General features: G+C 36.8%; 1 protein-coding gene across 9 annotated transcripts; it reads right to left on the minus strand.

Moving 5' to 3' along the window:
- Window positions 1–4,605: 4,605 nt before the first annotated feature.
- On the minus strand, window positions 4,606–111,703 carry ATP8A1 (ATPase phospholipid transporting 8A1). 9 transcript variants are annotated; one of them, XM_062492729.1, is made up of 37 exons: window positions 111,653–111,703; window positions 103,365–103,479; window positions 102,085–102,184; window positions 99,561–99,659; window positions 96,502–96,547; window positions 92,596–92,636; window positions 89,050–89,123; window positions 87,328–87,397; window positions 86,159–86,286; window positions 82,887–82,998; window positions 81,892–82,057; window positions 79,595–79,722; window positions 76,986–77,063; window positions 74,495–74,583; window positions 73,960–74,004; window positions 71,323–71,395; window positions 69,219–69,324; window positions 67,903–67,985; window positions 67,662–67,711; window positions 62,241–62,310; window positions 61,161–61,245; window positions 57,522–57,661; window positions 55,497–55,635; window positions 54,245–54,309; window positions 49,126–49,298; window positions 46,335–46,518; window positions 46,112–46,222; window positions 40,210–40,284; window positions 39,967–40,089; window positions 37,279–37,357; window positions 33,405–33,466; window positions 29,810–29,866; window positions 29,253–29,360; window positions 17,567–17,655; window positions 17,053–17,145; window positions 9,401–9,492; window positions 4,606–9,062 (listed from the first exon to the last, which is right to left on the minus strand). In XM_062492729.1, exons 1-37 carry the CDS (start codon window positions 111,699–111,701, stop codon window positions 8,965–8,967), a joined length of 3,495 nt encoding a protein of 1,164 aa, XP_062348713.1. In that variant the 5' UTR covers window positions 111,702–111,703; the 3' UTR covers window positions 4,606–8,964. The 9 variants fall into 9 exon arrangements, with proteins under 9 accessions (XP_062348713.1, XP_062348714.1, XP_062348715.1 ...); XM_062492730.1 differs by lacking the exon at window positions 89,050–89,123 and adding an exon at window positions 91,644–91,717; XM_062492731.1 differs by lacking the exons at window positions 73,960–74,004; window positions 89,050–89,123 and adding an exon at window positions 91,644–91,717.
- Between the last annotated feature and the right edge of the window lie 32,476 nt (window positions 111,704–144,179).

Below are 144,179 nucleotides of genomic sequence, written 5' to 3' on the forward strand. Positions count from 1 at the left end.
GTTGCTCTAAAACCGGACTGTTCTGCCTAATTTGTGCAGAATGTGTTCCGAGACAAGTAAAAGAGCCATGCTGGGACAAAGGTACTCAGTGTTAAAAATGGCATTTTACCTTAATGCAGTTAACTTAGTTAACAAACAGTGGTTGCATTCCACTGATAATAATCAGACTAGTTCTGTAAAGCAGCAATAAAGCTGAGAAGTAAGAGAGGAGTAATACTTACTAAAGAGGATCCTTGAAAACATCTGACTGCTTATCACTTAAATGAACAATGAAAGTAAGAGGAAAAAATTTATTAGGTAACAAAATGCAGAGGTTTTTTAAAAGTACACACAATCTACCTGAACTTACACTGCATATTTGTATTAGTCAACTTTAACGATGGTAGATAAAACTAGTACTAAGTAGGCTAGTTGAAGATCAGACAGTCCCACATAGCCAAATTACCTATGAGGAAAACAGAATGCATTCAGCAGTATCACCAGTAACTTCTCCACATAAAATTGTAAAAATAGCGTTCTACCAAAAGCATTCTTCAGAAGGAAGTATTTATTGTCAGCTTTTTGCTCAGCAAGTGTAAGTTGGACAAACTGATCATGAAGTTGTTTGTAAAATTAGCCATGTATAAAATGTAAAGACAAATTTGTAATTTAAAATGTATTTACACCATTGACATCACTAATTATTTAGTAGCAACATGCAAAAAAATTACCAATAAACTGCTTGGTTGAAATGTTGTGTCATCGGTATGACTCTGTACAGATAGTGTTTGTTGAATTTGATTGGTGTAACTCTTTTGTATTTTTTCCTGTTAAAATAGTTTATTCTGCTTTTTAAAAAATTACTTACAACTTTAACTGCACCTGTTGTGCAGATTTAATAAAATACAAAATTCTGACTATATAGCAAACAAATAGATTAATTTATGTCTTTTACATGCTGCTGTGGTGAAAAACTGGTGAAAAAAACACTGATTAGTTAGGTATTTTAAATTAAACATCCTGTGTTAGGAATAAATTTTGTTTGCCCTTCTACATTCCTTCACCTAAGTAAACCAACAAACCAAATGGAAGAAGAAAAAAAGCATCTAAACCAAATACCTGCAGTAAGCAAATGGAAAATACACAAGAAAAAAAACCACAGTCATTAAAGGGCTTCTCTGTATACTTATTTTTGTGAAAAAGATTAAGTCATTCTGTGGGTCAGAATCTACAGTATCAGAGGCTGAGCTTCCCTATTTTATCAGCCTCAAACTCCCTGTGCATACGATCTGTTGAAGTACATTATAGCTGACCTATAAGTTTAGAAAAGCTTCACTGGTTCTTTTTCAACAGTTGAGTAATTTCTTTTGTAGCAAATATCTAGCAATCAGTAGTTATGACAAAAAATATTTAAAAATAACCCTTTTAGTAAGTTTTTCTGTTTTAGTGCAGAACTAGCAATATAATCCAGCCGACATTACTGCTAGAAATGCAGTTTCTAAGCAGAAAGACAAGTTCTATAGAACGATGTTTTAAGTAATAGGCCCTAGCTTGGATGCTGTCATTGTAAATTACAACCCAAATCATGATACACAGCTGTGCGTATGTTTTGCAGGATACTAAAATTTAGATTTTGAGTATTCGGGAAATTAATTGAAAGCTACGTGTTCTGGACTGTAATTTTATTGTAGAAACAATCTTCAAGGAAGGGGGCAAGGAAATTTTTGCTTGCCTTTGATGAAGTTTCATAGGACTCTTCACTGCGTATTTTGAATGGCTACAAGTGGGACTGTTCATCAAGTAACTTTAGAAAAATCATTGAATATTTCAAGAGGTATCAGCTGTCTTATTCAGAAGTGTACTGTGAGGTGTGCTGATCACTCCTGTGTAGAGCAGAAACAGCAAACCACCTGTATTTTTTTAGAAATTATAGTAAGTCTCCAATTAGAAGAAATCTTTAGGAAACCAAGGCAACACAGACTCATTCGGGAAGCAGAAACTTAATGACTTTTTAATAAGAAGGGGCAATTTGTGTACCTTTAAAGAGTGATTAGTCATCAGAGCCACTTACATAGGTGGTGAGTGGCTGAAATTCAGCGTTTTCCTCAAAGAAAGGCTACACAGAAAAGTCAGGAGTTTCTGGCTCAGTCACTGCCTGTTACTATTTGGGGCTGTACAGGCCGGGATGCTTGACTATGATGGTCTCACAGGGCTTTTCAGTCAGTCATTAATGTTTTAACATAGGGAGAGATTTTTGCTGCACTTGCATACAGCCTTAAGATTTTAATGATTATTCAGCCTAAGGAGAGCTGTGAAGTTTGCCATGTAGCAAGAAGCTCAGCCGAGCAGGGAAGACCCCTCTGAGCCACCTCGTATCTTGCCCTGATGCTGCATAGTGGGTTTGTCCTGTTAGAATATAGGTGAACTTGACACACAGGAATAATTTCATTGAACCAGACTTACATAAATCTGTAAGTTTATAGACTGCTAAGTACTTCACAGATCAGTAGCCAGACTGCAACAAATCTTGCAGATGTGGTTCTTAGGGTGGAAAAGATCAGGTGTAGTTAAAATAGCTGTGCTGGGCTACCTGTAAAATCAGTTGAGGTGGGGATTAGGCACCATCTGCAAATAAACAAAGAAACTATACATGAAAAAATAGATGTTATTGGTCATGTAGTTACAGAAGCAGCGACCTGTATAGCTGAAGGGAGGGGAAAGGAGGTGGCCAGAATACAACCCATGGATAGAAACACTTTTGCCTGTGCCAGTAGTTTTCGACCCAGATGGATTTGGTGTGTGGGCAAGAATGCTGAATTTCCTTTTTAATGGAAAGAGCCTTTTGGCACCAGATACTCCTGTGATTTATAGGAACAGGAAATTTTCCTAAAATTTGCAAACAGAACAGAAATGACATTGTGATAGCACTTTAATGACCAATGAAATGGTTTGAAGGGCTGGATGTATGCTTGAAGCAACTACTTGCTGTCAGAAGTAACATTTACAGGCAGTACTTGCTTCACTGCCATGCTAATGAAGTAGTTTCAACTATTTCTTTTGGAATTCTGAACTCAGTTCATACTCTTTTTACTAGCACTACACCAATTTAAAATCAAAATGAAAGAATATTCACACTCATTAAATTGATTACTGTCATTCACACACGATACAACAAATACTTTGATTGCCATTATCTGGTAATAACTTAGAAGAAACCCAAGCCTTCTGTGGAAAATGAGCAATAGCAGCATGCCATTTGTTGTGTGCTTCCACAATTTGGGATTCTGAAGTGTGTATCTCCAAAATGCATCAAGACTTTCCAGTGCTAGGAAAAACATTACAAGTACTTGCAAGAATGTCTGAAGGATTCCGTTTGAAACTAGGTAAGCAGTACTGTTTGTGGCAATGTAAACTCATGGGTTATTTGTAATACTAATCCCGCTGGAATAAAAAAAAAATGACAATTTAAAAAGTATTTTGTCATTACTGCTCAGTTACAGCTTGACATAAGGACATTTAAGGAACATTAAGGAGATGAAGTTGGTTTTAAGTCCTGTTTTGCTGCCTACTGCAATGTGCTGTCTGGACTTGAACTCCACTGAACAATGTGTCTGCTTTTGAAGGAGCCACAGTATCACATAAGGTTTTTGACTCAGTTACACTGAGGCTATAATTCCATGCTATCCTGTTTTCATCAGCAAAGGCAGACAAGGAAATGCCTTTCTGTCCTTCTTATTCTTTCAATCTATGACTTGTGCAAATCCAGCAGGCTGTATTGTAAATCAGGGTGGTGAAATGATTTAAAAATAATGTTTGCTGTAAGAAAGAAGGGAAAAGATTTGAGAGGAAGCCTGGATCATTATAAACTGAGTAATTGCAATGGCCTCATGACTTCCAGTATAATGGAGGTGGTAAAATATCATGAGGTGGAATATCCTTAAACCAGCTCTGCTACTACAGACTGGATTTTGTGAAACTAGCACCACCTGAGATGCATGTATTATAGAACCTGCTTGGACAGAATACAAAATAAATTAATTGTCTAGTGTATATATGGAAATCAGTCACCCATCTACTACCAAAACTCAGTTACAGTTTGGATATATTGATTTTTTTTCAGTGGCGGGCTCTGTTAGAGGAAAGAAAAGCGAGTTATCAAAGCCAAAGGATACTGTATTTACCACTGTTGTCTGAAAAGGGAGGTCACATTTCCTTATTCTTACTCTTACCATTCTTGTACTGCATACTTCTCTTTCAAAATAGGGTATCTCCACCAGAGTATGTCTGGGCTTGGCTGGAAGTCTCTAAACTGCAGGTTCCTGTGCTCCTTGGGTTTATTTATTTTTTTTTTTAACTTTTCTAGACTTCACATGAGAACTGAAAAAGACATCTCAAAATAAGTGTTCAAAAAAACAAAACCCCAACAAACCTTAAACCAATTTTCTACTTTTTCAGTTTACCATAAAAAATGTAAGAACTCTATGATATTTGTGAAATACTATTTCTGCTGTATCTCATTTTAAAGAATTAAAACCCAAGAATGAAGTATGTTTTTCTCGGAAAGTAATCCCTAGCATTTCCAACCAGTCAAGTCAACAAAACTTCTTAATTTAATGGCAAAGTTTATTCATTTTTTAACAATTAAAAGACAAAACATTTAAAATTTGCAGTTCAAAACATGCACATTCACCAAATGCCAAATGACATTTAACACTGCATAGAACTGAATGTGTTACTAAAAGAACTATTTAAAAAACACAGTGCATTTAACATCCAGTTAAAACTAAACCTGAGAAACTACCATAAACACCGAGTCAAAAAATCTTCATTCATGCAGCTTCATAATTTCCACAACAGTTTCAGCAGTAATGGCTTAGTGGAGCTGTAAAACCTCACTTTATCTTGAATGCAAATGTTGCTGTTTCAGACTGACCACTTTCTGCAACGGTTCATACATATCAAACACTGAAAATCGTAATGAAAAATTATGTTGAAGTAGAAAAACAATATTAATACATTTATGGCTTCTACGCTACATTAAAGAAACACCATAAAATATGACTTTTAAAAAAACATGTTCTGGTCACAGCTTTGCAATTACAAATCACACTCTACATGGAAATGCTTTTATTTCAGTATCAACCCTAAAAAAGTGCCCAACTTTGCACATCATTGCTCAGATGAGCACTCCTTATACTCAAAAGCAGTCCAGTTGAACTGTATATGAGTAGTGGTTTGCATAAGCAGGAACCAGGTTTGGAATGCTAAAATATTCCTTTGTTTAATAAAGATCTGTTGGTTAACAGCAAGGAAACTGGGCGAGCGAGGGCACAGAGGGGGAAGGAGAAACTCATTTGCTGAGTTTTGTAACCAGTGAAAACATCCAGTACCAAGGAAGCTGAACTGACAAACTCATTTGCTTACACAGCACTAGCTTCTCGATATATTATGAGCAGACTTTTAACGAAGGCATTAAAAAACAGGGACCAACAACCACCATGCATTGCCTCAGAACACTGAGAAATAGTGCCTCATGCAGACAGAATGATAAATTCATCAGAACTACAACTGCTTTTACACAATACACAAGAAAAAAAGCAGAAAACAACTTTTCTCCTTAAATTTAACGCATATTCCAAATTACTCATCATTCAAGATGGGTTCAAATGTCGTGACATACATCTTAAGACACTTAAATGCTCATTTTTGTAACAAGGTGAATTTTATGGATGCATGTGGACATATAGGAATCTTCTGCTATCTCTTAGTGTTTCAAAATACTTTATTTATCATTTTATACAAATAGAATGATGACTAAGTATAAATCTGTTGAAACTGCTTTGCAAAAATATGTGCAAAATTAGGAAATGGCAAGAAAAAATTCCAGATACAAATTATCAATAGATTTGTTAAAATTTGTTTCCAGTTACTCTTTTGAATAATTTATATATATATATATATATGTATGTATATATTTAAAAATAATTAAGCAACAGTATTTATATAAGATACCCGATTTTTTAGTGGCATAGATTCATCTTTTAGATGGAAATTTTTAATAACAACTTGCAGTGCACATGAAACAGATGGAAAAATCCATGTGAACTCCCTATGTAATACACTTTTGAATTTTTGAGCAGTAAGAACAGAGGCATTGTGATGAGCATTTCTGCCTCAATTGTTTTTCTTTCCTTTAAACAAACATCAGCAGAATCCCCTTATTTTAACAAAGAGATGACATTCCAACAGGATGGAAATAGATTATGTTACTGTGTACTTAACATGAAAATAAAGTGCATATTGTATACTTGGCCTGATTTAAAATGGGCACATAGAGCTAAGATAAGTTTATATTTTAAAATGGTATTGTATGAGCAATCAAGACCCACCATTTTTGCCACATTTGTCTTTTTTTGCTATTTTAAAGAAATTGTATCTTTCAACCATTAATTACCAGAAAAAGTACAGAGACAGGAGAAAAAAATCATCAAAAAGTAGTAAAAAATGCACTTTGTGAAATACTGCTTCAAATTCTGAAAGGATGTAAGCATGAAATGCTGCGATAAGATTATTTTACAAATCTTTAAATAAGTCTAAATTTAGGCTCTTAGAGCTGTTATAGTCACTTTCTTCCTTTTTAAGGTAGTTAATTCAAGATGTACTGTGTGTTTTCTTCAAACTGTATTACAATGCTAAGACAGAATTTTATTTCACAGGAAGAATAAGAGATCATGTAAATGTCTCACTGTATATATTTCACAATTTATTCTAATCTGCATCTGCATAATTAGCAATTCAACCAATTAGAAGAGGAAAAAAACTGCCCATGAAGAGAGCATGTATAGATTAATTTTATATGTCTTAAGGACATTGAAAGATTATAAAGGAGCAAACGTCATGGTTAATTTCAGAGATGTTTTGAAGTTGGTCATTGTCCCTTGGATTGCAGAAAATAGGGTTCCCCATTTTAGGAAAGGGGCATGCCCCCAAATTTTTTCTTGCCTTAGGTCAAGTGATTTGGCCCTCCCATATTGATCCATCTATTTATCTATGCCTGCAATGGCTTTTCTGAAGGCAGTTCTTGTCTGCATGACTGACTGGCAGTACTGTTTCTAGTGGGATATGCTCCCTTTGTCCTTGTGCCTCCTGTTTAAAGATCACTCCAGGCAAGTGAGAGGACGACACTGCATAACACACATATGAAATGCAGACTGCCTTCCCACTGGTACACCTTCCTAAATATGTACTTTCTTATAGTGACTTTTGTTGGGCTTTCTCTGTGTATTTTTAAGTTTCTATCAGAATGGAGAATAACAAATTTGGATAGTGAGATTAATTACATGTTAAGCATTTAAGATAGATGAAAGGCAAGGAAGTAAAGTCACCTTTAGTAAGTATATGACAATGACTGAGGGCAGAAAAAAGATGGGACTGAATGACTTGTTATGATTTGGAGAGCAAAGAGGAAATACTTAATTTAACAGATCACTGGGGATATAGTTGTTCTGCTTTTCCATCTGGTTGATCTCCATTGCAAGAACAAGAGATCATTCCTATGTAATGCATTAAAAATTTACTTAACAATAAAACCAACTGCTACTATAGAAAATTGTATTTTTAATGTAATTATGGTGTCTTTTAAACCCAGAATTAAACATGAACTAAAGAGCTGCAAGAATTAACTAAATTTTGAAGTTCAAGTAGCTTTTCTTATTTTGAAACCTGGTGGTTGTGGGATGGTAAATTGAGAAATACCAAGTATAACTACTTAAAGAATGTATCACAATGTGTTCATTTAATACCTCCCTCTTTTTTTCTCCCCTCATACCAGGTGTTTCTCTTTTTATGCAGTCACTTCCTCTCCATTCTGATTAAAAGTAAGAGTATATAAGTATTCTGCATGACCAATAAGTTGTAAAGAGACTGCTGCAATGTATTTCACACCTTTATAGGAAGTGACTTTAGTGCAAATAAACCAGTATATACCACAGACAAGCGAAGGGCATGCTTTGCTCTGTATGTCAGTGTATGCACTTCAAATAATCTTAGTATAAAAATGTTGAAAATTTGATTAATTTTAAAAAATAAGTTTAAACAAACTTTCTTTTGAACCTACAGTATAAGCAGATACAACTAAGCATCACAAAAATAATTAAGTTTGCTAAAGGGAAGTAAGGCAGAGAAATTCTTAAAAACTGAATAATTTTTACTCAATCATACAAGTTGTCAGCCATATTCAACATATGCAATACTAAATAAAAATAAGGGGAAAGCTTGTATAAGGCTAAAGGTGCAAAGACTTGCAGTTTTGAAAGCAAATGCCAAAAAGGCCACTCAAATTAGACTCACTGTACTTTCTCCTCAAGTGTGGAGACTCAAGCATGCAGTTCTGAGATCGGGACCGGAGATAGTTTCCTTTCAAATTGTTTCTAACAGAAAACATTTATGGAACTTCTTTGGCAAATGTTTTTAGGTTAGTTTGACACAAACATCTATGAGCATCTTGACTCAAAATCTTTCTTAAAGAAGGCGAATTAACACCATTAAGATACTGGGTTTTTTTCAGCACTTGTTGAAATCAAAGGCTTGTTATCAACGGCATTTAAATCTATTAACACTTAAAAACCTTCACAGATGCTAGTTGATCTGTCAATGTACTTTTAGCAATCTGACCACTGCCCTTCTAGTATATGACCAGTATTGTTTCAATTTCATTGTAAAATAAGCAAGCTGGCAAGATACAAGGTAAATTCCAATCTGTTTACAAAGGCTAAGCAAATACTTGTTAAAAAATTAGAGATGGTGTGTTACAGTATTGTTGCACAGTGCTTATGTCTACTGAATACACAAATCCAAACTTTATGTAACAAGACCATCATAGATCTTTCAATGTCTGATGACTGGACCATGGTCGCAGCTCTCAGCCGAAGATCCAGTAGCTTGTCTCACAAAAGTAACAAGGCCTAAATCTCCAGGTGTGTTCCTTCACCATTCCTCAGGCCTTTGCTTTGTGGTATCGTAAGCTCTTATTACTTCAGACTGGGAAACAATTCCATTTTCATCTTGAGAGAAGGCGTAGCCATCTGCAGATATAAAGCAAAAAAAAAAAAATCAAGTTTTGAGCGGTTTTATTATTTTAAAGTTTTAATAAAAGCAACTTAATAAAGGTGAACAGAAGGGAACAAACCTCTTTTCAACAGTTAGTAAAATCCTGTGCCATTTCTTACAGAATTTTGCGGTTATAAAAAAAGAAGGAAGAACTCTGCACAGTATCTTAGGTATGACAGGCAACTTAACCACAGGCAAAAACACGATCTAATGAGTTTAGGATACTGCACTTTCACTATAAATAAATGCACTGAAAGGTAGAATTTACTGCTATGTTATTAATGGATATTAATTTTTATCAGTGAACACTTACGAAGCAAGTTTTGTTGCAAGGAGTCAGAGCGATACAAGTTCACATGGTTCTTCTTGAAAACATTCTTCAGTAGCTGGGCTCTTTCAGTTAAGCTAGAGAGAAAGCAGACACGTGAAAAATATTTACTTACTAATTACCGTATCCCTATATGTTTCAGTCTGCTTAATGGGAATTAATCTACATGAGAAGTGTCCACCCTCCTTTTTCTTTGTAAATTGTGCCTCATGAATTATTAAGATGATGATTAAAAGCTTGTTTGAGGACAGATTATTAAGTTCTGACACCTGGTAATTATTTTGCTTGTCACAGTACAGGCAAAATATATCTTTAAAACACTGTTGTGTGCTACAACAGTGAACAATACAAATAATTAATAATATTGTGAGCCTTTAAGTGTGACTCCTTTAGAAATACACAATGTAAAGCTACTGTCTTCCTTGATGTAGCACAGCTTGAAAAGTGCCAGGCTGAATTAGTCTTTTTTATCTTAACATAGAAAGTGTTCCCAGCCTCTATGCAAACACCACCCCAAAGGGATGGGAAATGAGTGGAGGGAAAGCCATGATCATGGTCATAAGCTGTGTGTACAGAAACATTATTTCCATAGAAGGTGTTCAAGAGAGGAGCATTCCCCAGGAAACTCTAGAAGGTGATTTTCTGGAGATCTTACCCAAATAACAGCTAGTATTGCTTCTAAGGTTGGCCACTTTAGCCCATCTTCTTCCTTCGCATTGCTACTGAGTTTGTTGTGTTGTATGCTTATTGTGCTTACAGTGTGACCCAAGGTACTCCCCATTTCAGCCCAAGTGGAAAACAGGAGCATTAAACATTTCTAAAACTGAGACTGAAGCATTAGCCCAATGCTGCAAACTGTAGTGAAAGGAGTAGCAAACGTACTGGGTTTTATTTCAGTCTTTCTTACACTAAAGTTCTCTCTAATAGGAACATATGTTACTAAATAAATACCAGGTAGATGACCCACAGATCAAAAAAAATGCAAAATCTGACAGGTTTTAGTAACATATTAAATATGTGCAAGGGAATATATTAAAAAAACAAACAAATTCTTCAGTGTCCTCTTGATTTGATATCCACTGTGAATTACAGCCTGTGTTTCAAGAAATACCAATCTATCACTTAAACATTTTAAATGCTGAAAAATCAAGCCCCCTCTCAATGTAAACTGCTTTAAAAATAAATCCAATTAAAAAAGAGATGTATCGCATGTTTAGTCTGAGTATACAGTGATTTGATATTGCTACAGTTTTGCTAGATTAGCAAAGTTATCACTTGTGAAATGATGTAGTAAGAAAAACAGATTTCATATACCTTATGTTATGAAGTTTTGATTACTCAAATTACTTTTTAATAGTATTATCAATTAGCTCAACAAACTTACCTTCCCAGGCTATCAACCAGACAAAGTGGTACAAGGAAGAGAACTAGGCTGCTTTCCTTACTAGATTACCACTCAAGCCATTAAATTAGAAATGTTCATTCTTTATTAAGTGACTATATACTTACATATGAAGCTGAACCAGTGTTTAAATTGGACAGACTAATGGTTTATCTCATCTTTCTGCTCCCCAGCGACTAATGGTTTATCTCATCTTTCTGTTCCCCTCTAGGCTGGTGGTTAAATCATGGTGAAAGCTTGGCTTTTCTAAACTGGAAGAGGAAAATGAACCTACTATTTCCACACCCACGGAGGAATGCTAAGTGGAAAATCTACAGGGTAAGGTGATAGGGAGGGGAAACTGCTTCTGTAGCCACATTTTGAATGAAAAGATGGAATGAGACTTCTTTGTAAGAAAAAAAAATTAGGTATACCAATTCCAGGAAGGTAGTTGGCATCTGCTCACTGAATCACAAATGCAAAGGTGGAATTACTGAGACACATCTTACTTTCAGTGCTTTCCTAAGCTACCTCTCTGGGGATTTTTTTTTCGTCCTGCTTGCTCCTCTATGCTGTGTAGGAGCCTTCTTTTTGAATTCAGAGCTGTAAACTGTTTAAGTGACAACATTAATAAAAAATAAGGGACTGAAATGCAAACCGTAAGAATATAGAGAATGAATAAGTAAATCAGTATCTTAATGTAAAACTGGAGGCCAAGGAGGTGGAAGACCATGAGTACACTTAGATACAGTTATCAGCTGTATCTCATTTGCAATACATCTGTGAAATCCTTATTAATGTGAATTGAAATCAGCAGATTCCTGTGAAATGTTTGACAGGTGTTATTTTCTAATAAAAATATTTTATTTAAAACATTAGCATACGTATTATAGCATTCTTGTTACCATCATTCCCTGCTTGTACTCCTGAATGGAATGTTCAGATTGAATCACAGAATCACTAGGCTGGAAAAGACCTTCAGGATCTTTGAGGCCACCCCATGCCCTAACATCTCAACTAAACCAAGTGCCACATCCAGTGTTTTTTTGAACACATCCAGGGATGGTGACTCCATCACCTGTCTGGGTGGACTATTTGAGTACTTTATCACTCTTTGTGTAAAAAACTTTTTCCTAATATCCAACCTATATTTCCCGGGGTACAGCTTAAGACTGTGTCCTCTGGTTCTGTCAGTTGTTGCCTGGAGAAAGAGACCAACCCCCCCTGACTACAAACACCTTTCAGGGAATTGTAGAGAGTGATAAGGTCACCTCTGAGTCTCCTCTTCTCCAGGCTGAACAGTCCCATCTCCCTCAGTCATTCCTCACAGGGTTCATGTTCCAAGTCCCTCACCAGCCTTGCTGCCTCCTCTGGATGTGCTCAAACATCTCAACATCCTTCTTAAACTGAGGGGCCCAGAACTGGACACAGCACTCAAGGTGTGATCCCACCAGAGCTGAGTACAGGGAAGAATGACCTCCCTGCTCCTGCTGGCCACACTGTTCCTGATACAGGCCAGGATGCCATTGGCCTTCTTGGCCACTAGGACACAACTGCTGGCTCATGTTCAGTCAGCTGCCAACCAGCACCCCCAGGTCCCTTTCTGCCTGGGCACTGTCCAGCCACACTGTCCCCAGCCTGCAACATTGTGGGGGCTTATTGTGGCCAAAATGCAGGACTTGGCACTTGGATTTATTAAACTTTATCTTACTGGACTCTGCCCATCCATCCAACTGTTCCAGGTCTCTCTTCAGAGTCCTCCTAACTTCCAACAGATCGACACACACTCCCAGCTTAGTGTCATCTGCAAATTTACTAAAGGAAGATTCAACACCCTCATCCGTGTCATCAATAAAAATATTGAACAGAACTGGCCCCAGCACAGACCCCTGGGGGACACCACTGGTGACTGGTCACCAGGTGGATGCAGCATCATTCCCCACCACTCTCTGTGCCCAGCCATCCGGCCAGTTCTTCACTCAGTGAGAAGTGTTCCTGTTCAAGCCATGGGCCGCCAGCTTTTCCAAGAGTGTGCTGTGGTTGTGTGTCAAAGGCCTTGCTGAAGTCCAAAGAGACAACATCCACAGCCTTTCCTGCATCCACCTGGGTCATAAAAGGAGACCAGGTTGGTCAAACATGACCTACCCTCCTAAACCCACTCTGGCTGGGCTGATATCCTGGCCAACCTGTAAGTGCTGTGTGATGACACTCAGTATAAACTGTTCCATTACCATACCTGGTATGGAGGTCAGGTTGACTGGTTTATAATTACCAGAATCCTCCTTCCTATCCTTTTTGTGAATGGGATTCACATTGGCCAGCTTTCAGTCATCTGGAATCTCACCAGTGAGCCAGGACTAATGGTAAGTGATGGAGAGCAGCTTTGTAAGCTCATCTGCCAGCTCCCTCATCAGCCTGGGGTGGATCCCATCTGGTCCCATAGATTTATGAACATCCAAGTGGCTCAGCAGCTCTCTGACTGCCTGCTGCTGGATAACAGAGGGACCATTATGCTACCTGACACCATCTGCCAATGCAGGAGGATAGTTGTCCTGGGGACAAACCATCTTCCCACTAAAGGCTGAGGCAAAGGTGTTAAGCACTTCTGCCTTCTCCTCCCCTGCAGCTACCAAGTTCCCTCCCGTATCCAGTAGAGAACAAAGGTTGGTCTTACCCTTCCTTTTGCCATTAATGTATTTGTAAAAATCACTTTTTATTATCCTTTACTAAAGTTGCCAAATTAAGTTCAAACTGAGCTTTGGCCTCTTTAATTTTTTTCCTATATGCCCTTAAATACTTCTTGGGAGACCTAGCCCTCTTTCCAAAGATGATACATCCCCTTTTTATTCCTAAGCTCCTTCGAAACCTCACTGCCCATCCAGGGTGGACGTTTGCCTCGTCAACCCATCTTTTGGCACACAGGGACAGTCTGTTCCCACGCCCTCTAGATCTCTGTTTTGAAGCACACCCACCTTTCCCAGACTCCTTTGTTTTTAAGGGCTGCTTCCCAAGGAACTCTCTCAATAAGTGTCCTAAATAGGCCAAAGTCTGCCCTCTGGAAGTCCAGTGTGAAGTCTTAGTGAAGCTCCTCCTCATTTCAACACACTTCATTGCTTAAATGCTAAGTGAAAATATTACCTTAAACTTTTACAAGAACATGAAGTATGCACCTGTCCTAGTTTATGTATAGTGAAGTTTCCACTGCACAGATCTGATTGCTGGTAAAGAAAATACAAAATACACAGGAAATACATTTGAGAAAACTGCTTTCAGCTATTCAAGTATTAAATTCTTTTCTATACTTGAAATACTGTGGCCTATTATAAATCACCCTGTTGCCATTCAAAAGCATATTTAAATACCTACACATGAAGTAAAAAAAACCATGATTTCACAATTAACCAATGTTAGATCACAGTAATTAAATGCCTGTACTCATTATGCGTACCTATTTGGACAAACAGAATATTAACTATTTTTGAACATGAAGCGTATACCTTTACAGGCAATTAAACACAGTTCTAGAAAAAAAAATACTCATTTATGTATTCCTGTAACCCTCACAGGAAAGAATTTCTTCCTTATATGTAAACTAAACCAACCCTTTTTCAGTCCTATCACTACATGCCCTTATAAAATCTCCTGGCTTTCTTGTAGGCCCCCTTGTCAGTAAACATTCATATACACACTGATTACAGCAGCTATCCAAGAATCCTGACCTGTTACCTGTGGAAGCTGAGACTTCTATTTTGTGTTGTAGTATTTCTAAGATGGGAGTGGACAGAATGGAAAAGTTTCTGAATTATCTCTTTCACTATTTCCCTTTTAATCATGCAGTGATTTATATATTCTTAGGTTCATTTAATGAGAACAAATCCCTTCCTCTTCTACAACAGAAAAAGGTACACCCAGAGGTACACACCTTAGAATAAGAAAGTCTCATGTACATATCTTAAACAGATGTAGAGGACATTCCTCACCCATTTAACTACTTACTCTATACTGGTAATTAATTAATCCAGGCTTCTGCAATTTAGGAGACTCAAAAATGTTTATGTAAGTTGAATCAAATTTTTTAGATGCAAGTAAGTCAGTTCATCAGACCATTTCTTTAACAAGGAGTACTTTCTCCATTTTAGCTCTATCATATGAATTTAAATTCATTCAAATATAATGGAGGGAATGAATTCTTAAGAGATATTTTTTAACATCCAGTGATTTGCATATAAGGTGGATGTTTGTATCCTTCAGAAATACTGGTCTAAAACTGTGGAGAAGAATTAGAACTAAGAAAGCTATTCTGGCAGGTAACTGAACAGCTGTCATGGAGCCCTCATAACTGTTCAACTCTGTGATAAAAAGATAATTACAAACCAGTGGTGAAATCACCAAGTTTATTTTACCTATATAATAAGGCATTTGGAAGACATGTATATAGAATGAGGGAAAAGCATTCTGCCTAGACAACTGAAGTTGGAGTAGCTAAATTTGGAATACAAGAGAAGTCTTGGGAATGCAGGTATGAAATACTAAAAAGGTACGTTACCTTACTTTATTCTATACCCACAAGATGCTCCCCCTTTACCACCTGCACTAATGTCTGCTTTATTTTCTGCAACCCATTCTTCTACAGCTTTTGCTCTTTGCAGTAGAACACAAAGCATACATTGCTTCAAAGCTTAGAACACACTGATAGATGAGTTGGTTAATCTGGAGGAAGATCTTTGCCTTCAATCTGCTTGAATGACCACTGCCACTGCAGAAAAGCATCTGTAACAATCAATTTCCATCACCTTTAAAAGCAAGCTCAAAGTAGGAATTGCCACCAACTAGGGGATTCTGCAGGACTTCCAGTGTGAAGCCACTGATACAAAGACAGCATATAGAGCCTGAGAGGGGATTGTATGCAGGTATGCCCTCTTCTGTAGTCTACCACACTAGACTAGATGTTCCATGAGTGGTGGGATAACTTCCCAGGCCTCTCGGCACCTCCCCTGTTCCTTGTTACCAGGAAAGATGAAGCCAACTTGAGACAAAACATTCTTGTGAAAGCTCTTACACAAGCTGGGTACTCCCCCATTAAAAATGGTAGTTATCACCTTGGTATCTGATGTAATTTGATCTCAACCTGGTAAATCCTAGTAAACGGATTCCCACTGAACTGGAGGAGGGATACAATAAGATTGCTAAAGTATCTTTATGAACGAAAGGTACTTCCTGAAAATTGAACCTATAGTAAAAGAAGTGCCTGTGTTTTTTCTGTCTCTTTCCGTGCATAGCATAGCTTGGTAGGAAAAAAGCCTTCTTGGCTATGCTTTTTGCCATGAAGATACTAAAAGAACAGCAGCTCAAAGAAAATAAAGAACAGGAAAATCAAGTATCAGCAGTTTTGGCTCTTTTTTAGACTTCACAAAACTCATGAAAATGAAGACAAGAAAAGAAAGCTCTAGTTCAGCCAAATGGCACTAATGAATTGGAGGGGGGGGGAAGAGGGGGATTTTGTCATCTCATACATTCAAGCAAGTGCTTGTTACAAGTTCAGCTTAGGGTCAAAAAGTCCAGTATATTTTAGTAAGTGCACACCTTTATGCTGAGTTTACATGTAGAAAATGTCTAATTGTTCAGTTTTACCTTCTCCCTTTTCAAATTATCTACCTGGTCCATAAAGGAAGATGTAACAAGGGAATTCTTGTGGAGTCTTAAGTTAAAAATTTTACTTACCTCATATAAGTTAATCAAATTAGTTTGCTCTGGACTGGAATTAAATATAAAGCCATCTTATTATATTCAATTTCAGAAAATCCTAGACACATTTTTTGTTTGTCCCCATGCTATTGAGCAGCTTTTAAAGAATTTAATTTTTGGCTTTTTGTGCTTAGGCCCTGTTTATGGCTATACTAGAAAATGATGCAGGTTTAAACTGATTTTGTTCTAACCCATTTTCTTCTAAATTTGTTTGTGAATTAATTGTTAACACAGGCAAAAGTGACAGAATTAAAACTGTACCTCGAGCTTGTTCTATGCATAAGAATCGGACACCAGTCAGCTACAAAGAAACAGATCAGTTAAAGCTTTTGGTAAAAACCTCTGTGTAAGCCTATGAAAAAACACATAGGCTCAGTAGACCTGAAGTCCTTCACAGATGCCTTTCATTTGTACAGCTTTTGAAAAAACCTTTTGTCTTTGATACGTGGATAAAGCTAAAAATATTTAGCTTTTGATTTTTAGGACAACGTTCTACAGATTTTTACCATACCTCTTGCCATGCACAACTGCCCCAGGATCCTCAGACTTTGCTTCCAACTCCTGAACTTCATCTACCAGTGTCTTGTAAGTAGCTCTCTTTACTCTGTAAGTACATAAGAAATACTGTCAGACTTACTCTTCTTGAAAATAGAACAACAGACAGTTTTAATGCTTATATAAATATTCAATTTATAAATCCATTCCGCCAAACTTAAAACTAAGCTTTCCAAATAGAAATATCAAAAAGCAAATCTAAAGAATGTATTTTATCATTTGTTCTTTCAAATTAGAAACAAAAAATATTAATAAAACACTACAATTATTGAAGCATTTAAAATAGTAATAACTCTTGTAATAAAGTTTTTTTTTTTAAAAAGACAGTAAAATGAATTTTAAATAATCACCAGAATTGATCTTATATAATCTCCAGGATTGATCTTAATTTATTTTTTATTATATTAGTAATTAGAACACACATTTAGAAGTCCACTTTCTTCTGTAAACCCTGGCATTTCCGTACTCACACTTTGTATACTATATCAAGAAGTAAAGCTGTCATAGGAATACATAGAAGTCCCATCCAAAATACTCCAGAGCTGAACATCATAGCTGCCTGAAGAGAAAACACACAAAATACAATGTCATGACAAGAACTAGCAAAAAAAATCTTAGAAATACAAAGTAGTTTGTTGAGGCTATCAAAAGCAAATGTAAATGAATCATTCTCATCTGACTAATGCAAAATAGAACCTGACCTCCTTTCTAAAATCCCCCGAGTTGCAACATAAATCCAGTAAATAAAGTACTATTTCACGCTGAGAAGCTGGTAGAAAGATACACTGCTTAGCTCTTTGCATGGGGGAATCGCCCCTCCACCAACGCTGCTCTACACCACTGTGTTGATTACACACATTTCCATTAAAATCAGATTTATCAGGAATCCACCCTTTTCCAACTTTATCAGTACATTACAAGCAGTTTCCCAGTTTGAAATCTACTCTAACATGATGTAACAGGTTTTGACCCTGTATATGGATACTGGACACTGTTACAATTGTCCTGCAATATAACTTGGATCAAAGTTATCTCCCACAGAACTCGCTGTACCACAGTTCCCACACTGCCACAGACTCCTGTTAAACAGATTGATTAAACATGAGATACAAGGAAACACCTATTTATGTGACTATGAAAGTATCCAAAGTATCCGTTAAATGAAGATCTAACACATTAATACATGGTGAAATATTTGAAAACAATGTAATTGTTTTTATATGTGTGTTTGTTTTTTCTATACACCACTATATGTATTAGATAGGAATTTCTTCTGTTCATAATTGGTCTGTAGAAATACTAAAATCTAAAACATATTGATTGGCCGAAACAAACATCACAGTATTTGGACATCAAAGGAAAAACGTCTTCACCCGTGTAATTCATGCTCTAATGCCTACATCAATAATATTATGGATGCAAAGAGCATGATAAATACTTACTCAAGCACATTACTAGAGGTTTGATTTACAGTTGATATCAGAAATACTTTTATAATGTAATTAGATTGTAGAGAGGTTGAAAGCAACATCACTACATAACAACAACCTTTCAAATCCTTTGTTTCATTACTTGGAGACTAATTTCTTTCACAGATTAAGCCTCAGTATGTAAAATAAATAAGCTGAAATGTTACTAGTTTTGATTAGCAGATGGACTGTAGGTAGCTTGCAGTAGCTGAAGTCTTATTTCTCAATATGCATACACGAACATTTAGAATTACGCTGAATATGTTGATATATGGAAACAGAAGTGAATTATTTTCAGAAAAATACCCCTAATTCTCATATAAGCAAAAAGTTCAATTTACCCTGTTTTTGTATCCAAATTCCTAATGACATTGATTCTTTGGAAAGCATTAGAATGTACTTCGAAAATGTGGTAACCTTACCATGGCTATGTTAAAAGGACACAGATATTGCCCTGAGATTCTACTAACTACTTCTGTCAACAGCTGTCAGCAAAGGTGTAAACACTGAGCAGTGGCAGGTTCAAAATAAAACAATTAGTATTTTCAAAGGAGAAAAACAAAAGAAAATTTTGTATCAGGAAGCAGAGGAAATGTTTAAGTGAAGAAAATGTATTAGCAATCACTTTATAAGCAAAACCTGACTTTTGACATATTTGATGAAATACTCAATCTTCTAGAACAGCAGCTAATAGGAAATGTCTATCACAAATGTCTTTTACAAGACATTTTATAATTAAGTAGCAATTAGACAGTTCCCTTAAAAAAAGATGTATAAAATACATTATACAAAATGTATAAAAATACAACTTGAACTAATTATGATTATTACCTCCTATTATTAACAACATTTTTTAATTTATAAGAACATAGCAAAGAGCTGTCCTTGTGTTAGCCACTCGGTATTAAATGTTTGCTGGTGAAACAGCAAAAGTGATAATGTAGGTCTTAGGATGTTAATTCTGACCATTGTAATGCTAACTATGAATGAAGGAACAACTGGCGCCTACTATTCACTCCATCCAGCCTTTGGCTTTACAAATGAACAACATGAATTGAGGAAAAAAAAAAAGTTTTTCTGCGTCATATTTGAAAGCCTGTCAGATTTTTTTTCTTTTACAGAGTTAATCCAAACCTAAAAGATTTAAAGCCGACATTCGCATTAAAGACAGAGGCCCTCTTTGTATTTTTTGGATGAAGAGGGGAAAAAATAAAACCCCACAGAGGTATTTCCTTCCTTTCTGTACAAGAAAGCTCCCCCCTCACTCTGTAGAAAACATTTTTGTCTCTAACTTTTCACATCTCTCTACACATAGGCAGGTCATCTGGGAAATGGCAAACCAATCCTTTTCAGACAATGGCACTAACAGGAGCAGCCTGTTCTGGGGACGGACTCTGGCTGCCTCTGTTTGTGGTTTACAAATTGTTCCTAATGTGAGAGATTTGTGGTCTATGCCAAGTTTTCCCCCTTTAGGCCTTGTGAAACCAAATGGAATCTGCCACAAAAGTGGCTCCCAGGGGAATTCAGAAGTAATCCAAAATGAGAGCTGGGAAGCCCAGTTTATTGCAGGACTTACAAATGCTGCAGGGGAGATAAATAATTTGTTCTATGTGTAGCTCATGCTCAATATTAAGACTTTCTGAAATAAATGAATTTTTTTTTAAATTATAGATTTTTATGTAGGTTCTCATTTTTCAAGAAATGCTGAGAAATACTCCTTTTCATGACTAAGTGGCAGATAAAAAAATCCTGGCTGCAAAACATTTTTAATGCACTGCTGAAGATGTAGTGTTAGGAAATTATGTGTCAGAATTAACAGAGAGTATTTGCTTTTTCCTCATTATGAAATGATCTGCGAAAACAGCTCAGATTTTAAAAAACCTTTAAAAATAAGAAGAGAAAGATGAAAACAGTGATAAAATTCTTGCCGCAGAAAAGCTTACCCTTTTCAGTATATCTATTTCAAGTATCATCTAGGCACACATCTCCTTCCTATAAAGTACAAACTACAAAATACCTTAACAGCATCAAACCAGCAAAAGTTGCTCTTCTCAACCTAAAGAAAAAACTTCATTAGTAGTAATGTGCATGCGTTTGCCTTCATATATGCCAAAGTACTTACTGTTATAGTACTGAAACAGATCTGCATTAACTTCCAGTGCAATGAAGCTCCTACAAGTAAGTTCTTGTATTGCCTCTAGTCTTTCTTTGCTATGCAGAGTTTAAAAAAACAACATCTTTTAGCTCTTTTTAATTAAGAACTCTGTTCCTCAGAATCGCAAAGAATTAAGTTCCTCTCTACTACTATCTCTGGTTATTAGGTATATTAACCAAGACAGATCACTGGAAGCAGGAAAGATAAACTGGCCAGTTCAAAGATCAGCTCTGATGCTCCTGTTTGAAAGAATGAAAATGTAACTACTGAATATGGAGAAGGATTTTTGAAGTATATCTGGGAATAGCAAATTCTGGCTCACAAATAAATGACTTCTATTAGATCAGGTACAATTAAATCATGAAGGTATGACGAGTCAAAATGGAAATTACCTATCAGAAATTAAATGGAAAAAAAAAAACCCTTAGGGAAATACTTTTGATTCCTGAAGTGAAAGACTAAAAGCAAACCTTAAATACAAATAATTAAATAGTTAAAATATGTTAGTATCAGAATGTTAACATAATTTTAGGATCTCAGGTGAGGACACATGACTAAAATCATCTGTAAATGTTTTATGGGATGAATTCCATCTATTCATGTTTTAAGGGATGAATTCTGAGTAACTTAAAAAAAAATCAATAAATCACCGACTTCTTGAAAATTTAGTACGCTATTTATTCCTCCTGAAATGAAGACACAGAATTAATCCAGACTGGAAAGAAAAACAGTGCAACTGAAAAAAAAAAGGAAATAAATGATAGCACAACTATCCTAGATATTAGCCACTGACGAATGACTATATTCCACAAGTTTTATGAAAATGAAGTAAGAATTTATAGACTTTGGTATTTGCTTACCATACAGAGCTCAAAGCAATTTTTAGAAATAGAGATTGCCAACTCAGTTACCGGCCAGGTTCCCTTAAAAGCATGGCACAGTAATTCTCTTGTTTGAAGGAAATTATAGAAATCATCACTTCCCAAATTTTAGGGGTATTATTTATAACTCTCCCTGCTAACTGAGGAAAAGTACCATAGCAATCTTCCTTAAATATACAATCATTTAAACTTATTTATTATGCTGTGGTCTGCAAAAGTTATTAAAATATTATTCAGCTGTTTTTTAAAAAATCCAAGAGACAAGTATCCATTAATAGCACCTTTTACAGCTGGAGGGACAACACAGCAGGTTGCAAAATCTGTAAGATCCTCATAGAGAAGCTGTTGATGTATGGGGTGGATGAACAGCCCTGAGATGCACTGAAAGGCAGCTGGTGATCAGTGTCAGGCTGGCTGGAGGCCAGGAACTGAAAGTACACCCCAGGGGTCAATACTGGGTTCAATTTCATTTAATATCTTCATTAAAGATCTGGATGAGAGGTGAAGTGCACCCTCAGGAAGTTTGCTAACGAGACAAAATGGGGGAGGAGTGGCAGATGCAGTAGAGGGTTGTGTTGCCATCCACAGAAACCTCAAAAAGCTGAAGAAATGGGCTGACGGGAAACTCATGCAGTTGAACAAGGAGGAATGCAAAATCCTGCACATGGGAAGGAACTACCCCAGGCAGCAGTGTATCCTGAGGGCCACCCAGCTGGAAAGCAGCTTGGCGGAAAAGGACTTGGTCCCAATGGACACCAAGGTGAAAACGAGCCAGCAATGGGCCCTTGTGACAAAGAAAGGGAGTGGTATCTTTTGGCTTCATTAGACAAAGTACTGCCAGCAGAAGGGAAGGCATGTCCCCTCTGCTCAGCACTGATGAGGTCACACCTAGGAAAGTCTCCAACTCTGAGCCCCCCAGTACAAGGAAACACAGACACACTGAAATTAGTCCAATGTCCTGAAGCATCTCTCATGCAGGAGAGAAACCTGAGCTAGCTGGGACTAGAGCCTAAGAGAAGGCTTAGGGGGATCTCACTGATGGAGACAGACTCCTGAGTGGAGGGGGCAAAGACAGAGCCAGGCTGTTTCCAGTGAAGCCCTGTCACGGCACACGGGGCAAGGAGGAAAACTAAAACTTGAATCTGAACATCAAGAAAACCTTTCTTACTGTGAGGGTGACTGAACAGGGACACAGGTTGCTCAGAAATACTCTAGTGTCTCCATCCTTGGTAATATTCAAAAGTTGTCTGGACACAGTCCAGGGCAACTTGGTGTAGTGTTGGAAGCATAAGACCAGATGACCTCCAGAGACCCATTCAACTGTTCTATGACAGTATTCTATCCTAAATACTTTGTAGGCTTTGCTCTACATTACACTAAAACCAATTCCCACTTTTGGATCAAGCTTTAGACAAACATCTTACTAGAGAAGACCTGTTCATCAGAGACCAAAGTATCTGAACAACTACATTTTCAAAAAAGTTATTTGGTGCTTTTGTGTAAAAAACCCCAATGCGGTAAAGGCATTAAAGGATGCGTATCTAATACTTTAATAAGCCTGATTCCATGTAAGCAGGATACTTGGCATAATACAGAGAGAAGCAATATTTAAGAAACCAATGCTGTCAATACAGTAAATTCTAATACACCTTTTCTACACAGTGCAGCTAAATCTTCCCACAAGAAATATTACTGTTTTTCACAAGACTTCTGCAAACCTCAATCAAACGATCTAAAATTCTGTAAAATACGGGCTTGTACCTTAACTCCAATTTCCGTCAGTAGTTTTATAAATCCCCTGGGCCAGACAGAGCAGAAACAGATGGTGCTCTGCAGAACTTTACAGTGCATTGTCTACAGTACCACAATAAATTAAGAAGTTTTGTGGATACTGAACTTTTGCTTTAGTATCAATGTCATACTTACTTGAGTAAAGTATTATTATTCAAAGCTATCTTATTAATCATATAGGTGTAAAAAAAGAGGCCTAACAATTCTGAGCATGTAACAATAACAAGGAGCTTTGCTAGTGTGAAATATACAACAGATTGCTTTGTTTTTCACCCCTCCTCAATTACAGGTTTGCAACTAAGACCACAACAGATTTTTTCAAGAAAGAGATAACCATACCAGTTTAGAAATGCATCTATTCTTATAATTTAAAAATCAGTCTGGTTTTTTTTAAAGAGGACTTAAAAGGAAAGGTACATAACTGCAAGGATGGACGCACTAATGGAAGGTTCTAGCAGCTTTACAGCCTACAGACACATGAATGGAGGCTGCTCTTATTAGGTGATATAAGTTACAGAAATTTCAATTAGTTAATGCAATTAATGCAAAAGGACTATACAGAGATAAAAACATATAACAATTTAAACACAGCTTCATTTATTTATGCAGCCATTATGCACAATATGACAAAACATGGACAACAGGAAATGTCTGGCAGTTTCCTGAATTACAGATTAAAAATGCATTTTGTTCAGTATCACAGAACAGTTTTCTGTATATTGAAGAGTTACAAAGAAAAAAGAAAATACACCTACAAAGCAAATACCTTTTCAAATATGAACTGACTTGGCATTTACTTTTAAAAACATATGCAAACTTAATCTGGCTTAAACAGAAAATATCATAAATTGTTTAAAATAGTTTTGATAATATATTTCAATTATTTATTTGTTAATGTTAGAAATATCAACGCAATTTATATCAATGCAGCAGAAAGAGACCCAGGCAGTTGATTTTTTCCAAGTCCACAATAAAAATTTTCTTCTAGTCTGTAGTGACACCTTTTTTGAAATTATATGCAACACGTTTAATGTAATGAGTCAAAACATACGGTGTTAAACCTAACCAAAACTGCCTACAAAGAATTTTATGTAGGTTTTTTTCCTTTCTTTCCTTGCATTTATGTTTAAAAGCTCTGTCTTTACTAGTAAAACATTTAGAAAATCACCCATAAAGTTCCTTGTTCACATGCTTCCATACTAGACAGTACTGACAGAAAACAAATACAAGAATGAACATTTCTGCAGATGTAATGCAAATTGTAATACAATGAAAACTCTGCTACAGAGACTGTAAAGTTGTTATAAAATCAATGAAAGCTTTTGAAATGTTTTCAGTATTTCTTTCTCACAAGCTGTGCATCCCCATTCCTTCCTACAGAAAGAGTGTTTTGCTACTACTACCAAAATCCTCCTTGCAGAAAAGGTATTTTAATATTTTGTTTTAAGTAGATAGAAGTTGAATTCCTAGTCTTTTAGGATCTAAGGCTGGAAGAATATAGTCCCTAATTCTTAGAATAAACTCAAGGGAAGTAATTTTTAAATTAGTAATTTTAAAGTACAAGCAAAATAATATGAAAATAAATAGCAGGATCCACTTAATTAATTATAAAATACTTATGTCTTTTTTCAACTAAAAGACTAAACTAAATGAAACTTAGTTTCTACTAAAAACTAAGCTGATTTGCTACAGTACAGATACAGATTTGCTACAGAATTTGCTACAGATACTATACTACATAATTAATTACTTAGGTTATCACCCTTTTCCCTCACATATCTTTCTTTACTTTTATGGCCTATTTTTTCCATTTTCTTCAGCTTCATAAAGCCCATTGCTGGTCTAATAGCTTTCATCCATTTTTCCTTCTAGCCCGTGTCTGCCAAAAGACAATGGTGAACTGACAGTTTTCATCTGAACATCATCAAGTAGGGAAAATGAACGAAGTTTTCTTCACTTGGAATTTATTTATGAAAAAAACCCCACAACTGGAATAGAGACAACACAACTGGTTTAAGGTTGACAAGATGTAACTGGTTTCAGAATTTTAATATGGAAATATGTTTCAGCTACTATAACCCAAACTCCTACTTATTAATCTCTAACAGATAATCAGCTACAGAACAACCAGTTATTCACACCAGGAGAACACTTGTGCCAGGATACCTTACTTATGTGAGTCAGAAGTCAAATTTCAACTGTGCTTCAACTCTTCAACTCTCAACTGTTGCCTATTTGGCAACAAGTTACCACTACTTACAGGACTTAGGACCACTGTACCATGGAGAGCCATGCAGTTCCCACACTGTGAGAAACAGTACTGTATAGGTGGATGAGTTGGCCTAGTGCAGATCTACCAGTCTTGGAAAACAAGAAAACAAAGGTCTTGATGCCAGAATTGTCTCAGCATTCTAGAACAACTGGAACCTCCTGATCAAGAGGGGCCCTGTGTGTTTTTGTTCTGGGAAAACTCAGAACAAAAGAGAGAGACTGAAAAATACACTTGATTACACTATCAGGAACAAGTCAAGGAAAAGGGTCTAGTGGCTTAGACAATGGAGAAAAAATGCTGTAACTGTCGTAATTTTTAATTTCACTGTATTTTCTTTTAGAGCAGGGCATTCGGCAATCTTTCCTTCTGTGACACCAGCATACAGCAAACTATATGTAAAAGCCAACTCTAATTATCTTTTGTATAACTGGAACAATTCACAAAATGATGGAAACAATTAGTGTGAAAAGTCAGAAAAACTTGCAAAAATACTTGCTTCTTTGTTCAGTAGGTGATTGGATTATGCCTGGATAGTAAAAGATTAACACAAACCAACAACTCTTATGCTTTAACTTTGGGCCACTACCTTTAGTGCTCAAACATAAGAGTATCAGTAGCATGGACAGACTTTTCTTCTGTTACAACTACATTTTTTCTTGAGTCATTACTTTGCAGTGTTCTCCACTGAAATACATTTATCAGAGTTGAGTACTTTGTAGGAATGGATACAAAAAATGAGTTTCAAAATATTTAGATGAAAACCTTCCTCTGCATCCAATGAGTTTTTCTTCACCTCCATATGCTTTTTCTCTCCCCTTCAAGAGCACCAGAATTTTATTTTCTTAGAAGAGAACCAGAAATAAGCAGGAAGAATCTTACTATTTTCATGACATTAACATGAAGAAAGATTGAATCTTTATTAGTATGTTTGGTTAAGTTCTTTTCTATCTCAAAGAAGATATGAAACCTATGTTTATAGGAGATGTCATCTAGCTGGGACTTAACAGTTGGATGAATATAGTGTCAAGAATACAGACTGGAAAGATTATAAACCTACTAAGACACAATTGTTAACAGCTCTAAGAAGATGAAAGAATATCTTTAAACTTTCTAAGGACTATAGTTATGTAACCTACAACTATATGTCCTTATAAATCTGAAATTTATTAAAAAGGGGGCATTTTAAATGAACACATTTGGGAAAAAAATGCATCAAAGTCCCCTTCAGCCTAATTTCTCAGATCATACCAGCTAAAATAGACAAAAAGCTAAGAAGCAGACATCAGCTTTTGACACACACTAACTTCTGCCAAGTAGAGTTGGATGAGTTTTTCAAGTTTGACTCACACATTTGAAGGAATCAGGCAAGCAGTATTTGCACATGCAAGCAGAGTTGCTTATATGGATTAATTTCTGTCACATCACAATCTTTTCCACAGATAAATCTGTGAATCTTTTAGTTTCAATACTTATGGAAGGCCTGACTTGCTACAGAGAAACTCAGTGAATTCTGCCCTGCCAGAGACCACTCAGTCAGCAGAGGGGCTTCCAGGAATGCATACAAAAATCCTGCTTCCAGTCTGAGCTGCAGAATACATCAACAGGACTTTTCAGCCACACAGAATGCAGTACAGAAAGCTAGACTAGAGTTCTGAAGCTTTAATAGCCTATGATACTTTTAGAAGACTTTATTCTGAAATCACAGATACTGAAATATATTCTTAGAAAGAAAAAAAAAAACCACCAACCTCAGTCACTCAGTCAGCAATACCCTCCTTCAAACCAACTACATACACACATCAAAACTACTATATACTCATTCATGCATAAGCAAAAACACTAACAAAATAAGACTAGACATTTCAAGTACAGATAATTCTTTTTTCCATAACAAATAAATGACTTCAGCTTCGTAAATCAGACTATTTTGACACAATGTTGAATTCAAACCCCAAGTGTATTACTGTTGTTGACAGCTAGATCTCTTTAATGATGAACCATTTCTAGAAAATCACAGGAATTACATTCCCCCAAAACCAGGTGTTTTCACAGTAACTTTAGTCTGAAAATGTACTAACTAAAACATTGGTATTTCCATAGTGAAGTAGCCACCCTTACATCATACCAGGTATAACACACCATTTTGTTTCCACTATGCTTATCACCATTTAAGAGCTGCTGTCTTAAAGACCATGAAGTTTTTACAAAATCTCCAAAAACACCGAATTTCCAAAAACTTCTGTTTCCTCTATAAAATACAGTGTAAGAAAAATGCTGAAGTACTACAGCTTCAATTACTTTAATTTACAGTAATGTACAGAATTAGCTTTGAGTAGTAGAGGCTATGTGGTAATGTACAAAATCTACATCTATACATAGGTAAGACATTATGATAGAGAGGAAAACCAGCTAGAAATTGTGTAATTTCAAATTCTTTTCCTTAGGTGTCCAAGTATTTAAGGTAACACCTTTTGCTTTCCCTTAAAATGTAGTAGTTACAGAAATGCCTGTTTTATAGAAATATTCTTTTCCCCCCTGTAACTGTTTAAATAGGAGACTGGATTTATTCAATTACTTGTCTTAATTACTTTCAAGTAAGAGAGAGATATGCACCTACATCTCCCACATCCTGCATACATTTTTAAATTGCTGAATTATATCACAGTGGTGGTGGAGTTAAAGGGACTCACTCTTTTACTCATGTAAGGCTTGATTTAGTTGATATGCTTTGAGAGCCACTGGAAGAGTTATCTTTCTGACACAAGCAGGTATTCTCAGTTTCTGATTCCCACTGAGAATGCCCACCAAACTTCATAGCTCATGAGGTACTGGGTCATGCCCAGAAGCAGACATTAGTGTCTGGGAAATGAATACTTCAGGTATTTCTGAAACTGAATGGTATTGAGAATTTGGGACTGCAGTTCCAATTAAATAGATAAAGCAGCAAATGAGCATCTTTTATGGATTCAATCCAATCTGGAATATTCAGAGCAGGTTTATACAAATGTGATTACAAATGAATGAGAAACCACTAATTACTGTCAAAAGGTTAAAGATACATTACAATAATGCATTCCAAGCAGCTCATTAATAGAAAAGGAAGTGTGCATGACAAGCAGTTCATGCAGTGTTAATGGCACCTCTAAGTTTTTTGAAGGCATTTTACAGATTCAAGTACTTGGCAAATTTGTAAAATTCAAGATTAAAAACAGCCTAAACCAGGCTACTGCTGGTTACTTCGTTATAAAAAAATGCTCCAGAAAAATGAGCACTGTAATTCTGGGTACTGTATTTGGTAACATTTTTCTTTAGAAAATTAAATCTTACCTAAGAATTGCAAAGGAGTTCACCTGTCTATTCTTTCTCATTAGACCACATACTCACAGCCTGTTAGCTGTGCTCCATTTTCACATGAGTAAAAATTGATTATATTTTAAATAAACACGGCTACCATATTGAAGGTATAAAAGACAGAATGATATATGCATCTCTAGGTAGCAGAAGGATCCAATAAAGATTAGGTCTGTACTACAGACTGAAACAAGATCTTTTTCACACATTTTGCTGTTGGTTACAAAAAAATTTTACCTCTCCTGACATATCAGGTGCCATAGGAATGACTGGCCACAAAGAAGAGTAGATTCCAAAAAACACTACCCAAAGTGCAATGCTTCCCCAGATTGCTATATGGCTGAACTGTTAAAACAAACAAAAAAGAGAACAACTATCACAGATGTATTACAACATAAAAAAACATCCTTGCTACCTAGAATTTACAATGCTATTTTGATATATGGGATTAAATTTCCATGCCTTGCATTAATTTAACTCCACTACTTCAGTAGCTATTTCTTAAAGGAAAATTATACTATCAGCAGCAATATTACTGCATGTTAAGCCAATTTAAATTCAGTTACAGAAAGTCCATAATAATTTGATTTTTCTCGTTTAAGTATTACATTTGTCCTAATTTTCAGTATTGAGCACTATTTTTTGTATGTGGATATTCTGTCTTTCCACACAGTAACCACAGTTTGCCACCGACAAACTGTTAAAAGGTGCAATATAACAGATAAGAAAACAATACAATTATTCATCCATCATATTTCACAGAACATTTGAGAATATGGTAGGCATTTGCTTACCAAAGTCCAGTATGAGGTCTCTAATCCAGCCTTCAAACACACAGTCAGAACCACAAACTTAAGGAGAGAAAGACAGAGAGAGGATTCTTAATATGGGAATCTTAACAGACAGAAATTATTGGTTTGGTTAAACTTTCAGGAGGAGACAAGAAAAAGTAAACAGCCACTAGAAGGTTTAAGTATACAACCCAGTAATGAGCTAATAATAGAACATTAAGAATTACTAGCTTCCATTAATAATGGCCACTCACCTGATTTAACATCTTTTGGCATCTTTATTGACAATATTTTGGTTACACAGAAAGGTTTGTGCAAGGTGCAGTAGCCCTCTTCCATAGAGACTGAAAACCCTTTAGTTACAGACAAGATGACTACAACTTTCTACACCAAGACAGATTTAGAAGACATAGATGCTGGACTGAAAGCTTGCAATTGTTCAAGCTTACATTAGTCTAAATGTAAAAAAACAACCAAAAGTTTTGTTTACTTCATTAGCAAATGAGTCATCTGCACCAAACCCTGAAAAGTTCAAGAGTTAAATGTTGGTTATATAAGACTTACATTCTGCATACAAATAACATGGTAAGTAATCCTGTTGTGTCATTTTCATTATTTCCCCGATCTTTACTCCTTTCTTATTTTAACACTTTTTATGGAGCAGTCTTTGAAAACATCAAGTCTGTAGGACATGTTCCATTGTAATTTACAGATGAGCAGTAGGAGAAAGTTTATAATCCCACAGCAAGGACTAGTTGATTCAGGAAAATTGTTTATCTCCTTCCTTTGAAATTCACTCAAGCAAGTTTTTTGTTTACCAAAGAAATAAGTTATTACATTTTGTAACTCATTCGTGAATGTGTGTCACAAGTTTTGCTTTACATGTAATCTGAAGAATATGAGGCTGAAAAAAGGAGTCACAAAGACCAAGCTCCAACTCTTACAGCTATAGTTTAAATTCTAGTTTGTTGGACAAGTTGGCAGCACTGATTGTCAGTGAGTTTGTTTGTATTGAACTTCAAGCAGCCTCAGAAACTCAGAAAAAATGTGCTTCAATCCGAAGCTGAAGCAACTAAGATGTATGACAGATCTTTCACTATGTCTGGTGCACAGAAGGATATAAATACTTCCAGAAAGCTTTCACCTATAAGCTTATACTTTCAATTCTGAAATTCTGAAATCTCATATTTCAACTGTGCTATTAAGGAGAGAAAAAAACCAAACCAAACCAAACACCACCTCAAAAAACACACACACACAAAAAAAAAAACACCCCAAAAAAAACCCAACCAAAAAACCACCAACCCCCCTGCCCCCCCCCAAAAAAATGTAAAACGGTCGCACAACCACAATCTCATTATTGAAAACGCGTGAAGTCTAATTAGAAGAAAATTGGGGACAATTTGATACACTTGTTTGCTACTTAGGTCAGTCATAGGAAAAGTAAGCATCCTTCAGGATGAGATCAAACATTCCCACTGCATAGACAAAATGTATACACAAAACATACACTGCAAATCTCTGTAAAAGGAGATAAACAGTGGGAGTATAGAGCCTTTACTGACCTGTGATGGGATCATATCTGATACCCCTATCAAAATCATCAACTATGCACAGGCCCTCCCTCAAGAATATGGGGTTTATTGCTCCCTCCTCTGCTTCAACTAAACTTATAATAGTGGACTAAATCCTACACAGGAAGCAGGAATTCAAACTGGTATTCTGTACAAAGACTGAGCTTTATTAAAAAAAAAAAAACCCTCTCTAAAATAATCATACAGGTATTTTCACAACACTCTATTCATATTTGAAATTTATAATTAAGGAAACAATTCCAGGACATATTACGAATCATTGCATATTTCTGACTTTATTTGTGGATCCAAAGAAACTAAACTATGTCAACTTCTGAATTCCTTTCTTATTGACTTTTGCAGAATTGACGACTATAGACTTCTGAAAACCACACTGAAAACAGTATGAGGAATGAGAATTACCTTAGCCTCAGAATTCTGGTATGACTGACAACTGTTACTGCTCAGATACTTCACATGGACAGATTTAAAAAAACTCAAAACTTTATCCTCACTTTGAAAATCTCTCAAAATTCCCATATGTTCCAGGTTTCCTTGAATTCCCATCCAACAGCAGGAAAACATCAATTGCAACTTCTATATTTCCCCAGACTTTTTAACCTGAAGTGAAGGAAAACAGGTTTATTTGGAAATTCTTGACCACTCTGTAGATTAGTAGCAAGAAATTAACCTCTCAAGATGGTCAAGATTCAGCTCTCCTAGCTGAAAACCAGTTGCAGAATGTGACACATGAGCAGCATTGTGACCTCTCTTTTAGCATATATCTAGAATATTTTCCTTTTATTTCCGTTACGATGTTTCCTTATTCCCCGAAGAAGTGATTTTGATGTGAATTCATATTACAGCTCCCTTACTTTAATGGAAAAATTAATTTCCTTTTTGTACCTGCCAACAGTGAGGAACTTGAAAAATTAATTATAAACGTTTAACATTGAAGAACAGGACAGTAAGCATGACTTTAATTTTCAGAGAATTCACAGAATGACTAGGTTGGAAGAGACCTTCAAGATCATCAAGTCCAACCCATGCCCTAACATCTCAACTAGACCATGGCACCAAATGTCACATGCAGTCTTTTTTTAAACACATCCAGGGATGGTGACTCCACCACCCCCCTGGGCAGACCATTCCAGTACTTTATCACTCTTTCTGTGAAAAATTTTTCCTAACATCCAACATGTATCTCCCCTGGTGCAGCTTAAGACTGTGTCCTCTGGTTCTCTCTGCTGCTGCCTGGTGAAAGAGACCAACCCCACCTGACTACAAACACCTTTCAGGGAGTTGTAGAGAGTGATAAGGTCACTCCTGAATCTCCTTTTCTCCAGGCTAAACAACCCCCAGCTCCCTCATTTTGCTTCTAAGAGAGATCTTGGAAAACCTGTGATTTTGTAACATTCGTATCTAGTAAGTGAAAAGCACACATTTAGCTTTACTAATTTATTCTAGGAGATAAAATGAAAAGAAACCCAACAATGACTTGTATCTATGAGAGCAACAGATTTTTACTGCTAGGTATGGATCAGGGATATACTTCTGGTGGTTTGGTTACCTCTGAAAAGGCATCCTACAACCTTTGTTCAGTATGGCTCAATGCCTCTTGTAAGGCCTTATGATAAATTAAGAGAGAGAGAACAGGATTGTATCTTCAGAAATCCACAAAGCACTTCTACAATCGATAACCTGAGATTTCTCCAATGTAAGAACTTAAAACTAAATTAATATGCATGCTAATTAGGGAATTATAATTCCTATAATTAAAAAAACCCACAGTTTATAGTTAAGCGCAAATGTATTTTCTGCATCTTTAATATACTGCTTTGTTTTAAAAATGGGAATTAGAACTCAAAGTGTACTTCAAGACTTCTCCAAGAGTCATTCAAGAGCTATTTCTTACTCTTAAGGCACTTCTTAAGGCCCTGAACTAAATGAAGTCTTCTATGAAGAGAATTAATAGTAATAGTAGCACCATATCTTTGAAATAGTTAGGGCCAATATATACTTACAGTGTATACAGTGTTACCCAGGAGCAGGTAATCAGAAGTTTTGCCATTGCCAAATACAGTACCTGGAAAAGGAAACAGATAAAAACAAAAATATTTAAACATCCATAACAGCACTCTATACGATCTTAATTTAGATAAGAAACAGATGCTAACACTTTCTACAGGGTACTAACAGATTTAATCTTGAACTGCACTGAACACTAGAGAACTATGACTTGTATCACGTTTAGTGGTCTAAAACTTCCAGTGACTTTAGGGATTACGCAGGAAACAGAAACTTTTTGTGACACTACATACCAATAAGATCAACTTTGTATTCGGTAGTAGTGCAATTAGAGTTTCTTTTAATATCAATCTTATCTTCAGAAAGATGTGAAATATAATGGTTATAGTATATATAAAAACAAGTAAGTAAGCAGGAAGCTTAGAGTCAGATTTCCACGAATTGTTATTTTTGGTATGGAAACTTCTTTGCTCTTATCCATATTTCTGAATTCAACTTTAGTAAAAATACAAATTATACTCAGTTTAAATTCTTGAGATGTTTGTCATTCATAAAATTTTCAAAATTTACCCAACTCAAATATGTGGATTCATATCCATTTGGCACATACAGAAACACACACACACACACTTATCAGTTATGCAGAGTCAGAGCTCTCAAGAGACACATTTTCATAAAAAATTGTATTTTCATAAAAAACACATGTGTTTCCTAAGTTTAGGATTTTAAAGCAGTGAATTTCCCATTATTTATCAGAAGTTTGTAACTGTTTTTACAATATAGACTGTTCTGATCCCAGTTTTGTCTAATTTCTTTTTAGACATGGGATAACCGACAACTGAATTATTATGAGGAAATTCCTCATTCTCTGTAAAAAGTACCAAGGTGGCTACATTTTCACATGGTCAGTTTTGAAATGTTTTTAGCATTCAAGGTTTTTCATATACTTTAACTAAACCAAATAAAGTATAACACTCTGCTGTAAAGGTTCTAATCACTGGGATATTACTTTTTACTGAATTATACAGAGTAATCAAATGCTGTGTATGTAGCAAGTAAGGGTAAAAGACAATAAAGAAAAGAATAATAAAGAAGGATTTTTAAAACAGCTGTACTGGGGGAAAGAGAGTAACAAAGCTAATTTTCTGTGGGGGGCATTGAGGGATGGATTTATAACTCCACTGATTAGGCTGTACAGAGGAAGGTGACAAAAATAGTGATAAATACTGATAAAAATGGCCTGTAGTTGGAATCACTTATTTTTCACTACCTCAGCTGGCATATGGTATCCTGAACACTGATAATTAAGTATGTTTTCGTTATCTGTGCTGAACGCTTTTCCAACCTTCACATCACCTTATATATGCTTGAAATTAAACCCATTTTGGTTATGGATGGAGTGCCCCTCTCTAAAAGCTTTTTAGGACTTGTGAAGACAGTTTAACACAGAAAAAAATGATCTGTTTACTGATATTCTGGAAGAGACAGCAGAGGACAACTTCACACAAAAAAATTAGAATACAAGTCCTCCTTAACCTGGCTGTGTTCCATTCCATGATGAGGAGCTCACAATGGGTGCATCCTTAGCTCTAGAAATACTGGTTGCATTCCTAACACTTTCCCTATTTATCTTTCTCCCTTGGACAGAGTAGCATAACAAGAAGGACTACAGGAGCTGAAGCCTGAAAAAAAAACAACCTGAGACCATAGCTTATTTTAAAGATTGTACAAAAGAGGGAGCACCTGGTGAATTTACTAGTACATGTAAGTTTGGCTTTTGCCATTTATGTTGACAAAGTTGCATCCAAAGAAGCTTCTGTAAAGATTTATGTATTTCACTTTTTTTATCATGTGACAGTACATGGAGCGTAAGTTCTGTGTACTGTAAGGTTCCATGGAGCCAATTCTGACACACAATTCTCACAAATCCATACTTATTCTCTGATCACATATTTCTTGATAGACTCTACTGTAATACATGCAATTTGGAATTTTCTACTTCCAGATAAGAAACAGGTGGACAAGCACGACTAAGACTAAATAGGAGAATTTGACCAAGAGAAGGCCTCCAATGATGATTTTAATCATCTTCAAGGTCTGGTTTTCAGCATTCTAATAAATATCTGCTAATATATGCACTGCACTGCTTTACAATATATCCCGAGCAGTGAAGAGCATAATGAGAGTAAGACAGAGGAACAGGCAGGCAGCTAAGTCTATTTCCACCAGCCAGAGTGCTCTCTCAGCACTCTAATGCACGAAGCTGAGCTGCACCTTTCATATTTCAGGGTCTAACTACACCTCTTCTTTGATGAGAGAAGGTGGAAGCAGGGACCTGTTCTCTGAAGTTCCTGTCTCTGGTAGTCCTGAGGAAACTAATACCATTATTTCCCTTTCCTCTTTACACACCAGACACCAGTGACTTAATTAACAGCATACCTTATTTTGCACTCGTATCTCCTTCATGCAAAACTCTGAGTACCACCAGACCCAGGCCAGGTACTGATTACTTCACCTCATGATGTACACAATTCCCCCAGGTCCCAATTCTGCTCCCTTACCCATCACTACTGTAGCAATGAAAGGGGAAGGTAGCAGGCAATTTGTTCAGACTCATAAAGGCCACCTGCCAGCAAGACATTCCAGCCCAGGGTTTGTGGCCGAGAAGGTTGAGCTCTCACAAGTGCTTGCACAGGTATTGCTGCCACTCACACATGAACTCCACTCTGCATCATCACAGACACTCATTAAGTGCTTTTCCATGGTGTAATGCATAAATCTCTCACATGGATTACTACAGCTTTGAACAGTGATTTCAGTTTGAATTTGAGATTATGGTTTTAGAGTATGCACTGATATTTTGGGAATCTCATTCCTCCTGGGCTGTCTAAACCTCTCCAATGCAAACTCTTGCCACTGAACTCACATTCAGTGTGGTGTGAGTGGCCTTTCAGAGGAAACAGGCTGCCACATACCTCCCTTTACCCATTAGGAGTCACTGAGTGTTCTTCCCTTAACCTTCTGGGGCACAAGTAGCTGTGACTGTCTCACTATCTGGTCTCAGCAGTTTCAAAATGTCCATGAGAACATTTCTATCCCCTATGCCAGGGCAGACGACTTGGCTGCATCACCAAAACTGAGAAGAGACTCATTTCTAGAAAAGCTGCAAGGTACACACTTGTTTTTTTTTTATTCCCCACAAACTGGAAACAGAACAAAACCCCACCTTTATGAGAGCTCTTCCAGCCCCAAACATTCTCATAAAATGGAAGCAGTGCTTTCCAGTTTCCTTTAACTAAGACCTCTTTCCTCTCAACCACCCCACTTCTTTCTGCAGCTTAAGTGCACATACAACAGTTGAACTAGAAGATGGACAGGACTGAGCAGTCCAGTACATCACTGTTCCTCTGCCACAATCCTACTCATAGAAATATATACTAGCAGATTAGTATGGCCTTGAAGTAACAGTACAAAATGTATACATGATAAAAATAAATATTGACAAAATGTAAGAGACAATACAAGGGATAGCAGTGTTTTAAGATCTTGTAGGTATTTACTGTGGTAGTGTCATTTTATAAAAATTAGCATAATTAAATAGGAATAACTTTTTTTCCATCTTGTTTCAGTTTACATAAACACTATTGAGATAGTTAAATGTACAAGTACATAATATTATTCCTACTTTTACACAGATCTTAAATAGAACATTTTGTGTATATGGCATCTGGTTTAGTTCTAGAACTGCTATCCTGAAATTTAATCACACTGAACTGTTAGCATTTATAAATTTTCCCTTAGAAAAAAAGATAATATTTAGGAATTTTGTACTTTTCAACATTTATATTTTTTATTTTTTGTAATACTTACCATGCTGGAGGGCTTTTAGTGGAAACCAAAACAGAATGAATGAGTGGAAGAGGCCATTTAAACAATGAACCCAGAAAACCTAAGAAAGAGAAAACAGAAAATCCATGAGAACCATTTGCAATAAACTAGCTCTGTGAACCCTGACCTTTCTTTTTATCTGTGTGTTAGATTCACAAAATGTGTTTTTGTTAGGCCACCACTGTGAAGTAATATAACTGACAGGCACTTTCTGCCTCTTAGCTCTTCATGGGTCATTTGTTTATTTTTATGCTTTAGAAAAAAGTGCGTATTATCTCCTCCTTTTAATTTCAGTTCAGAAGGGAAATTAAAATATAAACACATGTGAATATCATCAGAGAAATTAAACTATAGCAGACAGCTGTAACATTGCTACATTTTAAGTGGGAAATTAAAAAGGACTCTAGCTTTTATAATTTGCATTTAGTGTAAGAATAAATTTATATAGTAGAAAAATCAAAACCTGAGTTACACATATGCCTAACCCTAACTCACACACAAAGGAATTTAAAAAGGACAAATATCAGTTTCTTCCTTAAATTTCTCCTTATATACTCTATTCTTGAGGAGCACAATTTGATCATATTCCTTTAATGTATTTGCTAAGCAATTAAAGTTTTCCTTTCAAACTTATTTTAATTTGTAAAAAATGCCTTCTGCAAAGAATGGTATTAAGTTTAAGAATAAACATTCTATTATTTTTTTCCATAATATATTGCATGACACAAAAAGACTTGAAAAAAAATATGTTGCCCATTTCCTTCAGTATGGCAATTAACGTTTTTTCACTAACAATGCTTTTGAGTGTTACAGCTTTTATGGTAACTGACGGATGTTTATCTTGAAAGTTAAGGTGTTCAAACAATTGAAATTAACTTGCCTGTCTCACATTTTCCACAATGTCTCAACATCTTTTGTTGGATTGTACAGCTACACTAGGTTGCATGGTCCAATTTACACTCCAATACTTTGCACATTTAAACTTGTGCTACTCATTAACCTTTGTCTCTCCATCTTGCTATGTCATTACCAGAAGTTTTTATTTGACAGAAAGCACAGGTGGGTGCAAGAAAAATTAGTTCTACTTTTCCATTTTCCTGACCAATTCCTTTTGTCCCATGCTAATCCTTTAACCTCTGTCATGACCTCATAACCTTTGATCCCTTTTACCATAACAAATATCTGCATCAATATTCAAGGCAGTAATGTTTCCAAATCTTTAACACCAACTATTCAACTTATATAGGTGGGAATTTTGTAGCTGGTGAGTTTGTAGACATTTACTCATAGCAAATGTTGTATGGGAACAGCCACAGGATTTCCAATTAAGTCAACAATACATCTGTGCAATAAAAACGTATTTTAAAACAGAAAAAACAAGTCATTACATTATTACAACTCAGACTATTCATTAAAACTATCACAACACAAAAGTGTCTGAATTTATGGGACCATGAGAAGTCTGATATTTGTAAAGCATCACAGGGACAGAAGAGACTCTGTTACCTAGTCAGTAACAGGTTGGCTCAGGTTGGCTTTTGTAGGGATGAAATGAGGAAGAAGGAGAAAAATCTCATCTGCTTCAGTGAACAAAGATAGTTTAGAAAAATAATTATATATATATTAGGGTAACTCCAGTTATACAGCACAAGTGGCACAGATATAAGAGCTCAGTAGGCTGAATCAGCTCTACATCTACTGTGCATCTACTACACGCCATCACATGCACATGCTGACACTGTTAATTCAAGGATGTATTAATAATGTCCCCAAGTCCAACATAAAATGACATTAACTTGAAATGTCACAATTAACATTACAAAAAATAAAATCAGAAGGAACTCTTACAAAAGTCAAATACTCATGAAATCACGGATTCAGGCATAAGTTCAATTTTGTTTTTTAAAAAGAGATTATTTATGGGCAATGCTGTATAAATTTTGTATATTTTATGTATTTAAGACTCCTACATTTTCTACTACTACTTATGCTAGCCTCTCTAAGATGACTATCACCCATTTCCCACCAAAAGTAGCCTCAGATTGCTTTTGATCCACACTGACACATTCTTGACTCCAAGTATCTTTTCCCAAAGCTCAAAATTAAACCATAAAATCACAACTCCAAATTGACAAAGAATAGTACCACATCCCTCCCTCTACAAATCTAGTGACAGTTCTTATTGTCCTCTGCAACACTTCTCCACAGGCCTCAGTAATCCATTTCCATATAACAGTACAAATACATACAGCCCAGCGACAGTGAGGTCTAATCACTTCTGACTACAGAAGACAGCTTTATTACCAGCACAAAAAAAAAAAAAAAACCAAACAAAAAAAAGGATTGAAAAAAATTAAGTCCTTGTTGTCCATTTCCATACTTGGTAAAAATGAATATATACATACACACACACACACACACACACACATACATATATATATATATATATATATATATATATATATACACACAGACACATATATATATATACATATATATGTATGTATATACACACGCATACATGATTTGTACGATTTACTGACAAGTGTACACCTGGAAACAGGAGTAATAAAAATCCCCTCCATTTTGAATTATGAGCAGTATAGAATAAAAACGGTAAGTACACTGAATTCCTATGAATTTTTGCTTTATTATGTTCAATTTTTATACCTTAGTATTAAAGTCCAGTGCATTTTGGGAAGTCTTGTACAACTCAGGGTATTTCAGCATGTTTTCTTTTCGGCAGGATCTCTCAAATATTCCAAGAGTTAGAGGAGGCATTGCTGTAAACATCTAGTAGATGGTTTAAAAAGAAGAGATTGCAAAACTTTAGAGGTGATGATTTGCTTAAGGGTTGCTTACTCTAGACACATTCATGGTTACATGTAAGCAAAGGCACACAAATTGTCTTACCACATTGTAAAGACCTATACACCATCTTTCAAAAAGAATTTGTCCAGAAAAGCCATTGACAAATGCAAACCAGACCTGCAAAAGATTAGAACTGTGTATTAGTCAAGTATCTTTCAAGGTACAATAAACTGATTTTTCCTCAGCTTCACAGAAAGGGATACTCTACAACAACATTTACAACACAGATGAAAATGCTTTGGGTTAAGCCCATATGAAAAAATTAATGATAAACCTAACTTTCAATCAAGAACAAACAGTGGGTAATCTAGTCAGATATGTGAGCAACTCCATTCAAAGGAGGTAACTATTTTCAGAAGAAATGTCAGGTTCTTTAAGGTTTTAAGAGTGATTTAAGCTCACTTAATTCTTAATGAAATAAAAATTCTGAGGAATATGGCTGATGGAGGGGGAACTTACAGATTAGTAGTCATCGTCTTCCCACTGTTATCAAACTTGGCTAACAGAATTCATAGATTAAGCTGCTGTTTGGAACTTAAAACTATCAATAATCCTTACTCATGAAAAAATTAGGCTTTACCAGAGAGCTAAAGTAGAATTGCTTCAGATTTGAGGGCAAAAAGCACAATTTTCTAACCTTTCAGATCATACACTGAAAAGACAATGGAATTACTTTATTTCAGATGAATTATATTTTTATCAGCTCTTTTGTATCTCGAGTTTTGACTTTCAAAATATGAATTATGACTTAATTGTGATGAATTTAGCAGACATTTGTTGACAGCAGTTACTCAGTAGCTGAGTTTAAGGGCGCAAGGTAAGTACATAATCAATTGTGCATGACAGAATAATTAATTATGCACTCAATATCAGTAAAATTAATGTTTTTTTCTCCTTGTTTGTATCAAATACTGAAGTGAATTTTAGAAATATTGATTAGAAAGGGTTAGGGTGGCGGAAAATATGTGACTCCGTAGCTGGTTATAAATATGTGTACATCTCATTGCTGGTAATTTCAGATAGAGTTAAGAAAAGTATCACTCTCTAGGAAGAAAATAAAAGAACACAAGTACACATAGACTTAACCCTTCTCAAGGAGTATATGGAAAAGACATTAACTTTCTACTGTGATTTAACTAGCAGACAAAATGTTGTAAAACGCTAATTTTAAATGGAAGGCCTAAATGCATACACTGAATCCATTCCACATGTTGACTGCTCTTACAGGTAAATGATGTTAAGCAACACTTAGAGATGTTCTGGAGAGACTTTTAAAAAGCAATCAAGTATTTAGGATAAAAATTGAACTTACAGTGGAATGTTGCTTTCATCTTATTTTGCACAGAATTTAAGTAAGAATTTTCAAGGTAATTAAACTGAAAATGGTATTACTATAAAACTGTAAAGAAATCCTTTAAGGTATAATATTGACTTCCTGAAATACTAGCATGTACTTCCTTCTAAAGAAAGTTATAGGCATTTTAGTTCATTTTAGTATCATAAGGGACTGGAATATATGTTGGCCAGAGGACTAGATACAAACTAAAGAGAGATGAAATTTGGTAGCATCTCTAAGTTCTCAAGTTCGAATGGAATATATCAAAATAAATACATGAAGAAGAAAACTTTCATTGTGGCTAAAAGCAGTGGTGTCTAATAGAAACACTACTGTTTACTGGAACACCACATACATAACTTTAGGAGACAAAACATCTTTAGTATTTAAGCAGAAACATTAATTTTATATTGTTGACAAGATAGTATTTGAATGTTCATGTTAAGAACAACTGGCTCAAACAACAATAGCTCAAAATTAAAGGCTCTAAAAGGTGGACAAAGAAAAGACCAAGGACAAATACAGCCCTCACCTCAAACTGTAAGAGGAGAAGAAAGTAACCCACCTATTTGCTTTAACTTCTGAATCTTGGGACCTAGAAAATTACACTCTTAAAACCTATATGAAAGCAGTAATATGGAGTTTAATACATTATTAATAGTGAGAATGACAAGAAACACTTGCTCTGCAGTGGGCAATTTATTCAGAGACAAGCATATTTTGTCCTAGTTATGATGGACAATGAAGGCAGCTGTACCTGCAAAATAAGTTTTTAAGATGCTGTACATGATACTAATTTAGGAGCAAACTCAAACAGTTATCTCTTAGGGTATAGGTCCTACTCTAACAACTCAAATGACTAATCCAGCTCCCCTTTACAGAAGGACAAGTGATTGGTTCTTAAAAAGTGTTTTAGACTATATACATGAACAGGAAGTGAAAATTCAGACCATTCTGTAGCTCAACAGCAACAAAATTTTCCACTGAAAGGGAAAGATTTAGGTCCCCAGCCTGTCTAAAATGAGATGGACCTCACCATAGATCCTCATATTTCTAAGTTTTCCAACCATGTAAAGCAAAAATGTGGGCACGAGCACAATCACTTTCTGCTGTGTGTGTTTCAAACTGAACTCACTGCAGTTTGCACACCTCAAGTAAAGCCATGGCACAGTGAACCACAGCAGCTGATCTGTGCAGCTCAGACCCAGTATGAGTATACTCAGGAAGCCTGCTCATGTTGATTGTGGGATTGTGCATTATATGGGACTCAGGATGATCATGGCTATTCATTTGATATGTAAGGCAAAGGAAATCAGGAACAAAATGGTAAATTCCTTTCATGGACATGAATAGCAGAAAGTAGGTAAATCAATAGTGAGAAGAAAAGAGCTAGGGGGAGGGGGAAAATAACCTCCCCATCATCCAAGGTTTACTGGATTCAAAAAAACAAAATTAACACAATTCAAAAGTAACAAAATTCATTACAGCTCTAATTACCTAATAAATTAGTTATTTTCATACTATCACTTACATTGCTACAAACAGCCACATTTAAACATCTGTGACCAAACTTTAAATCTCAACTCCACGCATCCGTTTCTTCTGCTTGTCTTGGTCTTTTACTCTTTCATTTGATGTTTCATGCTGGGCAAAAATCAAATCTTGATTTTTTAAAATTGTAAATCCTTTTTATTTAATGCGAACCAGCTATTTTACATTATTACTAGTTATTACTAGATAGCAAAATGAGAAGTACGAATAGGAAAATTTTCTTTGTCTGATGTCAAGGGTGATTTGCCTAACTTCATAAAATGAGTAGTTCAATGATAGAATGTGTATAGTAATGGTAATTATAAAACTAAAACCAATCCACTAAGGAGTTCTCAATCATGAGCTCAATCTCCATATCAACCACTGTTATAAAGTAATGACAACCCCTTCAAAATAAGTATGAGACTTTGCACAGGCTTATCCTATGTGAGTGTGATGCTCTGTACAGGCTTAATAAGGCACATTAGTGGTCTATTAGAGATGCAGAATTTTCTCTCGCAATTTAGACTGATACAACAGAATATAACCTCTCAAGTCAATGTGACTAGTCCTATACAGAAGATGAGGCCCATATTTAAACAGCTATTGCATCAAGACACAGGGTAGAAAATCATTGTTACAGACCACTTCCAGTTTCTTATGAACAGGAGTTTAAATCAGATCACTGTGCATGAGTATTACTATTAGACCTTTACCATTTTATGAACTAAGAAACCAAGTGACATCAACTTCCTATCAGCTCATGAATGCCTAGGATAATGGCTGTATTTTAGATTAGATGGAATATTTTCCATTACTTTCTTGATTAGTACTGAGCAGACATTTAAAAATAGGATACACATTATTAAGTAAAGGTAGATATTTTTAATTGTTGTCAGAATAAAAGGAAACTTGTTTAAAGTAACCTCTAGATGTGCCTTTCACAGTACTATTTTCTAAACTCCAAGACAGAGGAGGTGCGTCCACAAAAGCCTCACAGAAGTTTTCCTGATGTAGCATTTCTGCATATTAAGCAGCAGCTTACAAATACTCATTGAGCTCTCTGCTCCCACGCCTGATCTGTACAAAAAATCTGAAAAGAGAGACTCAAGACTGGCAGTTGTCCTTTCTGGAGACATTCAATGATGAATTTCTGCCTATTCACTCACAGTATTGACATGAGCTATTAACATCTCTGAAAAGTTTTCTGAGCTGACAAACATTGGGTATACAGGAATTCAAGGAGAATTCATTTTGTCCTCCAGAGAAGGTATATATGGCAAAATGCTGGCATGCATTATATATAAGGGGTCATAACAACCCATAATAAAATAATCTCTTTGCCCTTCCATCTGCTCAGGAAGAGACTACCTGTTCATAAAATCAAAACCTTTGGATCTTTAGACTACGATCTCTGTAGCCTGCATTTAACTTTCCTTCTCAAAAATACAAATAGTGGGATACTTATATACTTATATATCTGATTTAAGTTATAAATTTACAATATGTTGCGGGTGACAGTGACAGAAATGTAAGAAAAATAAGTTCATATGCTCTGAAGTCAACCTTTGTATGTTTTCTGTAAGTGAAGTACACATTAATACTGTTTTTTTCTCAAATACTTCTAGAGCTACTGCTAATCAGTACTTCTGGAAGTCTGATCATGTAAGTAGATATCCAGCCTTTGAAATACAGGATCTAAAGTCTGCCACTTCCAAGCAAAAAAAGGATCTTTAGTGAACTTGTTTTTTCTACAGCTTCCTACTTTATCTTTTTCTAAACAGGCTACAGACTTTCTGCTACTTAGACAGAAATCTATTTCCAGTAATAACAGTAAGGAGAGAAAAATGAGGAAATTTAGAAAATGTAAAAATACGGTAAGAAAAAGGCATTCTTTTGGCTACAACTTTTGTACATTAAAAAATTATTGAAGTATTTTCAAATATTGCAAAGAGTAAGATCACATAAATAAGTATCAAAATTGGAAACACTAATGTAATGTTTACATCGTGTTTAACAGAAATAAGACATTTTCTTCCAGTAAAAATGAAGACTTACTTTGCAAGTTTAAGACACCAATTTGAAAACGTATTTTTAAAAAATGATGAAAATTTAAAGAGTATCTGTTAACCTAATTAATGTAAAAATAGACAAGGCTATCTAGAAAATTTATTTTGTGATCAAGATTTTCAAAAATTAAATATTTTTTTCCACATTTTTAACACAAATTTTCATTGTGACTATAAAGTTTGAATCAATTATAAATGCAATTACTATATATATATATTTATTTGATTATAAAAGATGCAGCAGCTGTTGGAAGAAAAGGAAGGGAGGGGAGAGAAGAGCTTTAAAAAATTACTTAAAAATACGTTCAAAAATTTATGGTTGCTGTGTGGTCATGAAGGTAGTGAAAACTGTAACTACACATTGTGTTCTAACCATACCTACCAATAAATGTACATTTATTACAACACAATCCTCTCATACCACTGTAATTTTCACAACATTTCACTCCTTAAAATCCCAGGTGAAAAAAACTTGGCCAGCTACTTTCAGGAAAGTATCCCTGCTCTTGAACAGGCACCTGAGGATGCACAGTCAGCCCATCCAGCACATGACAGGTACCCAAGAGTGGAACTAAACTTGTGTGTAAAAACCCTGGGCACTGCTCTGAACAGCAACCACCCTGCAGTGTAACAGAGACCTTTCAAAGGGCTGCAGATTGTGAACCCAACACTCCCTGACACCAGAAAAAAGTGCTGAAGCACACACATCTCTGGGTATATTTAAGACAGACTTGTAACTGGATTCCTTAATTACTGAGATGATGCTACATGCACAGCATTTTAATAAGCTAGCAATATTATAAACACATTTAGTAGTAATATTTACTATGCATTTTTAAAATTACTGGATTTTCTAAAATAAAAAAAATCAGTTTATTAAAAGTTTCAAGATTCAGTACAATTATTTATTTACTGTTAAAATACTTGTTTAAAATCATATATAATAACCAAAAGCTCAAAATTAAGATTTTACTTTCAAGAAGTAACATTTCATGTACTGTAAAATTACCTCAATAATATAAAGGACTATATTCTTGTAGAAACAATACAAGATGCATTTAGCTACTCTGTTATAATTCCAGGCTCCATGAACCAACAGCAGATTCTTCAAATATTTGAACTGCAAAAAAGATGGAAAATGAACAAACATACAATTAAAACATATATACACAAATATTAATCATAAAATCTTAAAATATTTTACTGCAGCATTTTGCAATGTAATGACTTACCTGAGCAATTGAGTAGTCTGAAGAATTAGCAGCCTGCAGACCTTCATTCCCACTGATACCAACACCAACATGTGCTGTTTGTATCATACTAACATCATTTGCTCCATCACCAATCGCTAGAGTTACTACCTTAACTTGTTTTTTAACCATTTCTACAACTTCAGATTTCTGAAGTGGGGATACCCTAAGGGATAAAAAAAAGTGACAGGTTTAATACAGGAATTTCAAATGAATGTACTTTCAAAACGTACTTTATATTCTGTGAAAATTTAATAAACCCAGACCAATTAACACCCTGGTAAGCGATGTGGGTCTTGTTGTTGTCCTTGAAGGGTAGATGCAAAAAGCAAATTCACAGCAAAATTCATAAAAAACAACATTTCTGAACTTTGGACTACTTAAAAGCTGTAAGAGGAAGTCACCTTAACAAGGTGACTAAAAGCTAAGTTGACTAAAAGCTTACCAAAGTGACATAAAAGCTATGTTGAGGAACAAAACCAGCCAAGAGAGAACTGTTTTAAAATGCATTTAAAAAAAATAAAGGAATGAAAAAATAATACAGCCTTCAAATTGAAGGTAGCTATGTAATCACATTATTTAGTGGCCAGCACAACACACGCACAACTACTGGACTTCTTAAAAAGCTGCATGGGATGAGTATAGCCTTGTGGAAAACCTAGGATGAGAGTTTCTGGGCAACAGGTCTTCTGAAAAATTCTGTGGTGCACCTATGTGACAAAAATCTATGATCTTTTGGTACATGTTTTATTTGAACTCTGCTGTAGAGAATTGAACCAAGACCAGCTACAGCCAGCTCCTACAGAAGATTCCTGACCTCAGCACTTCTTTTTCATCTTTTTGACCTTTCACAAACGGTGCCTTTATTCCATTTTAGACAATGTTACAGGGGCAGCTGGAAGATGTCACTGTCACTCAAGTTCATGATGAAACAAGTAACAAGTACTTTTCATTCATTTTGCTCACTCTTAGCTGTACATTTTTACTCCAGAATAACCCATTTAACATTCATTTTGCATATATTACTCTGAAACCAATATAGAGTTGGAATTCAGTTTGTTAAAGTCTTTAAGCCAAACATCTGCTTGGAATTAATAACATATACAGATTTTTTTTTTTTTAAGAGAAACGTCTATTGAGTATTTGTCAGGATCATCTGTGCTACAGCTAGTCTTTGGAAGAATCCATTGCAATAAAAGCTTCTGTACAAGTCAATGCAGCCTGCAAATTTACAAGAAAGTGATGTTAATTTGTAATTTTAGAACGAAGGAGAACTTAAGATGTTTACGGCCTTTATATGGATGAAAAAAGAGCTTACATTTTTGTTTAGTCTGAATTATATACATATATTTAAAATTTTTAAAGTGATTTGCCTTAATTTAAAATTAGCATTTTAAACTTTTTATTTTCATGCTCATAAAACAAGAAAAATAAGTTTTTATTACTAAAAACAAAGCATTTAACAGAAACAAATATTTTGGCAGAATTTTGACTTTTGGGAAACATGGGATATTAAAAATGTTCACATTAGAACACTGTTATGAGCAAGTATTTAGGTTTAAACCTGTAGCCAATTTTTAAACAACCACAAAATAATGTCAGACATATATATATACATATGCACTGAAACCAACTGACCTAAGTATATTATAGAAGGAATATATAGAAGGAATGAAGGAATAGCAGTGAGAATACTACTAGAACAGAAACTTTCATTTTGCCCTTTGTTGTTTCTTTAGAAGAATGCTGTCTAAAAGACAGCTTTATGTACAAAACACCCCTCAATGGCTCCGCAGTTCAACAGAAATAGGAAAATCACCTCTTCAAATGACATAAAATATATTTTGTAATCAAGGAAAGAGAAGAAAAAGAAATATATTTTTAAAAGATCAGCTCTATGTGCATCTCCTGCTCGTTACTGCACTGAGCAAACTCAACCTAATAGAACAAACACAATACTCCAACTTATCTGTCAGAAAGACTACTGCCATAAGGCAAGTGCTTATACACAGTATAAACTGTTCAGTTTAAAAGACAGTAAAACCTTAGTTTGAAATTCAAACTGTTTCAGGCTGAAGCATGGCTACAAAGCTTAACCACAAAAACATTAATTAAAAAATCCCTTGGTAGCATGACACTGGTTTCCAGAAGGGATGGAAAGACTAGAAACCCAGTGATTATTTGGATGCTGTAATATTAGTTCCTTTTCTGTGTTCTTTTGCAAAGCAGAAAAATATCTCCCTTTTGAACAGATTTTTCAGCTGAATCAGATTTATTTTAATGGAACAATGTAATGGAAGTTTATAGCTGTAATAGTTGATATTTACAGACAAGGATGAAAGGGTTCATTGTATAAAATAACCCTATAATAATTGGTCATAATAATGATTACAAAAAGCACTTCCACCAGCTTCAGGTAATAAAAAGCACCCCGGCTAGTACCTTTAACATTTTTGTGCACTTCTTATACAGTGTAATCCACATCTTACAGAAAAGCAGCTTGTGGAGAAAGATCTACAGATGACTCTAGATACGTGCTTAACTGTAACATCAATTCAAGGTCAACTTTACTGTCTCAACCTTATTGAGATTACTCTCAGTGGATTACAAATGTTCCTGGAAATATGCAATCTGAGTGAATTTAAGAGCTACACTCTGTTGCAGACTGCTCTACAGTAATATTTCACTTGAACGACTATATTTCGTAACTCTAGTTTCTTAATTTTGATATGTCAATAAAAATAGTATGGAGAGCAAATAATGTAAACCTTACCTACAACAAATAACAGCTTTACATGACAAAGCCAAATCCAGGAAATACTGTCTTACTCCAAATGTCAAAGCATACTTCAGAGATTTACCATCAATGATGAGAGCAAAATCATTTTCCTTCCTTAAAGCATCACCAAGAGTACTGCAATGATGGCTAAGTGTCTCTCTTGTTCCCTGTTGCACAAAAAAATGGTGTCCATTATTTTTAATTCTTAATATCCTTAAATCCAAATTTTTCAGCATGATCAGAAACACTGGCACTTTGATTTTTGAGGAAAAACACTTGTGCTTTTTGATTCTGCTGTCAAATATTATACAATGAAAAGAATATTTGCAATAGTTGCCCTATTAGAAACACAGTAGAAATGTTGTGTAGGATTGCACTTGCACTCTGCCAAAAAAAAGTGTGTAAGTTATAGAGGAACTTTTAATGCTCTTTGAATGACAGCAATAATTGCATAAATATTTGCCAAAGGACACAGGTATGCAGAAAACTAATATAACGTTATAAAAGATGATTCACATTTATAGAGATACTAGAATTTACCATTACACAAAAATTTCCTAAATATTTAGAAAAAGGAGACAGAGATAATTAATGAGATAAGTGCAGGCATTATAACATATCACTCTATCACATTAAATTAATATACTAATATAATTTAACAATCATAACATCACGTACATGTTATACAAAGGAACATATTTTGTATTTTTCAATTGCTAATGACACTTTGGACCACACCTACAGAAGTCATTATTTTGTGATCTAGTACTGAGAACTTCAGATTACATTCAGTAGACAGTAGATTCATATATATTTATTTATGCAGCAGCCTGCTTTGGGAAGGTCACTGACATCTAGTCAGCTACAGTGCAGCTCTACCAAGGAATGTCATGAAGGACAAAAAATATTGCTTGTTGCCCTTGTTTCTTTTTGAAAGTCCTTTACAGAGTTACAACATACTTCTCTGCTGTTTCCTACTTTACAGCCTAGAAGAAAAAAGTATTTTAGAGGAGAAAGGAAGATGAAATCTCTTCTGCTTGTAAAATATTGACTTTGGAAGCTAGTGACATCCTATGACAACATGTTACCGTATTTTTTTACAAGTTTACCAACCAAATAATTCTGCTACTTCAGTGATGTCAGGCACACATAAAATTTGGTGTAACCACCTAAAAATAAAACACTCAACTAACTAAAAATCTCAAAACCCTTTGAAATGAAGTTAAAGATACCGCGTTGCCTTTTTAAATCAACTTACTCCTCCCAGTTCCAAACATCGTTAATGTTTTTTGATGTTTTGCTTCTCCTGGGCTTCTAAAGATTCATTGGTGTCCCTAAAATGAGATTAGGCTGTTGCAGAATTCTGCACTCATTTCCTGGCTCTCATCCACTAGAATCTGTGACAGAAATTAAGCTCCACTGTTTAAAATTACATGTTAAAAGTCTTTAAAATGACAACAGTTTCTGTAACTATTTTCTAGAGCATCTTCTCTAATTAAGAAATATTGCAATGTAAAGGAAGTATAAATTTTTCTCATCTCTGTATACTACTTAATTTCTAACAAAGTTTAAACAAACATGAAAACATAGCTACTGCTTCTTCTATGTAATGAAATTCCCAATAATCCAGGAGTAAATGGTCTCTGCGACTTAGATATGAAAGTGTATAGATCCCACTGGGATCCACCTGAGGGTGCTGAGGGAGTTGGAGGAAGAGCTCACCAGGGTCTTCCACATCCAACATTTTTCATCTGGTTAACCTTGTGGAGGTCCCACACAGCCAGAGGTTTGTCAATGTGATGTCCATCTACAAGAAGGGTCATAAGGAGAATCTGGGAGAACCACAGGGCTGTCAGCCAGGGAAGGTCATGGAACAGATCATCCTGAGTGTTATCACAAGGCATGTGTTGGCCAACCAGGGGATCAGGCGCAGCCAGCACAGGTTTAGGGAAGGTGGATCCTTCCCTAAAGGATCTTTGATCAACCTGATCTCTTTCTATGACAAGGTGACACCAAGTGTGTATGAGGGAAAGGCTGTGGATATAGTCTACCTGCACTTCAGCAAAGCCTTTGAGGCTGTCTCTCAAGCCATTCTCCTGGAGAAACTGCATTACTGTGGCTTGGATGGGTGTACTGTTTACTGGGTAAGAACTGTAAAACCAGCACCTGAAGGTGCTGTTTGTCAGCAGCTGAATATGAGCCAGTGTGTGCCCAGGTGGCCAAGAAGGCCAATGCCATCTTGGCCTGTGTCAGAAATAGTGTGGCCAGCAGGACCAAGTCAGTGATTGCCCTGTATTCAGTACTGGTGAGACCACATCCCAAGTCCTGTGCTCAGTTCTGGGCCTCTCAGTACAACACAGACATTGAGATGCCAGCACATGTTCAGAGAATGGCAACAGAGCTGGGGAAGGGTCTGGAGCAGAAGAGGCAGCTCGGATTGTGCAGCCTGGAGAAGAGGAGGCTCAGGGAGGACCTTTTTCTCTACAACTTAATGAAAGGAGGTGTGTAGTAAGATGGAGGTCAGCCTCTTCTTCCATGCAACCAGTGACAGGGTAAGAGGACACAGCCTCAAGTTTTGCCAGGGGAGGTTTAGATTGGATTTAAGGAAAATTTCTTTACTGAAAGGCTGCTCAGACATTGGAACAGGCTACTGAGGGAACTGGTGGAGTCACCACCCACAGAACTCAAAATGCTTGTGGATGTAGTACTTGGGGATACTGTTTAGTGGTGAACTCTTTTGTTCAAACTGATCTTAGTTTTTTACAGGAAGCAGACATGCCATCAGGCAGCTCCAAGAATACTATATATTAAAACAAAAAACCTCACATCCCAAGACAAAACAAAACTCAGTTGTAAATCTGTCTTATTTAGAATTCCTTTGTAGGCATACTCCCTATGCTGAAATCACATACCTCAGATTAAAAGCAGCATAAAAATGTCCATTATGAAATATTTTTCATATTTCAATGAAATACTTTTTCAATGAAACTGAATGGCAATCAAATTATTTTCTAGTTCTAGTTTAAATTCACAAATAAAAGAAAAAGGCTATGTTATGACGTCTGTCTATGACAGCACTACAGTGAAATTTAGCAGTCCATCAGGTTAATATGAAGGCAAATAAAATCCAGTGCTCTTGTACACAACTATAAGAACTGACTAACAAAACCCTTATTTTGCTTGTGATGCTAAGCTAAGATGTTCACGGGACTAGAACCCCAAAACAAATAATATTCAAAAAAGTTGAGATACCTAAATACTTTCAGTTGTATACCAGCTAATACCTATAGGTGACTGGGGAGGTGGGTGGGGTTGAGTTATTTTTCTTATGATTTCATGGAAAAGGGTATTTGTTTATATAAAAGAAAATCTTTTATTTTAGCATATTTTTTGTAAGTTCACAAATCTGGGATACAGTCTGAACAAACATATTTTTTTATTCTGAATTCTTCTGTTAGCTCAAGTTCCTATTGAATGTTTAAGTCATAACAATGACCAAATTGACGAGGTATTTGTTTTGTTAAGTCTTTTTTTTTACATGCCTTAAGAGACATGGGACTCTGACTGTCCATAAAGGGATTAGATTTGAGCAAGCTGTGTTTTAGGAGAAGCCACTGGTATGCAATGGACAAATACTATTACTTTAACAGCAAGGGGAAGAAGCAACCACTTAAAACCACTTTTCTCAGTGCAAGGTTTCAGCGTTTTTCAGAAGAGTATGCAGACCAAGAAAAGCCAACCTCTCTAACTCCAATGAACCTATAAACATCTTCATATAGCCAAGAGGCTATACTTTAGAGACAAGGAGGAGAGGACTGCTGTAGAGCAACTCTTCTCAAAGATCCCAAATACACAAGTGGCATGACACTGGGATTATTTTCTTCAAGGTTTCCTGGCTGATCAGTTCCTGTCACAGTGAGGAAACCGGGTTATCCATCAGCACTCATGGGTGCAGAGTCCCAGTACAAGAGGTGAACCTATGCCACTCAGAAGTCATGGTTTCATTCTATGTGAATTCCTTAACAGACAATATTCCAACTAAGTATTAGAGTCTCTTGCCAACTGTTACTGGCATGCAGAAAAGAAAGAAGAATTGATCCATCTTTGCAGCTGCCCTGACTCAGCATTCTTCAAACACAGCAGTCCATCTCTTCATTTCCTGAGACCTGATCCACTCTATTAGAACTTTCAAGGTAATTTACTCAAGGTAAAGGTCACTCTATAAAGAGAGACTGACATGTCATTCCAACCATATTAACAAGCAAAGGGTAGAACACGAACAAGATATATATTCATCAAACAGTAAACTGCATAACATCACATGAGGCAGAAAAATTTATAGTCTCTTGTTAAAATATTTCCATAGAGCTAGTTTACTCTTATTTTTTGAACTGCCTCTCAGACTACATTTACCTGCTGCTGAAAAAACCCATTATATATGTTATCACCAAAACCAGATTTGCCAGTGACCAGTTTGCATACACAAATTAAGATGGCTTAAGATATTTGCATCTCCATGTACTCTGTACTTCGGGCATGTAAGGAATGGATCTTTAAATCTCTACAGTCTAGATGCTCCAGTTTGAAATAGGGAGTACAGTGCAGTTATCATTTCAGCTACCATCCTTCATTCTTAAACTATATTTATATAAATTTGCTATAAAAAGATATTGCTTGATCGATATTTATTGTACTTTTGAATCATCACACTAGAAGTGGTTCATTTGTAATGCTTGTATAATGTGAAGCTCCTGGCTTTGAGCCTGCATGGATGAAATCTACTGCATGGAATTTGTTTGCTCACAGTTGTGAATTTTCTTTGTGTAGTAGCTACACTGTGATTTCAGAAGGCATAGACTGTTTTCCAGTTATTCATTAACTTGCTGTCACTAAGACCATACAGTCTTCTAAGCATGGAATACTAAGATTAAGAAAGCAACCCCCAAAACAAACATAAACATCCCTCCAAACCATGGTTTTGACAGAATTTTCTGTTTGCCCAGATAAACAGACACTCCAACTTATTTTTTATGTCACTTTCACCGTGATGTCTGGATATTTTAAGTGATAAAATAATGCTTCATTAATTGAAAACTTTGAAGATTTTACTTACGTCAAGAGAGCCTTCATTTATAACAATTAGTCCCATGTTCTTTCTCAAAAGTTTACAGGAGTGACCTGTCAGAAAAAGATTTTGTTTTTAAAAATCAGTTTCACAAAATCCCTTATAATATAACAAGGCATTTTTTTCCTGTAAGAGAACTACAGAGAGAATTAAGAGTAAGATTTCCCTAGCTGAAATAAATGATAAAAAAACATTCTACTGCATTTTATAAAAGTACATACAGGTACTAAGTCAGAATAGTTAGAATTGCCCTTGATGCAACTTGCAACTATTCTGCCTTATTCAGAGGTGCTTTAAAGAGAGTTGCAGAAAACAACAAACAAATCTCCCTGAGCCTTGTAAAGCTTTAGAATGCAACTTGCATTTCCTTCAAAACTTGCATATATATATACACCTTTTCATTCTTTTATTTTATACTTTGATGCATTAAACAGGATGCATTTTCTGTGCTAATGATGTAGACTGCCTAGTCAAAAATATTCATCACCATTCTTAGGAACTGGAAATATCGGTATTATGTGTATTGCCTCAAACCTGAAGGCACTAAGGAAAATAACCTTAGATTAACTGTATCATGTGCATATGGAGAGTTCTTTAAGATTAGAAATAATAACATCCTATAAAAAGGATCTATATGACTAAAGTAAGACTTTATTTAGGACATGTATCTACACTACAGCATTAAGTGCTGATATGGTCACACACAAAGAATATTAAATGTTAAAAGCAGCTTTCATGTATAACTGGTTAAAGAAACAGATTCATCATTGCTGAAATTAGTCTTTTTTTACCATCCTTCATAATAAATGAAAGAGTAAAAATAAACCTTTGTTAAAAGGTTATAGTAATTTAGTTCATCTTTCTTGGAAAGAAGGAAAAATAGAGAAGGGAAACTAAGAATACTTACATTCTCTTAATATTATTCCCTCTCACTGTCAAAAGCCAATGTATTATTTTTAATTAATTTTGTATGCTATAAAAAAGTACAATTTCCTATTTTTTTGCCTCCTGTCTAATATAACTTTTTCTTGGTCCTAGTATATTAATAGAGGCAGAATACACCATTTCCTACCCTCCCCCTATCACTGACTAAAAAAACGTAAGGTCACATTCAGATTCTGGAGTGAAATATTATTATTTTTCACAAGACAACTCTCTATTCTGAAAGAAATTTTATGCCATCAACTGCTATTATTTTTAAACCTGTAACAAAGACATCAAATAAATGCGAATATAATACCAATATTAATGGCAGTCTCTTGTTTGTCCCCAGTAAGTATCCAAATTTTTATGTCTGCTTTCATGAGTGTCTCTATGGTTTCAGGCACTTTGTCTTGCAGTTTATCTTCAATTGCTGTTGCTCCAAGCAGCTGAAGGTTCTGTGAACATAAAATATTTCACACATATAGGATTTTCTGGTTTAAATTCAATTTCAATGTTCCATTTGTCTTATTTAACTCTCTGTATTTATGACAAGATTAATGCTCTCTAAATTCATTAATCAGATTTGATATCAACAAATAAAGAACTTTCACTTTATTCCATGAGCTTTAACTTAGATATATGTGTGGCTTGACAAAACTGCACAGCGTGACCACTCAAACTTCAATCCATTATTCACTCAGTAGCTCAGTAGCTTGTTCAGCAGCAGGCACCTTTTTCTGGGGAGCACCTCTTATTTGAAGGCTTCAGGAGTGCTAATACCACGCCTTCTCTCTTTTAATGACTTCTCTTCATTTTGTAAAAAAAAAATATGAAACACCTGTCAATTTATCTTACTACTTTTGTTTGATTTTAGCTTCCTATGGAACAAATCTACACAGCTTTTGTGAATACAGCCATTTTTATATTTCCTATTTCTATACCTTTAAAACTAGCTAATGTTAAAGACACCATTATACATCTAACAGTGTGCAATTCTGGTAGCAGCACGGCCTGCATACTATAGCCTGAGGAAGTACTTGCACAGCTTACACAAAAATTTGTAAAGGTAGCAGGGTTGTCCTGGCATTAAAAAGTAACATAGTTTCAAGACTGTTTTGTCACATCCAGATAAACCACTCAGCAATGTTCATTAGTGACTGAAGCTATATACCCTCACCCTTCTTTTTCATTAATTAAACACCACAGACTCGTGAGGGTCTGAACTTTAAGCAGTTTTATCACTCTAATATCTCTTATACTTTCTGAGGGAAAAACCCCAAAAAATACCCCCCCCCCCCCCAAATTTAAGTATCAAAACTTCAAACACTATTGGTCTCAAGCACTCCATTTTCTTATAAATTTAATAGTCATGGGACCTTTTTTTGTGGAGGCAGTGAAGTGTTAACCTCATGCTTGGGCTACTCCAGAAGCAGTGTTGCCAGAAACTGAAGGCTCTGCTCTTGTGATGCTGTATCTTGGTACAAACTTGTTTTATGGGCCTTCAGTAAAACAGAGGCTGATAAAATGGAGCAAGTCCAACAGAGGGACACAAAAACAGCTCAGGGCCCAGAGCACATTATTAAGAGCAGCTGAAGGAAGCAGGATGAGTTTAACATGGGAAAAAAATTAAGACTAGGGTAGGATTCCTTCTGCTAACTGAAACTTGCAGAGCAGCCATCCTTCTCCAAAATGCATGCTGCACAGTGAAGGAACAAGAGGCATCAGTCACATTCTGCAGCAATAAAAATTTTAATTCAGAAGAAGGCAAAAAGACTGAGTTTGGCATAAAAAAAATAAAAATACCTGCTGCAGCTGGGAAAACTCCTTCCTCGTGGATACTCAAAACTTCACCAAAGCGTTGAGCAAGCAAAACTAGCCCTGCTTTGAGGAAGAATTTGTATCTAGATGACCTCCTGAAGTCCCTTCCAATCCTGACTACTCCATTGTTCCAAGATCATTATATAATGAAACAGATGTTGTTTATCTATTATTGCATCTTTTACACACTAGAAAAACTCTGGAAAAAAACTTTCCCGTGGTACAACCCATAATCAACACTTTCCAGCAAGGTAGCTACTTGCAATGAAAAAATTGTCAGATTACTTGTCCCTTCATTTTGATTATTTAAACTGCAAGGACTACATGACACAACTGTCAGTAAATTGCTAGCTTTTTTTTTCCTCCAAGCATTATTTCTCATTAGTGACTCACTTTTCATGGTATAGAAAATAAGGACAAATAATTAAGAACCCACTCTTCTGCTCATCCCTCTGCCATCACATCTTTTCCCCCAACCAACCCAAACCCCAGAAAGCTACACATAACATCAAGCTGCACATACTTTTTCAATTAGTTCATAGCTCTCCTCAAGTTTGAGCACTCTGTTTTGTATAGCTGTAGAAGCACGGTGATAGACATCTAACCATTCCTGATAATCGCTTTCTGAAATCTCAGCCACAGCAAAACACAGAGTTCTTAAGCCTAGAGAGAATGCAGACAATGATTCAGTATTTGTTAGTCCCTTCCCCAATATGCCTGTAAAGTGTACCTTTAGAAAGCTAAAATTATTCTGTATTTCATGCATGCTTATGCCTGATTTTCAAATTACTGCTGCACATCTTGAAGAACTTTCAAATATACATAACGTAAAAATGAACTATAAATAGAAATTTATTCAACAGAGTGACAGTTTCAAAGAAGCTGAATGTAATTCAGATGATATATTTCACGGGAAAAAAAAAATGTAAGATTTGACTTAGTTTAAACTGTAAAAAAGACATTAAGAATCCAAACACTTGCTGAATAAGTATGTACACTGAAACATTAAAACTGTAAAACCAAATTGTATTTCTGAGAAAAAGGTTGATAAACTTAAATGTTGCTATGCTGGAAAGAAGTTAAAATATATAAGCATGATGTAACAACTGGCCTCTTCACCCTCCTCAATATTCTTAGGAAATTCTAGTTTGAAATTTATTATCCAGAAGGCAACTTTGAATCCCCTTATTTAACTCTGCCGTCTCACAGATTGTTTCAGCTTTCCAAATTCTTAAAATAAAATCATTTTGTACCATTTGGCAATTTTACTTACCAACCTTTGAGCTGGTTGATATTAGTAACAGATTTTTTCCTTCAGCAGAAATCTGAATTAAGCATTATAGCAAGAATCTGAAACTACATGATTTTAAGAAATATCTCTTTTTTGACAACACACATTTTACACTCAATTTAAGTAGCTAGGTGTGAATTTTCTAACAGCTCATTTTCACCTATTACCGGATTTCTAGAGAATGAAGTTGACATAACTCTTTATGTATTAGCCACAGTTTGCAGGCCAGTAGATTTAGAAGGGGGACAGGCAGGATTAATGTAGTTACCCTTTGGTCACTTGACCACTCTGCTCTAGGAGACAAACAGCACCACAACCAGGGATGCTTAAATGTAAACTTAATTTGTTTACAGGTTCTTGGAGCATACAGCTCAGCACCCCTGGCAATTTTGAAACTGCAAGAGGTTAGGCATGAAATAATACATGTGTCTTAGATGTAAGAGTAGTTTAGTATCTTCAGAGTAAAAACCATGTGTAATGTGGACAGTCTGACAACTATATAACACTAGGAACACAGTGTCTCACCATCTAGACTTAAAAGAATAAACTCAAGGCTGTCCACTCAACTGACTTTTTTTTCTCTGCATAATAAGGATATGCTAATAAGGTCCAAAGCAATGAATGCAGGTGAAGGGGAGGAAAGGAATCTATGTCTGACTAACAGTGATACTATTTCCACAATGCTTTCAACATATTTTCTGCAGATGATAAAATGAAGAAAAGAAACCCAAATATATGGAATGTCAGCAAATAGTTTTTTCAAGGTATTTGCTTTCTCTTTTTCAATCACTGCCTAACCATTTAAAAAAAAAATTAATATGCTTCTTTTCATTGTGATTTAAAATGATCTTCCAAATAAAATGTGGAAAACAAAACATCATTAAGCCTGGTTCTTAACAGACTGGAACAACACAGGAAAATTACACAGGATTTTTTCTATTTATTCAAGCAGGCATTAACACTCAAGCTTAACAAATGCTTACATATAAATGCCAGCCATGCTAACCACTTCATTTTTGAGCAACACACCAAGAGCAGGCAGCAAATGCCAAGTACATACTGTCCTGCCACATGAAAGGATACTCATGAGAAACTTTGAAACATAGCTGGCTGCAATTTAAATCTGAAGCAAAAATAAATACCAATTTTTAATCGATTCCAGAGAGATGTAATTTTTTGTTAAAGACTGAATTTTATGCTTTTTAAAAAGTTAGAACTTCACTCTTCTGAACAGTAGATCTTTTAATCTGTTGAAAAGAAGGATACAAAAAATAGCTGAACAAACTTCTTAATCCTTTCATATGTACTACGAAGACAGGTAGAAATTTTCACTTTTTATGTTGATTTATTTAGTGTAACCTGACTGCTAAGGAGTTGTACTACTGAGTAATAGTAATTAATGGTAATTAAGAACTGGACTGAAATTTTCACATCAATTCACACAGGACAGCAGATAGTGATCTAATTTTGTCTTTTCTGTAACCAAATATATATCTTACGACCCAAACTAACTTCACACCTAAGTAACTTTCCTGACTAATTCTTATTAAGCCTTTCTAGAACCCCAGTGTGTATCTGAGGCTTTGTACTGTTCCATCAGTCAAATTTGTTTGGGTATAGTTCTGCTTTCAACCTCATTGAATAATTTATTCTAACCTTATTACTTTAAGATTCTTTAACCAAATGTTTCCTGCAGAGATCTTGATATGAAAAACTAACAAAAGAAACAGATCTGTGACTTTCTTCTGCTGTCACTGACAGAACCAAGAGACTGAAGCTGCTTATTACACTGGTCAAAACTCTAAATTCCATGATAAACCAAAAGACAAAAACTAGAGAAATCTTATGCATGACAAAAAAATGACCTTTCATGATAACAATAATATCTGGCCAGAGATCAGTTAACAAAATATAAGCACTGTTTCTTAGTTTGCTTTCCAGTGTAGGTTTATTTCTTAAGACATATTAAAGATAATTTTAATGTTCTAGTAGCAGTGTATTAGAAAAATAAAGAGGTAAAAACTCTGCAGTTCAGATTCCCACTACTCTTAAAATTCTGCTTCAAACTCCTGTCTACCAACTCATTGATAAATTTTAACACTATCATACTGCACAATACAACAATAATCCTTTCCTAAGATACTAAGGGGGTATGGCATTGAGCATCAAGGAACTGTGCAGAAACCTTTCTATAGTCTGCTTTTCTCATCACGTCTGTACTGTGAAATCCACTACAATTAAATAACTAGCTGGCTGCTTGTATCAATAACCTTAATTTCACAGTCTGTTAAACTTTACTTACTATTCCTACTTCACAAACCTCACAGAGACATTCCCCACCTCTGGCAACTGTTTTGTAGAAGTGATTATTAAAACTGCAGACACCAAAACAAACCATATGGATGCTGGCATCTCCCCTTATTAGGACTGGTGCCAGAAACAATACAGCTAAAAGCTACCTTGAAAGCAGTACACTAACAATTTCCAACCATCTTTTCTTTGGCTGCTTCTTCCTGTGTGCCATCCCTACAGCATTCACTGGGTATGGGACATGAAAGCGACCATGGGAAATGAGATCTTCACAGAAACAATGTCCTGTGTGTTTGCTCTCTGGAAAAATATGCTTTGGTTAAAAAATTCTACTGTGTACTCTGTGAGTGTGTGGGCTGTTTTTTTAGGGTTTTTTTTTACGCATGAAGTTATTACTGAAATTTTTTAGGAAAAAGAAGACTTTGCTTAAGGAGACATTGCTAAAATATAATTTTCAAACTTAACATGAGTAAAACACTACAGCAAGACAAAACTAAAAACTGAAAAGTGGAGCAGTAACAGAATTTCATATTTATTTTTATATTGAATAATATCACCCACCTTCTGTAGCAAACTGCTCTAGATGTTTTAAGGTGATTTCTTTGTATTTTGAACTTTCAGCAAGACGGTCATAAATTACAGTATCCTACAAAACAAATAAATATAGTTTGAACATGTTAATAGAAAAAAAAGATTTCTTTTTTTGGTAGACAATACAAATCATATAGGAAAATAGCAGAAAAATAGAACTGTATTTTTTAAGCATCAAAAATTAATAGACATTCTTATTTCAGAAGTTAAAAAAGGACATTATAATCCTCATATTTTCTAAATTTACCAATTCTGATATAATGCAGTTTTCGTCTACATTTTTGATGTTATTTCCCCTTATTTTGAAAAGTGCCAAAATCCTGTCTTCCTCTTATAATATTATGCCAAAAAAAGAAAAATGAGTGGTTCATAACTGCTACTCTCAGATTTTCTGTAGCCAGCTTAATACACAGAAAATTAAAAACAGTTTTTTCTCCTTCACTTGAGATGATAAAAAAATGGACATTTATATTCAACAAACTTCCTTTTCTTAAACCATTCTGGAACTGGACTTCATCTCCCTCCCCCTCAAACTTGACTTGATATACAGACCCAGAACTAATGAGCAACTCTGCCATTCCCATTTGCATCGTGACATGGATACCTTCCCACAGGTCCTGCTTTTGGGAAATTTTACTTCAGCGTAATATCAATGGTTAGTTAAAATTCCCATCCAGTCAGTTATGCTAGATTACTATCTCTATCTAATGACCCATGCTCAGCTACTCCAGCACGTAATTAATACATGCTCATCCATTTTCTTGGTGTACAGAAGGAGGCAATTATTAGGAAGCATAAAGGTATTAGTCCAGTACAAAGAGTTAGGATGAACAGGTCTCTCATACCTTCAGAGGCAGTTAGTAAATAAAGATATTAACTAGTTCATCACATAGAAAAGCTACATGGCAAAACAATGTAAACTGAAAGAGGCACATCAACATTCCGTTCCTCACATTTTCAGTGTTCTGACTGCAGTTATTACAACCTTTTGCTTTTGTATTTGTATTGGTAGCATGTATTCTTTGTTACAGTGAAAACAATGAAACTCACAGCTCCTTTGCAGTAGAGTCTTAACTTCCCTGATGGTGTACGAACTATCACTGACATTCTCTTCCTAGTGCTGAAAGAGAAAGAAATTCTCCATATAAGGTGGTTCATAAATACAAGCATTTACCAATATTTTACCTAATAACATCAATATATTACACATAGAATAAAAAGTCAGTGCTATCTATTCTGAATTACGTTTTCAGTTGACTGGGATGGAAAACACTTTTACTGTCTAACAATTAAAATGAATGCCATTTTTCTATGCATATTTCTGTAGGCCTTTTTCTCATCAAAATAATATTAAGAATTTTCACCTTCATCTAAATACTGTCTACTGATGACAAAAAAGCACCTTAAAGCACTTCCATCAATATCATAAAGAAGTAGTGTATCATGGATGGTTTCAGTTTCTTCTTCCTTCCCAGACCCTCATACACTGTACTGTCCTGCAATCTTATTACTGCTATCCCAGAGTTTCTTTTATCACACAAAGTTTTCAGTATGCTAAGAACTGGAAAGGGGCTGGACTAATTTTAAATAATAAAAATAAAAATATAAACTACTTGGACTAATAAAATCCAAGTTATTTTTTCTTTTCGTCCTCATAACTGAGGTAGAAATTAGAGGAAAGAATGGAGAAGACAGTCACGGTCTGCTTTCTGTCTTCTTCCCTTTGAGGTTTGCCAACAAGCATTCTTTAGGTGCAAGATCATGTCCTGTCAAGATGTGTATTTATATCAAAAGTATTTCAAATTTCAACTTTATAAATAAATCTACAGAAACTATTCAGGGAACAAAACATTCCTCATACAACAGTTCACAGTAAAACAGAGATGGAAATAAATGGTCTTATAACAATTATGGTTCCTGCTGGAACGGGATCCCATTTATACATCATCAAGGAGCATTATTGTATGAATGGTCCCTGAAGTTCAGACTGCCATGGAAAACATCCTATAAATCGAACGTGGACAGTGGTGAAGGAAAGAAATTCATAATTATAGGTGATTTAACGGGCTGAAGAGTATCTTCAGAAAAACATTTTCTAATCCCACCTGGGTGTGCACTTTGTTTCAAGTAAAAATTTCTGAACATTAATATTAAATTATATTCTGACTGTGAATATTGTACAAAAGAGCATACAAAGCCATTAACTACTGCAACTTCTTTTCCATTTCACCTCTAAACCTCAGATAAGTAGAATTCCAAAAAAGCTTTACACAGTGTCCAGCTGGGAATCTACTTAGACAACACTGGACAAATTAGGATCATCTAAACTACAGTTAAGCTGCCTAAAATAAAAGCAAGTCTCAGATCCACACTGAATCTAGCCAAGACTATCTAGCCTACTGCTCCTTGAATTCATTACACTTGCCTGAATGTTCAATTCAGAAATAGTGGTGGAATTACAGCGTGTTAGGGGGTGTATAAACAATAATTTGATATATTTGCTCTGTACAGGTAAAATTCAGCAGTTTTGTACTTCCCATACCAGGAGATTGCAATCTGAAGTCTTGCATGGAGCTGCACATTATTCTACTGAAGATGTACCAAAGAATAACCAATGTTTTCCAGTAGCTTTCTGGAACTTTAGCTGTACAGACAAGATACTGAATCTTGACTGACATACACTTAGTAAAACTGCAATAAAGCTAATGACCAATAGTTACTGCCAAGTACTTCTAACTTTTTATGAGCCTTTTTATGGCAGTGACAGTTTTATTTCTTTTTCCTGGTGAACTACAGTAAGCCACTATATTGCATTACTACAAATAATTGTCAGTGTGAGACCATTGTTTTGTTCTGCTTGCTCTCTCTAGAAGCGATGTGAGCAGACATAAAGATGACCTGGTCACAACAGGAAAAATACTGAACAGAAGATGATTGCTGAAATAGTGACAGAGAAAATGCCTGCAAGCCTAAAAACTGGAGACAGCCTGAGATACCACCAATATGCACAAAATAAAAAACAGTAAATATAACTTTTTGTCTGGAAAAGGGAGAAAATACTGTAAGAAATTAGGAATTGACAAAAATCTAGAAAAATAAAAATTGGCCTGGGAGAAAAGAACACACCATCACCTACTGGGTGTCCCAGAAATTAGCAGCATCTACTGACTGCTGAATGTGGTAGTGTCCTGCATTCCCTTATGTCTGTGGCCCACTGAAATGACTTACTTGTACCCAACACAGAGCCTCTCTAAGAGCCAGTCACAAGCAAATAATCCTCAGAGTATGTTTGTATACATTTCTTTTCTAACAGTAATTTTTAATAATATGTAATTAAAAAAAAAAAAGAAGGAGAAAAAGCCCCCATGTTCTTGTGTGCTATGGAATCCTGCAAACCCAGTGCTGTGATTTCTATGTACCTGCAGGCTGGGTAACCCCTTGGGCTGTTAAAAAGAGGCAGAATAGATGGTAATTCCCATGGAGTTGCAATGGGATTATAAATAAACAGAAGTATCTTAAAGGGACAGAAATACTTCCCTCAGTCACAATATTTGTCTCTTCCAGAAGCAGCTCTTGATAGGTCCAGCTACTCTACAATCTGACTTGACTTAAGATTAGCCACAGAAAACAAACACTGCTACAGAGTTTTTGGTACCTCCTTTGTCAGGTAAGGCCTCAAGTGCTCAAAATAGCTTCTGTCTGCCTAGTACAACAGCCAAAACAATGTGGATTACTCATGAAACCAATCACACAAGAGAGACTAATCAAGTAATGAATTACAGAGAAATACACTGGCATCGTAAACCAAAAATATGGGAATTCAGACAAGAAGCTTTAAACTGCAACTCTCACAGATGATTTCTGCTAGGCTATGGAGGTATGCCTATGGAGGGATATAGATGAACAGCAATCATTAAATCAACAGATAGTACATACTCCACATTTTGACATATTATTACTACATATGTACTCAATACTTCCCAGTGAAATTAATTCTGGTGCTAAAAATGCAATTCTTTCTTCTAGGAAAACAAGCAGATACAAATCAGAATCTCATTCAGCAGCACTGCTAGAAATGACATGTTGGTTCAAAGACTGATGTGCAATTTGTGCACCAAGAGTGGACATTGTTTATCCTTAATGCCATAAAGAATCACACACTCAAAATCTTACTCGGTTCAAAAACTTACTCAGTTTTGCAACTGGCCAGGTGGAAAGACAGTGCACGTAGCTGGCACAGGGATGAAACCAAACCTAAGACTTTCTATACTTCTGGATCTCTGACACAGTGCCTTGCTTTCCCCCATCCTGTGGACACATATCCTTGGAATTTTTTGGACTACCAAAAGACAACTGCAGTTTTTCTATTTGTTACAGCACCAGGTGACAAAATACAAGTACAGGACAACACTGCACAATTCCATCCCTACCAGTACAGGGAGACCTGCACAGCAGAGAATCTGAAGAACCCTTAACTTCCTAGAACTAAAGGTACCCCAGCAGTTGTGGCATCTAAGCAGACTATCTACTGGAGGCTATGTAAACTCAGCACAAGTTATTAGGACATTATTTGCTAATTTTAAGAATTATCAGTATAGTACTTTCAGTATGCTCACTGCCAGTTAGACTGACAATTACTTCCTTGCTATGAACTAAGTATAATTACTATGTTGTATAAGTCTACGTTTCACAGGCACAAGTGGAATCACTGAAAAAAGAGAATACCAGAAGTGACAAGTCTACCAAGTATTCCTACAAGTTTTACTTCTGTAACATGCTTTCCAGAAGACTGACCTATCAAATGTTGACACTGCTGCACTCCATTTGCAGAAGAGTCATCATCTAACCTGTGCTGGAAAGTGGCAAGGAATTAATTTGCATTTTTTCTGGGAAAAACTTGGAACACCTGCAAACTCTTAACAGTTTATTCAAAAAAGATGACTTCACTGAAGGTACATGCTCCTACCCATACAAATAGTGTTGCCTTGGAGCCAAAATTTCTCTTGCTATGGAACACGGGTGACCTCTAGTGCTTCCAACAAGTCAATTCTAAGCACAGCTAAATACTGCAGAATAAGAACAAAAACACCTATAAAAACTGAATACTTAACAAAATTCTGAGATCAGTATTCACCAAAATAGTTATACCACTAAAGGTTGAGAATAAAAAGTAATTCTCCCACCTCCATCAAGTATCACTATTTACAATTTTAGACTTAACGCAAAAGTTTAAAAAAAATTCTATGAAAACAAGCTAAAGATCAAAACCAGAAACAAAGCAGCAGTCCTTCACTGCTACTCCAGAAACACAGTATGAACTTTCACAGAAGTCAAATTAACAGCAATGCACTTTGCACTACATACTTGCTAATTTACAAGAAAATAAAATGGAAGCAATATGCCTGCAAAAAAAAGAAACCATGACATAAACCTAAAAAATTTACATGTCCTCTACAATATACAAAACAATCATTAATTGCAAACAGACATTAAAAGACATTCAAAATTACAAAAATTACTTTCTGTTGCATCTTTCATTGTTTCATATTATTACTGCTATTAATATAACTACAGCAAACTGATTTCACACAACTTAAACATCTTCAGTCTGTCTCTCGTGCATTGGACTGTTGTATTTCTTTTTTGTTTTGTTTTTAGCTAAGCTCAAGGGAAATATAATATGACAGGAAGAAAAACAACAAGCACTTTTCACAGGCACAATTATGAGTAATCATTTTAAGAAAAAAAGGAACTTCCTCTATATGCAAATCTCTTCCTTATCCTGTGCCAAAGTAAGCAACAGACCTACACAAACATTTAGAACACAGACAGCATACACAGATACAATTATAAACAGCTCTACATAAGAATTGAAACTGCACCCATATTTCTTATGAATACACTTAAAACTCCAAGAACTTTAACACAAAAATTTTACTGAGAGCAACAGATGTAATAAACTCATATCCCAAGTAAACCAACTGGTCAACACTGTAGTGATGCTGCTCAGAAGATAATGAGCTTTAGTCTAGAGTATTTAAACAAGTCATAATTATACAAGTGTATTCAAGGTCAAATGCAAAATTTATTTTATCAGTCATGATAAATACACTGACTTTTTAATAAGTCATATAGTGCCAGGGCTTTCAGAAATACATTTAGAGCACTTCCTTATAATATTTTCCACAGATTTTTAAAAAGTTACGAGATCAAAGGTGTTTTTAATCTTTGAGCGAAGGCAAAAGTGAAAAATATTAGTCATGATGTAGAAACAATGAGAAAAAAAAAGCCTCTGAAAATGTTTTACAATAACCAGGAGGTGTAGTCTTAATCATGTACTCTGCTTTGTCACAGATACAAGCTACACAACCTGCATACTTTGCCTGTAAAAATATAAAAAATGCAAGCATTTTTATCCATGAGAGAACTGTCTTAAGTATTTTCACAAAAAGACACCAAATACAAATTTACCTTGTAAATTCCAGGACATTTAGCAGTTCATATCTCTCTTCCTGTCCCAGCTGAAAAATAAAAAAAAAAACAAAAAAACAAAAGAGTAAGAATTAAAAAAACCCAAAAAAACTCAAGCAAAAGAACCAAAATGAACCAAAGGACATACCAATACAAATGTATCATAATGCTGTTGTTTAGATTATTTAAACTAAAGCAGATGCAAATACACTAAATTATAATGTTACTCCAGTGTACTTACAGATTCAATGATTACTGAGTCAGGTGTCCTTCCAGTGAATACAAAACGAAGATTCCTGGCTGCTCTGACCAGAGCTCCTTCATCTGCAGCAAGTTAAATAGTTATTTTACAAATGTACCAGAAAACTGCTAATCATGATTTAATCAACACAGTCCAGACTTTCCTACTTTTCACTTCCTTTTTCCTTTATGGTTTTTAAAATTAAATCTGCTGCTGGAACAAACCCTTTGTTTCTCCTGTGAAAACTGATGAAATGAGTTTAAAGTTCAGAGAAAATAAACCCTGAAAGGAACACACCTCTTAGCTCAGTTAATGAGAGCACCCTCTTCAAAGCACCCAGGTTAGCACCTTCCTCAGTAGGTCACTGGACAATGTACAATGCTTTTTGTTTAAGTTCTGGTTTGGAAGAGAAGAGTGGTAAGTCATTCCTGTAAATAACACATAACTTCAACGTCTACCTTCAGGAAACCAGCAATCATGTCTCCAAAAGTCAGCAGTTCCCTCCAAGTGGCTCAGGATGTCAGAATGGAGTTTGCCGGCAATGCCCAGTAAAACACTGCCATGACCTAGTTAACTTTATTTGTGGCACTACCTCTGCCCTTATCTTTCAGCTGTTGAAGGACAGGATTCAGAGAGGTAGCCACTCAGAAGCTACCAATATAGCTTAGTGAATAACCTACCAATATAGGAGCCAAGGAAGAATCTCTGCACTTTAGGTAATTTTTCCCATCATAAATTGTAACACATTAGCTCAGTGCAGCTGAGCGTATTTTAATCATTCTGCCTTGCTTCATCATTTCTCAAATTCTAAAATTGTCTATGAACCATAACAGGCTTGAAACAGCTCTTTTATACTATAATCTTTTCTCAGTCCTTGACAGAATTTATCACAACTTCTCTCCTATTAAAAACATTTCTGTTTTGATTACACAGTCTCTCTTTTAAAATAGCATCTTGGTTACCAAGTACAGAATAGGCTTATAGAATAAGCAAGAACATAAATTTGTCTCCTTTTTTTATTTACTTCTGAGCACTTCCTTTAGAATTCCACAGCAATCTGACAACACCTTAGTAGTGCTGTATGGTTACTGATTCTTTGCCCTTACGTAATTCACGGGACATTCAAATGTATTTTCTAACGAAAATTTAAAAAGTCAAAATCCTTCTTTACAAAACTGATTTTAGCTAATACCAATTATCATTTAAGGGATAAGTTTGTTTTTTTTAATTTTGGAAGATTCTTCAAAAACAATAAACTGAGTGAAATTTGCTTGTTGAGTTGTTAGGATATGTTCACTGAGTTATTTGAGTCTCACCTGGAGATGCTGCTTGGTATATAATTTTATCACCTTCTCTTTCTGGAACTGCTGTATGACACACTGCCATCATTGTCAAGAACTCACATATTATAGGTGCAGTTGGCTAAGGAAAAAAAAAAGAGTCAGAGTGTGATTAATCATTAAGCAATAAATAACCAAAATGTAGTAACAGATATAGCCAAATAATAGTCCACAAAAATTCAATGAAAGGTTCCTCTTTTCTTTAAAAACTATCTGTACACTAATGTCAGCATGCAGGATAACTTCTTTCTGCTTACATACCAGCTATATAAATAGAATTTAGTGGCATTTGCTATCATAACAATCAAAATTAGATAACCAGAAACATAGAACAGTTTAAATAATAATTTTTTAGGGAAGGTAAGTATTAATGATGTATTCACAGAAATCTTTTTTACTAAAAGATAATCTCTTTTACTTCTGTCTAGTAGTGCAGTTGACAATATTTTTTGAGAACCTTTAGAAAGATGTAGCAAACAAAAATAGCATGGAAAATGCTACAAGATCAGACTGGTTTTAAAGACATTAAGATGAATATATCAGACACTTCAAAGTGAAAAAGTGGAAACAATTTAAAATTATTTAGCCAAGAGAGGGGAAAAACCCATATAAGTAGAACAGTTGATTGGACTTGACAAATACAGCTAAGAACCTTATCACTACAGCTGGCATTTGCAAAATGAATGAACTGACTCCTGAATGGTTGTTTAAAAGAAACCTCAGCATTCCCTGTGAGTTCAAAGCAGCTGCCACCTCAACTGAGGGTTTCTTGTAGCATATTTATGGTATTTCAGATTTGTAGCAGAATAGGAATAACTTAAAAATTACTCTATAAAATACAATAATCTCTGAAAACCTAATTTAATTCTGTAGTGCAGAAACACTAATGGGAGCAGGTTCTTATTCTCTTCCACTGAGGGCCTCCAGATCCTCTAAGATGTATTCAGAAAACTGAAGTACAAATTTTTCTCCAAAGCACTTCAGAATACATTTAAAATACAGTGGTGAAATCTCTCTTTGAATGTGTACCTGAATTTTTAAGATGCATACAAATGCATTTTTATAGCTTGCATGCTCATATTATATATACTTACTAGAATGTATCGACTAGAAAACTTTGTAGATTCAACAATTACACACCAGGGACATTTCAACAACAGTATTAATAGCTGATGCCTCTTTCCAGCTATGCCCATCTCCCTGTTACTAGCACTGCAAATATAAACGGCCTAGGCAGGTAAGTGTCAGAGTCCCCTTTGCGTCAGATACACTTGAGAATTTCTCTCAGATATCTACCATTAAACACTGCCCCATTTGTAAGAAAAAGATGCTTTACTGTCTGTAGTTGAACTGGAACTAGCCTCCTCGAAGGACAAAATTTAAGGAAGGAAAAGAGCAATTTACTTACACTCTTCAAAATGAGAATAAACAGTTACACTGTTTAAAGTAGGTGTTGGTAATGACTAGGCAAAGAAAAATTTCTAGTACAAACAAAAAGCAGAAAGTGGTAATGATGTGGTACTTTTACCATGGAAGTGGTACTTTCTTCATCAGATCATAAATAACTCATTAATTTCCTGAGGAATGTATTGTCTCTTTGAGGTAAATATCAGCCCCCTAAATGCCTCTTTCATTTCATCATCTGAAGATCTAACCACATGGAAGCATGCACATAAAGCCAATGCACACAGTTAACTCCTCTCCGAGCCCAGGTAAGTCATGTCAGGATGTAACCTGGTTTATCCTGAAAGCTTTAATGGATGTCATGACATCATCTGAACAGCAGGAGCATTGGTAAAACACCCAGAGAAAGAACATAAGACTTAATTCAAACCCGTAGCATCTGAACCATAGCATCAAAACAAAAAAGGAGGGGAGAAAAAACCAGGTTGGATCTAATTAACATATATCAGCAGCAATTACAAAAGTATTCATGAGGTCATGCTGATTCTGTATAAATACACACAGTTTATTTATTTTCTATCAAAGGACATAATCTTTTCAATTACTGGAAGCAATTGTTTTTAACACAATGGTTTCATCTCACAAAAAAAATGATTATTGTTTCTATATAACTTACATGGTTGGTTTGAAGATTCTCCAGTAATGATACATCACTAAATGTTTTTTCTTCTCCATTTTGTGGGCCTTGCCTGGAAATAGTTAAGTAAAAAAGAGATAATTCTTAGCATGATTTTTTAACATTTTATATACAAATCATCGAAACACAAGCTTTGGGCTGTAACTGCTGCAATAAAGGCTGCAATCACATATTGAGAAAGAAAGAATTGAAAAGGTTTCACATTTCCCAAGTTTATTTAATTTAAAGAAACATTGGTTTATATAAACACACTTAGATCCAGCCTAGTCTCTCTGCTGAATCCAGATAATGAAGGATGAAGTAAAAATATATCCACAATGTAAGAATGAGGCTTCTTGTCTTCTAATCTCTAGAATGAGATTTTAGAAGGGACACAAAAAATACATATGCCTGAAGAGAACACATTTCATCAAGAAATTAGCAGTTTTGGGATAGGTTTCTAAATGTTTGCAGAAAAGCAAGTCTGATTTTGAAAGAGGTAAACAAACATCAGAGTTCAGACATCAGAGAAGTCTGCATGCAGAGGGTTTGCTTTCTATTACTTATGATCAAAAAGGAACATTTGAAATTGAAAGATGAAGAAGACACAACAATGGTGAAGTACAGACTTAAAAGATGCAAGGAGGAGATGGCTCTGGAGAAATAATGTCATATACACAAACATCTCCCAAACTGCACACTGAATGTGAGAGCTCAAAAATGCAGGTACTTCTAGGAAGATTTGATACTGCAGCTGACTACAGCTACAGTCTTAATACTACAGCTAAGTATTAAGACAATCTAGATGACTTTGAGTGAAATAAAACAGTGCAGAAAAGTGAATACAGTTGAAGGAACGTTTTTTCTTCATTTACTTTTGATCTTGCTTTGGATTACATAATCTTATAAAAGAATGAATACATTTGGTGATTTAAGTTGAAGAATAAACCATAAACATCAAAGTCAGTCTAAAGATTCTCTATGAAAACCACAGGTGAGCTGTTTTACTCCTGCAGTATCTACTATGGAGGAATACAAAATGCAGAACCTCCTCTGTACAGCCATGCAAGGACTACTTTTTATAACTAAAATTAAAGTGAAAAGTTTGAAGTATTCTTCTTCAGCAAGACTTCTTTTTTAAATGCAAAGTAAATAGATCTTGGAGTGCCAAATATTAACACCTTCAGATGCATTATGCTTGTTTAGAGTCTAAGCTTTAAGCTTTGTTGGCTTAAAGCTTTCTGATATATATTTTCCAGATTCTCACTGCTAAAATATAGAAAAATATTTGAAGGTGTAAGTTGTAACAAAGTGGAAAACAATTCTTTCTAACACACACAAAAAAAGAAGATATAAAATATTTGAGATTTAGTATATTAGTCATGTTAGGGCTAGAAATGTTACTGGTACAAACTGATTTTATTAATTGCAGTAGATTTACAGACCAAGAAATATCAAGTATCATATTTTAGAGGTATTTCTAATATATTCTTTGCCTGTAAAAAGTTTGGGTTGTTTTTTATTATAAACTACTGCTTAGATACCAGCTTATCCATTTCAAATGTTCTCATAAAGGTATTTCTTTAAGTTAGTCAAAACCAGTCTTTCATTATGGCTTAGAAGAAAGCATGCTTAATTTCATGTAAACACTGCATTGTTTTAAAGCAATTGTATGCAATTAAGCACACATGCATATTTAGGAAACATTTTCCTTCTACACCAAATGATGACATTCAGGTAAGATTTTGGGGTGTGCATGTGTACCACATTTTCTGTGTTTCAGGAGGAATTTTTCAGGTGTGGGGTTTTTTTTTAATACTAAACCAAGAATTATGAATTCTAATTTAGTGAAGATTTTTTGCCTTCAAATGTTTTCAACAAAAGACGGCAACACATTTCAATTTTGTGTGACATCGTCTTGTTGTCACTTTCAACAAATAAAATAGTGAAAAACACTGCAAATGACATTTTTTTCTCTGAAGTATCTGAGCTTACTTTGAATAGTAGTGCAAATATTTAGTTTAAGAAAGTATAAAGAAGAAGCACGAGGCTTCATGTAGATGACAACAGAAAGGAAGCCAGGACCTTTCTTTCCTGAAGTAACTGTTAAAACATTGTTAGTCCCAAGTGTATTTGGGTGCTCTAATCTCAGTTCCAGTTATGAACTATGTAATGCTAATATTCTAAAACTATCTGGAGGAAGCAAAATAGCAAAATAACATTACATACTTTTCACCCAAATACAGATTTTTTTTTTCTAAACATACTATTGATTATTACATATTACTGACAGTAGAAAAGTGTGATTAAAGTTACCACAGTACCAGATAGGTAATAAAAGACAAAGCCTTCTCTCCAATAAGTAATTTTGAATTGCACCAGGACTGTCAGTAGAATGACTGCACTGTATTTCAGGGACCCTACTAGAGTTTCTATTCCAGAGAATGCAGCCTAATGCCACAGAACTTGGATGGCGTAACTTTGTGTAAGATGGTAGTCTGTATGAATTCAATGCTGAAATAACTTCTGAGCAGTTAAGCTATCTCACATTCAGCTCCTTCTCTAAATATATTACTCAGTAATTTTAAGCCTGAATCTTCAAGAAACAGCAGAAGCTAAATGATTTTTAGAGCTTACCAATCATCTGAAGGAACACTACAATCCTCAGGCTCAGGGCAATGGCTGCACAAGAAGCAAGGGAAAAACAGAACAGGGAGAGGAGAAAGAATCACAAATGCTAAAAAACTGGATCATGTGTTAAAAAAAGTAGTTAGCTAATAAAACAAAAATACCAAAAAGCCCCATTTTCCAACTATTTTGCTAGTGCCTAGATTGCAATGAAAATTGCAAAAATATGATGGTCTTTCTATTGAGTTTCATAAACTGTAACAAACCAAGTTTTTGCAAGTCTCCCTCAGGCTTTTGTTTACAACTACACAAAACAGGGTAAATGATGGCAAAAACATGCATATTGAAGCCTGTGGTATCTCACCTTCATTTTTGTTCCTCTTTGCAAGAAAGAGATATTATGACTGAACATTTTATAGTCACAAGAACCTGACTGAGTTGTAGATATTTTAAGATGTAAGTTTATTTTAACTATAGTATTAATGCATGGATACATACGGACAGGGGGAGGCACACAGATGAAGAAGCATATAAAAATACCTACCCATATGCAATTCCTGCTACAGTACACTTCTTAAATTGCATGACATTGCATGTCAGGGTGCCCGTTTTGTCAGAAAATATGTATTTGACCTAAATGAATGATAAAATCCATTACACAGCAACATTCAGCAGTTAGTGACATATCTAGTACAATTCATGACTATCAACATATGAAATATTTTTGACTGTTCTGCAATTCTCACAGTTTATATGAAAAAGCCAACAACAAAAGCAATACATAAACATGGCAGATGCACAGACTTCATACCCTTTTCCAAAGAAATCAATCAACTGAGATGTCAGGACACTTAAGTCTTCTTCAGTGCATGGTGGTGTATTTAACCATCCCACACTTCACATTTTGTTGAAGCACAAGAAACTAGTGAAGACCAGTGACAGTGACAGTAAAACATTTTGGACAGAAAGCAACATGATAAGAGAAGTATCTATATGCATTTCTAAACTGATCTTTTTTTGACATAGAAATATCTTCTTAAAGCCATAATGTTAATAAAAGCACAACAGTTCAGAAATGCCAAAATTACAGGAAAAGGAGAAATACATTCCTTTCTACCTACTCTAGATCTCCTATTTCCCTGGCATTACAAACCCTTCTATTACAGAAACTTCTAGGTAAAGCATTTTAAAATTCAAAGCTGACGTACATAAACCTGTGATATTTTTAACCTTTGTTTCAACCTAATCTTAAGAAAAAAGTTAATATATGAAGAAATGAGGTAATCTGTGATGAACCAAAAGTTCTGTGAGTCACAGGTAAACTTCAATTCATTAAAATTTATTTCTAGTTTAAAAAAATCTAAGGATTTTTAATTAGGAATTTACTACATTATATCTGGAATTAATAACGCTATGTATTAGTAAAAATGTTTCTGAGGAATTATGCCTTTGCCAAATCAGCAGTTAAAAAGAAATCATTCTATGTCAGGCTTATGCACCATATTGTATATTTTTTTGTGTGTGGGCACATGAATGGGTAAGTGGGAATTGCAGCTAAGAAAATTCAACCTTTTTTCCCCCCAACACCAAAGTTTTGCCTTTCTTAAAACCTGAACAATTCCTGGGGGAAATCTCTTCATTATATGCAACCCTCATGTACTTCAAAGAAGAAACCTGCCCTTTTTAGTAGAGTCCTTTGGTCTCCCTAGAAAAATCTGTCCAAATTAAGAACCTATCGAAAAAATTAAAATGGAGATCCCAAGAAGCCTGACTAGCTCCTGATGGTGAAGGAGAATTTTATGAGTATCCTTAGAAATGAAGACAAAAACTACTGAAGAAGAAAGGAAAGAATGTGTCTGGGAATATGAATAATAAACTAGCTGCAGAGATAGAAAAAACAGATAGTGTAAAATGAAACAGAAGGAAAGCTAAGATTCAACAAAGTCTCTTCCCCACTAGACAAGCTTGTATGCTCTTTCTAAGCCAGGAAAACAACAAAATTCTGCACATACATGTTAAACCCAGCAGGCAAAGGCCCTGTACTCCTCTATGTATATGAGAACATATTAACCTTCAACCAGTTTTTCCAAAAGGCACATCTCTTAAATATTAGTCCCTAGAACTGCTTTCCTATATGGCTAAAACCAAGTTATTATTTGTTTGTTTTGGAAAGCTAGAGACAACTTACAGATTCTCATGCAATGAAGTAAAGAGTTAGTTATGAAAACTTCTAGGTTAGGAAATGCAAGAAGATGCATACTTGTGTTCATAATACAATTCAATTAAATGAGCATGTAATTTATTTTTCACTGCAAGAGTTGCTCACCACCAGTGTACCAGAAAGCTTAGCATGTTTTTAAAGCCAGACTGCAAATACAATTGACTGAAAGAGCAAATACCACGTGTAATTCTTTTAGAAGCACACTCTGTGCCCCAGGCACACTTGTACTGTCATACTTCTTAATAATGAACAACATATAACACGTGATTTCTTGTGAAAAGCTGAACTGATTTTTTTCAGTATTAAAACAGAACTCCAAAGCACAAAGAAGAATTAAGCCCAAATTTCCAGGGTGTAATTCAGCCATGAGCCCCCATTCCGTTCATGGCTTCCAGTTTTTAGTGGCAAGAAAAGAGGACGTGTATAGGACAGTGATTCAACCCCAAGATACTCACTGTCTTTTCTGAGGAATGCAGAGTATGTGAAAAAAATGACATACTGAAGACACACATTATCATAAGTGTATGTACTGATATTAAATTTTGTACCACAGACAGCCTTAATGCTCAAAATTCCTTTGATTTTGAGACTTTACTGATACATTTCAATATTCTGTGACTACTATATGCATATTGATACAGAGATTGTTCATGCAAACTGGTTTAAATTTGCTCACACTGTAAAGTAGTTTTAAAAATATACGACCAAATGAAGAGAACAGAAATAAACAAATACTAAGGCAAGAATATTTTTGGAAATAAATCCTCACATGAATAATTTCAATACAGTTAGAAACAGTAATTCTTTTACCTACCTGTCCAAGTTCTTCATTGAGATTGGAAGTACGAGCCATTGCAGCAGTGTCAGTAGGTTCATAGTGCATGTCTATATCCTAGAGATAAAAAAAATACATATATTTAAAAATCAGTCTTCCTAAACTTCTTACAAAAAAATCTAGCACATAGAAAAGTTAAGTGTAGAAGAAAAGACCAAACATAAATAGATCTACCTAAGATTGTTTCAACATGGGAAGCCACAGACACTATCAGATTACTTCCAAGAGTCCCCAGAACAAATAAAATCCGATGGGTGATTTTGCCCAGATTATTTCTAGTGATCAGTGTTGTTGAAAAACTGCTGACCCACATATTTAAAATTACTTTAGCAACAAGAAGAAATACTTCACTGTGACTAGGGACAAGTCAGTCTTACCTACTTCTATTGTATGCACGAGTCTTTTCTAAACAGCAAGATAAATATATCTTGAGATAAAAACATGAAGATAGAGAGTACACAATAGATGTAAGATAAAATTCACATGGTGTGAGTTCTTTTCCTCTTATTAAATAAACATCAGAGTTTGTTTTTAAATACACTAAAAGATTAAAACATTGTCAAACATGGTAATGAAGTGCAACAGATTGCAGATGCCCAATCTCTCCATACAAATATAATCTACACACAAAGAGAAACATTACTTAAAATGAAAGTCCAGAGTCCCAGATTAGGATAAATTAAAGGCAACTAATCCCTCATAATGAGCAACTGGGGCAGGAAGAGAAGTTAAAACTGCCTTTCTGATTTTTTGTATAAACAGTGGCAATCTACACATTCAAGATGGGTCTTTGTTGAATATTTATTTTAAAATACAGACAATTAAGGAAGACTTTAATTGCATTCTCCAATTTATTAACAACTTGCTTTACAGAACAAAATAAAAGAAGAAATTGAAACCAGCTGACTGCTCACAAAAGTATTTAACTTTTAAAATAAAGCATATGCTTTACCTGCTACTTCACATGCATTCTTATCTGTATCTCCACGGCATATCTCACACATACAAATCTATTTCACACATTTGATCAAGGAAACATATTAAAGTGTTCAGAATGCTACAATATATTTACATTTGGAAAAAAATGGAAAAATGGAAGGCATGTTTACATGGCTTCAAGGAAAATAGCTCACTCCCACCTCAAACAGAGTAAATCCTTCATTTTCCCCACTAATTCATTAAGAAAAAAAAAATTAAAGGATGCTAAATCGATCCTTACATATTTCATACGTGATGATACTAGCAGACACTGCCTTTGTACACTGAAACCCACTCCATTAAACTAGGGTTGTGCTTGGAAAAATAAGCAAAATGCCAAAGAAAAATGCCAAAGTCTGGAAAGAAAATACGAAAATGGACAAAACTCCCCAGCACTGCAAAACACATTCTTCTGATCATTCTGAATGAAACTGATACCTGAATATCAATAATGAGAAAGTAAAAAGCACAAAAACACTGAGAGAGACTGAAATGTTATAGTTCATGGCTTAAACACTGTTGTGAAGAGCTGCACTACCAAAGCCCACCTTGAATGGGCCCCCTGAACAAAACCTTGGACTGTGAGTTAAGCTGCCAAAGAGAACCCGAGATAGATAAAGTGACACTTTCGTTCATTCATCATCCACAGGAGGGCCAAGCCCAGCAGCTGTCCCAAAAATCATCTCTCCCTCCCTAGCTTCGGGCTGGGGGAGGCCACAGCTCTCAATCTTATCTCCTGCTGCCAGGTTTGCACAGACTGCTCCCCCAGCAAGGGTGGTGGTGGTGGAGGAGGAGGAGGAGGAGAAGGAGAAGGAGGAGGCAGCGGCAGGCAACCTCTGGTAGTGAACAGCCCCCTGCCACCCCAGGAAAGCCACATCCACAGGACATTCACGTGGGGGACGGCCGAGAGGGTGTCACAACCACCCAAGACCCCCAAGGTGCTCCCCAGACTCACTGCTGAGGCTTTGCCTCAGAGCGCTGCACGTGGTGCAAAATGGTGCAGCCGATCCCGAGTCCTGCCAGAGACAGTGCCAGACTTGCCCTGGACATTTCCACGTGGCTCAAACCAGGCTGGTTAATGAAATACGAATCCTTTGAATTCTTTGCCTTTCGGAGGGGGACCCTCACCAAGAAGACCAGATGGAGAGGACCGATGACACATTGTTGGGACCCACAGAGGGGTTATTTCTACTTAATCTGTCTCTCTCACTCTTCCTGTCCCCCCACCCCCTTTTTCTACTTCCTTTTTTTGGTTACTGCTAAATAAAATGTACCATTTTTTTTTGGTATCAACATTTAAACTCATTAGGTTTTAATCATGTTTTGGGGAACATTCAAATCTGAAGTTTCTATCTGCAATCCACAGAAGGCTGACTTTGCTCCTGTACAATAAGTGGATCACAACAAACATGCTCCAAAAATCAATCTGGTGCAGCTATAAGAGCACTAAATGAAATAAATTCATTATTACCTTCTCAGATTCCACCGATAAGAAATAAACAGAAAAAAGAGTGTAAACAATATATACACAGACAAGCAATCCATCATTTTACATACTTATGAATCACTTGATTTTAGAACTCAATCTATATTATAAAAATAATATTTACCCAATTTATGAAATATGCTTGGATAAATTTAACGACTTCAAGTGTAACCAACAAGCTGATTGGAATAAGATTATTGAAGAGAATGATAAAAGTCAAGAAATTCAATCCAAAGTTGCTTGCTCCACCATCTGCCAAAAAACAAAGTAATCAAATAAATATTTGAGACTGTAGTTAGAAGAATATATATGTAGTGTATTCAAAATATTGCATTAACAGATTATTTGTAAAGTGTTCTGAGAAGAATCTTTGGGATGAATTACAGATAAGATATACAGATAAGATATAAGACATTCCTCTGAGTTAAAGATGTATATTATAATGGTGGAGTTCAAATTCAGTGATCTTTGCAATCATCTCCAATTTCTGAAGTGCAAACTTACCAACCGTTCCCTCTTTTCCTACATTTTAGGATGAAAATCTGGGAATATCTATATAAGCAATCAAGTTCTAAACTCAAAATATTAGTTTTATATTTCAAAAGGGGAAATATATAGTGGAATGAATTTTCACCTTCACACAATCATATACTCTCCCTCAATGGAGCAAAATGCTGCGAAAGAGGTAAATTCACACCCCATGAAAGGAAGATATGAAATTAGAGAGTTTAATCAAAGTTCTGAATAACTGGAAATGTGAATATTAACATAAAACAAGTAGTTTTATACTACGATTTTCTTTGAAGTTTTAAGTTTTTCTTTTAAAGATAACTCCAGCAGTAGCAGCTCAGAGAGGATGAGAATGGGAAAGTCTGCTGGGCATTACAGCAAAAGGGTAAAAGATGGAGCCTGCCTAGCCATATTCAAGGCATCTCAGAGAAAAACAGCCTCACATAGGTTTTCACTGTCTGTCCAACATGGATTTGGTTGTTACTCTAAGATGTAGGAAAGAAGGTTTTGGAGACTTTCATTAATATCAATTCCAGCATCAAACAAAGTACTTCTTTAAAAGACCAGGGAGCTAAAAAATTAGATAAGTAAAAGGAAAGGGAGATAAAATGCTTCTTACTAGCATCTGCTATCAGAACAACTACATGCTGAATACAGCCTTAAAGGACATACCTTACAAAACCCAAAACATTTTCATTTCATCATGGGATATAGCTCAGAAAATAAATTGACATAGATAATCAGTTGAGAACACACAGACCAAAATAGCAATGGCTACTATTTCATGTTTCTTTTTTCAGGAATAGCAACAATTAATAAACTGCTTCACTACTGTGCTAACCATATAAGACACCATATTCTCAAAACTTTTATATTTCCCAGAAAAAAAAAAGTGCAGATGAAGCACATCCAATGTCCTTCCTTGATATTACTGAAAATTGTCAATATTCTATGAACTAATTCACTTTTTCTTATCTCACTAGGAAAACATGAAAGTTTCTTAAGTAAAAAAAAAAAAAAGTTTCTTCCTCAGCATCAAAAAGAAAGGAAGCAAAGTTCATCACAAATGCTGACACAGAAACTTTAGCAATGCCTTCAAATCAGAACTTCAAGATTTTTCTTTTAGAACTTACCAAAACCCCAAAAACCCCCTCTTTGCTGACTACATTCAGAAACTTAGTACTCAGGAATTGTTTTTCAGTTCCAGTTCTGCCTAAGTAAAAAAAAACACCCGAAGAAATTCTGAAAACATTAATAACTGACTGCAAAGTATATTAATGAAAACTACTTTAAAATCTTGTTTCCTCCCAGAGGGTCAGACTGTCAATATGCTGCATGCTGCTGTGAAGGCCTGTGTAACATCACACTGCCCTGCATCCACCTTCTGTACAGCTGCCCCGTATAATATGTTAGATGAGACCTTTTGTGCTTCTTTTACTTTCTTTAGGGGGAGTCTATTATGTTCTGATATTAATTAGTTAAAGCCCTATACAGTCAAAATTATAAAGCCACACTATCACTTCCTAAGACAAGTGAGTTTAAAAATTCAGAGAAGTCACTGCAGCTCTAAATGTAATCTACTGGTAACAGCTCCAAGAGGTTTCAGTATGATGTCCAGGAAGCTGACTGGTTAGGCTAGTGGAATGCTGATGCAGGCTTGCTGAGCTGCAGAGACTGCCTGAAAGAAGCAGAGACAAACAAATCATCTTGCTCTTCCTGAATTTAGCAAGATGGCACAGTAAGGCAAATTTTATACTTGCTGCAGCATACCTAGCCTAATGACTTCAGTCAACAAAGAAGAGAGAATGACAAAAAAAACCCAAACAGTGTGCAAGGAAAGTAATCATCCTCCTTCCCATGTATGAAACGCAACCAAATACTAAAATATTAATATAATATTTTAGATCTTACAATTTAGATCAAGATACCAGTCTCTTCCAGTATGCCTTCGGTTCCATATAGCTGACCCAATAGAGCAGATCAAAGACATGGCAATAAGGATGCAGAACAAAATCAAAATCTGAATATTCGTAATTCGTTCCACATTAGACATTTTAAGAGGTGGACTTGTTGAATTCTGCAAAAGACAAAAACCAGCAGTGGCTATTAAATATTAGATGAGGTAACACAGTTCTTGCTTTTCAAACTACGTTACTCTTACCCTTTCTAAATATTTTCCCAAATACATAATCATAAATCCATTAACTCTTTTACTTAAGAAAAAACCCAAAACCAGCTATGAACTGAGGCTTTAGAATTGTGTCACAAGAAGTTTAAACAATCACACAGAACACTGGCAACACCAATAGTTAACAGGAAACACTAAAAATGGATGTGCATGCACCTTGTCAGTGCAATAGAAGACAGCTGCTAATACACATACTTTTTCAAGTAACAATTTTACAAATAAGAAAAGCAAGAAATAAGGCATGAATGACCAATCTGAAACTTTTTTTCACAACAGGTGCATTTCAATTCGGATATTTCAAAACACATTAGGCAAAGTATTTTCAGTCTCTTTCCTCCCCATTTGGTTTTCTGACAAGAATGATTACCTTTGTACTTGAAAGAAAGCCCCACAGAAGAAAGCCCCACAAGAGGACTGTTTTAGGGGCAGTCAAAAACAAAAAAAGAGAAACTGCGATAACAGAACTTGCTAATAGAGTTTTCAAAGCACAAGTTACAAGACAGAATCAAGGAAGATACCTTCTAGGGGAAAAACTACTTTGGGACTAAGTGGCTAAAATAACAAGAAGTTGCTTTATTTTTATTGCTTTTAATTCCTATCAAAGATGCTCTATTACTGACATTTTAGTATTATATTGAATCAAGCCACATTTCTGTACCATGGAATGGCAAATTAAGGTAATAAAGCAGACAGGTCAGACAAAATCCAAGTGACCAACCTGCATAAGTTTTGTGTCATGTCCAGTATAGACAACTATCCCGTGAACCCACTGGGTATTTCTCAGCTGAGCTCCTCGTAGAAGAATCTGATCAGATCCCAGTGGAACAGTACTAGAAGAAAGAAGTTTTACATTTTAATACTAAACCAGCCAATGTCAGTGGATAACTGTAGTCAGCAGTTGTTAGAACTATTTTGTCAAAATTTAATGGCTACTGTTAATAGGTTAGGAACACAATTTTCACAGTTAACTTTTTGGGAGTTTTGACATAGAAAACTTTACAGATAAAAACCAGGCCAAAAATCTAAGTTTCCAAAAATATTACTTGCCACTTAATTTTTATTATATACTACTAATTCTGATATGGTAGTATTAACCAAGCATACTGAAAGTAAAAATGTCTAATTCTCCTGTGATTTACAATCGTCATTTCTTTTCCTAAATGATCTCTTACAAAACTGATTTTCAAAGCAATTTTCAAGTGAAATAATTTTGTGAACTCTCAACTTAGTCCACTCCTCTAGTGAAATAACCACCCTTTGAACAGTTAGTTAACACTCACAATAATATCTCATGTGCCTTCTTTAAACTGCAAAAACAGATATATTTTGTTCTATTATTCTTTTAAAACTGTGTGTAGTAAAGTATCAACATACCCTCAAAAGACATAGGAAACATTTGTCTTAAATTCAGACAGCTGTCTTTATACATATAATGTAGGTCAAGTTTTTCTTAAAATACAAAAAATTTTAGATAATTATTACTCTTTTCCATGGACAAACATGCCCTCTTTTGGTACTTTTCAGTCTATAAATGCCAGCTGGCAGTTCACACTTGTCAAAAGTGCTCTAGTGTTTGGAATTCTTACCTAAAACTACTGTCTCGACTTGTTTGAAAGCAACAATTATTAAGATCACAAATTAACTAATTGAGGATAGCAGCTGTATCTCTGATATATAAAACATAAAGCATCTGAAAAAGACATGCTATTTAGTAACATTTTGGGTAGCTTGAAGAGCTACCAGGATATGGAAATCCTGATCTGCCAGGTGACATGTGACAAATACCCAACATTGTGATCACACTCTGATCTAACAAAGTAATGGTGCAATGACTTGACAAAGATCTCAAGTGTTTTATTTCCCAGCCTCAGCCTTCTTAAAACTGATCCAACAGATCTCATTTCTCTTGCATTTTATGTAACTACTGACTGTCACCAGCATGCTTGGATTGTATTCAGTAAGGGATGTTCTCAATGGGGAAAGATGCTTTTAGAATATCTTCCTGACAGAGGGTGTATTAAAAGCTAGTAATTTCTGGGATACATGTGAAAACTTACATAACAATATGTTTTTGTTAACAATATGCTTCACTCTTATCCAAAATTTTAAGAATGTCTTCAGGAAAGCATGTATTTTAGTCCTAGATAACCAGAATCTGACCTCGTTTTGCATAATCCCCTCACCATTCACCAAACTACTGTCTAGGCTCATAGAAACCAAAGTAAAGAACTTTTCTCCTTTCTCTAGCTAATTGTTTTCATGGACTAAAACCAAACAGACATGCTTCTGTGTACTCAGAAGCATAATAAAGAGCTGCATACTTTGGAGATAAGGGTTAGCTCACTCCAAGGCTGAGGACAGCAAGAAAACTTTTGCCTCTTTTAGTTTACAGATTTAGCCAAAAGGCAAAACACCTGTAATGATGTTCTGTCTCCTTGAATACCGGGTATGCAAAATAAAAAAAAAAAAAAAAATTTTTTTAGCTGCTCTCCCATGAAGGGAAAAAGAGAACACTGAAAGGGTCAACAAGACACAACATTTATGGCACTCCAATGACTTAGATTATGTGAAAGAAGACGGAGACATATTTTCAGTATCCTCTATTGCTTTTGCAAGTATGTTAAGAAAGTGTAACTCACAACTCCTGGAGCTATGTAATGTGGTAGGAAGGTCTAAAGATCTGGACAAATAAATATCAATTAGATGAATTTGCACTCCCTCTATTAAGGGCAGAAAAAGAACATTTCCCTGATTTTTCAGGTTAAAGTAAGGCCAAGATGCAAAAAGTGTTACTTACCTGCAATTCTTTTTCTCTGAAGGTAAATATTATATTAGAGCCACACTTTTGGAACTATCCTGCTGCACAGGAACTATAGGCAAAATATTCCAAAACAGGATTTCTCAAATGAAAAATTTCTTGACCAGTAGATGGCATCCTCCTACACATTCTTGAGGCACAATAGCCATCAGCATATTCAACATTTATTTTTAAATCAATTCTAAAAAATTAAATTATTAGATTGAAAAGGAAGTAATGTTTTTCCTTCTATTCAGAGAGCCAGAATAAGTGTGTGGATCTGTTATAACTATTACCTCCAGAGAAGAATTACAGGTAAATGTTTGTCTCTTCTTAATGACAAGTAAAGTGGAATTATAATAGATCCACACTCTTGCGACTGAAAAATCCCAGAATGCATCTGTAAGAAATCTGTAAACAAAAAATGGAATATTAAGAGGGAATAAAACGAGGTATTTAGCAATTAGTTAGTACTATATGTGTCAGTCTAAAACCACAAACATGAACAATATTGGACATGGAGAAATAAATACCTACCAAATAAATAAGAAATACTGTAAATCTTTGGGAATGAAGGATTCTGCAATTCTGGATCTAGCAGTAAATCTTCTGTGAATCCACAGAGGACTCTGAATATCAGTATTTGGTAAGCATTTCAGTATTCTAAGGATTTTTTAAGCAGTTGTACAAGCATGTGTATTTTAAGTGCACATTTTCTATTTTTAAAGGAGCATACTTTCAAGTAAACTAAGGTATTAAACGTTTTTCAACTACAAAATCAGAAGAATTTGAAGTATACAGCAATGGACTCTGTTCCGCTCCACAAACAGAAGAACAATTAAAAAAAAAAAAAAGGATAAATTATTTCTGTTCAGCTTCTGTAACAGATGACATTCTTTAGAAGTGAGTTAGTAGGTACATATTCCAGAACTGTCAGAATTTGATTAGCAGTCTCTTCTACTATTAACACCTAATGCTTTCTGAAGGGCAACTAGTAAAACAAGTTGTAGACATTAGAAGCAAGGTTTTATGCTTCTAGTTTTTTTCAAAAGAGTAAAGTCTAGCAGAGAATACATAAAAAATATTTACTATTCATATTTTTACTTCAGTAGTTTAAGAACACATAGCTGTGTATGTGTAACACATACTGCTACACTGAATCTCCCAAGATCTTCTTCCTTGTATTTACGTACCCATGTCCATCCAGTCTGATGTTTCCAACAAAGTCATAGAGATGTCGGTTTGGGCTCTCACACTCAATTCTGCCAGAGAGTTGCATCAAGCTTTCTGTGTCCTTGATGTCTGCTGTTAGTGGCAAACCCTGTAAACAAAATTAATTTGTCATGACATTAGAAAACACTATCCAATAACAAATCTAGATATTATAAATCTAATAGCAAGACCAGAAAACAATCATCCCTATGGGAGCAAAACAGACAAGCTACACTTTACTGTTGCATCTGAATGCTACAGTGAAGAAGTCACCTTGGCATCTGGCAATACCAAGACAGGGTCATAATCCATCACAGAGCTCAGCAACAATGTCCCTGCATAGTGACAGTACACTCAGTCAAAATCTGCTATTCTATACCTGTCCTTGAAGGACAGTACCGGCCCCATCAGCTGCTTTCTGCAGGGCTTCTGCCTCATCATCTGTTCTCTAGAAAGAAAGCCAGTACCCAAACTACTTATGTTTCTACCTATTCTCCCAAAGAAAAACCCTAAAACAAAGCACAAAGAATGACTTAGGAATAACCACTCATTCCTCCACTATGGCTTTCTGCCTCTCAGGCAGATTTCAGCCACAAAGTCTGTAAGCACTGCGTATCTAGGCAGTCAGCTCTTTTGTGATTTCATCTTCACTTACTGAGACTGGAAAGTGGCACAGACTTTTTCCACAGGCTTTATTCTGTGAAGGGGGGTCAGGCAGCAGTCCAAATATGAGTTACTACAGGTATTTTTATAGGGTTCACGTGGATTGAACATAGGCCAACAGGGTACATTTGAAACACTATCCAACTACATAAAAGTTCTATGTATAAAATTACCAATTACAGAGAATCAATTCTAACCAATTATCTTCTAGAAAGATAAGCAAGGGTCTTAACATTTTTCTGGCAGTAGCAATTCTAAGGAGGTGTTTTTTCTTATATCAAAGAGAATACCAAGGGGGCCTCACAGGGTTATCTGCAGAGGAATCTGTCTCCCCCACACTCAACTTTTATGATGCCAATACACCATAGCTTTTTATTCAAATCACTAAAATTTCAGTCTTCTCAAACATCCATTAATGTAATAAAATGTTTCAATAAGCATTAATCGACAAAAATATTAGAAATATTCTCAAAATTGAAATTCCTACCTGTCGAATTTTTAAGTTTGTCTCACCATCTAAGTTAGATGTTTCAATGTAGCACATGGCCTGTGGTTCACTATTGAGAGAAAAAAAGTCCCGAATTCAAAATTATAATGGTAAAATCCATAAACTTCCTGTAATCTTGCAATAATTATTTATGCAAACAGATTTTTCTTACCAAATCTTCAAAACCAGAATAATTTACAGCCAAATCTATAAAACCTAACAGCACTTTACATTTTCAGAGAAGTTTGTCAAAGCCTATTTTCTTAAATAAAACATTGATAAAAGTACTGTACACAGCAAAAGTGTTCTATCTTTATGCACAAGATTATGACATGGGCACTGCATAGGGCATTTGTAGTGCTTACCAGAGCAGGTAGCAGGAGTTTAAGATACAAAAGTTTCCTTGCAAATGTTTTTCTTACAAAAGAAGTCTAAATTATGGATAACATAATAGGAATTTTTGAAATATATCCCCCTTCTGCCATTTCAAAAGCTTTTTTATAAGTTAAAAGTTTTAAGGTCACACAGAATATTACTACTTGAATGCATCATCTCTTTGACAGATACCAAGAAATTTCTAAATTACTCCAGCTCCCATTTTCTGGGCATGAGGACAGAACACCTACTATTTAAATCCAAGACAGAAGGAAGTTTTGATTCTGAAAAGGATCAAATAAGTCACAAAAACCCCTTAACACTTAAAAGAGTAAACACCACCTTGATGCTTCTAGTGTTTTCCTTCCTTCTAGCATGAATTTTGAGTATCAATTACTTGTAAAATTTCCTTTATTAATGCAATAGTGCCTACAGATAAGTGACAATTTCAGATTATTTGCAGGATAATGTTAAGTAGGCTATTTTAACAGTTTTGTAAAGTACAAGCATTAAAAGGTGAAAATTATAATATGGTTCATTCAGGCTACTGTTTATTCTTGGCAAACTTCTCTAAAAATATAAATAACTTTTATTTAGCCTGTTTGGATGGAACCACCTGTGTAAGATACACAGTTCTAACATTTTTGTTAGTTAACAATAAAAACCAAACAGTATTTTTGTAAAGCACTTTTAAAACAAACTAAGGCAGCAAAGACATTTCAAGTGAGACACATGCTTAATTGCAGTAACTGTAGCAGATTACAGTGACCTCCAAAGTAAGTTAGTTAGATCAAGGCAGGCCCATTGATTGGTTAAGGAAAAAACAAAGTGTGGTAAGAGTGCAGACAATAGCATAAAGCTGACATGTCTAAGGAACATGCATTTTGTCACAATACACAAGAACAACGCTGCTTTTGCCACCACATGCAGCAGAGATTGTGCAACATCCAAGTTTGTGCAGAGGGTCCTCTACCAGTCCTACCAATGTTAAACTATATTCTCTGCTGAAAATAGCGAGTTGGTAGAAACATGTATATTCCTCTCCAACATATATTAAACTTGGTGTTGAACTGTGTTTGTTCAATGATGACTCGTTTGATAAAATTTCATGGGGGTAGTGTAAAAACCAAGAGGAGTGAAACAATTTCAACTACTTGAAGTTTTATTGTGCGTTTTCACCTTAATAATCTGTACTTGATAGAAGAATTCTTTCTAATTTTATAAATATATTGGTTTCGTTGGAGAAAGGTGAACAGCAAAGCAAAGATTATCAAAATGGCAGTGTTATTCATATTTGGTCTATGAGGACCCACATACACGTATCCTGTGCAACTACTTTATTCTAACCTTGATGACAGACTGATGAGATCAGCTGGGAGATGTTCCCCATTGGTCACTTTCACTACTTCCCCTACTGCCACCTACACATCCCAGTTTGAAATGATTAGAACAGAAAAATAAGTGACAGGAAAAAAAAAACCAACAAACAAAACAAAACAAATGAACAAAGACAAAAAGACAGAGTTTGAAATTATTAATCAAACAATACATGTTAATTAAAATGTCTGATGACAATTTTTTCAAAATCTATTTTAATCAGGTCAGAAAGAAAAAAGCTAGAACACTTTCTTTTTTACTCAAATGACTTATTTTACTGTAAGGCACAAACTGTAGGCTGCAGAACACATTGACATTGTATGTAAACATTAAACACTGTCACACTTATTTCTTGGCTAAACAAGTTTCTAGCCACTCCATACATCAATTAAAAAAATAAAACCCACAACAATAGATTTTACACCAACGTTTCTTAAGGGCCAGGGAACAAGTACTTTTTCTATGCAGACACGCTGAAAATTATTTTGTTTTTTCCAGTTTTGTAAATTTCAGTGTACACTGAACTAGTAAGAACCATGCAGAATTAAATTTCAGAGGTTTGTGTTCTTCACTGTAAGAGACTGTAATTTCCTAAAATAATTAAGATTCTCTTGTTCTCCAGAAACTGCTATAGCTGGTAAAAAGAATCCAGTATTATTAGTTTGAATTAAAACCAGGCCCCCAGACTCAGTGCTTTTGGACCTAAAATGTAACTGGGCATCAATGAAGACCTGAAACCAAAAACTGATGAGAGTCTTCCTGAAGAAACATGGAGATGACACATGCAGGAGAGAGCACATGCCAGTATGCAGGCAGAATTAGAAGTCATGTAGTAGCACAGGTTCTCTCCCAGAAGCAAGCCTGAAACAGGACCCTAGTAATATAACTAGGGAAGAATGCCTGAACTGGGCCTGGAAAAGCAATTGTGATTCAAAGAGTCCCCACTGCAAACTGGATCCTAGAAGAAAAGCTGACAGGAAAATTCAGCGTGAGTAATGGTGATAGTTGGACATATTAGTGTCTTCTAATAAGGGCACTACAGAGGGGTTGAAAAAAGTGGGAACAGTCCTGACCAAGTCCAGTAGCAGCTAATTATTATTTTCACTGTCAACTTGTGATACAAGATTTCTTCAGGGGTACAAGGATTGCAAAGTAGGCTTTTCAGGCAGTTGGTCTTTTCCTGTGCATAAACCACAACTGTGATGCAAGTCTCCAAATATGAAAGGGCAAAACTGTGAAGACACCTAGGAATGACTCAAATTTAGGGGATTACTCAGGGGGATTATGAAGAAGCTGCTCTGAGAGGATGTTACCTCTGCCACCTTCAAGACACTGTGGTTAGCATGACAGAAGCCATTATCAGGCCAACAGAAAAAGTGTCCTTGCTGCATCATGTATTGCCTGCAAAGTTCTTGGTGGAGAAGCAAAGATCTTGGTGGAGAATTTATAGATGCTTCTCAAAGTAGAGAACTAGAAGATTTACGGAGGACATGCAACACAAGCTAAGTTATGACTAACATTATCACTGGAGACAGACTGTGGGGGAAATTTACAGTATTTTTTGGAAACTACTTTACACTTGATAGTAATTTATTAGAAGTGTTTTAGAAACAGCTACACTTAATTTTGAGATATAATGGAAGACAGAGAAACAATGTACTAGTCTATACCACAGTCTGTCAACAGAAATGCATAGGATCCTAACTTTATTAACTGTAGGCACGAGTAGATTAATTAACTTCAGCGGGGTCACAGAGGGTTTATACCTAAATCACAGTCATACACACAACACTTCTGCTTGTGCCAGAAAAAAAAAATGCAATTCACTTTTGATAATATTCATTAAAAAGGATTCTTAGAATATGTTATCTGTTGACCTGATCAAATAGATGTTGAAAAATGTGCATCTCCCACATAAGATGTGGATTTCTTAAATAAAACTGTCCAAGGAAATGATGATAAACAACCTCTGATTGTCCATGTAAAAAGGGTCACAGCATGACATGCTAAAAATTAAGTCTTGCTTCCAATTGATGAAATTATTCGTAATATATATATTCGTTAATAAAGTGAGTGTTCAGACAGTGCTAATTTGGTGATTCATATCTCATGTTCACTTTTTTCCCTGATTCAATTACCAAACTGGAAACTATAGAATTTAAAAACCATTTCTGTTCCCTGTAATACATCCATTTTGATTTACTTATGGGACGAAATTTGTTGGGTACATATCAAAAAGCCAAGATGGTTAAATATGGCAGTTGAGGTCCAATTTTTAGACAGAGAACCAATCTTTTTTGTATTATATCCAACAACAAAATTAACACTATGTTTTTCTTAGGGGTAAACTGAATGCCAGTGTAATTTCAAAACTGCAAGTGTCACAGTTTAAAAAAACAACCCATTGCCTTAAATGATAAATGACCAAATGAACACAAGACTACACTTCAGAACGGCAGCACTTTTGTTTATTCTTTATTTCCTTGGAGCAATCACAAATAAATAAATAAATGCAGGGTAGAGAAACCAGCCTCTACACTATAAGCATCAGTGGGCATCTCTACCTTGATGAGAGCAGTACAGTGTCAGCAGGTATATACTCTTTGCCTTTTATTATAACTATATCTCCAACATCTACCTGAAAGAAAACTGGGAATTGGTTAATGGTCTCAAACAAAATGTATTATACCCTTGTTTTAAGCACAGTAAATATTTACCTGCTGAATTTGCTATCAAGACTGTTAGAAAACACATACTTAGAGAAGCTAGATTGTACAACTGGAGTTTTGTCAAAAGTTGTTGGAATTTGTTGGAAAACTAATCTTTAGTAAGCCTAATTAGCCAAATAAGCCTAATCTTTAATAGCCTTCTCTGTGCAGTTCTTTAATTTTGCTGGTTTTGTAAAACACTTTACTGAAAGACTGAAGTTGAGTTAAAGAAGAAATTAGTCACACCTAAGACCACAGTGTTGTTGCATCACACTGTATCTTCTTCAAAGGTGTAAGCCAATTTCATCTGAACCTTGCCTCCAAATTACAGGGGGTCAAATTTTCTCCAAGTTTTCAGGTATGGAAACCATTCAAACTAAGTGACTAGACGGTAGCATAACATTTAGTTCTTGAAAAATACCTTTAAGAGTCCCCTCCTAACCACTGCATAAAAGTCTTTAAAGTTCTCATGATTTAAGATTATGAAGTTCAACAAATAGACAAAGTAACTAGTTTCTGCCTTGGCAAACAACATTAGACTAAGGAAGTGAGTAATATTGCCACAGACATCGTATTATTCAGCTTATTCCCACTGAACATAACCAGTTTGGACTCACACCATCAAAACTGACTTGATTTCAAGTATGTTCTGAGAGACAAATATCAAGAAAGAAAAAAATAAACCACAAGAGATTATTTCCATTTCCCATAACACCAGTTATTTTTTTATCCTTAACAATTACATGGAGAAATAAAACAAATATTAAATACGCATTATGCTGTAAAAGTGACCAATAAAAACACACACCTTTTCCCAGTGGACAATCTCCCATGCACCATTTCGTAGTACTAAAAAAAAAAAAGGAAAAAATAAATAATTTTCCAGTCGTACAATCTAACTGCAGTATACAGGTATATGCTAGATTCCTTATGAAAAGCCATACAGACACACCTCATTTACATAATATTTTATAGCATGCCTTGTTTCTATGAATTCAGATCTAGAATTTCAAATACATAGCACATATTCTTTATAACAGATTTTGTACCACTGAATCTTATTACAAAGTCAATTAGAACATTTTACAGGCCTTGAGAATCAAATAAATCTGATAAAGATTTTTATGATAATGTGTTTTCCAAAATAAATGAGTAATTGGAATAAAAAGGTCCAAAGTTAAAAAGTTTTGAAATTATTGGGGGGGAGGGGGGGCAAGAGGAATATATTCAATATTCATTAAAAGTGCTAGGAAGCTCACTGGAGATTATCTGTTTTGTTGTTACTGTCATATCAGAGAACTTTAGGAATACTACAGTCACCTCCTCCACAAATATTCTGAAAACACCCCATGCTATTTAAAGTAGTATTTAGTATAGCTTTTCCCTGGTTGTCACTATTAATACTGAAACCACATTCCACTATTCTAGTTTTAAATGTTACCATTAGATAGATGGAAAAAAAATGCCTTGTTCCCAGTTAAGTGACAAGATTGTACTTTCAGAGAATAATAAAGGTAACTTCTTTTAGCTCCAGTTACTTAAGATATATATGCATACTGAAGATGGATATGCAAATTTTGCTGTGTATCAATACATAGATAACTTTAAGAGATTGCTCCCTTTTACTGGGTTTTCCACTTTTTAAACCATCAGGAAGGTCAAGTTCCCAATCAGGACCAAGTTCTTATGCAAGAGTGTGCTGACTTCAAAAAAGTGGATCAATATCTGGGACTCCATATGGCCTTTACATTTAAGTCTTCCTGGAGGTTCTGTCCAGACTGACTCCTCATGTATCTCAATGATACCTTCAATCATTACTTAACCTGCTTACTGATTCTTTCTGCTTAGTAAGTCTTCCCCTCCTTCCCCCAGATTTATCAGTGTTGATATACTCAAGGCAATGGGAGATGGGGCACTCCCCCTTTCTGACAGTAAGCAAGATACTTTAATGACTGCCTCACCAACCAGCTGATCATTATACCAAATTTATTTTGACAAACCATTTCCCCCCTCTGGTGAAACTACAGATTTAGTGTGGTGACTGGTCGCAACACTGTCCTAAGGAATCTAAGACATTTGAAAATTGTGCTGCCAACTACCTATTTCCATCTGCACCAGCAACACAGCTTACAATACAGCAATACTGATTTGTGGGACCACGGCACCAATCAGATGAAAGAATTGATGAGAATTAAAAATATACCTTGCAGCAATCCAGACAACTAAGTTTCACAAATAGTTACAGTATAATAACTGCCACTGGAGTTCTGCAAGTCTGAAATATGTCACCAGATGTGGCCAGGGGCTTTGTAAGAAGAGGCTTCTGACTGCAGAGAGAAGGTTCTGTCCTGCCATCATCTCATGCCAAGGTGTGAGCCTTCACTGCTTTATGCATGCTGCTTCCAGGGTTTGCTGGACCCTTTGATGAGCCAGTTCAATCCACTCCATGGAAGGACGCTATCATTTTTTCTTTCTGGATTTGCTTCTGGCTGGTTTAACTGGTTAAAATCAGCTCACTAACAGATGAGTCAGACTCATGTAAAAATGCTGAGCCACCTGTAATCTCAAGAGTCCTATCCCTAGCTTGATCTGGTAAGATTTTAAGGACAATTAACACACACTAACATTCAGTTAAATCCATTTTCTTATGAGAACAAAACCAGACGTGGTGTTGCTATGCACCTTTTTTATAATAGAGAATTTGCACCATAAAGCCTTCTGTAGCCTGACTTTTGCATTTGTATCTCCCATTTTTCAGCTGTTTCTAACAACTAGTTTACAAAAGCATTTTCCATATGCCCTACAGAAGGCTACTTCACCACACTACAGAAATGCAGATTTCACCCTGTCAGAAATATCTGATGGTGTCCTGCTGTATCATACATGTATGCAGCCTGAGGCAACAAAAATCATCCCCAATGCAGCCTAATACATCCAAATCCTTTCCAAAAGGTTTTTTAATAGTATACTTTTAGAAAGTTAATTACTTAAGGCCAACTGAGATACAGATTGTTATTAAAGAACAGTTGAACATTGAAAGTTGAACAGGCACCCATATACAGAATCTACACATGCACATGTCATTTCATGTGTTTAAAAGTCAACCAAAGGTGGAGCTGCATGTACAATGTACTATGCACATCACTGATTTTTAGGGTCACAGAACTGCTGAATGCATGAAAACGAAGTAAGAGAGCACCATGCTGATTTTTTTAATTACTGCTTTGACAACAGATTGTACTTGACAATACATTTAAAAATTGTTTTGTCAGGATTCTAGGATCAGTGCTGCACTTATGTGAATCCTGCAGCAGCTCAAGAAATATTTTATTTATCATCATCACAGATTTCACTTCTAAGATACTCTTCTGCAGGCATGGAACATTCAGGAATCTCAGGAACAATTACCAAAGACCCTGATGAGAGGTAACCAGAAAGAGTCAGAAAAGTGAGTAAAACAAGCCTTTTATTAAAACTGCACACTCTGGACAAAAAGAAAAATGGAAGGGAATTTTTAGATTTCACTAATGCCAAAACTGTTGTTTGTAATCTCTAAAGCTATGAATGGTAAATAAAAAAATTTTCGATGTCAATATTAAGTTTTCTTTGGTTTTTATGTATTGCTAAGAGTTTATCTGTTTCTTCAGGCCTGTCCTCTGGAGACTTTTATTTCTGTGATTTCAGTCAATAGTTTTGTCTCCCCATACCTGCTACTGAGCTCAGTAGTTTCTACATACTCAATAGTTTCCTAAGGTATCTTGCCCTCCCAGCCGCCATAAATTTTACAGTAAGGATTTACATACAATTTAGGTAGGCTTTAAATTTTACGTTTCCAGTATTTAGCAGTGTTACACCATTGTTTAACTGATGACTACATTTCTCCCTAAAAAACTCATGGCTATTTTTATTATGTATTTAAAAGGATTCCATATAAGATTTTTCTCTTTGTGGTATTTTTCATATTTTTTGCAACCAAATTCACATGACACTCATTCCTCCTCCTGTTTATAAAAACAGGGCTATTTCCATCAAGAGAAGTCTACCTCAGAACAAATAACATGAAAGTTGAAGATAAGCAAAGCAGGAACCTAAATTTTGACATCCAACCTGACAAGCATGTTTAGGGTACACTAATATCTCCCTCACTTCTGAGCTAAAATTATCCCAGTTTTATACTACTTTTCTTTATCAAAATCTATTTAAAAAAAACACATGCCAATGTTTTGGTTAGGGTACACTTGCTAAGTATCTTGTCATTTCTAATCAAACTGTTATAATCATTTAATAAAAAAACCCCAACAAATCAAACCCATTAGTCTTTATCCACAGTTTTGAAGCAGCATGGAAAAACAGTCCCATTTTTTTGATTCTTCCTATTGCTGGCTGAAAAAAATCGTATGTGTACTCAGAAATTTTAATTATAACGTAGGCCCATTGAATATAGAAGTGATTACGATCTAACAGTGACAGCATCACCTTTGTTAAATGAGTAAATGATCAAGTTTCTTAAGAACCTCACAACCTTAATCTAGAGCATATTCTACTTTGTGGGGCTAATGTCACGGCAAATTATTATTTCAACTGTTTACATTATGAATTTTGAAGCAGTCTGCACATGCAACTTCCACTCAATTATGTCAGCAGTTCAACTTGTATTACTACTGTTTGCAAAAATTCAACCCTCACCCTAAAAAAGATTTAAAAAATTTCCTACCTTGAGTTTGTTTCTTGTTCACTGCATTATCAGCTTTATGCCTTTTCTGAATAAAAAATGCAGAGTGGTTAAAGACATCTGTTGATAAAATAAAGCTTTCATACGTCTAATAAAACCCCATCTATTAGCCCCTCCCACTCATCTATTCAATAAACCACGTAAATATTTAAACAGGTCTATTAATTACTTGTATAGTTATGAACACCAGGAAAGTCACATCCAGTTCCAGGCTAATTGTATTGTACTAAAATATCCTTTCATGTGGGCAATCTCTATCTGGACAAGCTCCTTACACAAGGAACTGGTGCATTTCAATATCATAACTTCGCCCTTCCCTGGAACTGGGAGATAATTCTACCACAGCAAAGATCATGGAACAATTCTTCATCTAAGTGTGTCATACAGAGACCTTGAAGTCAGGCAATGATTCTGTAAACATAATGATTCCACTTCTACCAAGCTGCCTGCAGACTTCAACAACAGCAACAAACAGACAAACAAAAAATCAGCAGCACACCCTCCCAAACAGGTGATGATGCCCCTAGGTTTTAACAGAGCTGTGAGACATCTTTTGACAGTAATCTTTTGACACAGCTATTGACAACCACCATTTTCAAGGTATGACCAAACTCAGACACAAAAAGCTTAGGAGAGTACCAGTTTAAACACACTATTTTGGACTCATGAACCCAGTTCTTCCAGAGCAGGAACATGTTTTAGAAAATTAATTTAAACAGAATTAACTGGCTTAGGTACACTTTTGAAACAGATGTTCAGAATTCATGCAAGCAATGCATGAATTATGCAAACAAAATCAGAAGTAATCTTGTAAAACGACAGAAAAATAGGTCAAGATACTTGAGTGATTTATTGCCAATAAAATGTTGATTTGACTGAGCTAGCAGCCCTAAAAAGGCCATCCCGTAACTTTGCAAAATTCAAATATTACTTTTTACTAGATTTTCACAGATTACCAGCAGATTCTCCTTTCAAAAAGATGGGGACTGTACGGATAAATAACCTTTGATCAAAGGGAAAGCATAACTTAACCAAAGCAGATGTCTATTTGCCTACAGGGTGAATCTCCTCCATTTTGACAAGGTTAATGACCAGTGCTTTCTGAACATGATGGATGAAAACCACTGGAAACAGCTGACAATGTGACACTGCCTGTCACAAATCTTGCTAGCACCCTTGAAGCATATAAGGAAAACACATGCTGTTCATGAATAATATCCTCTGCTAACATCTTGCTCTTCTTCGTATTTCGTTCCAGAAAAAGAAACATTTGGGTCAAAGTATTATTTTGACAAGTGTGTTTACTGTCATAAATACACAAGGTTCCTATCCAAAAGCTTTAGTATTAGATGAAGATTACCATTCATTGAGATCCTAAATATTTCACTGTGTAAAAAAACTGAGATATAATGAAAAATAATGGCTAAGGGAATACACTTTGAATATTTTACTATGCAGAAAGTGGTCAGCTTTCTCAGCAAAAACCAGTACAGCTGTATTTAGGTTTTTAGGTATCTCTGTAGCATTTGGTAATGAGAACTTTATTTAGCTGGTGTATGCAAAACCCACTATACCTGATCCCTATATTTCTCCCCTGCCACACCAAACTATAAACTTCAAGTTACAAAGAGCAAATGGTAGAAATAAATAACAGAAGTGATTGGATAAGTTTAAAAAGGGACACTTTGTACAGTAGCAGAAGCCTCAGTTTTATATTTCCCTAGACACTGACAGATGGTGTAAGTCTGTAAGCATTAACAGCAGAATGGTTAAAAACGTTTAAAAGAACATGAATTGATTTTATGGCTTTTTTTTTCAAAAGGGTTTTGTCTATCTAAAATGAAAGCAACAAAGGCATTTAAAGAGAAGCTGATTGTAAGGCAGCAAAAACTAGAAATGCCAAATAGAAGAAAACACATCTCATGGAGACCTCATTGTGGCTTGTAGGACCACTTAACTGTCACTAAGGAGCTTCATACAACCTAGGGAGCCTATATATTGCCTACCATCCATTCACAGAGGTAACTGAGGAGAAAACCAAATCACTTGTATCAATAAAGGTAGCATGTGACTAACCACCCTCTATTCCAAGCCTCCTTTGCAGCTCAACACTCTTCTTCTTGGCCATGTTTCTGCATATACATTGTAATTCTGCTCAAACACACTAAATCTGATGTTCCCAGGCAGCTTACTACTTGGATGCAAGGAAAGACTGCACCACCTGCAACCCTTTCCAAAACTCAAGAGAATTGCCCACAAATAGGAACACCACCCTATGGGACAGAACACTCTGCTTTATCATGACATATCTAATGTCTGGTCCTTCTCATAACATACCTGCAGAACTAAAATAAAAAAAAAGCAGATAAAGAAATTAGTAGCATCTAGAGTGCTTTGGTTTAAGATTAATTTAACTCCTTAGATACAAAAAACCATAAATTAAAAGACTCAATTGTTTTAAGTAAGTTAGAGAGACAGGTTTCTATCATATGCTTTTAGTGAAGAGAGGGCAAGAAGGTACCAGAGAACTCCAACAACATTTGTATGAAGTGAAACAGAGACTGAAATTCCTTCTTCTCCCCTCAAAATAAAGACAGAACGGACACTTCTAGGCTTACAATATCCCAGCTCTTTTAAAGTTTTCTTTCAATGCAAGAAGAAAGTGAAACAACCACTACCACAGACTGTGACTGGAAAGAGCCTAGGAAAACCTGGCAAAGAGCCTAACAAGGACCAGCTTCATGTCTGTTCCTGGTCATCAGGACTCAGCAGATCACACTTAGCACTAAGATAGCAAATGCTAACAGTAAATTGCACTGGACTGGAGCAACAGGAAAAGCTGAAAAGGCCTATTCTCTGTGCTGTCTACAAAACTGTGACAAGTCACAACAGTGAAACTGATGATTTTATGAATGTGACATTAGAAATTAAGAGGCTCATCAAATGCTTGGACAGGGATTTGACAACTGGGAAACATTTTTGTAATATTATAAATGAAAAATATGATAGCTATTTACAAAATAGAGCTATTAAATACTTACAATATCCTCTATTATCTCCTTCACCGCAGCTACAGCTAAAATAAATAAGAGAGGAACCAATGTTGTGTAGCGGCCTGTTGGTGATACATCTGGTATTTGCTATTAAAAAAAAAAAAGGGGAAAAAATATTTTCCATTACTGATTGAAAACATTTTTCATACAAGAAACAGTACTTTCTGTGCAAATAAAGACAAGTGAATTCACTTTTTAGACATGGTGTTAATTATTTCCAAGAGAGCTTTATAGTCTTCAATTCAAAAGTAGCTGATTTAAAATTTGCATTTTAAGCAGTATAGTGTTCAATGGTTCAAAGGTTCCAGTGTTTGCAGAATATTCACCTTCCTTTTCTGTGTTTCAAATTGAATTAAAATACATATTTATAAAATGCAACTAAATTTTCCAATTTAGATTTTGTTAGAGTAGACACTAGTCCAAGGTATTTTTGCTTCTTTACAGCCTGAATCTCTTAAGACATGATTTAAATCATAATGGATTTTAACTGATGAATTTCAAATAGCTGGAAGACTACTGTAAAAAAACCCATATCTGCTGACCAGTTATGGGCACACATGATGCAAGCAAACATGTATGTCAATTGTGAGAAAATGCAGCTGCTTATGGGATATATGTGGATAGTTATCAATAATTATACTGACTAGAGTTCTTAATGGCAAGACTGACAGTTGAAAGGATTGCTGTCATAACCGAATTATTATGGGTAATGCAGTGTGATGACAATGAGAACTCTGCAAGAAAAATGTACACTAACTAGTGGTGCCCCAGAGTGGTTAGAAGAGATGCTCAATTTATCATAAAATGTTTTGGAAAACAGCCAGTGTTACTTATGAATTATACACATTTATTTTTGCTACCACCATACTGTGCTTCTGAAAGAAAACAGGATGCTTTAATATGCTTCTTGTGAGACTAATACAGATCTATCTTCCAGGTTACTGTAGAAATTTTTCAAGAAATTAAACAGAAATGAGGCCAAAATCTACTGTTCAGCAAGTGACTATATGTTGGCTACAGAGGAAAGGGATCTGTCACTTCTCCAGCTATTCCTACCTTTTCATTCCTTCCTACATATATGTCCAAATTCCCATTCCAACTGCATGTTATTTTGCAGGCAAAATCTGAAAACAAAAGGGTCACCAGCCTGTACCCCAATTCCATTCTCTATTTCCTTCTCCTGGCACTGCAGTCTCACTGATAGCCTGACACACTAGTGGGCTTTAAAATCCTAGCACTCCACTTGCTAACACTTCTGAAACCTCTTGTTCTGTGTCACTACCTTGAGGTGCACAGTGGCACCACAGGGAACACTGCTGGACCCCTGGATTAGCCTGAGATGCCAGACTGGGTTAGCAGGATATTTATTTAGAAGCCACAGGCTTGCAGGCAGAAAACCTAATGAAACCCTGAACTTTCCCCTCCCAGTAAACAATTGTAGGCTACTCATGCAGATGCATCATAAAAAAACTGCCCCAAGCACTTAAAGTAGAAGCAAAGACATCAGAGTAAGGAGAGAGGAATAAACTTTGACTTGCAGAAACATTTGAAGTGAGGAAGGAAAAAGTACATATTGCAGTTTATGTGTCATTTTTCAGTAATTTTTGTTTGGTATGTCAATCCCCAACACAGTGACCTCCTCAACAGACAAATCAACACGTTGTAAACAATGTATTTGAAATCATGCAGAAAATGTGTTTTTATCAAACATCTTTGAAATGCAGAACTAGTCAATGGTAATTATGACTGCACCTGGACACAGTTCAATTTTTCATTTATCATCAGGTAATGCATTGAAAGGATAGTATACAAAAACCCCACAATGTTTTCAACTTGAACTACCACAAAACTAAAATCTAAGTGCGCAAAATGTTATGTACTTCTTCAAAAAAGTCTCAGTAAACTGGGTCAGGGACTTCACTTTACATATCTAATGAAGCTACAGTGTTGATATAAATAGACTGTGTGCTTCCTTCATAACCAGTACATTGATTAACTGGTTTACAGGAAATAGTTGCTATAGTATTGGACTCCATAACTGGTTTTGTTTGTCCAGGCTTGATTTCAATCTTTATCTCTAAGAATAAAAAATCACTTCCCTTCAGCTGCAATTCCTGTCCCTCAAAAGTTCATAGAGTTCAGATTTTTAGACAGTACCCTCTTCTTCTGACAGAAGAAATGTCAGCTACAGGTAGGTAATAATTTTCTGTATTTGCCAGTTATTTTTAAATGGAATTTTGTTTTTACAAGTCTTTTTGACCCAACAGAACTGCAGCTATACTTGACCTGTTTTATAGAAAAATCTTTGTGTGTGTTTTGTTATCTCCAAGGAGCAAGAAAACCAAAAACCCAAGCATTTTATTTAAGGTATGTCTAAATGATACAGCTTTTCTATAGGCCAGCTAGCTTGGAAAGAACAGTACAGCAACCTCAAGCATCTCAGTAACTCTGTCTATAATATAAATGGTCTCTTAACAAGTTTAAAACATTAGAATCTTATTGTTTACCTTACCTGAAGCAATGCAATAAAAAGAAAAAATGCATTAGCAGCTCTTCTGAACTGGGAATAAAGGAACCTTGGCAGGAATGTGATTATGTTGTATTTTGCAGTGCTGAGAGGAAGAGACAAAAACACATGCTATTATTGCAGTACAAAAAAAAATATTTAAATGTATTGTTTTCCTCTCAGTTATACAAGCTTTCAAATGAAACAGTTTGCTTTTTGATTTTAAACTGTTAAATACTGGATATTAAGTGTGCTTTTGCTAGGCTGGAAGAAGAAGACAAATTTATCCTAGCAAAACAATCTATGCTAAGCCATTACCACAAAATGTTTGAGCTACCAGCTCTCTGTCAGCCTTGCAGATCTGTTTAAGAACAGACCACCACCATCCAAGGCTCTAAAACAACATATGCAAACACAATCATGCCAAAAACTCTTAAGCAAAAGACTTGTAAGAATATTTTAACTTCTTTTTAAGTCAGTCATATTTACTTTTACGTTGCATAAAACAGTCAATATAAGGGGAATGAATGTATGCTGCAAAGGACCTCTACCAAGCAAGAGAGAAGGACAAGTTGTATACACAAAGAAATAACATATAAAGTTTCTCAAGGTCATGGAAAATCCCACATTATTCCCAATGTCTACAAAATATCTGCACATTATCAAATGTACCTTCAGAAAACACACCTGCTTGGGACAGAGGTATCTTTGCTGTCCATTTCCTTTGAATTTTAACAACAGAAGTGAGGATGTTATCAGATCTAAAATCATATCACTGACAAGTGTTTCCTGTATGACTTAATATTTACCAAAAGCAAACAAAAACCCCCAGCATAAACCATCAGCAAAGTCCCTAAAGCCTGAACTGAAAACTGAAAACTAGTCTCATAGGTAAGTATAGCATCTTTGTAACAGGCTGACTGAAAAAGCCAAGTGTTTCCAAAGCACAAAAAATGCTGTACTCAAGTGCATCTGCATCAACATTCATCTCCCAGTAACAGGTTCAAAGATGAACTGAAACCTGAAGAACAAATCCATCCTCTAGGGACACACTGATGGTACAGCTGTAAAGCAGCAGTACCTGTACCTTCCTCACTCCATTCTTTAAAATTCAGAAGGTCAGTTTTGTAACTGAAACAGCTTACTTGTCCTCTCATTACACTTCACTCCTCCCTCCAATGTCTAAGACTGTCATTGGTGGCCAGAAGAAATGACAGAAGTAGAATAAATGAAACCTTTTAAATTTGGTTATTCAGCATGCAATGTTTTACTGTTTTTGTTATTACCTGACATGATTATTGCAAAATTTGGTTAGCTGGGGCTGATTGATGAATATAGTTCTCACTTCTTCTTGATCAGCTAGGGAAGTTTTCTCTGAAACATCCTCTGTCTTCTCATAGCCTGTAAAAACACAGCATGACTTTCCATATAAGTAGATTTACTTATACATTCAAGGTATACTTCATGAGAAAAAAAGGACGTTCATTTATTGTGAATGTGAACTCAATACATTTGCATTTCTCATGAATAATGACCCCTGAAAAAACAGTCTTTTTTATATAGTTGAGATGCTCAGATGCTCCCCATAGACCATCCTTACCTTGCAAAGATCACTGAGAGTGGCCTAACAATGAGACCTGCCAGCACCCTCTGCACTCATGACTGCATCTTATTAGATCCCACAGACTCTTGTACTACCCAGTTCATTTAACTGTTCCCTAAACTGATCCTTCCCCTCCAAGGTGAGTCTTTTTTGTTTTGGACCTTCCAACTGGTATCAGGAGCCTCTGGTTCCTGAAGGCTGAGCTTATCAGTAGTGACTAAAGGGGGCAAGACACTGTTTACTGTATCCTAGTCGGTCTTTTGCTCCCAGGTTCCCTGGGGCATGCAGCTTAGAGGCACCACAGTCATCATTTTCCTGCAGTTACATCTGAAAGAGAAGAGGAATGGCATCTACAAGCCACTCACCAGACTAAACCCCAGGTAGGCTGTGACTTTGCCAGCTAAAACCATCTCTCTCTACCTCTCTACTTCTCTACAGCCACCTGTTTCTGCTTTGACCTCTTGTAGGTTCCCCTTCTTACATGTGAGCTTTGTCAGAGACTCCTTGCTAATTCACACAATCATAGAATGGCTTGGGTTGGAAGGAACCTTAGAGATCATGTAGTTCCTACCCTCCTGTCATGGGCAGGGAACCTTCCAGTCAACCAGGTTACTCAGAACACCATCCAGCCCGGTCTTGAACACTTCCAGGGACAGGGAGTCTGCAACCTCTCCAGGCAACCTGTTCAATGTCTTATCACCCGCACGGTGAAGATTTTCTTCCTAATAATGAATCTAATCCTGCCCTCCTTCAGCTTAAGGTCATCATTCCCCCTAGTCCTATCATCACATGCCTTTGTGAAAAATTCCTCTATAAGCTTCTTGCAGGCCTCCTTTAGAAACTGGAAGGGTGCTCGAAGGCCTTCTCAGAACCCTCTCTTCTTCATGCTGAACAGCCTCAACTCACTCAGCCCATCTTCATAGATGTGTTCCAGCCATGATTAACTCGGTGGCCCTCCTCTGGGCTTGTTCCAACAGGTCAATGTCTTTCTCATGCTGGGGGCCCCAGAGCTGGATTCAGTACTCCAGATGGGATCTCACAAGAGCAGAGATGGACAGAAGCACCTCCCTTGACCTGCTGGTCACGCCTCTTTTGATGTAGCCAGGATGTGGTTGGCATTCAGGTCTCCAAATGCACATTGTCAAATCCTGTGGAGCTTCTCGTCCACCAACACCCCCAAGTCCTTCTCCTCAGGGCTGCTGTCAGTCCATTCTCCACACAATCTCTTTGTGCATGGGATTGCCTGGACCCAGATGCAGGACCTTGGCCTTGCTGAACTTCAAGAGGTTCACTCAGGCCCATCTGTAAAGACTGTCAAGGTGCCTCTGGATGACATCCCCTCCCAGCAGCATGTCAACAGCATCACACAGATATTGGCATTGTTAGCCAACTTCTGAGGGGTCATTCATTCCCACTTGTCCAAATTGCTGACAAAGATGTTAAAAAAAGTGTCAGTTCCTGTAACTTTTTGTTGTGTCCCCTGCCCTGTTGTTGTTGGGCAGGGGAAAGTTACAAGGCTTGTGAGCGCTGACCTTTCAGGCACTTGGCTTCTCACAGAAACCTGTAGTTTCCAGCCGGCATAAAATGGGAGAGCAGCTCAGACTTTTTCCACAGGCTTTTTCATCGTCCCTGAAGGGGTCAGGCTACAAATCCAAAGACGGGGGATCACACATGTATCTTTATAGGGTTTGGGGGGATCACAAGTAAACCAGTGGAAAAAAGGGTTAACACATTTTGGCCAACTACATTATCTTTCTTTGTTTGGGACAACCAATTATAAAGAACCAAACCTAACCAATAATACTCTAAAAAGATAAGAAGAAGAGCTGACATTTCTCTAACATGAGTCATTCTAAGCAAGTAGTTTTTCTTATCTGAAAGCAGGTTCCAGGGGACTGTGCAGGGCTGTTTGCAGAGATTCATCTCCTCTACAAGTTCCCATACCGACCCCAGAGGACGGGCACTTGTCGCTGCTTGCCACCGAACCACTGACTGCAATTCTTGGAATGCAACCATTCAGCCACTTTTTTATCCACTGTGTGGTCCATCCATAAAATCCACGTGTCTCTAGATATTGTGTGTGACAGTGTCAAATGCTGTGCTTCATCCAGTCCTTCTGCCACCTTGGTTTGATTTCTTGCCCATTGTGATGGACCAACCTTGAGGTGGAAGGGTATGACCACTGGAAGCCAAGGCCATTAAGCAGGTTAATCTCAGTTGGTCAGTCTCACTGGTCAATGAGATACTATTTCTTCATTTGCCCTAGATTTTCTTTGTGACACTAGCCAGATTATTCCCAGAGAAGTATCATCAGTATATTCTTCAGTATATTTTGCATATGCTTAACTTGAAATAGTTTTATAAGACTCACTGACACTCCCAGCACCTGCTTCCACTAGACAGTGCAAGTTGAACTTTCTGCGTATTTTTCTATGGACTGTGAGGAATCCTGTGCCAGCCTGCATCCCAACTTCCATTTGTAAAAGGGGACACCAATGTATTCTTCTCTCCCAAGGCTTTTCACTAATTTTTTGTCAACCAGTCAACCACTACACTGCAACAAGCCTAAGCAGTCCTCAGGCTGGAGCTTGTAAAGTACCAACAGGTATAGCAAAAATCAATCACCATAAAGTTTTAACATGATAGTAGTAATGTCTGTATACAGTTGCTTGTTAAATATCCACTGTTCATTCTGTATGAGAATGAGAATAAGACACTGAAAACCCCAATGTCATAATGCAACTGAATACATCAGAATGTAAAGCATGTCAAGGATAACTAGGGCTGTACATGAAAACTTAATGCTTTTTTCTTGAACATTCAATAAAGGCTTACAAACATGTTGGACAAAATCCAAGCCATTTGCCAGTCCACTGGCACAATATATTGCCTCTCACCTATTCAAAATACATTTCAGACACTACATTGCAAGGTCAATTCTCCACATATTGACAAAAGGCTCAGCAGAAACTTTTAATTTCATCCCATTTGCCATTCATAATTCACAAACTCTTATGATACAGGAAATCCCCGCTAGTACGTTCACCCTCTGCAATTTCTCTGTTTCTTTCCTTGCCCTATGAAAGGCACACAATTTCAAACATCAGTATTTATCTCAAGAAGTCTCTTCAGAAGAAGGACAGCCAACTTAACAGACTGGCCCACCTTAACAGGTGCTGACAAAATTCTCCTCCAGGAACCACACAGGCTCATTTGGCAACCTAACCCAGCAAAAAAAACCCCAACACCTTCAATAACAACAAATTGCAAATGAATAAGTAACCAATGAAACAAACAAACACAGCCCCAAACCAATTACAGCTTCTTTCAACAAGAGCACCCACTGAAGATTGTATTTTGATTCCAACAATAAATTTGAAAGATACATCTCTCTTCTTACACACAGTATTTGCAGGGACTTTTCCTAAACCATCCTTGATTAAAAAGTTTCTACATTAGTAAAACAACAACAGTAAATTCCATACCCCTAATTTTTTCCCTTTTGGTAGGGTAGTTTAAGACTTTTAGCTTTCACTCCTTAAAACAGTCTCATTTTCATTACAGGAATGGGACAATTTTACATACACAGCAATAGGGAAATAAAGGGAAGGAAAGAAAACCCTCAACCAAATTGCCAAAAGGATTTTAATACACTCCTCTTAATCATTAAAAATTTATTTTTTATTCTCTAAGTAGGGCTTTCAAAACCTTTGAAAGCTGATGCTGTAGCCAAGAATGTCTTATAAAACTAAGTGCTGTGGTTTAACCTGGCAGGCAGCTAAACACCATGAAGTCACTCACTTGCCTACCCCAAGTGCTGGGGTAGGAATCAGGAAAAAGGTAAAACTCATGGGCTGAGAAAAAAATGGCTTAACAGGACAGAAAAAGAAGGGAAAATGAAGATAAAAGAATACACAGAACAAGTAATGCACAACTGCTTACCTACCACTCACCAATGTCCATCCAGTCCCTGAGCAGCAGCCTTGCAGCTCCCTGCCAACTCTCCCCCAGTTTGGTTGTTCAGCATAATGCCAAAGAGGCTGGGATATCCCTTTGGTCAGCTGGGAGGCAGCTGCCCTGGCTGTGTCCCCTCCCTAATTTTTGTGAACTCCCAGCCTCCTTCCTAGCAGGGTAATATGAGATGCTGGCAAGTCCTTGATGCTTCTGATGCTCAGAAACAACTGAAACATCAGTGTGTTATCAACATTATTTTCATCCTAAATCCAAAACACAGCATTGTATCAGCTGTTAGGAACAAAACGAAGTCTATCCCAGCCAAAGCCAGAACAGTCTGTTTGCTAGCTCATATTTCTGAAGCACGTGGTACAGTTCAAAGATGGAATCACTGTGAAAAAGGCGTCTTCAGAATTATTTGTTGCAAAGTCATGATAGACCTTCAGTGACAGAAGGGTCAGAAGACTGGGAACCTGACCCATCAGTCTGTCCTTTTGAGGAGTCAGAGCACAGAAGGGAATTTAAATGACCTGCTTGAATATGCTGGTACCATTGAGATGGACAAGCCTGTCTAGAACTAAACCAAGTTTTTTCCCTGTGGTGAAACACTGGGATCGAAACACACTTGGCAGAAATAAACTATAACCATCACTAAATCTGGTAAAATATTATATAGTCCTGAAGACCCTAAAAAGAAATATCTAAGGATATATTAGGCACTACAAAAATCAATAGTCTGCTGCAGACAATTTGATGACCGCTACAGAATTTCAAAATACATTCCTTCTTCAAGTGAATGTCACCTCACCTTGCCCAAGTTCAGCTTCACCTAGGTTTTGTACAGGTATTTACCTCCACCAACAAGAAGAACTAATTATTACCTACTAGTTTTGGTAGGCAGCATCATGGCATCTCAACTCTCTGCCCTTTCTCAATGACCTAATATAGTTCACTGAACTCCACCAATACACAGAGGAAAAGTATTAATTCTTCAGTCTTCAGAGTACCCTAGTAAGAACTACCAAGAATAATTCTACTGTCCAAGAACCTCCCAAAATAAAATTATTTGAATGATTCAATTTAATACTATTTAATGGATGCATATATTAACAGTGAAGCTATATATAGCTAAAACAACCACAGCTAGTTACTGTATTTAATAAAGCTTTTTGCAGGCCACACTACTCAGTGATTCCCCATGTGTTTTGCAATTGAAAAATACATGACACCAATTTCCTAAATTTGTTTAAGAGGTGCAGATCTGTGCCTTGAGACTTTATTGATACACATGTCATTTTAGGATGGTAAGCAGCACCTGTTTTTACAACAGGATAATGGACAAAAAAAATCTATTAAAACATGGTTTTAAGCATGCCTGGTCCTTCATCAGCCATGAAAGACTTGCAGAGGTTTGAAAGAATGGCACAAAATCCATAGTTTCTTTTTGTTCAAATTCTTTTCCTTATGCTGGTAACATGTTGGCTTACAGATCCTAAAACACCTACAATTTTTATTTTTCAATAATTTACGGACTGTAGCGTCAATTCTTCTGTGCAACTGCTGACCACTTCTTGGGAATGCTACACGTGCACATCATTCTGACAGTTCTGATTCAGTTTGTTTCATGTGAGCACAATGGTTGATTTTTTCTAATAACATTATCACTATCTCTTCATGTGAGAGCGAGCTTAGTTCTTTATGAGATGGTGCCTAAGACAGTCCAGTCTGGTAAAGGTACTTCATGATCCATGGAAAAGGTTGCTGAAGCAGAAATTAGTTGCTGCAGTGACAGGACAGAAAAGTGAGATTTTAAACCCAAAGATACCATACAAAAATTCTAGAATAAGGAAAGTAATACTGTCAGTCAGACCCCCACAATTCTTAGGCTAGGGAATGATCCACACCATGACAGAAGTCCTGGAAGCTGCTGTTTGTGATTACAGTATTACTAGTGTTCCAAGAACACAGAGGGACCCTGCCAGTAACAACTCTGCACAGGGGGTAAGACTTTGGTGGAGTTCTCTGAAAGCAGCCTTATCATCATTTGGCATAGCGCTTATCTAGTCACTTGGGTGATTGCCAGAACTAGGGTTTGACAGTTCCTTTATGTCCCTGAAAAACACAGACCCACACGGAAGAGTGCTGGAGTTCTCTCTTTCAGAAGACAGTAGCATTTACAAAGAGCTGTTTAGAAATGCCAACTATGTAGTCTAAATGTATGGACTAACTGGACTTGAAACCACACACCTCAAAAAGAAAAAAAAAGAGACTAATTAATGTTAGTTTCATTGTGAATTATATCTAAACAAAGACTAAATATAGATCAAATTAATCACTGTCACATTAATATAAGGCTAAGAAAGCAGATTTCAAATTTGAGTAATACTATATACATAGGAAAGTGCAGTATGAGTCATACAGAATCAAATTCACTGGTGTCATGAAAAACTACCATGTCATTTTGCAAAAGTTAAGTTTTTTTAACTTTTATGTTTTATACCTATTGTCAGTCCTAAAGAATGTGGTTTTGGTAAGCTTCTTAAAGTATTTAACTGCTTCACAGTCATTCAATATTGAAAAATAAACCAGATTATTTTTTTTCTTCCTTTTACTGCAACTGTAAAACTTTAGATAGCCAGTCACCTTTAGGGAACACCGCATTAGTTCAGTTCATAACCATTAAGAGTTCTGTAACTAGGTAATTTTAAATAGAACATAAATTTTCCCAATTTATTTATGCAATGCTCAACTTGCAGTGAAAACCAATTGTCTGGAACAAGGGTAAGTGGAAAAGAACTGAAATTATGCGCTGAAAAATTGGACATTTAACTAGTCTCATTATATGCACCCACTAATCACTGTGAGTATTTACAACTGCTGGTCTGGTTGTGAACACATTTCACAAGTGTTCCAGAAAGGATACACTTTCTCAATTTCTTCTTCGAAAGACGCATTCTTCCATTTCTTTGCCACTACCATTTCCTAGGCAGAGGCAGAGCCAGACCTCCTACAAACCTACTTTTGGTGGAGGAAGGCATACAACATGGTGAAACTGGAAAAGAACATCAATCTAACAGCCCACTTCTAATCTGTGTTTCTTTGTGCCTTTTCTGGCACAAAAAATTAAATAAAATATCCTTTGTTTGGAAGAAGGAAGAAAGATACAGGGAGGAAGTTTCTTCCCTATAGCAAGCAAAGCAAAACAAAGCAAGAAAAAAAAATCAACTGGATATATGATCTAAGCAAGGAAACTTTCAGACAACGGGATAAATCCTTCATACCTGCCTCAATACTTCTTATGACATTACTGGGACACTGTTATTGTTACCTACAGCAACCAAAAATCACGGGCTGTCCCAACATACTGCTGCTTTGGGATCCCCGATTTAAAATTTTACTTTGGCATGCAATAAATCTTATAGTAATGTAATTCCACTGTAGTGATTCTTTTCACAAGGCAGCTGCTGCTGACACGATACCTAAGGTTAAACAAATCCACTTAGGCACGAGACCTCAGCAGTGTCCGAAAGTTGCTGGCACAAGCCTTCTATCAGAAACGCTTATTTCTGACGATCAGCGCACACGTACATGCTACACCCAAAAGAGGGATTCCGGATTATTGCCGGGCCGAGGACCCCAGGCCACGAGTCCCCGCTGCCGCTCGGGGCCGGCGGCCGAGCAGCCAGAGACCGCGGGGAAAACGAAACCACCGCTGCCAGAGGGGCAAAACGCTGCCCGGGGCTCACCGGACACCCACAGCCATAAATAAATACGAGGCAGGCCTCCCCGAGAACGCCGGCACCGCTCACGCCCCAGGCTGCGGTCGGTGCCGCAGCAGCCCCGCCGGGGGCGCACGGCACGACAGGAGCCCGCGGAGAGGAGCGCGGCGGCGGCGACACCGGCTCCCGCCGCCCCCTCCCGGCCAGGCGGAGCAGACCCCGCAGCGGCTCCGCGCCGGAACGCCGGGCGGGCTCCCCCGTCGCTCCCTGCCGGCGCGGAGAAGCGGGCGGCTCTTACCCTCTGCGCGGGAGCGGATCTCGGACACCGTTTTCTGCACCGCCGGCATCGCCGGGGCGGTGGCGCGGCCGCCTCCCTCCAACGGCGCGCCCTGCACCTGCCGCGCGCCGCAGCGCGCCCCGCGCCGCCGCGAGGCCCGGGGCGAGGGCGGCGGGTCCCGACGGCGGCGGCTCCTCCGGCAGCCCGAGGCGGCGGCTCCGGCAACGCGAGGCGGCGCCTCTCCCCGGCTGCGACTCTCCCCGCTGGCGGCGCCGCTGCTTCTGACAGCCGCGGCGCCCGCGCTCCGCACTCGCCGGCCCCCTCCGGAACCTACCAACTCCGCCTCCCCCCTCCGCGCCTCCCTGTCCCGAGGCGTCCCGCCGCCATCTCCCCGTCCTCCTGGCCTCGGGCTTGTCAGGTCACTGCGCCTAACCAGGCACGGGCACTACGGCGCTCTGTGTCCCGCCTCTGGAGCGAGCGAAGGGCTTCCGATGCGCCCCCCACCCCGTGACGCGGGGGGAATGGAACGCGCCGAGCCCTGGGCCGCTGCCCGGCGCTGGGGGCGGGCGGGGGAAGCCCCGGGCAAGGTCGCCCGCTGTTTCCGGCGGCCGCGGCGGGCGGGACTCGGGGTCGAGGCGGGGAGTGCCGGTGCCAGGCGGGGTGAGCGGGCCCCGGCAGGCTTCGTGCAGCCCGGTGGCCTTGCCAAGGGTGCAGCAGGGCCGATGGCGAGCCGATAGAGCTGCTCAGCCGTGATAGTGTGCAGAGCCGGCTCCCTCCCTCCCTCGGTCTCGTACGCTGCGGAGCGAGGGGCGCGGTGGGGGCCGGGAGGCGTTCCTCCGGAGAGGGAATTTGAAACGGTGTTTCACAGCCCTCATTCAGGCGAGGAATGTGTTGGTGCCACGCTCTGACAGGCAGCCTTCAAACTCTCACCCGGCTTTTTATTTTTAATCTCAGTCAGGATGCCGCAATTTGACAGCCGTGAGTCAGTGTGAATCCAAGCGCCGCTCCGGTGTGGGCTGTTGGAAAGGCGGTCCCAGCCGCAGATGCCTCGGGCGGAAGCACCAGCAGCAGCAGCGGCACTTCGAGACAGTGCGAGTGACACTGGGGTGACTGCAACAGGCTGAGCAGTGCGCCTGCCGCATGCTGTCCCTATCCGCGGTAAAAAACAGCCACAGTCAAAGCAGGATGCAGATGAAAATAGGAAAGGTGATGGGATTTGGAGGCAGGTCTACTTGGCATAATTATGTCTTGCATCTGCTTCAGTCAGGCATAAAGCATGCTGACTGCCTAGAGGATGATGGAAGTTATGAAATGGAATAAAGCTACTATTGTCCCATGAATCTTGAGAGGATTTGAAGCTGACGTGTCCACTAAAAGCCACCATTGTGTCCTCCAGAAAGTGCATAATACAGATTACAGATGTAAGATTGCTGCTGTTTTCACTGTAGAGCATACACACCCGTGTATGTAAGAAAATAAAAGATATACATAGTCTGTCTTGACAGCAACAGAGTGAATATTTGATACAACTGTATAAATTTAATCTCTGTAAATGGATCAAGCAAAACATGGAGATGTTGGTGTTTAGGGTTTAGTGATGAACCTGGCAGTATTATGTTACTGGCTGGGCTCAATGGTCTTGGGGGTCGTTTTCAGCATTAACAATTTTATGATTCTATGAAGCAGTACTTCATTCATGGAGGAAAGTGAACCAATAATTTGTTTTTCTCAAATGCTGAGCTCAGTTATCAAGGAAGAGAAATACTTTGCTTCAGAGAAGACTGCATTACAAAATAAATACTGTGGATTTATTTCAAGTCACAGGCCAGAAAACCTGCTTGAGAGTGTCCTTCAAAAGAGAATGCTCTCCTGCATCATCCTATGCAGCAATCTGTGTGCATTGTTTGTGTTTTTGTGGGTTTTGAGTTTTTTTTTTCTTTTCTGAACCAGAAACAAAGATTGTAGAAAGATGTCTCTTCATGCATTTTTCTGGTAAAACAAAATGGCTGGAAACAACATGCATTGCTCATCCAGTTTTAAGAAATACTCACTGTGGGTCAGTCAGCTGTGGGCAGTACAAATTTGGCTGGTACAAATTACTTTATATACACCTGATATATATATTACTGTGTATACACCTCCCAGCATGGATAGGGCCTTTTTGGAAAGAGTATCTTGAGGGGGGTGAGAATGATGGTTTGCAATTTCTAGCAGCTTCACTATTGTTAAAAGGCTGCAATGAAATTGTGAAATTCTCTATAATTCAATACACATGCCAATTAACATCCATTTTCCCATAAATTAATGCAGTGCTGGTGACAAATAGGATTGTCACTTAAATCCACGTTTGAGTGCTATTTTATGTCTAAACAGGGGTTTTTGGCTGTAATAGCCCAGGCAAGTGGTGCTTATTGCTGATACCTTTGGGCAGCTGGAAGCATACCCTCTTGAGAACAGAAGATATTATAACAATGCTGCCAAGCGTTATTTAAAATTGTGAATAGTTATTTTGCAAATAAGGCCACTAGCGACCTCACAAAACAGCAAAACAACAAAATTACTAGCTTTATTCTTGGTATAGTTTCATGTACTCTGAATTACTACAAAAGCTTAATAGTCTTTTTTTAAGAAAAAGCCTCTTTTGAAGTTACAGCATGAGTATTATTTGAAAGAACGAGTAAGGTTTTTTAAATCTTGCCATCAGTTAAGAAATACTCCATTTTGCCAGTTTTTATTCTACAGAGTCTTAGTGGTAAGATAAACACGTTTAACCATTTAGTTACACAACAGACATCCAGATGTCATCCAAATGAATGAAACTCAGCCTCTGTATTTCCTAACAGTCCCCATCAACTTGCAACATTACTCCAGGAGAAGCACAGTAGTGTTTATTTCTTCTACATTTCCCCCACAAGATCTGCCAGCAGAACCTTGTATTTATTTCTTTCTTTTGGAAGACAACTGTATGAGCTCCATCCTTTCACCTCTTTCATGTAAATGGAACCTGTGTTACTCAAGTAGTTTCCACCTCCACATCCCATCCTTCTTGTTTAATGTAAACAGGTCAGAAAAGGCTTCTGCAGCTTTTTAAGCTGAAAGTATGCTTAGTTTATGAACTTGGAAATGTGCTCTATATTTAAGGAATCCAATATTTAGCTTTGGATCATCACTTGTTTGGAATGTACATGACAGGACTGCAAAAGAGAAGCAAGCCAGTCTGCTTTGCAACACAGCTATAAAGTAGCAATATGCCTATATTCTGCTTTAAAGATTAGATAACACTCTTGAATTTTCAATTTCAATGTGTATTTTGGAATATATGGAAGCACTGGTGGAACAGATAGAAATTTATTAGCATTAATTTATTAGCACACACTACCTTTTGGAACAAAGGTGATTGAAACTTCATTTTAAAAATACATGCAGAAAAATTGCATATTCATTGAGAAGAATAAATTATTTCAGACATAAAATGTCTTGCAATGACAGCTGAAATGTTGAGCTAGTAAAAGAAAATTGTGAAAGGATACACATTTATAAATATGTCAAAAACGTCACCTCTATTATTCCATAGTTTGATGATTTGACTGAGCTATGATGATCCAGTCTTATAGCACCATTTCATCTCTAATGGCTTTCGGGGGTATAGACTACTTAACCCAACTCAGATCTGTTCTTGTAAATGGTATAAACACTTACTTTATTAGAAAATAGAGATGTTTCCATTCTTTCTGGTATACTGACTATGCACTGTAGTAGCCTACCAGAGTAAAATGGCTGTATAAAATGACTGCATATATAAAGCAGGACAAATAAAATCAGAAGGCTTGACGTTTTCACAAACTTGACATATATAAAATTTTAGTCTAGATTTCCCCAGTAATTCTATTAATTCTTCTGAATTAATATTTCATATGAATTTTCAGGGTGCAATTTCCCTTTGTGATATCCTGACAGAAAACAAGTGGTCAGGTTTCTTGCTGTAATGGAAGGGAAAATTAATACTGTAACTTTTGCTTCTTTTCCAGGGCTTTTTGGAAAGGATTTCTGGTATATATCTTTTTCTGCTTCATAGGATAGTGCTGCAACCAGTGGCTGTGCAACTAATCTCAAACTCTCATAATTTTGAGCCATTATTTTTGTAATTGAATATACAAGATACTCCCATAGCATGGGAAATATCTAATGAAATTTTATAACTAACTACATCTAAAATTCAAAAAGGTACCAGGAAACAACCATTTTAGCTCAGATGAGTCTGTAATTTACTAGCAGGCTATGTATGGTATTGCTGAAGATAGCTAGTTCTGTGCTCAGTGGAGCAATAGCATATATTTTCTTTGTTTGCTTGCTTTGACCCTCTGAAAGGGTGATACAGACTTTATGTACTAATTTTTAAATACATTGTGCATATGTCTAAGTATAACCTTCTGCTAACTATTCTATAAGCAGATCAGATTAAGTGCTTTAAATTTCTTCCTGAGACATTGAAATGGTAATAAGTTTTATTTACAAAATTACATGTTCACTCATTATTTTCTAAACTTTGGAATTTCTCATGTTGGGGTTTTAATTTTCTCAGATAAATATATCTCCAAAGCAAGTTTTTAAACTATTTTACTTTTCTTTGCTGATATTTCAAATATTTCTAGTGCAGTTCCTGACAGTTATTTTGGTGGTTTAACAGAAAACAACAAATCTTCTGTTTGTCCACGTGTTACATCTATGAAATTTTTATTACAGAATGTGCTTGTTTCATACAAACCTGTGTAAATTTCTATTGAGCATACCCTTTGTGATTATGAAATACAAAACTTCTCCTTCCATGAGGCAAGACATGTTAATAAAAGAAACCTCAACCCCCTGAAGGTGATATTTAGACATATAGAACATGCCACAAAACACATTAAATAATTCAGTCTCTAGGCTGATTTATAGAAACCTGTGAAGGCATTCCTGTTAGTTTCTCCCTCAGCCTGAGTGCATAAGCAAATCATAGGAAAGCAAGAAAACCCCAGACAAACAGAAACAAAGCAGATCCAGAGTGTAACAAGTAGATGCTACATCTGTGTATCCTGTTCTTTGTAGATCAAACTCCATACCTGAGCCTAAAGATCCTTTATTCAAATTTTCTTTACACTCTTTTAGATTCACATTCAGGGCACTGAAGGAAAAAATACTTAGGGATATATAATTCCATAGCATAAAACCAAACTCATGGTTGCTTGCATTGGAAGTCTGCAAGAACATCTTCTCTGGTGTGCATCCTATAACACTGTGTCACAGCATCATTTGGCCTACATCAGACATACAAGTTCCTGAAAAGTTATGATCTCGCATGCTAAAAGGAATTGTGGTAGTTGGAAGCAGTCAACCTACAGATGTTCAAAACAGTACAATGCAATCATGGCCAGTTCTTAGTCTGTTTTGTAGCTTGGACTTGAAAACACAGTACAGATACTAATAAATGTGCCATCAGGAGCATTCCTTTTGGTCAATAAAGCAAGTGTATCAGTACTTCTTTAAATCTACTTCATTATCCTTTTCTTTCATATCTTTTTCACACATGGAGGGAAGGGAAGTTACTCTTTTCCCAAAAGAGGCTTTGCTAGAACTCAATTTGCAAGAATGAGGGATGGATATAGACAGAGAAGCTATGTAGGAAGAGATCTTTGGGGACCTCTGCTGTCTTCATTGTGCCATATACTTCTTTATGAGTTGTCACACATGACTTCCAAATTCTCAACTTTGGAAGCTTTTTTTTAGTCTTTTTTTTTTTTTGGGGGGGGGGGGGTGTGGCATTGGTGTTGTTTTGTTTTGTTTTTTGCAAAGGCATGTAGTGATAGGACAAGGGGAAATGGCCTTAGTCAACAGGGTAGGTTTAGATTACATAAAAGGAAGAAATGATTTTCTGTAAGGATGGTAAGGCACTGAAATAGGTTGCCCAGGGAGATTGTGGACTTTTCATCCCTGGAGGTGGTCAAGACCAGGCTGGATTAGGCTCTGAGCAACCTGGTTTAGTGGAAGGTTTGGAACAGCAATATCCTTAAGGTCTCTAGGTATTCTCTTTAGATATTAGCATGAATAATGCCAGCCCTATTACAGTAAGGTCCTGGCCTCAGTAATGCTAAGAACAGTGCTTAGCCTTTCAGAGGAAGTCAAAGAATCATAGAATCAGAGAACAAGTTGAGTTGGAAGGGACCCACAAGGATCATTGAATCCAATTTCTCACCTTCCCTCTCCAAGAGTCACACCATGTGCCTGAAGGCATTGCCCAAATGCTTCTTGAACTCTGTCAGGCTTGGTGCTGTGACCACTTTTCTGGGAAGATCATTCCAGTGCCCAGCTGAAAAACTTTCCTCTAATATCCAACCTAAATCTCCCCTAAGAAAACTTCAGGCCATTCCCTTGGTCCTGTCATTGGGCACCACGGGGAAGAGATCACTGTGTGCCCTTCCTCTTCCCTTCAAAAGGAAGTTGTAACTGCAATGAGGTCTTGTCTTGAGTCTCCTCCAGGCTGAACAGTCCAAGTGACCTTAGCTTCTCCTCATACAGCTTCTGCTCAAGGCCCTTTACTATCTTTGTTGCCCTCCTTTGGATACTCCCTAATATTTTAATATCTTTCTTTTATTGACCAAAACTGAGCACAGGACTTGAGATGAGGCTGTCCCAGTGCAGAGCAGAGCAAGACAATCCCCTCCCTTGCCCTGCTGGTGATGCTGTGCCTGATGTCCCTCAGGACAGGGTTGCCTCTCCAGGCTTCCAGAGCACTGCTAGGTCATGTTCAACTTTCTGTTTACCAGGGCCCCCAGGTCTATTTCCATGGCACTGCTTTCCAGCATGTCATTCCCCAGTCTGTACATCCAAGGTTGCACCATTCCAGTTGCACAGTCTGGCCCTTTCTGTGTTGAACTTATTTGGCTGATGATAGCCCAGTCAATATTTCAGAATGGTGGGTGATGGCCCAGTTTGTTGAGGTCTCTCTGCAGGTGTTCAAGACCATGCAAGGCTAGGCTGAAATGGTCATCATCTTGGTTTTCCATGGTTTTAAGCTGTAAATATATGTCCACAGTAGAGATGGTTTCATACAGGACTGCCAGTACCTGTCTGCTGGACCCAGAGGAACTTGTCATGGTATAACCAGTAAATGTGGTAAACATGGAAGTCAAGGTCTGTATGCGACTCTCCTGATAGTCAGTCACATCTGTAGAAAATAAGGAGAAATTCGTCATACCTGAAATAAAAATGAAACCAACAAGGCAAAGATTTGAACCCTTGCAAGACTAGTTGGCCTTCACAGAGGGCTCAAGGCTATTGAAGCATTCTGCAGGCATTGATGTTTGTGAAGCTGTGGCAAACACACAATCCTCATTGCTGAGCAGACAGAAACTGAAACGGTCATGCTGGTAGTTTGGGTATAGTGTTGCAGCGAGCAGAATTATCCATGAGGAAAATGACACAGGAGCAAGCACTGTTGGCACATAAAGAAAATGGATCAGGGAGAGTGTGGCCAGCCAGATGGCCTCTGTGGCTGATCACATGCTTATGCAAATACTAGATTAAAACCACAGAAGAGAAACAAAATGCAGATGTTTATACTAGATTGTTTTTTTTCTGTGAGGGCGAATCGTGTAAGAAAATGCTAAAAGGGTAATGGCTGGTGACACACACAGGTCTTAATTACACAGCCTGACTATTTAATTCTGCTCTTCAGGGATTACTTTCACTTTCAGAAATCAATGCAAATTAAAGTTATATAATTTTACATTGGTAAAAATAGTAGAATTCACTGATGTTTTCCTCAGCTGTGGATTTTATGCTGGCTTTAACACTTCCAATTTTAAAGAGGTTATGACATGGTGTATGCAATAACTGGATGGTGAGGAAGGCTGCTGAAGTTTAAATTGAAAACATCTGGGATACTTTTCCAAAAAACACTGTTAAAATACTTATATTCAATTAGATACATGTTTTTGGGAGAACAAGAAGAGGGAATAAGGAGAACTTCTATCAAAATAAATGCTTTCAGTTTTACAGGTAGCCAGTTACAGAAAACACTGGTAAGAGATTTAAGTATCTATCCTAGTATCTAGCTAGAGACAGCTAAGAGCTAGGATAGTAGGCATATTCAAATATAAGTAAAGAGAAGGAAATCATAAACCAAACATTCATTATCAATCTGAAATCTACTCATAAAAATATCTGTTAAAGCAATGTAATGCTTGAGTCAGCTCCGTGCTTTGAGGAGGGTGAGCAGGTGTCAGTCTGTAGTAGTAGGGCAGTACAAAGGGCACTGCCTGTAGTGCCCTCCTGCAGTGTAGCAAATTTGAGGTTGGAAACTGATCTCTGTGCCTTGTCTCTTCCTGACTGCACTGCATCCATAAATGAGCAGCCAGCCTTTTGGGAGAGAGAAAATGGTGTAGTGAGGGACTCCTCAGCTAAATATTAGCTGATTGCTTTGTTGAAAAACTGCAAAACCTTTTGCAGATGTGCAGCTGATCTGCGTAATTGTTAGAGGAACGTTTTATGACATTGCTCAAAAGAGGCTGAGAATAAAGTCAACTTGAAATTGGGCTAGTCATGACTCCAAACATCTGAGCTTGCAGATTCTCAGTGAAGGCAGTATTTGACAGCCAAATCTCTAAAGGTTGCACCATTTGCTCAGACTTAAAGGACAGAGCAGGATTCCCCTCTGTACTAGCTTTTCACAATGTCTTTCCCAGATCAGGAGGGAACATATTAGATTAACACTGAGCAACTGAAAAAATTAAACTTCCAGGTTTTTTTCAGTGTCACTTTTGGAGACAATTGCATGCCAAGGAGGATGTGGTGTGATTGCAGCACTGAGGACTGGAGTCAGGAAATAGTTGTAGATAGGGAAGGTAGGAGTAATGGAACATTGTACAAGGAAAAGGAAGAGAGAGGAGTTAAAATAATGAATAAAGTGTCTTAAGCCACCGAAGTACACCTCTTTTAGGACATCAAGAAGCTCATGCTTTTTACACACTTATGGGCAAGTGTCTGATATTTGACATTGGGGTGGGTACTTGTCCTAGTCCTTGGTTAAGAGCTTCAGCTCTTGGGCTGTGGGTAATAACCAAATGTCCAACTCTTATGACAGGTAAGATTTGAAACTCAGAAGTGTCAGAATACTCATGATATTTATGGCACACTTCATCAAGCCATTCCAGGAGAATGTTAGTCTGCCTGTAAAAGTATAACTTTGACATTAAAGATGTCAGGTGGTTTAGACTGAAATCTAATAATTTTAATGAAAACTGAAAATAATCTGCATGACTATTTTTTTATCTTTGGCTCTAGAATGCCTTTTAAAATCTAGGAAGCTTTACTGTAGGGGTTACAGGGTCAGGTTGTCCTGAGTTGAAAGTCACAGTATCCTGGCTGTTTGTTGAACCTTACAAGCTTTAGTACACACATGAAGCCCTGCTCAGTTTAGACTTTGGTCACAAACCACTTTTCCCAACTTCCCAAAGAAGTTTTCTTCTCATATGCTTTTGTGAAAAAATTATTTTGATATATTCCATGTCCTTCATTGAAAAGAAAACCTCAGAATTAAATCCTGGACATGCTAAACTTGGCAGTCCTTTTTGCTATTAACCTTAGGTGTGCAAGGATACTGCCCAGGTCTTTTTTTTCCCAGTAATTTTAAACCCATCATGTTACTGTCTAGTCGGTAGAAAAAACTAAAAACCTGCTTCTGCCTAAAAAACATTGTGCCAAATAATAATATGCAATGGTATAGTATTATTCCTCAATGATGTGACCTATTGCACTACCCATTTTCTTTCTGTCTTCTCTAGAGTAAGGTAATGTGGCACAATTAAAAAAAAGATGAAGAGCAGAAGGGCATTCTCATGAAATTATTAAAAGAATGGCACTCTTAAATGAAGAATATAATTATGCCCAGTCTGTGTTAGATGCTCATGACATGGTATTTTACTTTCTAATATAGTCTTCTTCAGCATTCATTTAGCTCTGCAATATTGCAGTGAAGAGGAATAGAAAACTACCTAGATAGAAAGGCAGGTGCAGTAAGTTTTAAAAAAGAAGATTCTGTTGTATCTTGTTTCAGGAACTTTAGAACAGCCAATGTAAGGAAATAAAACATGCAGCTTTCAGATAGTTGAACGGTATCTAATTGTTCACACACACTATACCTAGCCTGTACCTAGTTGCCCAGAGGTAATATTTACCATTATAGAGCAAGATTATTTTGATCTATGTTGATGCATTTGTAATAGACATTTACAATGTCTATTCCCTTTTATGTAGGTGATAAATACAGACAAATCTGGGGAATGAGGTCATTGCTCATATACTCAAAACCTTGCAACACTGGGCTTTATGAAATATTCTAACCATGTGTACTTATGAAATAGTTTTGTTTAAGAGTGTACTCAGCCAGCGTTTGTATGACCTTTAAACAAAATAATGTCCTTGTGCTACGTTCATTGCAAAATGAAAACATGCAGCATGGTAAGAGTCTCTGAAAAGGAGTCTTTCCTCCTTTGTGGGAGGTTCTGATACAGAGCAAGTGAATGTGTAGCATGACAGATGCTCCTTCCTTTGTATTAGGTAGTGAGAATTCATGTTTTATCTTTGAGATGCTCGACACATCAAAAAATATCCATCTTTTTCGGGTGATCAAGCAGTGTAAAAATTATTTAGCTCATTCTTCTATCCCTTTTCATTTGTGTATCTTCACACCATAGCAAATTTGCACCATTCTATTTCTGATTTTCAAAAATATAACTTGTTACTATTAAATCTCTCTATATGCATGTCCTCTATTGCTTTATCTTCATTAACTAGATAAACTCCAGATACACTCAAATAAAGGCAGTGGAATGAAATCAAATTAAACGACCATTAACTACTGAGTGTAATGTTAGAAATGTGTGCAAGAAGCCAGGTATGTATCTTCCATTAGTCCAATGCAATGCCTCTTACTTGACTGGATGACTTGACAAAAAAAAAAAAAAAAAAAAAAAGTGATCACAGCTCTTCTTTACTGAGTCCTTAGAACAATTTGCTGTATTTTATGTACCTATCTCCAGGTGTAGCAGGTATCTGCTCTAAATCTGAGCTTAGCTGAGTGTGACAATTTTAACATAAGAGACCTTAGAGGTAAATATGGGATTAATATTCCTGTGCAGATGGCATTACTCAAGGGTGGAAACTTAGCAGAGTTCTTGGCACTGAAGCTTAAAATGTCAAGCATTATCAGGGTCTATGCTTATGATAACTCTTCCTCAGAACTCAGAATTTTATAATGGTATTGGGAATATATAAGATGCTTTCTAACCCTCTGCAGACATTCAGCTAAATTCCTGATCAAATTTCCAGTATCAAATGAGATCTATTTCCTTCTGTAGTACAATTGTGTACATTTTCAGCAGGACCTTTAAAAACTCTTAGAGACACTAATGGTCTTTAGTGAGTCTGCAGAGGCATTTTATTGTGAGCAAGGAAATAGGAGTTTTGAAAATCATCAGCAAAGAGGTATTTATTTTACTTTTTGGAAGGAAGGAAAAGAGGAAGCATTTTTTTGATTATCTTTTATTGTTGGGTTTGTGTTTTTGTTTTCCTTGTTTGTTTCACTGGCTAGTTGGGAGTTTTGGGTTTTGTTTTTTCTTTTATTGAGTTAGGAAATGTTTTGTTTTGGTTTCTTTTTTTTACCATGATGTAGGAAGCGAATCTTTTTTGACAGGTCACAGCTACAAACTTCTGCAAGTACATGTTCCTCATCTTCTGCAGTATTTTTCCATATAAGATCTGAAAAGGTCACAAAACTTGTAAAGTGCATGTTGTGTGCATTATGCCTGCAGGATATGCTCTACATTAAAATTTCTTTGATAGTCTCCCATCATCTACATTGAAGGGCTTCTGTGTTGTAAAAAATCACTAAGAGGGTAACCATAGTACCTTAGTGCAACATCTCACTCAGTCAGGGCATAATGGCATTACAAGGTCTGCAACAGCTGCTGCAGAGATATATCCATGACTCATCTGAAATCCTACTACGAATAAAGCACTAATCCAGCATCATAACCTCTTTTGCTAGCCAAAGAAAAATGCTAAATATAAATAAATCTCTTATGGACTGCAAATGATGTGGAAAGTTGGTAAGATTTCAAAGAAGTCAAAAAGCTCTATTACCCCAGAAAAGGAAAATTGAAGGAGAAATTAAAAGAAAGTTTTCTCTAAGCCTCTTATTTCCATTTCTCTTCTATATCTTTAGAGATACTAGCATCCATTTAGATACCAGGAGACTAATCTAATGTTTATCTGAGAGAAAAAGATCATAAAAAGTAGACTACTAAGTGAAATCACTATTACATGAGATGTTTGGAAATTAAAACAGATGATTATTTGGGTTTTGAAACACAGAACAGTGTTTGCCATGGTGGGAATTGAACTAATTCATCTAGTTGCTAAACCTCCACCAGCACCAGCAATACCTTTTGTACATTTTACCTCTCTTACCAAACTGCATTTGATGCATGGGAAGATATAAAGACAAATTTCCTCTAAGTAAAAAAAAAAAAATGCTTTATACATTCTTTTAAGTCTCAAACATTAACCTGCTGAAAAGTAGCTCTTCCACTTCAGAGAAATATGTACTGAAAACTTAGATCCAGAGACATCACTTTGATTGTCACCTTTCCATGCAATGCTATGGAATAACTGAATTCAGTGCCTGAGTGGAAGGATAATCATTAATAGAACTGAATGCAGTGTGTGCAGTGTCTCAATTTTAATAAGCTTATTTGTAGCTTTAAAACCTGCTGAGATGGTGATCTATTTATACCTCAGCAGTACTGCACACAGCTGCAGTGTACTTGGGACCCAGAGAACTGAGTGGTCTTGAACTCAAATGGAACTCTATGCAGAGCTGATTTAAGCCAAAGCAAAATACAAGAAAAACAGGGGGAAAAAACTGTGTTTTTGCTAAACCAGGTGCTTTTCTGGGATGCAAAAGGGAGAAAAGTAAAGATGCTTCGTCCTCCTTGGTGGAAGAGCAGCATGTGTCCAATTGACAGGATTCCTGTTTTATTCATTGTTTCCTTCAGTGAGCCAGAAGGCGAACATTAATTTAGCTCCAGATATGCCTCTGGTTTCCTGCAATGATTTCCACAATTGTCTCTTTACCAGTAAACTGTAATTGATAATAGCTTTTGGAAACAATTATAAAATTCTTAATCTAGAAAAAAAATGATTAGTATTGCTTATTTTTCATTCTTATCTTATAAAGGATCAAATATAGAAAACTAAGTAAACCAGAAAGTTTTAAATATAACAATCCATGAAATTATGTGTTATTTTGCAGTCATGCTAAGCATTCCCTGTATATTTATGCAGAATTATTTTAATTGTGGAGATAATTGACTCTGATGGTTGGCAATGCCACATGATTACTCAACATGCAGGGATAAAAAACTGCAATGGGTGCATAAATTGAAGCAGTGACTCAGCATGCCGTACATGACCTTTACCTTAGTTTCCTAAAAGAAATGTGGCAATGAAAAGAAATTGATTCCTCTCTCTCATAGGGAAGGGAAAAAGAGGAACAGAAACCTGTTCAAGTTCCTGCAGGTGTTCTACCCTGTTGTCCGTTCTTGTGTGAGTGGACAGCAGTTTCACTCCCAGAACTTTTAATGCCTTCGTCTTCCCAATGGGAACTGCCTGTTGCTCCCCGGAAAGAAAACTGGAGCCTCTACTGACAATGGCCACAGAGGGTGTCAAATATATTTGGGTAGTATGATCACAGGCCACTCATGGAAGGCAAAGATAGAAGCAGGGTCCATCTGAAGGGGAAGCAGAAGAGGTGTGCAAAAGTTCTGCACCATACAAGCGTGTTGGCCAGTCCAAAGCTCGTCTGCTCCAAGAAATGTTTGCTTGCACAAGGCTGAGAGAGGCTGAGAGCGCTGGATCCCTGTAGGAATGCCTAAAGAGTGGAGATAAAGCCAAGGAGACATGTGCACTAATTGGATTCTTGTTGATTGCAAAAAACATTATCTTTACTTGGCTTTGAGATTAAATCATTCTGGGGATGGGGATGCTGTCACTGAAAAAGCACCTGCTATAAACTACATTTGACAGGTAATAAAATTGATATTATCAGTTCAAAGTCCCTGCCTTTGTACACACAGTTGAGAGTAAAAGAGGCAGTCCTGAGCTTAAACAGAATCTTTAACCCAATCAACAGCTTTAGCATGCTCTTTTTACTGTGAAAGGAGTTTGGTTCCAGTCATATGCATGAAAATCTTCTGCTTCCATGGAAGACAAATACCCAATTGTAATGCTGTACTATTTTTGAAAATAATACCAACTGCAAGACAAAAAGAAAAAAAATATCTGGCAACAGTGTACTTTCCATACATAATGATGGCACAGAAGGAAAAAAGTCCTTGTGAGTGGTCGTTTATGAAACTGAAGAAAAACATCCATTTATAGTGTAAAAGGGAGTACCGAGAACCCTATGCAATGCTGGCAATCACTTTTACAAAGATTAGTATAGGAAACTCATTCATTCCCCATCTGCAGCACTTATGAATTATTCAGTTAATCCTGTTTGAGAAGATAAATGTTGGATGCTAAAGGAGCATATGTTATGGTGTTTTTAAATTTATTTTTATATTTATCAGTCTATGTCAGTCTTTGCTTTTCCAGAATGTCAAATATTATTGCTTTAGTTCCTGAATTTTGCTTCTTAGCACTGAGTTTACAAGAAACCCCCTATGTGTTTCTACTTGACAAGACCTCTGAAATGAATCAACTATAAAAGGTTTGATACTTTAAAAAGCTATGGTAGACATTCTGTTTCAGATATTAAGGATATCTGTCAGCCACCAAATAAACACAGCTTATCTGGACTTTTTTCCGGGCCTTGGAACACTTTCATTAGGTTTTAAACATTTTTAATCTGGGTGTTATGTCAAGAGTGAAGTAAAGTTCAAACTGAGGTGTGTTTATGAACTGATAAAAATCAATACAAGCAATACAGTTTGATGAACAGTCTGGCAAAATACTGAATAAATACTCGTTATTTGTTTGGGTGAAGAAAGTTTGGCTGATTTTAAAGTGCTTGCTGGATTACCATGCAGTAATTTATGGCACAGGTTACTTCTACCTTGTGCTTTGTTCCAGGGCTGCAGTGCTGAGACTCATTGGACATTCTTTTAAAACAGTCCAAGTATTTTACAGAATACCCATTTCAGTTTTTATTTCACCATGAAATGCATAGTATATTTGCTCAAAGCCACTATTTATATGGTTAAAGTGAAGATGTCGCTGCTCTGTTGTGTGCCTTGATTACAGTGGGGACAAAAGTGTTGCAGAGAAGAAACTTTTCTTACAGAATTTAAATGAGAGATGCCCTGCACTTGATGTAATTTTTTTTTTTCTTTTGCAGTCCTGTATTCTGCAGCAGACAGCTGAGTGGCTGAAGAGCAATGCTGCCATGCTGGGAGCTCCTCTGCTCCACCGCAGGGCTGCGATTGCGCTGCCTCTGCAGCCACAACCAGCCAAGCAAACACAGTTGCCAGCTGCATACTGGGAGCAGGAGTTAGCCTGCTGACAAAAAGCCCAGTAGTTTTCCTAAGCACTTGCCTTCCAAGAAGAAAGCTGACCTTTTCTCCCCTCTAGAAACATCTCTCATTCTCAGTGCTCATTCTCAGTGTGTGCTTAATCTGTCATCGTCCTCTTGTCAAAAAAATGTGAGGGTTGTTTGACCTGACACAAATCCTGTCTCTGGAACAGCAAGGCGAATTGGCTGAAAGAATTCCTGTCAAAAAGAGTTTTTTGATAACATCACAATGTGAATGCACCTGATTATTCTGAAAATATATGGGGGAGCATGCATATCAGGAAAGTTCTTGATAAATGTGCCACAGATTTAACTATCTAGGAGTATTCAGTATCTAACTGAAAATCCACCTGAAAATAACATAAGTGGAAAAATAGTATAGGTGCATGAATCAATTTCAGCAGTCACAGAGATATTGTATTAATAGCAGACCAGCACAGTTTCTCCACAATCCTTTGCTTGGGGCACTGGCAGGGCAGCCAAGTTCCCATCCAGGGAAACACTGCACATACACCCCAGCAATCCCTGCCCTGCCAGACCTCCCCAGCCCCACTTCCAAACTCACACTGTTTTTCTCAAGAGCTTCTTCTGGTCTCCATAGGAAAGAAAGGGCAAAGTCTAATTTCTCAAAGTGTGGTATAAAATGGCTTTTGTGTGTATGCATATGTGCACATGTATAAAGGACACATGGGAAAAACAGGTCCATATTTTTTCATTATGACAAAGAAGGAAATAATTTCAGGTGATTTTGTGTTCCCGGGTCCCAGATATGTTAATTATTAGAGGTAAAAGTCAAGAAATACAGCCTCAAGTAAAGTACTGTTATCAGGGACATATTTTGTATGAATTGCTGTACCTACATCTGTGATGCTATATTTATATTCTGTTATCTGGAAATTCTCATTTCTGTGGAGAAGAGAAAGACAATGATGGATGCTTTAATACAGTGATAGTTTTCTCTTTTGTGTTCGTGAGTAGGCCTTGAATTCTACTCCTGGGGTTTGCATCATTAGAATTCTATTTGGCCTGAAACTTCCTTGTATACTTCGATTTTATGACACCATTAAGTTTATTTGGCAATGGAATTACTTTCATCCTAATTACTTTTCTAGTCCATGTTGCTTTCACAAATTGAGAGGACTAGAAAGCAAAAAAAAAAAGTAACCATAGAAGTCCTAATACTTTCCTAATGTTTTATTTAATTTAGTCTAGCAACTCTCTGCTGTGAGGCATGCTGGTGAACAGTGTAGGACGTGGCTGGATAAAAAATCTGAGTTACAAGTTATGTGACACATCAACAATTCTGCTTTAGAAATGTAAGAATGCAAGACTGCACATGATCCATGTAGGTCAAACCACACTTTTTACAGAAGGACTGAAATATTCTTAGGCTTTTTCCTACTTGATTAATTTTTCCCCACCAGAACAACATCTTGATAAATATGTGATTTTTACAGAAATGCATTGCTTCAGTTACCTTTCTTTGTTGTTTCCTCCCAACCCTGAGCAATACTGGACACTAACCTTGTGTTAAATATTTTGAACATGATGTTGGTCCTGCATTTTCTTGCCAAACCTTGCCAAATTTTTATTTTTCTGTGTTTTCTTAAGAAAACTTTTTTTAAAATTATTTTTTAAATTTTTTTTAACCTCTTCTTCTAGAACACAGGGAAAAAGCTGGTAAAATGAGCCACTTGTTTTGCTTGGGTAATAGGTTCTGCTTCCTTTCAAGGACACATTTGAAATTTATATACAATTGGACCTTCTTTTTTTTGTCCTATATTTATGTGGGAACTTTGTTCTGAAGAACTATTTTATTGTTCTAAAGTTTCTGCTTTCTTGAAGCATAGTTGCACACTATACAGAAAGGGAAAGAAAAAAAAGAAAGAGACAGTGGTAAGTCAAAAACATAAGTCTCAGTCTAGAAATTCAAGATCAACCTGAATTCAAGTAGTGATTTTGCCTTATCTGCTGGCTGTGCCTGCTTTGCTTTTTTATGACCCAAGGAGTTATGATAGTAGAACAGTGCATGGTTGTCTCTCAAACATAATGGTAATAGCCGTAGCAATGAAATTCCATTGTAATTTAAATTTTTTCTATTAAACCAGCTACTAAATGACATTAGAAAAGCAATATCCAGGGAACACTGGGAATCTGGCTGTGTCAAATTAACTGACCAAATTAACTGCACTCAACAGTTCCAGTTTGAAATATTTGCTTCTCCGTCCTACCTCCTTCACCCCTCCTGCCCCTGATTTACCCACTCTTGAACTTATTTCAGCAATTCAAAACCACAGAGCATCTGACATAAATAATTATGAACAAAGATTTAAAGAATTATATCTGAGATTTTCTCCTCCCCTTTCTTTTTAAAAAATAAATTTATTTGCACTCCTGCTCTTTAGGGTGTTTAGCAAATTATTATTTCATTTTTGTGAATTTCAAAAAGGAATAGGATATAATCTGAATTCTGTTGTACATTGTTCTATCAAGACATATTCCAATTAGTGAATGGCAACATCAAAAAAGAAAAGAAAAAATATTTTAGATAAGTTTAAAAAGTCTGTTTAAACTGGTTTTGTAATGGCTTATATATCAAGAGAGCAGAGTAATATTAGACTTACTCCTCTATTTTTGTCTGCCTAGTTTCTAAAAATACAGAAAACTCTCTTGAAAATATGACAAAGAATTGCTGTTACATTTAAATACCACCCTTGAAATTGTGTGGGTTGATTTTGTGGCGACTTTTAAAAACTTTTTTAAACTTTCTTGCATTGGGAAAGGCCATGCTACAAAGCACTGCTTTCACAGGTCCATGGTAAGCATGGACAATGAAGTGTTCTGGTGGGATTGCTGATGCCCAGCAGAACAGGAAGAAAGCAGGAGCAGACATTATACTTTGCACAGGCTCCCCTGAGAATAGAGAGAAACATTTCACTGAATATCATGGCAGCAGATTCCTATGGCTTGATTATAGAAGTGTTGAGCCTTCTTCATTCTTTTGGTCTTATTTTGTTTTCAGGGAGAGTGGTGGAGTTTGGCTTTGGTGTCCAAACTTCCACCAGGGTCTGTGTATCACATGCAATGCTGGACATCTCTGCTGCAGAGATAATTGGAATCTTTTGATTCTCTTGGGTTAAACCAGCACAGGTAGAACTGTCCACAGAGAAAATTATATTTAAGCCTTTATATCCATATTCCAAATGAAGGGACTGCTACAGATGTACAGTCTCTAGAGACCAGCCCATCACTTCTCTCACTGCAGTCTGTTTCTCTGATAGACTGGAAGAAATTTTTATTTGTGCCTTTTTTTTTTTCTTTTTTCTTTTTTCTTGTAAGAGCCTTTCCTCTGCTATTTGCCTCCTGGGTTTGCTATAGGCTCTAATAAGAGCAGGGACATGATGTTCTAGGGGTGGCACCTCAGTTGCTAAGAAATTTAGGACTGTATATCTTGGGTGCAGAGTGAAACCACTCTACCTACCAAGCCAGCAATAAAGTTTATGACATTCAATTCAACAATTGTATTTCAAAACATTAGAATCATCTGTGTAATTTTTTCCACTTGAGCCAATAAGAACAGTTGCTAGGAATTCTGTCTTCTGTATTGCTTTCTAGATTAGCCATTTCATTCTAACCACCCAGCCATTGGCATCACAGTCACACTTCCTCTAGCTCCCCTTCCCTGAAGAGACTTATATCTAAATATTAAATTAGTGTTAAGTGAAGAATAATTTGAAATGTCTAGGAAATTAAATTTTCAACACTGATCTAAACTATTCCCTCTATGTCAGACATTACCCACAATACTTGAAGCAATTCTGTGCCATCTCACATCATGTACCACTACAGATTACTGGTTTGAATGTGTGATCATTAAAGACAGGATGATGGGATAGACAATAATGCCCTTTAGTGCTTTTCTCATCTGTCAGCTCCCCAGCCAATATGACATAGGGACTGTAATTCCACTGCAGAAAGACAGACTAAAATGAGTGTGTGGTCAATCTTCTGTTACTGTCTGTGGTATTTCAGCTACCTCTTTTCTTGCCATTCACAGTCAGCAGGCAATCTTAAGCCTAATATTGTTGGTTTTATGTAGTTGTTTTACTCACAAGCACTGTGACCGTCATACCTGTAGACCTGATTTCTGGAGAAAAGATCAAATATGATACAAAGCTTCCCTTTATTCCCATAAAGGAGGGATAGAATCTAGTAAGCCTTGTATTATTGCAAAGGTTGTGTTATATGTTATTGCTTTATAGCAACATCATCACCATACTAACCTTAATTTCATTATTCAGATATAATTTTTTCCTTCTTGGAGAATTGTTGCACCGTTTCATGTAAATATGTGTGTACTTTTTCATAGTGGCTACTGTTAAAATCTTTGTGTATCAAAAAAGTAAAGAATTAGGGTACTTAAATGTTTCTCCTCCTGTTATTTCTCTGGGAGGGGAATTTATGATTTATAATTAACAAAGCACTGTTATGGCTTTGAGTGGAGGGAGAGGGTTTAATCCAGACAAAGGGAAGGGTAAAGTGCCACCATGACCTGACCCAGATGTGAAGTGTTGTGGTTCTTCATGCAACTTGGCAGGGACACCTGAGCAGAAGAGGTGGCATGCTTTCCTTCAATTAGACTGTCTGTCTATTTTAGCTGCTTAGGACAGCAATTCTTCATTTGTGTTTGGCAGCACAGAGCTACAGCTAGCTTTTCTCAGAGGAAAACTGAGCACCCTGCATGCCAAGTGCAAAGAAATTGTACCAGTCAATGAGTGTCACTGTGAAGGAGCTTTGATAAGGTAATGTGCAATAGTGTGAACCACTCTAGGTTGACAAGATTTTTGTTTCCCGGTTAATTGCCTGACTTTTAGACTAAAGGTTATTCCAGGCTGTCAAACAATGATTTTTGACCTTTAAACACAGCTATATCATGAATGTACTACTTAACTTATAAGTTACATTTCCACTTTTGCCTCAGTTTATTTCCATATCTCTAATCACACTGAAGCAACCTGTGTTTTCAGGGGTCTACAGAAAGACCAGGGTCTGGGAATTTTTGCATCTTCAGAGTGCAAACTCCTTTAAATGTCTAAATAGATTAATTAATGACAGAAATCTGACTACTTTAAATCATCATGCCTTTTCTTTTTCCTGTGTATACTAGATCAACAGAAAGAATCAGAAAATACTATGAGATGTAAACAATTCCAAGACTTTCTGAAGAGTCAGATCTGCAGGTCTGCATTTGCTGTATACTCAGGAAATCTGACCTATTCTGTTAGTCTGCAGCAGCTTGAACAACTGCATTGCTGTAAATGGAATCCTATCCTTCTCAAAAAATCAGATTCTGCAATTTCTAGCCATGCTTGTTTAAAGTAGAAGCTGTCCAAGGCAGACTCCTTTTGCTCTGCTGGTGTTCAGAAACATGCACATGAGGTAGCTTGGAGAAAGATTTAACTCTTCCATTTCAGTTATGACTGTCTTTTGAGAAGCTAGTCATAAATTTTGGTGGCTTTTCTCCCAAAATATTTTGAAGAGCAGACTTGTCAAAATGTATTCTAAAGAATTGAGCTTCAGGATTGGGGAAAATCTCCTGGCACATCTCAGAGCAAAAGGCACACTGGGAATTGTGCAAACCCAGCATCCTTGAGTACTGGGAGTTGTGAACTCCTTGATGGACAAAATAAGAGTACTGTGATGTAGCTGGTAAAAACTTTATACCAAACCATGTCAAGGAGGAAAATTGTAATGCTACTTAAGTGTTTGCAAAAGTGGCAAACAGAGCCATTATGTGGTGTACACTACTTTGTAGATGGGGAAAATGTTGAAGGACCTTTCATTTCTTCTCCAAAATTTTATTTGATATATATATACTCTATAAAGAAAGGAGGGAGAAAAGTAAAACAGAAGGCTGTAATTCATTATGATATCCATTTTCAGTAGCTGGACAGAAAAAAATCTGGTCACTGACAAAATGAATTTATGATGTCAGCCCATACTAGTATGGATAAAATTAATTCAGTACTGACAAAAATTATTCACATAGAAAGAAGTTTTGCAATTCCAGAGAGTGGACTATATTCTAAGAAACTTCAGAATCTCTTCTATTTCCAGCCTCATGTGAACAATTTTTATTTGCAATTGAGTGCATTCCCTTGATAACCACAAGATAGAATTAGGTGCAATTGCATTAGGAAAAAAATGCATGTGTTTACTTAAAGAAAACTCTTTTTTGGAGGGAAATTAAAATTGCTCAGTTTACTTTTGCCATCTCTCTTTTCCTCTGCTGTACCCCCTTATGCTTAGCTAAAAGAAAAGGGAATGAATATATCACTAGCTAGTTCACTGCAGCTTGAAAATCTCTGTGGTAAGGAACTTAATGAAGAAAAGAATGTTTTTGACTTTGTCTGTTTATCCATATACTGATCGAGCTTAGGAAAAAATTAATGACTGTTTTTGAAAGATTAACATAGACACTTTCATTATTGGTTTAAGTCATTAATTAAATTCTGCTCAAATTTCAGTGGGTTCATTTGGGCTGCTGACCATATTTGTCACTTGCATGGCTAATTCAAGTGAGAGCTTTATGTGCTGCATTACATGATAAAACACCTCTCTGCTTCTGCTAAGCTTACTTCAGAGCAGCACCTTCTTCAGTTTGTTGCTTTGGAGAGGACTGTCTTTTTCTGTGGCTTTTTGCTGTCTGGAAGACACTCATCCATATCATGGAAAGAAAGAAAGATTTATTAAACCATTTTCTACAAAAAATACCTTTCCCAATTCACCTCCCCATTCTTTTCTGAAATGTTTTTAGGTCAGATATTGTTTTTAGGTCAGAAATATCTCTCTCACCCATGGCTCAAGGAAATGAGCTGTTTGCAGGGAATCTGCTGGAAATTGCATTAGAGGAAGAAATGTTCCTATAAGGCTGCAAAACAACTGCAGTCCCAGAATAGCAATGAGCTCCACGAAGCCCTTTCTTAGTTACCAGAATTGTACACCTTCCTACACTAGTCTACTGCAAGACCTGTGTATGCCATTTGCTGTCTTGCACCCCAGAGATGCTCACTGTGTAGTTAAAAAGAGCCCTTCCTGGACAGGGACAGACAGACAAACTTCACCACCACAAGTTTTTATTATAGCTATATTCTGTTCCTTAACTATCCATCATAAGGACAGAGCTGCAGAATTCTAACATCAGCTTATCATGGCTCTGTGGTTTCTGATGGGAAAACAAATATATCATGTAAAGGGAATAAAGTGCTTTTCTCTGGTTATCATTCCACTCCAGGCTTTTGTGTCACAGATTGTCTGACAGACTCACAATTATTTCTTCCTGCAGCTTCTGGAAATGATCTCTGCACTAAAGAGAAATATGCCCACAGCAGAGATGGGTTTTATTTGTGGTATTCTTTTATGTTTTTCCATTTTACCATTAACTGATTTTTAGCTCTCAATCTTTTTAATGTGTAAGAACATAATTTCTGTCAAGACTTGTACTATGCTCCAGGTAATTTGTTGATGTGCCTGAAATCTCTGTCCTATTAATGTATTCATATTGTTGTTTTTGATGTGCACACTAGACCTGAGTCACCTCACAGGCTGCACTGAGCAAATGACATTGCACTTCAATAGAGCAGAGCTGGCTGCCTGTGAGGAGCTGCAGGAATGGATGGAGCAGGTCCCAAAGATGCTCTGATGCAAAGGTGCATACAGAGCTGAAACTAATACTGCCTAAATGGACATTCCTGTCTGATTTGTTAAATCTCATCTCTTCAGGCTGTCATGAAATCTACAATTTGGGGTGGGTTATGAAATGAAAATAACAGCACAAGTGCTTTTTGGCTTTGAATCTGATTATCTTTCTAATGAAAGGGAACAGCAGGCATTTGAATAGGAGCTGGCTGGCTGGTCCAGGCTCTGAGAGTGCTCTCCTCCCTCCCCCAGTCCTCATCCTAAAGCAGTGGCTGCTCACTCTCCTGAGGCAGCTCCCCTGGTGCTGGGCTTTGGGGCGGCCATCTGGCTCCTTCTCCTGCCCAGCACTGTCACCTCGCAGACTCCAAGTCCCCCCACCTGCCACGCTTGGCCTCGAGGTTGGCTGCTGGCCTCTGAATTGCCGGAAATCTCAGTGATTCAAATGGATATCACTAAAAATAAGCCTTTTATTTTCCTCCCCTTAACCAATGTGACTGCAGAGCGCATTTCCTTGAGAGCTGGGGAAGAGCACATTGAGCCTGACATCTGATGAAGTGGTTAGTCCCTGGCTAGCATCCTTCATTTGATGAAAAACATCCCATAGAAGGTAGAATTGCTAGCTGTTTTCCTTGCAATGCTCCAAATAACTCAGAGTGAACAGGTTCAGAAATGAGCATTTCCTGCCTCTCCACCACTTCCAACACCACCACAGAACATGTTTATTTTTACAGTTACTTTTCTTAGTGATTTCAGTTGCTTCCCGTGAATGCATTATGTCTGTACTTGTGATTCATTGCATTGCTTATAGTTGTTTAGAGTCTGGATGTCTCCTGTAAAACAAGATTTATAAATACATGCTCCATGTGAGGGAGGGAGGAAGAAAGGAAGGGAGGAGAAAGGATTCTAGTATTCACTGCCTGCTGCACTGATCAAGTACAGAAGTACAAATACAAAAGTCTGTCCAAAGAAATGTGTCCTTTATTGACAGAGCTTAAAATGGAGGTTTGAAATTAAGAACAAATGGTAAATTATATATACACATGCATTTAACAGTAATGTTGCCAACTGAAATGTTTGGTTTAAGTAATAGAAGCAAAACAAATTCTTCCCATATTTTTGAGAAGGAGCAAGAGCCAGGCAAACTGAGAAATGTCCAGGGTCTTCCTCTCAGCCTTTCTGCCCATTCTAGACCATTAGTCACTGTTTGTCTGTGCTCCAAGCATGTAAGCAGAATTTGGCAGCTAACTGTTGTGAGAAATTAAATTGATCAGTCCCATGTGGCATGTGATGAGAAATACAGAATTGATCTTCAATCTAGTTTTATATATTTGATTTTGCAATTTATCTTTATTTTTTCCCCTGCATATTTTTCACATCTAACTACTCCAAGAACTGAGGAAACCAGTGCTGCTATAGAGGAATCATATTGGTTATATTAACATGGCAGGGTCAATCAACAGTATTGAGTATTTCAGTTTCAGTAGACTAATCTCCATCACTGGGTGAGATAACAATTTGTCATTCTGTTCTCAGAGCAGCCATATGATGAGGACAATATAAGCTTCTGCTAGCAGGGAAAAGGTAGGGAACCTGGTGATGCCTGTCTCCATCAGGGTCTGAAATAGAGAGTGCTGTCTGGTGCAAGCTCAAGGCTGTGTTACTCACTTCCCCTTTGACTTCTCCCTCCCTTTCTCCCTTTCTCCTTTCCTCCCTCAAGTACATATTCTTTTTGTCTCATCTCAATATTTTGTCCTCCTTCTCCGCTGTGAGATACCATTTTCTCTCTAAATGGTTAGAGCTAGGCTCTTTTTCTAGCTGGGAATAGTTTCACTGAAACAAAAATGGAGATCTGAAACCTGTCTTACTCAAACACATCTGTTCCACTGCAGTTTTCATCACCCAGGTGTTTTTTTTTCCATTGTCACACAGATCCAGCCACTTGATCAGCTACAGCACCTTGCAAGGGCTGAGAAAAACATGAGTAAGCAGATCCCAGTTTAGGTACTCAAACTGTTTTGGTAATGCAGAAAAAGTAATGCATTCCCCTCCTCCAGCTCTGCTTTCTGACACAGCAGAGTATTTTTTCCATGCAATGCTTCCAGTCAAACTCAGCCTCAGGCACAGAAATTGGCATAGAATATTTTAGTCCAAATAGTTAGGCAGAGACAAGCAAAATAGGGTCTTTCAATGGAAATGTCAGGAGACTGACAACAGGTTATATTACCTGACATTACCTAGCTTTGTCTACTGCTGTGTATAGCCAGCTTTCCAGTGCACACTGTGCTCACAGGGCAAACTCTGAGGACAGGAAGATTTGAACAAAGGGGTTGAAGTTTTTCTTTGTAAGTTGCCTGCAGCTACTCATCTGTTCCATTTTATCAGCATCTGCGGCAGGACGTAGCATAATAAATGCATGAGTTTTATTAAACAATTAGCCAGGTGACATTTTTGGATTTTATATTACCCTCTAGTAAACCTGCAGCACTCTTACATTAGTAAGTGATTGAGTGTTCTGCTGGGTCTTAGACTGTAAGTAATTACGTGCTACTTTAAAACAGTCAAAGAAACAATGTAAAATGCTTAAATGAAATGGGAGAAAGTAGACAAAGACAGAAGATCCCCAAGAGGGCAAAAAAAAATTCATACCAATTACCTGCACAAGCTTAGGCTTAGAAAATGCTGAGGTAGCATAATGGGCCTACAATTCATCAGTATCTGATATTAAAGAATTACTATCCTTTCAGTTTAAACCATAAAGGAAATTCTAATGTTTGATGGATACACAAATTCTTCCAAATGTCTTACACAAGTGTTTCAGAGTTTAATCACATAAATTGTCATGGCCAAGCCTTAAGTAAAAGTGGCCTTCTTTACAAACCAAGTAGCAAATTGTATCTCCCACCTTTTACTTAAACAAATACAATTTGTAATCTATTCCATTGTACCAGCTTGGCCTTTCTCCCTTTAGAGAGGAATTTTATCCCTGAACAAAGTACTGTTCCTCTCCCACAAAGTACTCATAGTTAGGAAAATGATACTTGTTTGTTGATTTGAGACTGAAGCAGAACTACCATCTTGCCCTTTACCTGCCATTTGAGCATTTGCCATGTCAGACTAAGTAGATTAAGTGTACTAAGTGTACATTAGAGTAGAAAACTAAGTAGTGCATTGCTCTAAGAATGAGTGCTTTTTTACCCTTCACCGTTTGATAGTGGTGAAGAGAGATGGAAGCCAGTTCCATCACAAAATCCACATGCAGTTACAGGATGTAACAATAACAGCAACGATGAGTAGGAATACAGCTGGTCTTGTCTTGTACTACCTCTGTTCCTGAAAGATGATTGGGACTATCTAGAAATTACCTGGGTCTCCATAAAGGACTCCATAAACCTTTCTCAGTGACATAAGTCCCAAAAACAGCTCTCAGAGAAGCTAGGGAGCAACGGAAGTCTCAAGAATTTACCAATTTCATACAACAGCTGGACTGATGCCAGAGTCCTAATGGGAGAATAAGAGTGAGGCTTCCCTGCTTGGTGGAGACTGTGGGAGGTGCTCTTCTTCAGCTGTTATCTCTTCACCTTTCCTGAGCTGCCTGGCCTCTGATCAACCTTCTTTGCATACCAGTACACAGGGGATGAACAGTCCCATGGCACCTTCAGGACACACAGAACAGGCTTAGCTGAAAGAGTTTCAGATAAATTTCAGGGTGGGTTTTTTCAACGTTGACTGGAGGAGGCTATGTAATTGATCTGTACAATAAAATGAGTCCAGAGAACATTTCGATTTGGAAATGATATTTAGCTGGCAAGCTAATGTTAGTGCTTCAATGCTGCTGGTTGGAGGAAGATTGGCATTTGCCTTGCTCTTCTTTCTCTGTATGTCCATTCCCACCTGTGGACTGCTTAAAATAATTTTTCATCAACACTAAGCCAGGCTCCTGGAAGCTAATTCTTGATGGATGATATAATTTGAATGATGGATTCTTTTATCTCCTTCTAGAGTAGAGGCACTTTAGCTGTTCCTCTTTCAGATGTTTTACAACCAGCAATAACAATAAAAGAAAGCAAGTAAAGAGCTTGAAAAGTGGTCACTGTTTTCCCATTGCTGTGGAAGCAAAATGTTTTTGTTTTTTTTCCCCACCCATCAGGATATGCTATTATGCTTTATTTAATTCTCTGGTAAGGCTTATCTTCTTTTAGTGAAGAGCTTTATGTAGCTTATGTAACCTCGATTAAATTGTTGTAGAAGTGGTAAGTCTAGATGATGAAGTAATGTTCTACAGCACAGTTTTAACTTGAGATACTTTGCATACCAGCCTCTGTGGTCACGATGACAAGGGTTTCTCTGCCTGCCTGAGAGAAACTTTGTGTGGGTTATTTGAAGGCACGAGAAAAACAGCTTTAAGTGATGTCTCTAGGCAGCCACTGGAGGTACAAGACAGAGATCTGAAAGACATCTCTCTATATTCAGTGAAGACACTGCTGTAGGTATCTCCTTAGATGCAGGCATCCCTCTGAAGATCCCGTTACATCCTATTAATCTCACTTCTCTGATCTACCATGCAGACTTTCATGCAGTGCTAGGAGTTCTCTTAGTTTGTTTACTAAGACTGTCTCCCTCTGCTCTTTTCAATATCCATACATAGAATATCTGTGGAAGCAAAAAACCTTTTGCTTTATAGTATTGGCCTGGTGTTACATCCTGTCACATACTGCATGAATAGATATTTTGGAAAAATCTTTAAATTAACTTATCCATGTCTTTTCTATGATTTAAGTGCTGACTTGTCTGAAGTCCTACATTGAACATAATTTTGACAAATACTTGCCGTATGAGGGAGCTCTAATGGCTCTGGTGGCATTCTTTGAGATAGTTAAGCCCAGTTGTATTGAGTGTTCATGGAGAAGTGCTCATAGTGGGTGGGATGCAGAGTGGCTTCTGAGGAGAAGCTGAGCCTGACATCCAAGCTGGTGGTGCCTTGATGAAAACATATCTAAGAAGAGCCTTATTTTCTGCCAGACAGAAAAATACAAACTGAACAAATGTGCTTCCTTTTCCTGTGCATGATACTCATTGGAAGAAACACACAACATCCACTGTTAACCCCAGCACCTCCCAGGAATGTTCAGGAAAATATCTTGAGAACCTTAACATGCCAAATTTCAAGTACTGGCTGGATGCTCAACTGAATCCTGCTCACTCACTTGTCCTAGAGGAGTTTCCAATCTAATTTAGGTTCTTTCTTGGAACGTGAGAGGTGAGGGATTTGCCAGAGAGGTCACTCCAGCCCCACTTTCCCCTGAGACATCTAGATTTGCCCAGAATTTATGTCATTTGTTTCACTGTGAATAATAGCAAAAAGTAAGGGAAGGCTCTGGATAAGATGGAATACTCCTGACAAATCGCTCTCACAGCTGCTGTCGATCCAGCTCTCCCTCAGGGCTCATAAACCAGAAACTACTGTTGCAGGGTGGCTGCTGAGAAAGAGCTATTTCCCACTTCTGGCTCTAGATTAATCTAATCTCTGTTACAGGTGCCAGGCCTGCTGAGTCAGCTTCCTTCTCTGCTGGACCTGCGTCTGTATCTCCTGACTTTGCAACTCCTGCATTACAGGTTTATCAATTTTCCAGCACCTTTGAGCACATAGAGAGTGGGGTCAAAACTAGAGCCAGTATCTTTGTCTTGCATACCTGGAAGTCATTTGCAAAGCTGTATAGATGAGAAGATAAAACAATTAGGAGAGCACAGCTTCCTGGACTTCATGCAGAAACTGCCATGCAACTCATCCATCTACTGTCACCAGATGCAGGTGCAAGCTAATGGTTGGGGTTTTTCTCAGATGGTGAATACACTTGCTGGACTGATGTTTACCGATCATATCAGCTGCCACTCAAGTCTTTTTCCACAAGCCTCTTGGAATCCACATGGGAGTGTGCAATCAGGAGGCTGCACTCCTTTTTCTGCCATGGCAGAGTTAGGGTCTCTAAAACATAGCTTTCCAGAAGGCTCTGCTTGCTCACAAAGAAATTGTTTGCTGACCTGTCTCTATCACCCCCACTTTTGTCTGTCATGGAAATGAAATGTCTTGGATCTGCAATCCTACTTGGCAGTGGACTGTCTGTGGGTTTTTAGATACTGGGAATAAGCCATAACTCTGTGCCATAACTATGTGTGTCTGTCATCTAGCATAATATGTGTACTGGTACCATGATTCTGGATTGAAGACAGCATTACAGAAGAGAAATTATAGGGTAGATCTGCCTATATCCATACTATCATAGGAATAAACACCTCAGATTGTTCATATTTGGGGTGGAATTGCCAAATGCTGGCCAGTTTTGAGGCAGAGTGAGAAAGAGAGGGACACAGTGCTGTGGAAGTGTAGCTGGAAGATCTACTGGGGAGAGCTCAATCCAGGCCATCAGGCTGAAATTTTAGAGAAGTTGATTGAAAATGAAACATACAGTAAGGGTTTTAGAGAGTTGTCTATTTGATGTAAATTTCTGTTAAAATTTCTCTTTTATGTTTAATGGGGAAAAGACCAGTTCATTAAAACCACTGACTAATTTCTAATAATACTTGGTGACTAATTTTAGCATATTAAAAAAATCTATGGTGTTATTGAAATAGAAAACTTTGAACACTACCCATTTTGATCTGTCAAAATATTGTAATTTCACAGTCTTTAACTTAAATGTAGTTCCTTAAATCTCAGCTGCACATAAGAAATGAGTCATGAATTTAAATGGAACAGATTAAAGTCTAACCAAAAATATGCATAATTTACACAGGAGATATTGATCTTGTCTGTCCTTTGTACCGCAGCTATATGTAATACTACATGGCTGTAACTCTCAACAGGGCATGCTCACGTGAAAGAAAAGAGATTCCAGTAAAAATACTGTGTTTCATGGTGAAAGCCCATGCACCTGCAGAGCATGGATTCTTTTTAGAATATCTGTGGTTCCAGTTCCCATGTTTTCTGTGTCATTTCTAGGAGGGACTCACTTTGCATTCTTTTCCTAGTATACATAGCCTGGCCATTTCTGAAAGATGCATTAAAGTAAAATATATTAGGTACATGCTAGGTAGGCACACAGAAGCAAACAGAAGGGTACTTTTTCAAGGGAGAACATGTCCCCAAACTTAGGTACCTGAAATTGTATACTTACCTGGATGTGCCTAGCTCCTAAAAATCTTTCTCTTCTATCTCTGTTATTATAAGTACCTCTTTGTACAGACCTTCCACTAGATTTGTCAAGATCTCCACTACCTGGCTAACACCATGCTCCATGGATTTGTTTGGTAATGGTGTTTGTTTACAATATAGGTAAATATATGTATGGCCATGGTGTGTGTAAGTATATATATATATATATATGTATATATGCATGTGTGTGTGTGTTCTAAAATCTGCCTTTTGGGGATTTCAGTAATACACTGCCATGATACTGGCTATGGGGAAGAAAAATGTGGGTGTTTCAGGGATCCTTCCCAGCAATCTTATACTTGCATTTACGTTTCCATGGTGCAGCATGTCTCAGTTCCTAAGACTTGGTCTCCAGTCTTTGCACATGCCTGAGGACATGGGAGAAGCAATAGGCAAGGTTTAGTTACAGCAGGCTGTTAAGCAGACCTTGCCACACAGAAAGAAGCTGCTTGAACATTCATTCCTATACTTACTTTTTAAAAATGCTTAGAATATTGCAGAAATGCTTATGTATAATTCATTATCTTTCCTCAGGTCTGCTTTTCCATTTGTTGGGATAGTACTTATAGATAGAAGTTTTAATGTTGAGCTCTGACCCATTGGTTCTATATTTCATACAGTGACTCATAAGCTTTGTTTCTCTAAATAAGAAGGAATTATCTCACTTGTTTTTCTAGGACTTGGCACCCTCTGAGCAAATTATCGTTTTGCCACTGACCTCCTGTCATCCTAAGATCTTTATATGGTAAAATATTCTTCTCACACAACTCCCATGCTGCTCCCAGAAGAGTCATGTTTGCATATGAGTATGTGCTTTTGGGGATGTAAGTTGATTCTCATAGCCTGTTTTAACTTTGGTGCTGAGCTTTCTTTTATAGATTGTTTTTTTATGCCCTCTTTACTTTTTATTTTCCCTTATTTTCCTCAATCTGAAATATTTTTTCCATAATGTGCCTTATTTTGATTAATAATTTTCGTAGTCTTAGTTGATCCTCTTCTCTTTCCCCCACCCCTTTCACCCTTGACTAGAATTTTCTATTGGCCAGTTTCTCTCATGTTGTCCTGAGATGAAATCTGCAAATGTGAAAGTCTAAGTAAAAAAAGAATGTTTATCATAAAGTGGCAGAGTTGGCGCTGGTTGGAAAAAGCCACAGGGATGAGGAAAGACAAGTTAAGCATCTATATACATGGCAAGACTGAGAAGATTTACTGCTCATGCAATCACCAAAACAATGTTGTAACAGGGGATGAAATCATGTGGAGAATGACTTTAATTCCCACTCTAACGTGATCTCCTACTAGGTAAAGATATTAAGATAAGCAACTGAAAAAGTATGGGAGAAACCTGCTGTGCTTTTCACTTCAAGACAAAAAACACATTCTTGCAGAATATGCAACTGTTTTGTTTTGTTTTATAAAGTATCATTTATGTTTGCTGATGCTCTTTTACAGCTTGTATCTCCTATACAGTCACAATAGTTAGACTTGTACAGTTTTCTTCCAGCGTGTTTGTAGACAGTGAAGAAGGGCAAGTTGTAACAAAAAACCAGTCTTGAAGTCCAATAGAAGGTGGAATTGGATTACCCCAGCTAAGCTGCAAGGAGACAGTCAGGAAGGCACTGAAGCAAGGTAGTTAGCAAAGTGCTCTAAGAACATGATAATACTGAAAGTAAGGCTAGAGACACATATGATGCTTATTTGGCCTGAAGCAAAATTGATATTTTATGGTGGTGATCTTTTACTTTTTTTTATAAAAGGAGGGGTAGAGCAGCAGCTTTCAGTGAGACAGGTAATTCAGTGAAGGAAATGACCTTCAATGAGGTAATTCAATGAGAAATACCCTGTGAAGTGAATGTCAGGTGAAAACTGGACCTGGAAAGAGTTCTAGTGAAGTTGGTAATTCAGTTAAAACAGCAGCTTAATATTATTTTAACAAAGAGCAGAATTGGTGAATGATTATTGATGGCAACAGCAGATGTAAGTTTAAGGGTCTAACAGGCATCTGTCCTCTGGTATGGTTAGTAAGTTAT

The sequence above is a fragment of the Cinclus cinclus genome, chromosome 5 (genome assembly GCF_963662255.1).
Source record: "Cinclus cinclus chromosome 5, bCinCin1.1, whole genome shotgun sequence".
In the NCBI taxonomy this organism is placed as follows: Eukaryota; Metazoa; Chordata; class Aves; order Passeriformes; family Cinclidae; genus Cinclus; species Cinclus cinclus.

Excerpts from the sequence above, each read along its gene's own strand:
- ATP8A1 (XM_062492729.1), bottom strand. The coding sequence starts at position 111,701 with ATGCCGGCGGTGCAGAAAACGGTGTCCGAGATCCGCTCCCGCGCAGAG. Across the intron at positions 62,311-67,661 it reads AATGTCCTGGAATTTACAAG|CACTAGGAAGAGAATGTCAG; the intron begins GTAAATTTGTAT and ends TTTCTCTTTCAG. Across the intron at positions 46,223-46,334 it reads CAGACTACTCAATTGCTCAG|TTCAAATATTTGAAGAATCT; the intron begins GTAAGTCATTAC and ends TCTTTTTTGCAG.